At 37.2% G+C, this 121896-nt stretch overlaps 3 protein-coding genes, 1 non-coding gene and 1 pseudogene across 6 annotated transcripts; 1 reads left to right on the forward strand and 4 right to left on the reverse strand.

Annotated features, from left to right (window-relative positions):
* Window positions 1-1514: 1514 nt before the first annotated feature.
* USP50 (ubiquitin specific peptidase 50) lies at window positions 1515-43263 on the forward strand. 3 transcript variants are annotated; one of them, XR_006218632.1, is made up of 8 exons: window positions 1515-1729; window positions 3519-3713; window positions 3960-4155; window positions 6008-6214; window positions 7470-7612; window positions 14375-14507; window positions 41124-41241; window positions 42971-43058. XR_006218632.1 is itself a non-coding variant. In XM_007081843.3 (7 exons), exons 1-7 carry the CDS (start codon window positions 1644-1646, stop codon window positions 43160-43162), a joined length of 1152 nt encoding a protein of 383 aa, XP_007081905.1. In that variant the 5' UTR covers window positions 1515-1643; the 3' UTR covers window positions 43163-43263. The 3 variants fall into 3 exon arrangements, 2 of the variants coding, with proteins under 2 accessions (XP_007081905.1, XP_042844814.1); XM_007081843.3 differs by lacking the exon at window positions 41124-41241 and having other exon boundaries at window positions 42971-43263; XM_042988880.1 differs by lacking the exon at window positions 41124-41241 and having other exon boundaries at window positions 3524-3713; window positions 42971-43263.
* Window positions 18671-21372, reverse strand: LOC122239239 (40S ribosomal protein S6-like). Its single transcript, XM_042987729.1, is given in 3 exon segments — window positions 18671-19305; window positions 19308-19438; window positions 21350-21372. Coding segments are annotated over 3 exon segments (789 nt in total).
* On the reverse strand, window positions 39076-39179 carry LOC122239830. The gene has a single exon (XR_006219215.1). It is a non-coding gene; the product is annotated as a U6 spliceosomal RNA (small nuclear RNA).
* An 866-nt stretch (window positions 43264-44129) lies between the features above and the next one.
* USP8 (ubiquitin specific peptidase 8) lies at window positions 44130-121125 on the reverse strand. The gene is made up of 20 exons (XM_007081842.3): window positions 121009-121125; window positions 99859-100027; window positions 97023-97167; window positions 90617-90702; window positions 89114-89273; window positions 85561-85603; window positions 83567-83711; window positions 78566-78728; window positions 74945-75089; window positions 74435-74658; window positions 58511-59095; window positions 55821-55907; window positions 53861-53938; window positions 53179-53441; window positions 51473-51685; window positions 50767-50977; window positions 48480-48716; window positions 47217-47359; window positions 45127-45259; window positions 44130-44958 (listed from the first exon to the last, which is right to left on the reverse strand). Exons 2-20 carry the CDS (start codon window positions 99960-99962, stop codon window positions 44773-44775), a joined length of 3351 nt encoding a protein of 1116 aa, XP_007081904.2. The 5' UTR covers window positions 99963-100027; window positions 121009-121125; the 3' UTR covers window positions 44130-44772.
* On the reverse strand, window positions 51252-51344 carry LOC122239843 (annotated as a pseudogene).
* Window positions 121126-121896: the final 771 nt, after the last annotated feature.

The following is a 121896-nucleotide window of genomic DNA, read 5'->3' on the forward strand; positions in this document are numbered from 1 at the left end:
AAGCAAGAGTCTGACACTTAACCGACTGAACCACGCAGGAGCCCCTCCAGTTTATTTTTAATCTGTTATGGTTCTTAGCCTTCTTTATCTTTCCTGAAATTTACATTTTTGAAAAGTTGTTATTTTATCACTTCATTCATTTTACTTAATGCAGAATTGAGAAAAGACAAACTGGATTGGCCCTAAGGCTCTTTCTTCACCATTCTTCACAGATTCTGAGTTAGCTCAGAAAAAGAAAAAACTGGTACCAACTTTGGAGCTCCAGAGGGTCCCCTTTCTAGCAAGACCACTTCCCTACCCAGGTTGCATGGTTGCACCTACTCTCTGACCTCTCTTCATCCAGATAGAGCATAGTTGGGGGTGGGTCCCTCTTTACTGAAGGCTTTCTTTTTTTTTTTTTTTTTAACGTTTATTTATTTTTGAGACAGAGAGAGACAGAGCATGAACGGGGGAGGGTCAGAGAGAGAGAGGGAGACATAGAATCCGAAACAGGCTGCAGGTTCTGAGCTGTCAGCACAGAGCCCGACGCAGGGCTTGAACTCACAAACCGAGGGATCATGACCTGAGCCGAAGTTGGATGCTTAACCAACTGAGCCACCCAGGCGCCCCTACTGAAGGGTTTCTTAAGAATGGTTCTCTATGAAGACAATGGGTTGAGAGCTTGGAAGATTGTGAGCTTTGCTGCCCCTCAGTTTATAAATCCTTCTGTGATGAACACTTTATATTTGCCCTGGGTGGTCTTAGTGGGGTGTATATGTATGTCTGCACCCTCTTTGAACTGTAGTTGGTGACCACAAAAAGAAAGACTCCAGTCTATCCCAATGCTATCCATTTTTAGAAGCAGCAAAGTCCAACTGCCTCCCTTCCCAGGGTGAGAAATATTCCCTTGGGATCTAGGAGTGATGTGATCCCTGGGAATGGGGATGGGCACCAAAAGGAGGCAGAGTTGCCATAATGGACTATATGGAGGTAAATCTTCTGTGTATGTGTATAAGATAGATCATATATATATATCTTATATATGATCTAGCTTAGATAGATCTATCTTAGATCATATATATATCTTATATATATCTATCTTAGATAGATCTATATATGATCTATCTTATATATATGATCTATCTTATATATATGTAAGATATATATTACATACACACACGAGATAATATATAAGGTATATAAGGTATATATTACACACACACACATCTTCTGTGTATGTGTATAAGATAGATCATACATATATATAATATATGTGTGTATGTATATTATATATATGTATGATCTATCTTATACATATATATGATGTATCTTATATATATTACACACACACACACAAAAGAGAAACTGAGTGATGGGGGAATAGAGCTTATATGTTCAGTTCATTCTCTGAAATCTAATGTTTTTAAAGTTTTTAAGCAGCTGAGTAACAGTATCTCATGGCAACATGCTAGAATCCTGAGGGTGAATGGAAATGATTATGATGTATGGAAAATGTAAGTTGGAATGTACCTGAAGTACAGATAAAAATCAGTTTGCATCTACTGAAAAGGGAGGGAAACATACAAATTATTTATTACAAACAAAAAGAGCTAAAGTAACAGGCTCAGAGAAATGAAGTTAAAAGGATTAGATGTAGTCCCTGAATGGAAGTGAAAGTCCAACGTAGATGCACTAAAATGGCTTCAGAGCGGCCCTGCCCTGCAGATGACTTCAGTATCTACTATGTCCTGTGAGCCACTACCTCCAATAGCTTTCTCGCTAAGTTCATTTGGGGGGGGGGGCATGTCAAAGGAGTTGGGGATACATGCCACCTTTGGAAGGGTTCCCCAGGTTTGACCCAGTGGAGGGCCCACAAAAGGAAGGGAAGATGTTGTTTAATATCTAGGCAATAGATATTCCTAAAGAGGGGCCGTCCAGGGCCTCTGATGACCCCAGTCAATAAACATGAAATGAACATCATGTAATAGTGAACACTTTTCTAACTGGAAGAATTGTAAATGGAGGTACTGAGGTGAGGTAACTGTCTCATGAAGACCCAATTTTAGATACTGTACACGGGAAGAAAAATCATAAAGGACAAAGATGCTGGGCTGCCGTGAGCAATAGTCAAATTACAAAAGGAAGCTTGTGTGGAGAGAGGAGGACTCCCTGGGAACCTGTTCTCTCCTCTGTGCTGGGCTGTCTGTGCACATGAATTCTCGAATTCTATACACTTACTGTTAGGAACAGCCTACATCAGTCACTTACTCAAAAATATTTTTAGGTTGCCATTTATTAACTATGCAATCTGTGCCATGTGCCTCACATCATTTAATCTAATCCTCCCAACAACCCTACATGGTAGCATTGATCCTATTTTATAGAGGAAACACAGATATAAGTGTCCCACATCGTGTAACTAGAAACTGGCAGAGTCAGGACTTAAACTAAGATCTGTTCTTTACAAAGCCTATGCTCTTTCTCTCTCTGTGTATATGTGTGTTTATATGAATACATACACACACGTACATATTATTAACACATATATGTGCTCTTAATGTTGATATCCTTAGTATGTGTATATGCTCTCAATATGTACATATGCCATATATATGTATGTTTACACATACACTCTCTTAATATATGATATATAAATCCAAATAACTCAGGTAGGTAGGTAGGTAGGTAGGTAGATAGGTATTCCTTCTCTCCACATACCACTGCACATACTTATATCATAGGCAAATGACTAAACCACTTAAATGTGATATCTCCTCTGTAAAACAGGATTTAAAAACAGGGCACACCTGGGGGCGCCTGGGTGGCTCGGTTGAGCGTCTGACCTCGGCTCAGGTCATGATCTCATGGCTGGTGAGTTTGAGCCCCGCATCGGGCTCTATGCTGACAGCTCAGAGCCTGGAGCCTGCTTCAGATTCTGTGTCTCCCTCTTGCTCTGCCCCTCCCCTGCTCGTGCCCTGTCTCTCTCTCAAAAATAAATAAACATTAAAAAAAAATTTTTTTAAATAAGTATATCTACCCCATAGAACTGTTGAAAGGATTAAATGGGAAAATGCATATTAACAACTGGTGAGGCTCAATACATGATGGCTATTGTTTTTATTAACTACTATCTATTGCCATTATTGTTACTACAAATCATTAAATTATTTGGCCCAGAGAGGAAAAAAAAAAAAAAAAAAGAAATACTTTGGTATTCAGAGTGAAAGTGCATTTTTAGCCAAGCAATTCTAGGTCTCTGAAAGGCTGTTATTTCTGTCCTCTTGATCTGGTTTCAGGAAGAATCTTCTACCTCCCTTTATTTGGCTGCAGGCACTGTTCAGAGTTCCAGAATAAGTAATGCAATTTTAGACCTTGAGTTTGAGTACTTCTGTTCTGGGTAGGGAATGTATTTGACAGAAGTCTCATTGAGGACTCTTCTTTGTATCATGAGCTTGAGAGTGATTTGTTGTCTGTTGTCACTTTCACATATTTTGTACCCTCAAAATGCTCTCCTTTCTCTCTGCATGGCCCCAACACAGCGCAGAGTGCACAGATCACTATGACAGCTCTCCAGTCAAGGAGGTGGAGGAGAACCAGCCCCATTCCCAGGGAGTGACAGGCCTGCGCAACTTGGGCAACACGTGTTACATGAACGCCATTCTCCAGTGTCTCTGCAGCATTTCACCGCTGGTGGAATACTTTCTCTCGGGAAAGTACATTACTGCTCTTCAAAAGTAAGCCTTTTGCCTTCCCTGCCGTCCAGCCCCCGCCCCCTGCTCCCCCAAGGGGAGGTGAGGGAGGGAGCCCTCTGAAGTCCCTAATGAGGGCTAAACAAGTCAGTAGAGGCCGCAGAGCCCCACAGACCTGAAGTTCAACCAAGAACAGAGCTTTGTTTTCAGTCTGATGCCAGGTATGCTTGAGTTTTTAGGTGCTTTCCTTTCATTAAATCAGCCAGAAATATTCTCCTTCCTTCTTCCAAGGGATTGCAGTGAGGTTGCCACTGCGTTTGCCTACGTGATGACAGATATGTGGCTTGGAGACTCAGAATGCGTCTCACCAGAAATATTTCGGTCAGCTTTTGGCAACCTCTACCCAGCATTCATGAAAAAAACGCAACAGGATGCCCAGGAATTCTTGATTTATGTCCTGAATGAGCTTCATGAATCTCTGAAAAAGGTAAGTGACATCAATGGACTTGAAATAAGGTAGACCTCAGCTCTATCGTCAACTTTCATTTTTCATACTTTCATTTCTTCTGTCAATATTGCCCACTCTGTGTTGAGCACAGGTGCTGGGGGATGTGTTGGGGGACGTTCAAGTTAGTGTTTGAATTGGTCTGTATTTACCAAACTTAGTGAATCATCAGAATCACCTGGGAAGAGTTTTACGTCACAGATTCTAAGACCCTCACTACAGCGTTATTGAATTAAAACTTCTCGGGCTGTCCTTTAGTAAAGCTCACTTGGTGTTTCCAGTGATCAGCAGGTGCAGGAAACGCTAATCGGTTCCCTTTGCAAATAACATCTGCACAGACTAGTTTTCTAAAGTGAAAATTGCATTTTTATACAAATATAGTCCTCATGAGGTATAACATATAGAGCTTTACAACTTAAAGTACGTGTTCTTGGTAACTACAAACCCAAGAAAATATTAAGCTCGGAATTAAAAGATCTAAATACTGCTGTTTCATCTTCATGCCAAGCATTCCAAACCAGAGTTATTTACTGGATCAGGACATACATTTAATAAAACATGAGATCGCCAGTAACGAAGGGTTTTGCCCTTATCTGTGAGACCCACTGCCTTCAGCCTTGATCTGAGACGCATACTCCACAAAGATAGGTCCTTGGTTTTATGCAGTGTCCTTGTGCCGGCGTTAGCTTACTTCAAAGTTAATATCCTTAATATTAAAGAAATACTTAATATCAGAGATCACAAACTATAGCCATTAATCACTCTCATCTGCAATCCTCAGTTCCTTTTTTTCATTTTTTCTAATAAGATATACCTGGCGGCACTTTTTTTTTTTTTTTTTTTTTTTTTTTGACAGAGGGGAGGGTGGTGGTCAGTAAAATCACTTAGGTCCTCATCTGCAGCCAATCTGAAATAAATAGCATTCTCGTTCCCGAGCCCAAAGTTGGAATTAGGGACATTAAATTACCATCAGGTAGAAGACCTTGGCAGCAGGGCGTAATAAAAGCAGCAAGGCAAAGGAGCGCAGCGCGCGCAGCTCTGAAGTAAAGCTGGCGGTGGAGTCAATGCATCTTCCAAAGGTATATTCTACTGAGGCCCTAAAACTGCTAACAAGTCAGGCTGTGCTCCCAGAAATGCTACTTTTCAGTATGAACTAGATTCAAATTGGGCTGTAAGGTTAGTTAAATCAGGCTGCCATAATCTGAAGGGGCTGGAGAAGAGGTCAATTTCTTTATTTTACCTTTATGTCCGTTTGCATGACTGAAAGCTAGTTCGCAAGCTTCCTTACCCTCTTCCCAAGAAGTACTGTCCCCCAGACCCTGTCTCACACTTTTGTAGGCTGTCAGCTTCTGGGGCACGGCCATGTGTCTTACCAGGGGTAGGGAGTCATCATTGCTAGGTGTCATTTATGAGGAAAATAACTGAATGATCAGAAATCACACCTAATAGATACTCTTAAGAAGAGCTTACTCTACGGTTGAGCGTCCGACTTCAGCTCAGGTCACTATCTCGCGGTCCGTGAGTTCAAGCCCCGCGTCGGGCTCTGGGCTGATGGCTCAGAGCCTGGAGCCTGCTTCCGATTCTGTGTCTCCCTCTCTCTCTGCCCCTCCCCCGTTCATGCTCTGTCTCTCTCTGTCTCAAAAATGAATAAATGTTAAAAAAAAAAAATTTTAAAAAAAGAAGAGCTTACTCTATTGTTGGAATCCAAAACTAAGTGGTTTTTGGTAGCAATGTATCATTGTGATAGAAAAAAATCAAGTCATTGTATTAAAAACTTTTTTTTTTTTTCAAATAACCAGTAGTTGATTCAGGGCTAATTTGTTCCTTGACTCAGTGCCATCGAAAATCATATGAAAAAGGATCTATTCCAAGGTGCTGCAGGAAGACAATTGCCAATGAGGTCTCCATCATCACTCAGCTGTTTGAAGGGCAGCTCAACTATAGCATCATGTGTTTGAAGTGTGAGAACTGCACCTACAAGAATGAAGTCTTCACCATTCTTTGCCTCCCCATTCCATCCGATTATGAGTGCTCTCTTCAGGTAGGTGTGGTTCCTCCTGGATCCCACTTCTCAGGGCTGTTGCCTACATTTTCTATTATGATGGGGGCTGCTTTGTAACTTAAAACAAATTGGAAGCCCATGATGACAACATTTGATAGGAAAGTGACATACAGCCAAAAGTTAGCATGAATTCAGTTGTATTTCCCAATGTATTCAATAAAACAGCCTCGTTGTGAAATTGGAATGACAGGTAGAGCTTATTCAGTCTGCTGAGATGGCTTGGTGCATATGGGGAATTCATACATTCTTGCAAAAATTTTGTGACCCTTCCTCACCCTTGAGGTCTGTAGACCCAGGTTGGTAACTAGATATAGAAGATTCTGACTTGGTTTTGAGTTCTTGTGTTTGGACGGAAGCTGTGTGGCATATGTTGGAAAGATAGAATGGAATATAGTGCCTTAGTTTACCTTTTGAATTTTCTTCACCATAATACCAAAAATTAATCTGTAAACGGTAGGGGGAAGGATAGTGATAGAAAGCAGGGGACAGCTAGAAGGCAGGGACGAATACATTCCCTTGCAGAAAAATACACATTTATATTTTTTCTACCTAAATTATGAAAGCACATTTGTTGCTAAAAGTTTTCACATACCAAATTGGAGAACAGAATCCTACCACTTATTTAGAACTGGGCTTTGTTCTCAGATCAAACTGCTGAAGATTACTGGAAACAGATTTTGAAGACTCTAAATGAGGTGCTGGCAAGTCTGCTGAAAAGAGAATCTGCTCATCTTTCTCTTTAGGTTAATGGTTTGCAGAGCAGGGGTGCCGGTTCCATTGAGGATGGCCCCGGTGGGCATGGGATCTAATTCGGGGTGTTCTGTGGTCTTTATTATCCAAAACAGTGGGCAGTGTAATTTTTCAGTCTCCAGATCACTTTTGTGATGAGATGAATCACATGAAACAGCTGCCTGACTTGCTTAGTGGAATTTGCACAGTCAGTATTATTCTGTTATAAACCAGAAAGGTTAAAATGCAGATCCAGAGATTAGAAGTGAGATGGGCACTTGGATCCATTTCAGTAACTAAGCAAGAAAGAAGCATCTCCTTTGTCGGGTAGATTTTGCACCTATCCAGGCAGCAGCTTGAGACACTGGTACCTCCTGGATATGTTGACTTTGAGGAAAGTGCTGAGGATTACATTTCTACAACTCTTGGAAAGTCCTTCTGAAAACAGACAGCCTGGCTGCAGTCCATCCAGTTTGGTTACCCAGTGCTTTTTTTTCCTCAACAGGACTGTCTCCAGTGTTTTTTTCAACAAGATACACTGACCTGGCATAACCAAATCCACTGTTCCTTCTGTGAAACCAAGCAAGAAACAGCAGTGAGGGCCAGTATTTCCAAAGCACCAAAAGTAATTATCTTTCACTTAAAAAGGTATGGATTTTGACATTTTGTGAACAGATTTTTTTTTCTCTGAAAGGCTTTATGGAGACAGAATTGACAACCATGCAATATAACCATTTAAAGTGTGTGATTCAGTGCTATTCAGTATATTACATTACAAACTTTTAAAAATTTGTGATAAAATATATGTAACATAAAATCTGCCATTTGAACCTTTTTTATTGAACTCTAAGCTGCAGTGTTAGATTAGTTTCAGGTGTACCATATAAGGATTCAGCAATTCTATATGTTGGTCAGTGCTCATCACGTTAAGTATTTCTGATCCCCTTAACCCATTGCACCCATCCCTCCACCAACTTCCTTTCTGGTAACAGCTGGTTCTCTGTATTTGAGTCTGTTGTGGGTTTTTTTGTCTCTTTTTCTTTGTTGGTTTTGTTCCTTAAATTCTACACGGAGGGAAATCATAGAGTATTTGTCTTTCTCTGACTTATTTCATTTAGCATCATCCCCTCTAGATCCATCCGTGTTGTTGCAGATGGCAAGATTTTGTTCCTTTTTATGGTTGAGTAATAATCCTTGTAGATATATACAACTTCTTTATCCATTCATCTATTGATGCACACTTGGATTGCTTCCATATCTTAGCTATTATAAATAATGCTGCAATAAATATAGGGGTGTGTGTATCTTTTTCAAATTAATGTTTTTGTATTCCTTGGGTAAATAGCCAATAGTGAAATTATTGGACCATATGGTAATTCTATTTTTAATTTTTTGAATTTTTGAATTTTAAGGTTTCTTAAATTTTTTTAAATTTAAAATTTTAAATTAAATTTTAATTTTAATTTTGAGAATTAAAAATTCTATTTTTAATTTTTTTCCACAGTGTTTATGCCAGTTTGCCTTCTGACCAACACTGTACGAGGGTTCCTTCTTCTCCACATCCTTGCCAACACTGTTTCTTATCTTTTTGATTTTAGTTATTCTGACAGGTGTGAGGTGGTATCTCCTTGTGGTTTTGATATATATCTTCTTTGGAGAGATGTAGGTCCTCTCCCCATTTTTAATTGGATTATTGGTTTTTCTTTGTTTCGTCTTTAAGTAAATTCTACCCCCAGTGTGGGGCTTGAGCTCACGACTCTGAGATCAAGAGTCGCATGTTCCACTGACTGAGCCAGCCAGGCTGTTTTTTCTTATTTGTTTTTTGGTGTTGATTTATCCATTCTTTATATATTTTGGATACTAAGCCCTTATTGGACATATTACCTATACAAATATCTTCTCCCATTCAGTAGATTGGCTTTTTGTTTTGTTTTCAAAGCCAGATATTATGGTGACTCTTTCCAGTGCAGGTCCCTGTGTCCAGGGTGCCTGCTGTGGGGTCTGCTCCTCTGCCTACATGCATGTGGTATCTCTCCCCTGTGTGGTTAGTTTTCTGGAAAGTTTGGTTCCCCACTGGGACTCTGCCCCTCTTACCCTTTTCCATGTGGCCTCCTCTCTATGATTAACTGTGGAAAGTCTATAATGCCAGGCTTCGGGTCATTTTCTGACTAAGTTGCTCCAATGGGACCAGGGAACGAAGTGAGCTTCAGATCCTCCTAATCTATTTTCATAGCAATCTTGGCATTTTAATGTTTGTAGTGGTCGCCTTATAGTTTTGTAGTTAGAAGTCTAACGTGGGTCTTAGAAGGCTAAAATCAAACTGTCTGTAAGGCTGCATTCCTTTCTGAGAGGTTCCAGAGAAGAATCTAGTGCCTTCTCCCTCCAGCTGATCCAAGTGAGGCTCAAGCTAAACTTTTTTTTTTTAAAGCAAGAATTCAGCCCAGGTGACTTTGTATACTTGTTACCACATTACATCAGGAGGCACATCATCAAAGTTTGTCCCACTATTGGTGATGTTATGTTTGATCCTTAGATACAGTAGTGACTATAATATCCCACCATTTAAAGGTATAGTTTCACCCTGTAATTAGCATAACTCTGGACTCCTGGATATTATCAAACTCCATGTGCTTAATATCATTACTATCATCATTCTTCTTGATGTTTAAATTTTTCAAAATTGACCAGTGGGTAAACCCAGCAGAGGAAGAGAAATAATAAAGATCAGAGCAGAAATAAACAATATAGAATCCTAAAAAACTGTAGAGCAGATCAATGAAACCAAGAGTTGGTTTTTTGAAAAAATAAACAAAATTGATAAACCTCTAGCCAGGCTTCTCAAAAAGAAAAGGGAGATGACCCAAATAAATAACATCACAAGTGAAAATGGAATTATTACAACCAATCCCTCAGAAATACAAGCAATTTTCAGGGAATACTATGAAAAACTATATGCCAACAAACTGGACAACCTGGAAGAAATGGACAAATTCCTAAACACCCACACACTTCCAACACTCAGTCAGGAGGAAATAGAAAGCTTGAACAAACCCATAACCAGAGAAGAAATTGAATCAGTCATCAAAAATCTCCCACCAAATAAGAGTCCAGGACCAGATGGCTTCCCAGGGGAGTTCTACCAGACGTTTAAAGCAGAGATAATACCTATCCTTCTCAAGCTATTCCAAAAAATAGAAAGGGAAGGAAAACTTCCAGACTCATTCTATGAAGCAGTATTACTTTGATTCCTAAACCAGACAGAGACCCAGTAAAAACAGAGAACTACAGGCCAATATCCCTGATGAATATGGATGCAAAAATTCTCAATAAGATACTAGCAAATCGAATTCAACAGCATATAAAAAGAATTATTCACCATGATCAAGTGGGATTCATTCCTGGGCTGCAGGGCTGGTTCAACATTCGCAAATCAATCAACGTGATACATCACATTAACACCAAAAAAAGAAAAGAACCATATGATCCTGTCAATCGATGCAGAAAAAGCATTTGACAAAATTCAGCATGCTTTCTTAATAAAAACCCTCAAGAAAGTCGGGATAGAAGGAACATACTTAGACATCATAAAAGCCATTTATGAAAAGCCCACAGCTAATATCATCCTCAGTGGGGAAAAACTGAGAGCTTTCCCCCTGAGATCAGGAACACGACAGGGATGTCCACTCTCACCGCTGTTGTTTAACATAGTGTTGGAAGTGCTAGCATCAGCAATGAGACAACAAAAGGAAATCAAAGGCATCAAAATTGGCAAAGATGAAGTCAAGCTTTCACTTTTTGCAGATGACGTGATATTATACATGGAAAACCTGGGAGACTCCACCAAAGTCTGCTAGAACTGATGCATGAATTCAGCCAAGTCGCAGGATACAAAATCAATGTACAGAAATCAGTTGCATTCTTATACACTAATAATGAAGCAACAGAAAGACAAATAAAGAAACTGATCCCATTCACAATTGCACCAAGAAGCATAAAATAACCTAGGAATAAACCTAACCAAAGATGTAAAAGATCTGTATGCTGAAAACTATAGAAAGCTTATGAAGGAAATTGAAGAAGATATAAAGAAATGGAAAAACATTCCGTGCTCATGGGTTGGAAGAATAAATATTGGCAAAATGTCAATACTACCCAAAGCTATCTACACATTCAATGCAATCCCAATCAAAATCGCACCAGCATTCTTCTCGAAGCCAGAACAAGCAATCCTAAAATTCATATGGAACCACAAAAGGCCCCGAATAGCCAAAGTAATTTTGAAGAAGAAGACCAAAGCAGGAGGCATCACAATCCCAGACTTTAGCCTCTACTACAAAGCTGTCATCATCAAGACAGCATGGTATTGGCACAAAAACAGGCACATAGACCAATGGAATAGAATGGAAACCCCAGAACTAGACGCACAAAAGGATGGCCAACTAATCTTTGACAAAGCAGGAAAGAACATTCAATGGAAAAAAGACCGTCTCTTTAACAAATGGTGCTGGGAGAACTGGACAGCAACATGCAGAAGGTTGAAACTAGACCACTTTCTCACACCATTCACAAAAATAAACTCAAAATGGATAAAGGACGTGAATGTGAGACAGGAAACCATCAAAACCCTAGAGGAGAAAACAGGAAAAGACCTCTCTGACCTCAGCCGCAGCAATTTCTTACTTGACACATCCCCAAAGGCAAGGGAATTAAAAGCAAAAAGGAACTCTTGGGACCTCATGAAGATAAAAAGCTTCTGCACAGCAAAGGAAACAATCAACAGAACTAAAAGGCAACCAACGGAATGGGAAAAGGTATTTGCAAATGACATATCGGACAAAGGGCTAGTATCCAAAATCTGTAAAGAGCTCACCAAACTCCACACCCGAAAAACAAATAATCCAGTGAAGAAATGGGCAGAAAACATGAAGAGACACTTCTCTAAAGAAGACATCTGGATGGCCAACAGGCACATGAAAAGATGCTCAATGTCGCTCCTCATCAGAGAAATACAAATCAGAACCACCCTCAGATATCACCTCACGCCAGTCAGAGGGGCCAAAATGAACAAATCAGGAGACTATAGATGCTGGAGAGGATGTGGAGAAGTAGGAACCCTCTTGCACTGTTGGTGGGAATGCAAACTGGCGCAGCCACTCTGGAAAACAGTGTGGAGGTTCCTCAAAAAATTAAAAATAGACCTACCCTATGAGCCAGCAGTAGCACTGCTAGGAATTTACCCAAGGGATACAGGAGTACTGATGCATGGGGGCACTTGTACCCCAATGTTTATAGCAGCACTCTCAACAATAGCCAAATTATGGAAAGAGCCTAAATGTCCATCAACTGATGAATGGATAAAGAAATTGTGGTTTATATACACAATGGAGTACTACGTGGCAACGAGAAAGAATGAAATATGGCCCTTTGTAGCAACGTGTATGGAACTGGAGAGTGTTATGCTAAGTGAAATAAGCCATACAGAGAAAGACAGATACCACATGTTTTCACTCTTATGTGGATCCTGAGAAACTTAACAGGAACCCATGGGGGAGGGGAAGGAAAAAAGAAAAAAAGAGAGAGGTTAGAGTGGGAGAGAGCCAAAGCATAACAGACTTTTTAAAAAAGGAGAACAAACTGAGGGCTGATGGGGGGTGGGAGGGAAGGGAGGGTGGGTGATGGGTATTGAAGAGGTCATCTTTTGGGATGAGCACTGGGTGTTTAATGGAAACCAATCTGACAATAAATTTCATATATTTAAAAAAACACGCACACAAAATTGACCAGTGGGAGACCCTTCAAGCCTGTTGCTCTGAGCCCGTTAGTTCGTTTAGGTTTATTAAAGTATAATTGCAATTATAAAATGTATCCATTTTAGGTGTACAGTTCTATGAATTTTGACAAATACATGCAGTCATGTAACCATCACAGCCAACATACAGAGTATGTCTGTCACCCCAAAACATTTTGTTATAATCCACCCTTTCTCCTACCCTCAGCCTCTGGAATCATCTGATCAGATTTCTGTCTTTATAGTTTTGCCTTTTCCAGAATGTCCTATTTTATACCATGTGTGGTTTTGTTTTTTGTTTTTGGTTTTGGTTTTGGTTTTTTTTTGTTTGTTTTTGAGTTCCGCTTCTTTCACTTAACATAATGTTTCTGAGATTAATTTGTGTTGTGGCATCAGTTAGTGGATCTTTCCTTTCTCTTGCTGTGTAGTATTCCCTTTCGTGAATGTATCACAACTGTTTATTCATTCATCAGTTGATGAACGTTTGGGCTGATAGCAATTTGTGGCAGATATGAATATAGCTGCTACAAACATTAGCATATAGGTTTTTATATGGGTATAAATCTTCCTTTCTTTTGCTATGGTACATAAGCATGGTCATGCAATAATTTTCCTGCCCCAGGCCTAAATCAGCCATTTTTCTAAAATAAACATAATTTTTGAAAAAACTCCAGTGATGATGATAGGAGTTCAAATTTGGGAACTGCTGATCTGTATAACAATTCGAGAATGTGACAAGATTCACAGAAAATTTTATCTTATTAAAGATACATTAAAACCTCAGAGGGGTGCTTTGGGTGGCTCAGTTTGTTAATTGTCCAACGTCAGCTCAGGTCATGATCTCACAGTTCGTGTGTTTGGGCCCCATGTCAGGCTCTGTGCTGACAGCTTAGCGACTGGAGCCTGCTTCTGATTCTGTGTTTCTCTCTCTCTCTCTCTCTGCTCCTCCCCTGCTCATGTGCTCTCTCTAAAATAAATACACATTAAAAACAAAAAACAAAAAACCTTCAGAGCTGGAGATGTGCCTGAGTGGCTCAGTTGTTTAAATGTCTGACTTTGGCTCAAGTTATGATCTCATGGTTCATGGGTTTGAGCCCCATGTTGGGCTCTGTGCTGACAACTTGATTAGCGTGGAGCTTGCTTCAGATTCTATGTTTTCCTCTGTGTCTGCCACCACTACCCCCCCCCCCAATGCTCCACGCTCATGCTCCCCCCCCCTCAAAAATAAACATTAAAAAAACAAACCTCAGAGCTGGTAAAAGGGCATTGCCAAGACAACATGTGCTAAAAAGCAATAAGGAAAAGCTGAGTCAGTCAAAGTCATTTCTACTCCCTGATGTCAAGCCTGGCTTTTTCCCTGTTGCCTTCTCACTGGATTGATTCTGTGATGTCTTACCCTCTGACTCATACCCCTGGCCCAAACAGTGTCAGTTCTGGTGACACTAAGGAATGTGGAGATTATAAGTATACATAGATAAGGAAAATTATGTACAGGTCTGTGCCAAATTACCTTTGTAAGAAAGTACTTTTAACTGTACTTGGAATTTACCAAGGTATGTAGACTTCACTAATGAGTCATTTACAAACTTACTTTGTATTTTGCACATTTATTCTCTCTCCAGATTTGACATTCTGGGTACAATGAAAAGAAAACTGAGGACAGATATTCATTATCCACTCACAAACTTGGACCTTAGTCCTTATATTTGTCCAGTTTTTCGGAAACACCCTAAATATAACCTCTGTGCGGTTGTGGTGAGTAAAATACTGAAACTATTTAAAAATAACAAACATTTAAAGAAAATTATAGAATTATCTACTCGAATGCCTATTCTTTTTTATTTTTATTTTTTTAACATTTACTGTTGAGACAGAGAGGGAGAGAGAGAGAGAGAGAGAGAGAGAGAGAAGCACAAGAGTGAGCCAGGGAGAGGCAGAGAGAGAGAGGGAGACTCAGAATCTGAGCACATCTGAGCTTTCACCACAGAGCCCGATATGGGGCTCAAACTCACAAACTGTGAGATCATGACCTGAGCTAAATTTGGACACTTAACCCAGGCATCCCTTGAATGCCTACTCTTATCTTTCCCTCACTTCTCCTATATTCTTTTTAAAGCAAAATACAGAGCCTGGAACTTTTTGCTTTGACTTAGAACAGTAGAAAAATGACAGAATAAAATGTCCTGTCCATTGCCTGCTGGCTTTCCCCCCACTCATTGGCTAGTTCAGATCTGGGGGTACTTGCAGGTTGGGCTGTGGGGCAGCAGAAGTTAGTTTCAGCAGCTTTGTGTTGAATATTCATGAGACACTCTATAGCCAGTCTATAGTTATCCAGTCCTCAGGAAACTCTAGGGGTTCCCTTTGGCTCTAAGTCAACTGTCACTGAGGATTCCCTGAAGGAAGGAAAGTGTGGAGTATAATTCATACCAAATCATCCAGAGCTTCCTACAATGTCGACCATCCCCAGGCACCAAGCCATTCTCTGGGTTTCTTTTCTGGATCACGTATTAAGAGTGATTGAGTACACACCCTGATTTCCCCTTGAACCTGGGGGGTCCAGCTGGGCCCAGAGCGCATCAAAGAGCTCCCAGCAGAGCCCACTATGCTTCACCAGGGTCCTCTGATACACAGACATCTAATTCTCCTATTGAGCTTATTGAATTAATACATTATAAAATGTCCATCCCACTTTTTAACCTGTTTAACCTCTCAGAACCATACCTCCAACCTTTAAAAAATGATCCTTGTTTCTTTTTTAAAAATATTTTTAAATGTTTATTGATTTTTTGAGAGAGAGAGAATGAGTACAAGTAGGGGAGAGGCAGAGAGAGGGAGACACAGAATCAATCCAAAGCAGGCTCCAAGCTCCAAGCTGTCAGCACAGAGACCAATGCCGGGCTCGAACCCATGAACTGCGAGACCATGACCTGAGCCAAAGTCAGATGCTTAGCTGACTGAGACACCCACGTGCCCCCATTTTTTCTTAGTTTAAGCCTTGACAGTCTCCTTCTTTCTTATCTATCCTGCTCTCACATGTGGTTTTCTTTCATTTACTTCCCTACTGGAAATCTAAAGTGACATCCTCTATCAGATCAAATATAGCTTCTACTGTGAATTCCAGAATGATATAGAAACTGCCTCCCCTATATTTTACTGTTTAAATTTCTCATTATAAGTGTTTGTTCTTTATGAAAATCCAAAGTCAGAAAGCTGAATTTGTAAAAGAGTATATAATTATCAACATTATGAGAAGATACAAATTTGTATGAAAAGATTTGCCCCAAACCTCCTATAAATTGGTAGGCCTTCCAGTGTTTAAATTACTATTAGTTAAGGGGTTCCTGGGTGGCTCAGTCAGTTGAGCGTCTGACTTTAGTTCGGGTCATGATCTCCTGGTTCGGGAGTTCGAAGCCTGTGTCAGGCTCACTGCTGTCAGTGCAGAGCCTGGAGCCTGCTTCAGATCCTCTGTCTCCTTCTCTCTCTGCCCCTATCCGCAACCCCCCCCCCAAATAAACATTTAAAGAAACATACAAATTGTTAACTGAGGGGCCAAAAGTTGCTTTTGAAAGACAAATATATTTAGAATTTACTGGAAATTGATGACTGATCAGAAGTAAGAACTAAGCATCTTTGTAACTATGATGTACGGCCACAGGGAAAGGCCGTTTAGAGCTCTGTTCCTAAAGCTGTTGTTCTCGGAAGCCCTGCAGCATTAGCGTGACTTTCAGATATAAAGAATCTCAGGCTCACCCCAGACTTAGTGACTCAGAACATGCATTTTAGCAAGATCCCTATGTGATTCAAATGCCTATGGAAGTTTGAGAAGTACTTCTCTAGACCAGAAATGGATACCTCTACATCATCCTTAATTGAGATTTTTCCAGCCTTTGCACAAGCCCTTGAAGAGCTTACTGCTTTGCAAGGTAGGCTCTTTATCTGTCAGATTTGTTTTGACTTACTTTACAAATGTATAGTGCCTGTTATGTATCTGGCACTGTTCTCAACACTTTGCAAATATCCTTTAGTCCTTCTATAGCCCTGTGAGGTAAGGACTATTATTATCCCCCTTTTACAGGATGGGAAACAGAACAGTCGGGTTAAATAAACTGCCCCAATCATACAGCCTAAGAGGACAGAGCCAAGATCTGAAGTGAGGCGGGCTGGCTCCAGACAGTTCTGATCTTGCCACTATTTCATGTTGCCTCTGATAGTTCATAAAAGTCTGACTTTCTCCTCATAATTTCTTCCATTTGTCCCAAGTCTTTTTCTTTCTTATACATGATGTCCCTCCCAATATTTGAAAGTAGCAAACATGCTAACAGTGTTTACTTCCTTCAACCCTCTTGAAGTTTTTAGAAAGACTATTTTTGAGATTTTGAAATATTTCAGGCACAGAAGAGACAACATAATAAGCGTTCACATTATCCTCCACCAATGCTAAGAATAAAATACTGTAGGGGCACCTGGATAGCTCAGTCACCTGAGTGTCCAACTTTGGCTCAGGTCATAATCTGGCACGTCGTTGAGTTCCAGCCCCACGTCAGGCTTTGCACTGACAGCTCGGAGCCTGGAGCCTGCTTCTGATTCTGTGTCTTCTCCTTCTCTGTGTGTTGCTCCCCCAGTCGCATTTTCTCTGTCAAAATAAAGATTTAAAAAAATTTTAAAAACAAACAAGATAATACAGCAGGTACTCTTTTTGTGTCTGGCTCTTTCCACTAAAAATTCTGCAGAATTCATTCATATTGTGTACACTGTAGTTGTTGGTTCTCATTGCTGTATAGTATTCTATTGAGTGAAAATGCCACGAATTACCCAAAGATCACAAAGACATTTACCTAGAGTCTTCTAAAAGCTTTTTTTTTTTAACCTTAACACGATATTTAAAGTTCTGTTTAAAACTGGCCATTTTCCAACAGGCACATGAAAAGATGCTCAACGTCACTCCTCATCAGGGAAATACAAATCAAAACCACACTCAGATATCACCTCACACTAGTCAGAGGGGGCAAAATGAACAAATCAGGAGACTATAGATGCTGGCAAGGTGTGGAGAAATGGGAACCCTCTTGCACTGCTGGTGGGAATGCAAACTGGTGAGGCCACTCTGGAAAACAGTGTGGAGGTTCCTCAAAAAATTAAAAATAGATCTACCCTACTACCCAGCAATAGCACTGCTAGGAATTTACCCAAGGGATACAGGAGTGCTGATGTGGGCACTTGTACCCCAATGTTTATAGCAGCACTTACAACAATAGCCAAATTATGGAAAGGGCCTAAATGTCCATCAACTGATGAATGGATAAATAAGTTGTGGTTTATATACACAATGGAATACTACTTGGCAATGAGAAAGAATGAAATGTGGCCTTTTGTAGCAACGTGGATGGAACTGGAGAGTGTTATGCTAAGTGAAATAAGTCATACAGAGAAGGACAGATACCATATGTTTTCACTCTTATGTGGATCCTGAGAAACTTAACAGAAGACCATGGGGGAGGGGAAGGAAAAAAAAGTTAGAGAGGGAGGGAGACAAACCATAAGAGACTCTTAAAAACAGAACAAACTGAGGGTTGATGGGGGGTGGGAGGGAGGCGAAAGTGGGTGATGGGTATTGAGAGGGCACCACTGGGTGTTGTATGGAAACCAATTTGGCAATAAATTTCATATTTAACTGACTGAGCCACTCAGGCGCTCAATAAATTTCATATTTAAAAAAAATAAAAAAAAAAAGTATGCTTAGCGATAAAAAAAAAAAATAAAAAAAAACAAAAACTGGTCATTTACCACTACTGGTGGGAATGCAAACTTGGTGCTGCCCCTGTGAAAACTGTGTGAAGTTTCCTCAAAAAATTAGGGACACTGGGTGGCTCAGTCGGTTAAGTGCCCAACTCGTTTTATTTTGTTTTTGATGTCTGCTCTTATTTGTTACTCTTAGAAAAATCTCCTTTTTGACTGGACTCAGACTCAGAGGTAGAAGCTCTCAGAGAGGACAGCCTCTGTCTCTTGGCAGTCTGTTCCTGGCATTTTACTTTGGCCTCCTCCATTCTCTTGGCCAAAAATTTAGCATTTTCTGCAGCCTCTTCCTTATTTTTCTTAGTATCGTGTTTCTTCAAAGCAGTACGCCGATGTTTGTGTTGGAGGACACGTGGAATAACAAGACGTTGAATCTTGGGTGCTTTGGTTCTTGGTTTCTTATCTTTGTTTAGGGCCTTCCTTATAGCATACTGGCGGACATCGTCATCTTTAAAGAGATTGAAAAGTTTGCAGATTCTGCGAGCTCTTTTGGGCCCCAGGTGATGAGGCACAGTAGTATCAGTGAGTCCAGGAATATCCTTCTCCCCCTTTTCCACAATGATCAAGTTGAGAACACTGATATTGGTAGCCACAGTGCAACCCCGAACAGATTCGCGCTTCTTCCCCCCAGTCCTCCTTGGTCGGTAGCAGGAATGCCCCTTACTCAGCAGCAGGCAGACAGAGCCATGGGTCAAGACACCCTGCTTCATGGAGAAGCTCTCTTTGTCATTTCCACCACTGATTTGGACCACATACCCTTCCATTCTTCACCCAGAGCATCAGCAGCACCTTCTGTGGCCATTAACTTTTCATAAAAGGTATGGAGTTTGTCTTCATCATTCTCTCTCTCCCTTCCTTTGCCCCTCCCCTGGTCACGTGCACTTTCACTCTTCCTCAAAAAATAAAAATTTTTTAAAAATTAAAAAAAAAATAGAACTACCCTATGATCCAGCAATTGTGCTACTACGTATTTATTTACTCAAAGAATGTAAAAATACTAACATAAAAATGCTAATTGAAAGGGATACATACACCCTTGATGTTGATAGCAGCATTATTTACAATAGTAATTATGGAAAGAGTCCAAATGTCTACTGACTAATGAATGGAGAAAGAAAATATTACACACACACACACACACACACACACACACACACACACAATGGAATATTACTCAGCCATCAAAAAGAATTAGATCTTGCCATTTGCAATGACATGGATGAAACTAGAGTATGTTGGGGCACCTGGATAGCTCAGTTGGTTAAGTGTCCAGCTTCAGCTCAGGTCATGATCTCATGGTTCATGGGTTCAAGCCCAGTGTCAGGGTCTGTGTTGACAGCTCAGAGGTTGGAACCTGCTTGTGATTCTGTGTCTCCTTCTCTCTCTGCCCCTCCCCTACTCATGCTCTGTCTCTCTCAAAAATAAAAAAAAGAAACTAGAGTATATTATGTGAAATGAAATAAGTCAGAGAAAGACAAATACCATATGATTTCACTCAAATGTGGAATTTAAGAAGCAAAGCAAATGATTATAGGAAGAAAAAAGAAGCAAACCAAGAAACAGACTCTTTTAAAAAAATGTTTATTTTTGAGAGCATGAGCAGGGGAGGGGCAAAAAGAGGGGGAGAGAAAGAGAATCCCAAGCAGGCTGCAGACTGGGGGGATGTGGAGCTCTAACCCACGAACCATGAGATTATGACCTGATCCAAAATCAAGATTCATACCAATAACCTACTGAGCCACTTAGGAGCCCTGAAACAGACTCTTAACTATAAAGAACAAATTGATTGTTAACAGGGGGGAGGTGGGTGGGGAGATAGTTGAAATAGGTGATGGGGATTAATTACTGCCCTTGCTGTGATGAGCACCAGGTGTTGTGAATCACTAAATTGTACACCTGAAACTAATATTACACTGTAGATTAACTAACTTGAATTTATTTATTTGTTTTTATTTATTTTTGAAAGAGACAGAGCATGAGTGGGGGAGGGGCAGAGAGAGAGAGAAAGACACAGAATCTGAAGCAGGCTCCAGGCTCTGAGCTGTCAGCACAGAGCCCAACGTGGGGCTTGAACTCGTGAACCATGAGATCATGACCTGAGCTGAAGTCAGATGCTCAACAAACTAAGCCACCCAGGTGCCCCAACTAACTGGAATTAAAAAATAAAATTGTCCCTTTTCTATGTCTTCAAATGTATGGGGATGAATGAATACACACACACACACACACACACACACACACACAGTGTTTTTTTATCCACTAGTTAGAGGTGTTTTTTTATCCACTAGTGTTTTTATCCACAGTGTTTTTTTATCCACTAGTAAAAAAATTCCATACATGATTTTTAAAATATTTTTAATTTCAACCCCAGTATAGAAAATATACTGTGTTTATATAAACAGGTGTACAATATGATTCAAAAATTCGAAACATTACTCAGTGCTCATCATGAGTATATTCTTAATCTTATTCACCTGTTTCACCCATCCCCACTTCCCCTCTGATATACTTTATTTTTAAAAAATTTTTAAGGTTTATTTTATTTTTCAGACACAGAGAATGAGCGAGGGAGGTGCAGAGAGAGAGAGAGAGAGAGAGAGAGAGAGAGGGAGACACAGAATCTGAACCAGTTTCCAGACTCTGAGTTGTCAGCACAGAACCTGATGTAGGGCTTGAACCTAGGAACTGTGAGATGGTGACCTGAGCTAAAGTTGGGTGCTTAACTGAGCTCCCCAGTTGCCCCTGATATACTTTAGTTTAAACAAGTACCCTAAGCTATTTTTTTCAACAAGAACATTTCTTACCTGAAGTATACCTCAGAATACATGGTTCTAAAAGATATATATAAAACATTCCATCCAAGACCTTTTCCTCAAGCACATACAGAAGAAACCCCTGGTTAAATCACATAAAAAAGAGACCTAACAAGTATTGCAGACCTAAGAAGGACTGAAATCATCCGGCACCTGGGTGGCTCAGTCAAGCATCTGACTCTTGATTTCAGCTCAGGGTATGATCTCTTGGTTTGTGAGCTGGAGCCCCTACATCAGGCTCTGCACGGTCAGCGGAAATCCTGCTTGAGATTCTCTCTCTGCCCCTCCCCTGCTCATGCTGTCTCTCTAAGTAAATAAACTTAAAAAAAAGTCTAAAATCATACCAAGTCTATTTTCCAACCACAGTCTTTTGTACAAAAGCAACGATCAACAATAAAACAAAGCTGGAATATCTACAATGTAAATATTAAATATTTAAAAATTAAGCAACACACTACACAAGCAGTGGACCAAATAAGAAATCAAACTGCAAATCAAAATATGTCCTATAGCAAAAGAAAAAGAAAACACAATATTCCAAAACCTACAGGATGCATCAAAAGCAGATGTTAGAGTGAAATTTATGCTATAAATGCTTCTATTAAGAAAAAATTGAATGTTACACCATAAGAAACTAGAAAAAAAGGAAACTTAGCTGAAATTTAGTAGAGGAGGGAAATAACAGAGGAAAATCAGAGATAAAATAGACCAGAATAATCAATAACATGACATTGAAAGTAATGACCAGTTTTGCAAACAATAAAAAATAAGGAAAATGGCAATGCTTTAACTACTGTAACTAAGACAAAAAAAGAGAGAATACTCAAACACCAAAATGAGAAATGGAAGAGAAAACAATATAGCAGAACCACAGAAATATAGTATAACAGATTGCTATAAACAATTATATACTAACAAATCAGATAACTTAGAGTGAAAAAAAAATCAGATAACGTCCAAGTTACCATGATTGAATCATCAATCTTGAATTCAAGAAGTAGGAAATCTTAGACCAAAAGCATGAATGAAAGTTGAATTAGGAATCAAGAATCTGCCAGCAGAGAAAAGCCCAAGACCACAAGATTTCATTGACAAATTCTATCAAACATTTAAACCAATAATTACTACAATTTTTATCAAAATCTTACAAATAATGGAATAGAGGCAACACATTCACAATCATTCTATGAGGCCAGTATACTCTGTTACCAAAGCAGGATAAAAAAAAAAATACAAGAATAAAGTCTAGTTTGTCCGATATAAATCCTGCTACTCTGACTTTGTTTTGACATCCATTTACATGATACATCCAAACATGATTTTTTTTTAAGTTTATTTATTTAAGAGAGAAAGCACGAGAGGACAAGGGGCAAAGAGAGACAGAGAATCCAACCAGGCTCAGTGCTGTCAGCGCAGAGCCCGATGTAGGACTCGAGCTCACGAATTGTGAGATCATGACCTAAACTGAAATCAAGAGTTGGAAGCTTAACTGACTGAGCCATGCAGGCCCCCACAAACATGGTTTTTTAAATCATTGTTTTGTTGCTAACTTCTAACTTAAGTGCATTCTTATTAGGAAATGTGGTCCAAATGTTATTTATTCTTGGCATGTGTTGATATTTGCCTTGTGGCCGAGATTTATGTGTGCTTGAAAGGATTTTTTAAATTAGATTCAGGGTTCCATATTTCATTTAGATATAATTTATTAATTGTGTTGTTCAGATATTATATACTCTTAATAAGTTTTTGTTTGCTTTTTCTTTTTTTTTTTCTTTTTTATTTTATTAAAAAAAAATTTTTTTTTAACGTTTATTTATTTTTGAGACAGAGAGAGACAGAGCATGAACAGGGGAGGGGCAGAGAGAGAGGGAGACACAGAATCCGAAACAGGCTCCAGGCTCTGAGCGGTCAGCACAGAGCCCGACGCAGGGCTCGAACTCACAGACCGCGAGATCATGACCTGAGCCGAATTCGGACGCTTAACCGACCGAGCCACCCAGGCGCCCGTTTGCTTTTTCAAAATAACTGAAGGATGTGTGTTAAAAGATTGGATTTTGGTCAAAATTTTCTAGTAATTGTCATGTTTAATTTCTATAATTTGAAGCTATGTGTGCAATTTTGTATCTAGTGCAATCTAGTGAATTGTACAATTCACCAGAACAATCTAGTGAATTGTTCGTTTTATCATACGGAGAATCTTCTATTCATAATAATGCATTTCACTTTAAGTGAAATATTAGACTAATTTATCTAGCCTAATATTGATAAAACTATGCCAGCTTTCTTTTGGATGATATTCTTTGTATATTTTCTATCCCTTTCTTTTTCTTTTGAATGTCATTATGTGATATTCGATAAATACAAAGGACTATATGTCAGATATATGGAAGTCATTAAGCATAATATGAATAACTGTGAAATTATCACCGAACTTATAAATTTAAACATGACCAGTACAGGGGCACCAGGGTGGCTGTCGGTTGGGTGTCCAACTTTGGCTCAGGTCATGATCTCGTGGTCCGTGAGTTTGAGCCCTGCATCGGGCTCTGGGCTGACAGCTCAGAGCCTGGAGCCTGTTTCGGATTCTGTGTCTCCCTCTCTCTATGACCCTCACCTGCTCATGCTCTGTCTCTATCTGTCTCAAAAATAAATAAATGTTAAAAAAAATTAAAAAAAAAAAACCTTAACCAGTACAGTTAAATCTATCTGTATGCTCTTTCCCTCTATCTTTTGCCCTATCCTCTTTTTTAAATATATGAAATTTATTGTCAAATTGGTTTCCATTAAACACCCAGTGCTCATCCCAAAAGATGACCTCTTCAATACCCATCACCCACCCTCCCTTCCCTCCCACCCCCCATCAGCCCTCAGTTTGTTCTCCTTTTTTAAAAAGTCTGTTATGCTTTGGCTCTCTCCCACTCTAACCTCTCTCTTTTTTTCTTTTTTCCTTCCCCTCCCCCATGGGTTCCTGTTAAGTTTCTCAGGATCCACATAAGAGTGAAAACATGTGGTATCTGTCTTTCTCTGTATGGCTTATTTCACTTAGCATAACACTCTCCAGTTCCGTACACGTTGCTACAAAGGGCCATATTTCATTCTTTCTCGTTGCCACGTAGTACTCCATTGTGTATATAAACCACAATTTCTTTATCCATTCATCAGTTGATGGACATTTAGGCTCTTTCCATAATTTGGCTATTGTTGAGAGTGCTGCTATAAACATTGGGGTACAAGTGCCCCCATGCATCAGTACTCCTGTATCCCTTGGGTAAATTCCTAGCAGTGCTACTGCTGGCTCATAGGGTAGGTCTATTTTTAATTTTTTGAGGAACCTCCACACTGTTTTCCAGAGTGGCTGCGCCAGTTTGCATTCCCACCAACAGTGCAAGAGGGTTCCTACTTCTCCACATCCTCTCCAGCATCTATAGTCTCCTGATTTGTTCATTTTGGCCCCTCTGACTGGCGTGAGGTGATATCTGAGGGTGGTTCTGATTTGTATTTCTCTGATGAGGAGCGACATTGAGCATCTTTTCATGTGCCTGTTGGCCATCCAGATGTCTTCTTTAGAGAAGTGTCTCTTCATGTTTTCTGCCCATTTCTTCACTGGATTATTTGTTTTTCGGGTGTGGAGTTTGGTGAGCTCTTTACAGATTTTGGATACTAGCCCTTTGTCCGATATGTCATTTGCAAATACCTTTTCCCATTCCGTTGGTTGCCTTTTAGTTCTGTTGATTGTTTCCTTTGCTGTGCAGAAGCTTTTTATCTTCATGAGGTCCCAAGAGTTCCTTTTTGCTTTTAATTCCCTTGCCTTTGGGGATGTGTCAAGTAAGAAATTGCTGCGGCTGAGGTCAGAGAGGTCTTTTCCTGTTTTCTCCTCTAGGGTTTTGATGGTTTCCTGTCTCACATTCACGTCCTTTATCCATTTTGAGTTTATTTTTGTGAATGGTGTGAGAAAGTGGTCTAGTTTCAACCTTCTGCATGTTGCTGTCCAGTTCTCCCAGCACCATTTGTTAAAGAGACGGTCTTTTTTCCATTGAATGTTCTTTCCTGCTTTGTCAAAGATTAGTTGGCCATCCTTTTGTGGGTCTAGTTCTGGGGTTTCCATTCTATTCCATTGGTCTATGTGCCTGTTTTTGTGCCAATACCATGCTGTCTTGATGATGACAGCTTTGTAGTAGAGGCTAAAGTCTGGGATTGTGAAGCCTCCTGCTTTGGTCTTCTTCTTCAAAATTACTTTGGCTATTCGGGGCCTTTTGTGGTTCCATATGAATTTTAGGATTGCTTGTTCTGGCTTCGAGAAGAATGCTGGTGCGATTTTGATTGGGATTGCATTGAATGTGTAGATAGCTTTGGGTAGTATTGACATTTTGCCAATATTTATTCTTCCAACCCATGAGCACGGAATGTTTTTCCATTTCTTTGTATCTTCTTCAATTTCCTTCATAAGCTTTCTATAGTTTTCAGCATACAGATCTTTTACATCTTTGGTTAGGTTTATTCCTAGGTTATTTTATGCTTCTTGGTGCAATTGTGAATGGGATCAGTTTCTTTATTTGTCTTTCTGTTGCTTCATTATTAGTGTATAAGAATGCAACTGATTTCTGTACATTGATTTTGTATCCTGCGACTTGGCCGAATTCATGCATCAGTTCTAGCAGACTTTGGTGGAGTCTCTCGGGTTTTCCATGTATAATATCATGTCATCTGCAAAAAGTGAAAGCTTGACTTCATCTTTGCCAATTTTGATGCCTTTGATTTCCTTTTGTTGTTTCATTGCTGATGCTAGCACTTCCAACACTATGTTAAACAACAGCGGTGAGAGTGGACATCCCTGTCGTGTTCCTGATCTCAGGGAAAAGCTCTCAGTTTTTCCCCATTGAGGATGATGTTAGCTGTGGGCTTTTCATAAATGGCTTTTATGATCTTTAAGAATATTCCTTCTATCCTGACTTTCTTGAGGGTTTTTATTAAGAAAGCATGCTGAATTTTGTCAAATGCTTTTTCTGCATCGATTGACAGGATCATATGGTTCTTATCTTTTCTTTTATTAATGTGATGTATCACGTTGATTGATTTGCGAATGTTGAACCAGCCCTGCAGCCCAGGAATGAATCCCACTTGATCATGGTGAATAATTCTTTTTATATGCTGTTGAATTCGATTTGCTGGTATCTTATTGAGAATTTTTGCATCCATATTCATCAGGGATATTGGCCTGTAGTTCTCTGTTTTTACTGGGTCTCTGTCTGGTTTAGGAATCAAAGTAATACTGCTTCATAGAATGAGTCTGGAAGTTTTCCTTCCCTTTCTATTTTTTGGAATAGCTTGAGAAGGATAGGTATTATCTCTGCTTTAAACGTCTGGTAGAACTCCCCTGGGAAGCCATCTGGTCCTGGACTCTTATTTGGTGGGAGATTTTTGATGACTGATTCAATTTCTTCTCTGGTTATGGGTTTGTTCAAGCTTTCTATTTCCTCCTGACTGAGTGTTGGAAGTGTGTGGGTGTTTAGGAATTTGTCCATTTCTTCCAGGTTGTCCAGTTTGTTGGCATATAGTTTTTCATAGTATTCCCTGAAAATTGCTTGTATTTCTGAGGGATTGGTTGTAATAATTCCATTTTCACTCGTGATGTTATCTATTTGGGTCATCTCCCTTTTCTTTTTGAGAAGCCTGGCTAGAGGTTTATCAATTTTGTTTATTTTTTCAAAAAACCAACTCTTGGTTTCACTGATCTGCTCTACAGTTTTTTTAGATTCTATATTGTTTATTTCTGCTCTGATGTTTATTATTTCTCTTCTTCTGCTGGGTTTGGGGTGTCTTTGCTGTTCTGCTTCTATTTCCTTTAGGTGTGCTGTTAGATTTTGTATTTAGGGTTTTTCTTGTTTCTTGAGACAGGCCTGGATTGCAATGTATTTTCCTCTCAGGACTTCCTTTGCTGCATCCCAAAGCGTTTGGATTGTTGTATTTTCATTTTCATTTGCTTCCATATATTTTTAAATTTTTTCTCTAATTGCCTGGTTGACCCATTCATTCTTTAGTAGGGTGTTCCTTAACCTCCATGCTTTTGGAGGTTTTCCAGACTTTTTCCTGTGGTAGATTTCAAGCTTCATAGCATTGTGGTCTGAAAGTATGCATGGTATGATCTCAATTCTTGTATACTTATGAAGGGCTATTTTGTGACCCAGTATGTGATCTATCTTGGAGAATGTTCCATGTGCACTCGAGAAGAAAGTATATTCTGTTGCTTTGGGATGGAGGGTTCTAAATATATCTGTCAAGTCCATCTAATCCAATGTATTATTCAGGGCCCTTGTTTCTTTACTGGCCATGTGTCTAGATGATCTATCCATTGCTGTGAGTGGGGTGTTAAAGTCCCCTGCAGTTACCACATTCTTATCAATAAGGTTGCTTATGTTTGTGAGTAATTGTTTTATATATTTGGGGGCTTCCGTATTCGGTGCATAGACATTTATAATTGTTAGCACTTCCTGATGGATAGACCCTGTAATTATTATATAATGCCCGTCTTCATCTCTTGTTATAGCCTTTAATTTAAAGTCTAGTTTGTCTGATATAAGTATGGCTACTCCAGCTCTCTTTTGACTTCCAGTAGCATGATAGATAGTTCTCCATCCCCTCACTTTCAATCTGAAGGTGTCCTCAGGTCTAAAATGAGTCTCTTGTAGACAGCGAATAGATGGGTCTTGTTTTTTTATCCATTCTGATACCCTATGTCTTTTGGTTGGCACATTTAGTCCATTTACATTCAGTGTTATTATAGAAAGATATGACTTTAGAGTCATTGTGATGTCTGTAGGTTTCACGCTTGTAGCGATGTCTCTGTTACTTTATTTCACAGGATCGACCTTAGGATCTCTTGTAGTGCTGGTTTAGTGGTGACAAATTCCTTCAGTTTTTGTTTGTTTGGGAAGACCTTTATCTCTCCTTCTATTCTAAATGACAGACTTGCTGGATAAAGGATTCTCGGCTGCATATATTTTCTGTTCATCACATTGAAGACTTCCTGTCATTCCTTTCTGGCCTGCCAAGTTTCAGTAGAGAGATCCGTCACGAGTCTTATCGGTCTCCCTTTATATGTTAGAGCACGTTTATCCCTAGCTGCTTTCAGAATTTTCTCTTTATCCTTGTATTTTGCCAGTTTCACTATGATATGTTGTGCAGAAGATTGATTCAAGTTACATCTGAAGGGAGTTCTCTGTGCCTCTTGGATTTCAATGCCTTTTTCCTTCCCCAGATCAGGGAAGTTCTCAGCTATTTTTTCTTCAAATACATCTTTAGCACTTTTCCCTCTCTCTTCCTCCTCTGGAATACCAATTATGCGTAGATTATTTCTCTTTAGTGCATCACTTTGTTCTCTAATTTTCCCCTCATACTCCTGGATTTTTTTATCTCTCTTTTTCTCAGGTTCCTCTTTTTCCATAATTTTATCTTCTAGTTCACCTATTCTCTCCTCTGCCTCTTCAATCCGAGCTGTGGTTGTCTCCATTTTATTTTGCAGCTCATTTACAGCATTTTTTAGCTCCTCCTGGCTGTTTCTTAGTCCCTTGATATCTGTAGCAATAGATTCTCTGCTGTCCTCTAAACTGTTTTCAAGCCCAGCGTTTAATTTTATGACTATTATTTTAAATTCACTTTCTATTATATTGTTTAAATCCTTTTTGATCAGTTTGTTAGCTGTCGTTATTTCCTGGAGATTCTTTTAATTAGCTGTCGTTATTTCCTGGAGATTCTTTTGAGGGGAATTCTTCCATTTCGTCATTTTGGATAGTCCCTGGAGTGGTGCAGAACTACAGGGCACTTCCCCTGTGCTGTCTTGAATAACTTGCATTGGTGGGCAGGGCTGCAGTCAGACCTGATGTCTGCCCCCAGCCCACCGCTGGGGCCACAGTCAGACTGGTGTGTACCTTCTCTTCCCCTCTCCTAGGGGTGGGATTCACTGTGGGGTGGTGTGGCCTGTCTGGGCTACTTGCACACTGTCAGGCTTGTGGTGCTGGGGATCTGGCGTATTAGCTGGGGTGGATCGGCAAGGTGCACAGGGGCGGGAGGGGCAGGCTCAGCTCGCTTTTCCTTCGGAGATCCGCTTCAGGAGGGGCCCTGCAGCACCAGGAGGGAGTCAGACCTGCCGCTGGAGGTATGGATCCGCAGAAGCACAGCGTTGGGTGTTTGCGTGGTGCAAGCAAGTTCCCTGGCAGGAACTGGTTCCCTTTTGGATTTTGGCTGGGAGATGGGTGAGGGAGATGGTGCTGGTGAGCGCCTTTCTTCCGGGGCGCAACAACTCTCCCTCCCGTTGTCCTCCAGCCCTCCTGCTCTCCGAGCAGAGCTGTTAGCTTATAACCTTCCAGATGTTAACTCTCACTTGCTGTTCAAACACACTCTGTCCGGCCCCTCCGTTTTTGCAAGCCAGACTTGGGGGTTCTGCTTTGCCGGTGGTCTGCCCCTCCACCCCGGCTCCTTCCTGCCAGTCCGTGTAGCGTGCACTGCCTCTCCGCCCTTCCTACCCTCTTCCACGGGCCTCTCGTTTACACTTGGCTCCGGAGAATCCATTCTCTTGCCTTATCCTCTTGAGGTTATAGTATCCTCAATTTAATGCTTATTATTTTCTTGACTGTTTAATATCATTTTATTGTATATATTTATAAATTATTGCTTAGACTCTTTGTGTTTTAGCTTTATAAAAATGCATTATATTTTTTAGACTTTGGCAAGTTTCTTTTTTCATTGTATTATTTTTAAAATTCATCCATATTTTTATATGTAGCTATAATTTCACTTAGCATATGATATGTGTGAAGGTACTGTAATTTATCTATTGCCCTGTTGATGGACATTTGATCGTTTCCAGATTTTTTGCTATTATGATCAACATTATGTAGACATTCTTGCAGATATATGTGAGTTTGTCTAGCATATATATTTAGAAGTGAAATCACTTGGATCATAGAGTGTATGAAAATTTAACTTTCTAGGTAATGTTAATGGTTTTCAAAGAGGTTATACCAATATGTAGCCCTATCAATTATTATCAGATTTAGTTTTTGCCTGTCTAGTGGTCTGAAATTGTATCTCATTTTGTTCTTAAAGTGCATTTCCCTGATTATTAATAAGGTTGATCATCTTACCATATTTCTTTGCTATTAGTTTTTCCTATCCTATTAAAATGTGTCTTTTTCATAATATTTGCAATAGTTTTATTTGTATCAACTGTATATGTTTAATGTTTTCACTGGATATGTTTAATGTCAAGTATAAATTATTATTTTTTAATTTTAAAAAATGCTTTATTTCTGAGAGAGAGAGAGAGAGAGAGAGAGTGTGTGTGTGTGTGTGTGTATGTGCGTGAGAGAGAGAGAGAGAGGAGAGAGCAGGGAAAGGTGGAGAGAGAGGGAGACACAGAATCAGTCAGCACAGAGCCTGATGCGGGGCTCAAACTCACAAACCACAAGATCATGACCTGAACTGAAGTCAGATGCTTAACCAACTGAGCCACCCAGGTGCCCCTCAAGTATACATTATTAATTCTTCTCCACTAATATTAACTTGCTTACAGTGCTTACAAGGTAGACTAATATAATAGTAATATTGCTATTTACTAATTTTGAATTTTATGAGCAAATATTTATTGCATGGTACAGAACCCCCTTTTCCTTGATTTCACTGCAAGTATCCACTATATTTCTTAAGTAAAAAAAATTTATAATAATTTTATAGTGTAGGACATATTTTTTTTTATTAATGTATTATAAGAAAAAAGTCCTAGAGGGGTTAATTTGATCAAAGTCACACAGCTAAAAACTAATGGGATCAGGGTATACATTCAGTTCTTTCTGATTCCAGAATATATTCATTCATTCATTCATTCTTTCTTTCTTTCTTTCTTTCTTTCTTTCTTTCTTTCTTTCTACCATTTTTTTATTCAAGTATAATTCACATACAGTGTTATATTAATTTCAGGTGTACAAAATAGTGATTGATCAGTTTATACATTTCTCCGTGCTGGTCATGATTAAGTGTATTCTTAATCCCCATCACCTATTTTACCCAACCCCTACCATACTCCCCTGGTAACCATCAGTTTGTTTTCTACAGTTAAAAGTCTGTGTTTTTTGTTTTCCTTGTTTTTTCTTTATTTGTTTTGTTTCTTGGATTCCACAGGAGTGAAATCATGTGGTATTTGTCTTTCTCTGATTTAGTTCACTTAGCATTAAACACTCTAGACTCATCCATGTTACTGCAAATGGCAACATTTCATTCTTTTTTATGACTGAGTGTGTGTGTGTGTGTGTGTGTGTGTGTGTGTGTGTGTGTGTATATATATATATGTATATGTATAATATCCATATCATATCTTCTTTATCCATTGATCTATGGATCAACACTTGAGTTGTTTCCATATCTTGGCTATTATAAATAATGCTGCATTAAACATAGGGATGCAGATATCTTTTTGAATTAGTGTATTCATTTTTTTTTTGGTAAATACCCAGTAGTGGAGTTTCTAGATCATATGGTAGTTCTATTTTTTTGTTTTTGGGAAACCTCTGTACTGTTTTCCACAGTGGCTACACCAGTTTGCATTCCTACCAGCAGTGCACCAGGGTTCCTTTTTCTTGACATCCTTTTTAACACTTGTTTCTTATGTTTTTTATTTTAACCATTCTGACAGGTGTAAGGTGATGCCTCATTGTAGTTTTGATTTGCATTTCCCTGATGATTTATGATGTTGAGCATCTTTTAATGTGTCTGTTGGCCATCTGTATGTCTTCTTTGGAACAAATGTCTCTTCATGTCTTTCGCCCATTTTTTAATTGGATTATGTTTTTTGGTGTTGAGTTGTAGAAGTTATTTATATATATTTGGATACCAACCCTTTATCAGGTATGATATTTGCAAATATCTTCTCCCATTAAGTACATTGCATTCTAGTTTTGTTGATTGTTTCCTTCCTGTGCAGGAATTTTGTTGTTACGGCCAATGTCAGCAACATTACTGCCTATGCTCTCTTCAGGGATTTTTATGGTTTTAGGTCTCAAATTTAGGTCTTTAATCCATTTTGAGTTTATTTTTGTGTATGGTGAAAGAAACTGGTCAAGTTTCGTTCTTTTGCATGTGGCTGTCCAGTTTTCCCAGCACCATTTGTTGAAGAGACTGCTTCCTATTGAACATTCATTCCTCCCTTGTCAGTTAATTGACCATATAATTGTGGGTTGATTTTTGGGTTTTCTGCTCTATTCCATTGATCATTGTATCTATTTTTATGACTGAACCATAGTATTTTGATTACTACTGCTTTGTAATATAACTTGAAATCTGGAATTCTTGTAATATTATTTGATATTTTCAGGGCTTTTTTTTTCTTTTTCAAGATTGCTTTGGATTTTTGAGATCTTTTGTGGTTCCATACAAATTTTAGGATTGTTTGTTCTAGTTCTATGAAAAATGCTGTTGCTATTTTGATAGGGATTGCATTAAATCTGTAGATTGCTTTGGGTTGTATACACATTTTAACAGTATTTATTCTTCCAATCCATGAGCATATATCTTTACATTTCTTTGTGTCATCTTCTTTTTCTTTCATCAGTGTTTTATAGTGTTCAGAGTATGGGTCTTTTAGCTCTTTGGTTGTTTATTCCTAGATATTTTATTGTTTTGGTGCAATTGTAAATGGAATTTTTTTTCTTTTTTAAAATTCTTATTTCTGAGAGAGAGAGAGAGAAAGAGAGAGAGAGCATGAGTGGGGTAGGGGCAGAGGGAGAGGGAGACACAGATTCTGAAGCAGGCTCTAGGCTCTGAGCTGTCAGCACAGAGCCTGACATGGGGCTCAAACCCACAAACTGTGAGATCATGATCTGAGCTGAAGTCAGACGTTTAACAGACTGAGCCACCCAGGTGCCCCTGGAATTTTTTTCTTTATTTCACTTTCTGCTGCCTCATTATTAGTATATAGGAATACAACAGATTTCTGTAATCTTGATTTTTGTATCCTGCGATTTCACTGAATTCATTTATCAGTTCTAGTAGGTTTTTTGGTGGAGTCTACATATATATTGTATGTCATCTACTTCTTCCTTGCAAATTTGGATGCCTTTATTTATGTTGTCTAATTGATGTGGCTAGGACTTGCAGTACTATGTTGAATAAAAGTGCTAAGAATGGACATCGTTGTCTTGTTCCTGACCTTAGGGGGAAAAGCTCTCAGATTTTCCCCATTGAGTATGATGTTGGCTGTGGGTTTTCATATAAAGGTCTTTATTATGTTGAGATGTGTTCTCTCTAGGCCTACTTTGCAGAGAGTTTTTATCATGAATGAATGTTGTATTTTGTCAACACCTATTGAAATGATCATATGGTTTTAACTATTTCTTTTATTGATGCTATGTATCACATTGATTGCTTTGCAAATATTGAACCACTCTTGTATCCCAGTTTTAAATCCCACTTAATTGTGGTATCTGATTTTTTTAATACACTGTTGAATTTGGTTTGCTAATATTTTGTTGAGGATTTTGCATCTGTATTTGTGAGAGATACTGGCCTGTAGTTCTCTTTTTTTGTGTGTGGTATCTTTATCTAGTTTTGGTATCAAGGTGATACTGGTCTCACAGAATAAATTTGAAAGTTTTCCTTCCTCTTGAATTTTTTGGAATAGTTTGAGAAGAATGGTATTATCTCTTCTTTATATGTTTGGTAGAATTCACTGTGAAGCCATCAGGTCCTGGACTTTTGTTTGGGGGGAGTTTTGATTATTGTTTCAATTTAATTGCTGGTGATTGATGTGTTCAAATTTTCTATTTTTTCTTGCTTTAGCTTTGGTAGGTTATTTGTTTCTAGATATTTATCCATTTCTTCTAAGCTGTCTATTGGCATCTAGCTTTTCATTATATTGTTACAATTGTTTGTATTTCTGTGATGTTATTTATCCTCTTGCATTAGTAATTTTCTTTATTTGGGTTCTGTATTTTTTTTTTTTTTTTTTTTTTAGTGAGTCTTGCTAGAGGTTTATCAGTTTTATCCATCTTTTCAAAGAATCATCTGGTTTCATTGATCTGTTGTATTGATTTTTTAGTTTCTAGATCATTGATTTCTGCTCTAATCTTCATTATTTCTTTCCTTCTGCTGGTTTGGGGTTTTGTTTGTTCTGTTTTTAGCTTCTTTAGATGTAAGGTTAGGTCTTAGCTCTTAAGATTTTTCCTGCTTCTTGAGGTAGACTTTTATTGCTATAAACTTCCTTCTTAGAACCACTTTTGTTGCATCTCAAATATTTGGGACTCTTGTGTTTTCACTTTCATTTGTTTCCATGTAATTTTTTATTTGCTTTTTGATTTCTTGGTTGACTCATTCATTATTTAATAACATGTTAATTAACATCCATGTTATTTGTGGTCTTTCCAGATTTTTTCTTGTGGTTATAGCATTGTGGTCAGAAAAGATGTAGGTATAATTTTGATTTCTTGCATTTGTTGAGACTTTTGTGGCCTCATATGTGATCTATTGTGGAGAATGTTCCACGTGCACTTGACAAGAGTGTGTATTCTGCTGTTTGAGGATGGAATGTTCTGATGTATCTGCTAAATCCATCTGGTTCATTGTATCATTCAAAGCTGTTGTTTTCATGTTGATTTTCTGTTTAGATGATCTGCTCATTGATGTAAGTGGAGTGTTAAGTTCCCTACTATTATATTATTACCAACTAGTTCCTTTATGTTTGTTATTAACCATTTTGTGTATTTGGGTGCTTCTGTGTTTGGTGAATAAATAAGTACAATTATTATATCTTCGTGATGGATTGTCCCCTTTCTTATCCTTCTTTGTCTCTTGTTACAGTCTTTGTTTTAAAGTCCAATATGTCCTATATAAGTATAGCTACCTTTTGGCATCCATTTACATCATAAATGTTTCTCCATCCTCTCACTTCCAATCTGCAGGTCTCTTGTCAGCCTGAGATTGGTCTTTTGTAGGCAGCATATAGATGGATTATTTTTTTTTTTTTTTTTGTAATGCATTCTGTCATCTTGTGTATTTTTGACTGGAATGTTCAGTTTACATTCAAAGCAATTATTGATAGATATGTTTTTATTGCCATTTTGTTACTTGGTTTGTGGTTGTGTCTATAGATGTTCTTTGATCCTTTCTTGCTCTCTTTCATGTTTTGTTGGCTTTCCTTAATACTTGGATTCCTTTCTCTTTATTTTTTTTTCATATATATTACTGGCTTTTGATTTGTGGTTATCATTAGGTTTGTATATAATGTCTTCTGCATATAGCAGTCTATGTTAAGTTGATGGTCACTTAAGCTTAAGCCCATTTTTTACTCTTCTTCCCTTCTACGTTTTTAGGTGTATGGTGTCCTATTTTGCATCCTTTTATTTTATGAATTCTTTGACTGATTTACAGAAATACTTATTTTTTACTGTTTTTGTGTTTTTTATTTTTCATACTCTCACTTATGATCTTTCTTTCCACTCGAAGTTTCCCTTTTACTATTTCTTGGAGGTCAGGTTTAGTGGTCATAACCTCCTTCAGTTTTGTTTGCCTGAAAAACTCTTTATCCTTCCTTCTCTTCTGAATGATAGCCTTGCTAGATAGAGTATTCCGGGCCTTAAATGTTTCCCTTCAGCACTTTGCTGTCTGGAAGAATGTGGCATGATATATTCAATGTTTCTGCTGAAAAATCCACTTATAGCCTTATGGGGTTTCACTTGTATGTAACAGTTTCTTTTCTCTTGCTGCTTCCAAAAATTTTTTTATCACGACTTTTTGCCATTTTAATTACTATGTGTCTTGGTGTGGACCTCCTTGCATTGAATTTTGTTGGGGGCGGAATCTCTGTGCCTCCTGGATCTGGATATCTGTGTCCTTCCCTAGATTATGGAAGTTTTCAGCTACTATTTCTTCAAATAAATTTTCTGCCTCCTTATTTGTCTCTTCTTCTGGGATCCCTATAATGTGGATGTTCTGACTTGATGGAGTCAGAATTCTCTATGACTATTATCAATTTACACAATTTTCTTTCATCACTTTTGCTCATCTTGGTTATTTTCCATTATTCTGTTTTCCAGGTCATTAACTCATTCCTCTGCTTCATCTAGCCTGCTATTTATTCCATCAAGTGTATTTTTAATTTCATTTATTTTGTTCTTGATATCTGATTGGTTTTTTCTCTCTTTGTTAAGGGTCACACTGATGTCCTCCACTCTTAAGTTCACTGAGTATCTTTGTGACCATTACTTTAAATTCTCTTTCCACTTAAATTCTCTTACATTGATTTCACTTTGGTCTCTTTCTGCGGTTTGGTCCTGATCTTTCATTTGAGAGATGTTTCTCTGTCTCCTCCTTTTGTTTAACTCTCTATGTCTGTTTCTCTTTTAGGAAAGTCACCTACTTCTCTTGCTCTTAATGACAATAGCCTTATAAAGAAGAATTCCTATAGTGCCCTGAAGTACATTGTCCCCTCTTCCTCAGGACCTGGTGCTTCAAAAACATATCTCCTATGTGTGTTGTGTGTGCTCTCCTGTTGAGCCCTGGCCTCTTTTTCCTTCAGTCCAATTGTCTATGGAGGCTCTCTTTGCCTGTTGTGGGCCATGAGGTGTGCAGTGGTCTGTTTGCAAAATGAGACCAGCCCTCCATGCTGCTGGAAGTGACGTTTTGCAAAATATGTGGTTCAGGAGATGTGTTAACAAGGTGTGCGCTCATCTTTACGGGGAGGGGGCTTGCAGCACCAGGACTGAGGAGAGAGTGTGATTGGGAAGGACAGACCCAGAAAAGCCTGGGGGATTGGGGCTTGATGCAAGCAATTTAGGTAAGGAGTATCTGGGCTGTTCTCTTTCCCACAGGTGGCCGTCGTTTATGCTGGGGTTGGGGGAGGAAATGGCTTCTGCCAGCTCCTTTTTTCCTGGAAAGGTCTCCCTGTGCTTCCGGTCTCTCTAGGCCACACTCTGAGATGAGCAAATCGCTCTTCCTCCCATCTGCCCCTGGTGTTTCTCAAACTGCTGATTCTACACAGTATGTGTACAGCCTGTTTGTTATGCTGTCCCTTTAGGGGAGGGAACTCTGTTTCTTAGCACCCTCCAGTCTCTCCCAGAGCCAAGCCTGATGATTTTTAAATTCTAGGCTAAGCTCCACTGGTTTTAAGAACTCAGGAAATTCAGCCCCTCTCATATTCAAAGGCAAATATCCCTAGAGTGAAAGTCTGTTTTCTTCCCTTCTCAGTGTCATCGGCTCTCTCTCTACCACAGACAGCCATGGTCTATTTTACTTCTAGACCACATCTTTGCCATTCCTACCTTCTTCAATGTGGCCTCTAGTTGTGGAATTTGTTCTGGCAGTCTCTGGATTGTTTTCTGGGTTATTTATGCTGATATGGGTGTTATCTAGTTGGATCCGTGAGACAAGGCAAACTTAGTGTCCTCCTACTCCAACATCTTCCCAGACCTCTGGGTATTAATTTTGTATCCTTCAATTTTACTGAATTCATTTATTAATTCTAGTAGTTTATTGGTGGATCTTAAGGATTCATGTCATCTGCAAATAGTGACAGTTTAACTTCTTTACCAATATGGATGCCTCTTTTTTATTTTTGTTGTCTGCTTGCTATAACCAGGACTTTAATACTGTGTTGAATAAAAGTGACAGTGGGCATCCTTGTCTCATAATTTTAGAGCAAAATTCTGTTTTTTGATGTGTCATGTTGGGGTTCGGGAGTGAACAGTCAAGAAACAATTCTTGAGATGTCTTTGGTACAAAAAGGGTTGTTGTAGCTGCTCTGAGGTCATGAGGAGTAACATACTTTCAAGTTGGGAGGGGGTTAGGGATAGGAGAAGTTTTTAAGGAATTTGGACCTTGAGGAGCTAGCTGTTGCTATGAAAAGGTCATTTACTACTGTCTAGTAAACTGTTAGTCATGAGACTTTTCAGATGTATATCAGTGGGCCATATTTTTGGAAAATGATTGGTAACATATATCTTGAGGAGGTAGAGATAAACAAAGTTTCCAAGGGGATTTTTACAGGATCCTGGAGGTCCAGCGAATGTCAAGCTAAGGTTGCCTTTTGCCTCTAGCAAAGATTAACATGAAGGCAGCTAAGCTCCTTGAGAAAAGGTCACTCTACCTGTCTTAAGTACTTGTTAAAAATTTAAAAAAATTTTTTTTCCTATATTTCTTTTGCCTTTGTTCTCCACATCATTTTTCACCACTGAATGTGATGTTAGCTATGGATTTGTCATATATATCCTTTGTTAAGTTGAGGTATGTTCCTTTTAAACCCACTGTTGAGGTTTTTTTGGTTTTTTTTTTAATGTTTACTTATTTTGAGAGAAACAGGGAGAGAGAGCGTGCATGAGCAGGGGCAGGGGCAGAGAGAGAAGTGAGAGAATCCCAAGCAGGCTGCCTATTGTCAGCACAGAGCCTGACATGGGGCTCAATCCCACAAACTATAAGGTATGAACTGAGCTGAAATCAAGAGTCAGGCACTTAACCGACTGAGCCAACCCAGGTGCCACTTTTGAGAGTTTTTTAAATGAATTGATGTTGTACTTTGTCAAATGCTTTTTCTGCATCTATTGAGATGCAGATGATGATATGATCATATGATTTTTATGTTTTATTGATATAGTGTATCATGTTTATTGATTTGTGAATATTGAACCATCCTTGCAGCCCCAGAATAAATTCCAATTGATTGTGGTGAATGATTTTTTTTTTTTAATATGCAACATGTCACAAATTTGAATGTGATTCTTGTGCAGGGGCCATGATAATCTCTGTATCATTCCCATGTTAGTAGATGTGCTGTTGAAGTGAGCATGGTGAATGATCCTTTATCATCTAGATGAATGCAATTTGTTAATATTTTGTGGAGGATTTTTTGTATCTATGTACATCAGGGATATTTGCCTGTAGTTTTTTTTTTGTTTTTTTTGTTTTTTTTTTTGTGGTGTCTTTGGCTTTGGTGTCAGGGTGATTTCTGGCTTCATAGAATAAACTTGGAAGCTTTCCTTACTCTTCTATTTTTTGGAATAGTTTGAAGAGAATAGGTATAAAGTCTTCTTTAAATGGTATAGTTCACCTGTGAAGCCATCTGGTCCTGGACTTTTATTTTTTTGGTAGTTTTTTGAAAACCAATTCATTTTTGTTATTAGTCATTGGTCTCTTCAGGTTTTCTATTTCCTTCTGATTGAATTTTGGAAGATTGTATGTTTCTAGGAATTTATCCATTTCTTCTGGGTTTTCCAATTTGTTGGCACATACTTTTTCACAATGTTTTCTTTATAACCCTTTGTATTTTTGTGCTGTTAGTTGTTACTTCTCTTTTTTTACTTATTTGGGTCTTTCTCTTCTTTTCTTGATGAGTCTGGCTAAGGGTTTATCAATTTTATCTTTTCAAGGAACCAGCTCTTTTCATTAATTTTTTTCTATTTTTTTTGTCTCTATACCTTTATTTCTGTTCTTATCTTTATTATTTTCTCCCATCTACTAACCTTGGGCTTTATTTGTTTTGTTTTTCTAGTTCCTTTAGGTGTAATGTTAGGTTGTTTGAAATTGTTTCTTGAGGTAGGCCTGTATTGTTATAAATTGCCCTTTTAGAACTGCTTTTTGCTGCATCCCAAAGGTTTTGGATCATTGTATTTTCATTTTCCTTTGTTTTCATGTATTTTTATAACTTTTTTGATTACTTCATTGACCTTTCGGTTGTTAGTATCATGTTTTTTAGCCTCCACATGATTGTGTTTTTTTCCTGTGATTGATTTCTATTTTCATACTGCTGTGGTCAGAAAAGATGCATGATATGGTTTCAATCTTCTTAAATTTACCACCACTTTGGAGCCTAACATGTGTTCTATTATGGAGAATGTTCCAGATGTACTTGAAAAGAATGTCTGTTCTCTTGTTTTTGTATGGAATGTTTGTGTAGATCTTTTATGTCCACCTGGTCTAATGTTTCACTCAAAGACAGTTTCCTTATTGATTTTTCTTCCTGGATGATCTATCCATTGATGTAAGTGGCTGTTGTTTTTTTTAAGATTTTTTCTTTTTAATTTTTTATCAGAGAGTGTGTGGCGGGGGGGGGGGGGGAGGTGGGCAGAGGGAGAGAGAGAGAGAAAGAGAATCTTAAGCAGGTTCCACACTCAGCCAAAAGTCCAACGTGGTGCTTGATCCCATGACCCTGGGATCATGACCTGAGCTGAAATCAAGAGTTGGATGCTCAAGTGACTGAGTCACCCAGGGGCCCTGATGTAACTGGGGTTTTCACGTTCCCTAGTATTACTATATTACCAATTTATCTCTTTACATCTGTTAATATTTGCTTTATATATTTAGGTAATCCAATGTTGGATGCATAGATATTTACAATTTTTAGCTCCTCTTGTTGGATTGATTCCTTCACTGTTATGTAATGCCCTTCTTTGTCTCTTCTTACAGTTTTTGTTTTAAAATTTATTTTATCTCGGGCACCTTGGTGGCTCAGTTGGGTGGTTAAGTGTCCAACTTTGGCTCAGGTCATGATCTCACAGTTCATGGGTTCAAGCCTGCTTCAGGCTTTGTGCTGACAGCTCAGAGCCTGGAGCCTGCTTCAGATTCTGTGTCTCGTTCTCTCTCTGCCTCTCCCCTGCTCTCTCTCTCTCAAAAACAAACATTGAAAAAAATTAAAAACAAGAAGTTTACTTTTTCTGATAGAAATACGGCTTTTTTTTTTTTTCACATCCATTTGCATGCTGTTTTTTCACTTTCAATCTGTATGCATCTTTAGGTGTGAGGTTGAGTGTCTTGTAGCCAGCAACATATAGACGGTTTATGTGTGTGCTTTTTTAAATCAATTCCACCGCCCTATGTGTTTTGATTGGAGGATTCAGGCCATTTAATTACTGGTAAGTAAACTTATTGCCATTTTGTTTTCTGGTTGTTTTTGTGGTCTTTCTCTGATCCTTTATTCTCTTGCTTTCTTTTATTGTGCTTGATGATTTCTGTAGTGTTAGGTTTGGTTTTCTCTTTAATTTTTGTGCATCTGTTCAATGTTTTGAGCTTTTGGTTACCATGAGGTTCATATATAACATCTTAAGCTTATAGCACTGTGTATTATGTTCATGGTCATTTTTTAGAATGTTCAAGAACATTCTATATGTGGGTGTCCTGTACAGCCTGAATGAAAGCACATCTATCCAGAAACAGAATGTAGTTCTTTCCTTTTGCCAAGCACCCCTCAAATAATTCTCAAAATAACCCCCCAAATAAGGTCACAGGGCAAGGACCAGGACTAGAGCTCGGATCTTTTAAATGTCAGCTTTGGGATATTTCTGTAACATGTAAAGTGAGAGGTAGGGAAGATGAAGGTCTAAGGGAATATTTAGTAAGTATCTCCTATGTACTACTTCCGTAATTTCAAAGACATCTGATAACTGCTATGTAAGACAAGACATATTTTATTACCCCATTTTAATAGATGGGGAAATTAAAGCTCAGGAAGGTTAAATACACCTTAAAGCCATTGTGTAGTATTAGAGCTGAACTATCAATTCTATATTGACTACTAGATGACTATAATTGACCATCTTCTACCCTCTATACCAGGGGTCAGCAAACTTATTCTGTAAAAGGCCAGACAGTAAATATTTTAGGCTTTGTTGGCCAGCAGTTTCTACTGCAACTATTCAGCTTTACTATTGTGTGATGGCAGCTACTAAAAGATATAAAACGAATGAGCATGGCTGTGTTCCCATGAAACTTTACTTGCTGTAATTTGAGATTCATATAATGTTCAGGTCACAAAATATTTTTTCAACCATACAAAAATATGAAACGCATTCTTCCTCACAGTCCACACCAAAGTGAGGTTCTCCAGTGCCGGTTTCAAACATGCCTTTACGGGGTTAGGAAAGACGTGGAAAAGAGAATGGAATAGGTTCTCTTCTGGATGCTACATGACCGAGGGGGTTGTTGTCGCATAATCCCTCAAATTGTGTAGGAGCAATATGCAGTTAACTGTCTTGTCCCAATGCTAAATGTCCTTTTTCCTATCTTTCAAATTAAACTGTAGGCTCATTTAGGAAAGAGGACTATCTTATTTTAAAATCTTCAATGTTTTTAAAAATTTTAATTAATGTTTATTTTTGAGAGAGAGAGACAGAGTGTGAGCAGGGGAAGGGCACAGAGAGAGGGAGACACCGAATCTGAAGCAGGCTCCAGGCTCTGAGCTGTAAGCACAGAGCCCGACGTGGGACTTGAACTCACAAACCGTGAGATCATGACCTGAGCCGAAGTTGGATGCTTAACTGACTGAGCCACCCAGGTGCCCCAACTCCTTTAACGTTTAATAGTCTATGTATAGTAGATGCTCAGTATTCAGTCATAAATATTAGATGCTGCCAAATACTAAACTATTTCATTCATAGATTCTTTAGTCGATAGGCCCAATGTATAAGCAGTTCAATGGATGAAAACTATTGTAGCAGGCCATATCTATCATTTAACAACATTACCTTCTCCTTTTAATTTAGTGTAAGGGACAATTGTGAAAAATATTTCTTGGCTATACCTTTTTTTGTTCCAGTAGAGTTATCTGCTTGGGAATATTAAGTCTGACATTCGTTCTTCCCCTAGAACCACTTTGGTGATCTGGACGGTGGCCACTACACTGCTTTCTGCAAGAACTCAGTGACCCAGGCCTGGTATAGCTTTGATGACACACGAGTCAGTGAGATTCCAGATACTTCAGTGCAAACTGCTACAGCCTATCTCCTGTTCTACAGTTGCCAGCCCTTTTCTATACCTATAAAAAAGTGCAAGAGCTAGGAAAATGGTGCAAAACTGCAGAACTGAAAACTGCAAAACAAGCAATCAGAAACTGGTACTTCAGGTTTGCTTTGTCATTAAACTCTTGCAATTTACTTACATCCAACATAATTTTCACTCTTTCTACTGTATTATGCACTTTTTTATATGATAAGCCTCTAGCAGAGAAGAGAGGTCCTGGCCTCCTGAAAAAGGCAGCACGACGAAATGCTAATGGATGGGGGCCTGCAAAGCACAGCAAAGTATGTATTAATTTCAGGTTTCAAAATTCAATGTCTATTAGGATGGATATTTTTAAACCTAAAATACCTCAATTATATATATGCAACAAAGTATTCTCCAAAGATACTTCATGGAGCTAAACAAAGTAAGTTTTGTTCAAGTGGCTCTGTGACCTTATGATTTGGAAATATTTCAGTGATCTGATAATTTAGCCAAGAACTCTAAGATTCTTAGACCAACTGCAGAATATGAAAAGATGCCAACCTCAGGATTCAAGACTCCTCTTTACTCATAGTGGCATCTTTCAGAAGCAACTTCTAGAATCATATTTTTATATGGGGAGTTTTTACTGACTTCATCTATAGCACCTGAGTCTGAGGTAAATAATACATTCTCAGCTCCTCTCCTTTAATACATCACTTTGCAAAGATGTGGTTCTTAATACAGTTTATTCTGTAGTCATTCCCGATCCCTATCCCTTTTAATTTTAATCCTGATTCCCAACTCTTGAGAATTCTAAATAAGTGCTTTATGCAGTTCTGGGTCAAGTTGAAGGAAGAGTAAAATCAAGTCCTAATACAACAGGATAAGTGAACTAAATTTTAAGTCACATAGTAGGATAAAATGTGTGTGTATATAAAATGGTTTGATAAAAAAATAAAGACAGAACACTTACAGGGTTTTAAATTATTTTTCTCATTAAGATTTTAATGTAGGTGTAAATGAAAATTCTCATTTTAAAAAATTAAAGAAAAGTTTCCATTTATTTTTTAGAATAAAGATTTAGTGCACAAATACAGCCCAAAGCCAACAAAAAAATAGCTTTGCCCTGTCATTTCCCTAAGAAAGCACTGCAGTTACTCAGAATAGGCCAAAAGAAAAAGGAAAAACAAACAGTCCTCTGAGTTCTAGGCTTCACACAAGGACCACGTTATTATACTATGTACATTGATTTGATGTGCAAGTGTGCAATAAATATATACACATACATTCCTATCTGCTTTACATCATTCTAGAGTATTCATAGATCAAGCTGGGATTTAGAAATGTGAAAAGGCCGTAACAGTGAAAAGGAAAAGAAAGGATATAATGGTTTTTAGACCAGGAGAAGAATAATGCTTAGCTAATTATTTTAACTTTGGAGCAAACTATAAAGGTTTTGAAATAAATGGTACCTGTAAGGAGTGCTTAACTGCAATACTCGTTAAATATTAGTCAGTTTTTCGATAATGGCACTGACCTAAAGTATATGGTGATAGTAACACAGCTCCCACGGTCTTAGAATTCCTCTAAATGGCCAGCTGTATTTATCCAGTATCTTTATAAGCATGTCAAGAGTTGTGTTGCTCAGCTTCTTAAAAGATAACTAGCTTAGAACCTATTTCTCCTTACGTGGCTACATCAGTTGCTCGTGGTCCCAATGAAGTATAAAAGAGGATATAAGCTGCCGAAGACTTCACAGAAGAAATGGAGATATCAGAAACTTCATGATCATCAAATTTAAACCACCGCTGTCTTGCTGCATTTTTACAATAGGCAGTGTAGTGGCCTCCATCCAGCCCACCATAGTGATTCTGTGCCAAACAAGATAGAAAATCAGTTCAAACTGAAATTATTGTCATATTTTAAATACTTCAAAGCTTTATGTTATTTTCCTATGAGGTTAAGGAACCACATGAAACTCTTATTTTTATAGTTTGCTTAGAAAAAGAGAAAGGATTTAGTTCCAACAAGATACTTACTGAAACAGAAAACAAATTATATTTCTTCAAATTGTTCTTTGGACCAATAACATACTGTGACAAGTCAAGATTCTCTAATGGGAAATCCACAGAGGTCTGTAGTTTCTGCTTCCACCTGCCATCGTAGGAAAAACTGTAGAGTGAAACAGGATAGCAATTAAACTGAGAGACCACAAACACTGGAAAGACTTGAATTCATTCATTAATGTTCTAGATTTGTAGCTGAGACCAGAAAATCCATTTCAAACACACTCAGAATTTCAGTGGTGGAGGGACCTGGAAAGACATTTGGCTTCATTTCCACTTTACAAATGAGAAAACGAAGGTATGAGCAGATATGAAATGACCTGCCCTCAGTCAAACAGCTAAGGTGGTGGAGACAGAGCCACACCTGGGTCCCTTGACCCGTAGGCCAGGGACAACTGTTCGATGAGTCTTCTGCAAAGGTAAAAAGTTATGAAGACCCAGGTTTATAATGCTAACTACCATATGAGTACAGAGGAAAGACTAAGGAGGGCTGCTCTAGCTGTTAAGACTGTACTTTTGGGGAAACTGAAGCTGGAAATCATAAGCACACAGACTACACAGGGATCCCCTGCTTTTCAAAAGCTGGTGTTACGCCACTTCATTTTTACAAGACTTCCATGAGTACCTGTTTTAGCTACCTAAAAGAAATCCAAAGAAGGTTTCTGCTTTTAAGAAAAAAGGTGAAAAGGGGAAAGCAGCACTGGGCAGCGTTTGTTTGCAGTAGGCTGCTGGAGGCAGCAGGCAACCTGCTGAGTAGATAAAGTGGCATCACCATGCTCCTTCCCAGAATACTCAGTGTCAAGCTGCCACAGCTTTGAATTGTCTGCCCGTACCTGTGTTTTATCTTGATCTGTTTTGTGCATCTGTTAAGCAAGATGTGTCCTAAGGTATTAGAAAAGTCTAAGAGAAGGTTATTTTGGGGGTCTGGGAATACTGAAAGATTTTCTATATAAATTAATGGTAACTGCTTCTTTGCTTTACACCATTTTGGCTTATGAAAGATTTCACAGGAACACTCTACTTTTGGATAGCAGGGGAGAATTGTAATAGCATTCCATTATCCTGACATACTCTACTCCTTTAAACGCCGAAATACTGGTACTTTGGTTGGTGTGATAAGATTATTTCAGAATTAGTTTTCAAAAACTGAATTCTGAACCATTTACATTTTTAGATACCTGTATTCTCCAAAGAATTAATACACAGCACTAGAAATCTTAACATATGTGTAATCATTTATAGAATGTTTATCTGTACCTCCACAATCCTCAAGAAGAGAAAAACTGATGGAACAAGTTTCTGGTAGAAAATTTACGTGAGGAATTTGAACACGTCAATATAGAAACTAACAAAAGTAATTGCCTAAGAATTTCCAATAATACAAAATGAAACAAATAATTAAAACAGAAATGCTTCGTTTGAGACAAAAATTACAGCTCTCAATAAAAAGATGAAACTTCCTTTTAAAAAGTTTTTCAAAATAATGATTCATAGTTATCACTCCATGAATGGATTCCATAAAGATAAAAGAATCGAAAGACAACATCTGGGACAGATTTTACAACTCTCTTGCTATTATCCCATCTATTACAGGGCCAGACCTTTTTCACAGGCTAGAAAAATGTGGACAAAAATATCTGCACCCAGCAATGGCATCCTTAACATCTTCTCTTTAAAACTGCATTCTCATTTTCAGCACAGGATTAAATCTTTTCTTAGTTTACAATAAATTTTATTGACTTATCATTTGTATTAGAGTTATCCTGTGTGATTTTATACATTTTCACTTGGATTTTTTATGATGTAAAATTTTATATTTGAAATGCAATAAATTTCACTAATTTTTAAAAGATGAAATGACTTGAAAGTACCGTGTTGTCATTTTGCTGTTCTCGCAAACACTAAAGTAAGGAACTGGAGTCTCCTCATTTCTGCCTTGTTTCCCTAACCAGATAATTTTCCTTTGTAATACACCTTAGCAGGCAATGCAACAAAATGACTTAGAATGAAGTACAACTTAAGACTTCCTTCATCTAAACTGCAGAAAAATGTGTTCCTTTTACCGTTTCAGATGCACTAAAAGCACAGGTGGCAACTTCCAGATCTCTATCTTTTTTAGAGAGTCCCGTCGAGTTCTGCAATGACTGCAGTAAAACCTGTTGTTGTCTGTGAGCTTTTCTTCTTTGGAAAATAATCTAAGGCAGTCCTGGAGGCAAAAACAAGTAGTAGTTACTCACTAATTCGTTTCTTCAACACAGTATCATTGAGCATCTAATTCAGTAAGTTATTCTGCCAGGTATGAAGGACACAACACGTAACTAGCACAAAATAGTTCTGTCATAAAGTTTATGACCTAGTGGGGAGCCCAGAGGGGAGAGCCAACAGTAATCAGTGCAGGGAGTGGTGGGCGCTGCCCATGACAGAGGGAAGCAGGACTGTGCATCCTGAATGCACACAGGAGCCACCTCTGCCTGGTGCCTCAGGAAGTCTTACTGGAAGAAATGACATTCTCAAGGGAGCTAACACTAAAGGTATCAAAAAGCTAGCTAAATCACACTGTTACTGGGTAGAAAACAGGCTATTTATCTGATCCCCACATAGAGCAAATTCTTATAAAAAGGGAATCTAATTAAAGTCAATATGCAATTTTCAAATTAACTTTTAAAATAGAAGTTTTATTTCTTCAAAATACAAACTTTAAAAACATTTATTGATTCTGAAAAGTATTTAAAAATTTTTTTTCTTAAGTTTATTTATTTTGAGAGAAAGGAAGTGTGAGTGGGGGAAGGGCAGAGAGAGAGGGAGAGAGAATCCCAAGCAGCCTCTACTCAGTCAGTACATAGTCCGATGCAGGGCTTGAACTCATGAACTGCAAGATCAAGACCTGAGCTGAAGTCAGATGCTTAACTGACTGAGCCACCCACGTGCCCTAAAATGTTTTTTAAATTTTGTAAGTTAATTTATTTGGAGAGAGAGTGTGCAAGTGGGTGAGGGGACAGAAAGAGAATCCCAAGCAGACTCCACAGTGTCAGCACAGAGCCTGACACGGGGCTCAAAATCACAAACTGTGAGATTATAACCTGAGCTGAAATCAAGAGTTGGATGCTTAACCAACTGAGCCAGCCAGGTGCCCTGAATTCTGAAAGAGTAATTTAAATTTTTTTAAAAATTTTCTAATACACATAAACATAATTAAAACAAAATTTATGTAGGTGTTTTACCTACAAAACATTTATAGGGGCAAGTACAGACTCTGCTGAATAAAGTCCATCTTTGTATGCATAGAAACAGCATTTATTCAGCAAATCATTTTCTCTCAAACTTACCTGTAATGTACATTTACTTGTAGAAGCTAATGGTAGAGACAAATACATGAAGGCCTCAAATGTCCTAGACTTTTTGTGACAGGTGAGGCACTGTACTGTGGATTTGAACTGACCCTGAAAAAGTGCAACAATAATAGATTCATTGAGCTGCTTATGTTTCTGCCAAGCATGCTCTGCAGCTTTAAAGTCATCAAGGTGATCATTATTTTCTTCTTTATGTCTCTTCCGATTATCAGCCTGGAAATAATATTAAAATTTATATCAATATCTCAAAATCATCATTTAAATAGAAAACTAAAAGAATATATTGAATACACTTGCAGATTTAGAAACATTTCTGGTTTCTTTCATAAAGGAGTTCTAATCTCATTCAGAGGTTAAAAAAAAAAAAAAAAAAAAAAAAATTCCAGCCAAAAATCCTCCCCCAAAATCCCACTTTATCAGAAGGGTATGACTTATTTTACTAAACAGAAATTAATAAAATACATTTTTTTTTAGGTGATGGGGATTAAGGAGTGGACTTGTCACCGGGTGTTGAATGAGTGACGTATGGAAATACTGAATCACTTTACTGTACACCTGAAACTAATATTACAATGAATGTTAACTGCAATTCAAATAAAAACTTTAAATAAAAGTATATTTTATTAACTGTTTTTAAGTTGAAATTCTGGTTTTGAAAAGAGAAGACATCCCATACACCGCTGCAAGCTGTTGTCCTAGGCTTGTGGATGGATATACACATATCCTATATATATTCACACATATATCCACACAAAACACGTATTTATACATACACATGTATGTCTGTGTGTATGTATGTATGTTCAATGGTAACAGGGATCCCAAAGGTATTAGAGACATACATGTCTCAACTTTTCACATGAATCCTTTGGTTACATGAGGTAATTCTTATTTTAGAAAAAAGTATAAAACTGATAAAACATATACAAAATATATAAATATACAATAATAAAGATGTTCAAGCTCTCTACAGCTAATCTTTTGTAAAATTTATGTTTGGGGCACCTGGGTGGCTCAGTTAAACAACTGACTTCGGCTCAGGTCATGATCTCATGGTTCGTGAGCCCCACGTCGGGCTCTGTGTGGGGCTCTGTGCTACACAGTGTGGAGCCTGCTTGGGATTCTCTTCCTCTTTCTCTGCCTCTCTCCCACTCAAGCACATGTGCATGCTCTCTCTCTCTCAAAATAAATGAATAAACTTAAAAAAAATATTTATGATTTCACCTTCACATACATGTGGTCACAGAGTATCTCTAACAACTATTTCAACATTTACAATATCTCACAACCTACCATTTTAGTAAGCAAATATAAAAAAATTGTACATACTTCTTTTCAAATATTAGACATATCAGATATATTTGTTTTATAGTTTCTTACCTTAGTACAAAGTCACTAGATTTGAATAAACTACTACTGAACAATCACCAACTATAATTTTATTTTTTTTTAACATGTTACTTATTTAATTTTTGAGAGGGGGAGCACACGTGCACTCAAGGCAGGGAGAGGGGAAGAGGAAGAGAGAATTTTAAGCAGCCTCCACACCCAGTGCAGAGCCTGACATAGGGCTCGATCTAACGGCTGTGAGATCATGACCTAAGCTGAAACCAAGAGTCAATGCTTAACTGACTGGGCCACTCAGGCGCCCTGGCTGAGTGACATTCTAGTGTGTCACACATTCTAGTGTGTGTGTGTGTGTGTGTGTGTGTGTGTGTGCCACATTTTTAAAAATCCATTCACCCATGGATGGACACTTGGGTTGCCTCCATACCTTGGCTATTGTAAATAATGCTGCAATCAACATAGAAGTGCATATATCGTTTTGAATTAGTGTTTTCATTTTCTTTGAGTAAAGACGCAGTATTGGAATTACTGGATCATAAGATAATTCTATTTTTAATTTTTTTTATTTTAATTTAATTTTTAGTTTTTTAAATTTACTTTTTAATTTTAATTTTTTTTTAATTTACTTTTTGAGGGAGAGAGAGAGACAAAGACAGAGAGAGAGAGACGGAGAGAGCGAGCAGGGGAGGGGCAGAAACAGAATCCCAAGCAGGCTCTGCACTGTCAGCGCAGAGCCCAATGCAGGGCTTGAACTCACGACCATGAGATCATGACCTGAGCCAAAACCAAGAGTTGGATGCTCAACTGACTGAGCCACCCGGGCACCCCAACTATAATTTTAAATTGCTATAAAAATGATCACAGTGTTGAGCAACCTTAAAGAGCCTTTACAACTTAGAAAAATCAAATTTCTTACTTTATTTAGATCTTCATGGAGTCCATCCATTAGGAACAGAAGCAGTTCTTGTGAATCTTGCTGGCTATATCCTGCAAACTGGTCATTGATCTTCCCAATGGTGATTTTAAAGTCTTTTGGACTGATATACCTGTACTGTCCTGTCCACAGGGCTTTCATAATTATGCCAAACTCTTCAGCCACTTCACCTTTATGCCCCAACAAATTTGACCTTTGCAAATAAAATTAGAAAACAGCAATAAAGGAAGTTTTAAAAGGTCAAGGTACAGCAGGTTCTTGAGGTCAACATTAAACTCTTCGTATCTGTAATCCAACACTAAAATGTTTATTTAATCACAGGTTTATTACCAAATATTCATCTGATTCTTACTTTGATTATACCTCGCCAACTGGCTTCTTTTGGGCTGCAAATCCTGTACTGTCTCCTTCTCCTCAACAGGCTCCAGTTTATATGAGGTTCTGCCTTTGCCTATCTGTCCTTTACCAATTAGAGGGGGCTTTTCTCACATATCTTTGCACAGCGGCCATGATTCTCTGTATTGTTCCAATTTTAGTATATGTGCTGCCAAAGCGAGCACTCTCACATTTTTCTTAAAGATATTTTCCCCCCTTCCTAATTTGACTTCTCTCTGGAGCTGGGTGGTAAGAAAGTGTAGTTAGATCGTCCTTCTAATATTATATTGCAAAAAGTATGAAATTTCTTTACCTGTTAATATCGTCCTGGTAACAGTTTCGGTTGAAATAATCGGCCAAATGTGGAGCATTACATAGGCACTGCAGTATTGAGTTCATATAGCAAGTATTTCCTAAATTACGAAGTCCAGTGAGAGCTGGTCCAGATCCTCCAAAAACAGGATTGAGGTTCCGAATCTGAGAAGCAGAAAGCCTTGTGATCTCAGCTTTAGGGTAGCACGTTGGCCTGAGGAAGAAAAAGTGTACATAATGTCTTAAAATGCATGGCATCTAAAATTAAGGTTCATATTACAAATGGCAGTAAACTCCACCATTGGTATCAGAGTACACAGTAATCTTGGAAAGAGTTAATAGGTCAAAAGGTACTGGGTCTTACAGGACACTTACTATCTAGGTAACACTGGTTGTATTTTGTGACCCTCCCATGAAATAGTACCTTAACCTTTTATGGGGGGGTCTATTGTTCTTATACCCGGAGATAGAGTCCCTGGATTCTCATCAACAGGCAGAGACTTCTAGTAGAGAAGGCTCTTTCAAATTCCTTTAAGTAATCCTAGGAAGTTCAGCATTACCAAATGTTGAACTCAACCAGGAGGCCAAACAAAGAATAAAGAATATCTTACAGTGGAATAATCTCAAAAGAGGCAGGGATTATTTGGGTACTATTACCTGAAGTGTAGAGATATGCTGACAAATGTGGTAGACACTAGCCCCAGGTGGCTATTTAAATTTAAAATGAGGGGCGCCAAGGTGGCTCATTCGGTTAAGGTCCAACTCTTGGTTTTGGCTCAGGTCATGATCTCAGTTTGTGGGATTGAGCTGCACGTCAGGCTCTGTGCTGACAGTGTGGAGCCTGTTTAGGATTCTCTCTCTGCCTCTCCCCAACTTGTATGCATATGGTCATGTTCCCTCTCTCTCAAAAAAAATCTTTAAAACCAAAACGAAAACAATCCCCAATGATGATTCAAAAAAGAATTAAATCTTACCAGTTTTAATAGTCAGCCCTAACATAAACCCATTTATTTATATTTCCATCTATCCCCCTGCCCCAAAAAGTAAAGATTACAATAAGCAGATTTGATAATTATCTCCTCACAATCCTACCAATCATAAACCAGGAGCATTAGAGGGATCACACCAGGAAAACATCTAAACAGAGATATTGATTTGGGAAACTTAATTGAACCTACTGATAACTACTTATAAAGAGAACAGCAGAAATGCAATGAAAAAAAAAAGGGAACAGAATAAGGATTAGGAACTGATACCACAATACTTGTTTTAACACTATTTAAGTTTACTCCCACAGTATTCGGCTGAGTTAAAAAAAAAAAAAAAGTTTGGAATTTGAGAGCTGCAACAAAACAAACTCAACAGTCCTACAGATTATGGTCCTCAAAGAGAGATTTAGGGACCATGGAGATTTATGAAAAACTTCTAGGAGTCTATATCATGCTGCCCTAAAATAAAATAATATATATTCTTTTATACCTACATTAATACGGATTATGATAACCTTCCTGATAAATTTAAGTTAGCACTTGGGATAAAAACCAAGGAATTTAATCCATTTACTTTTCCTCTGTGCTACATAACAATGGCTAGAACAGCCACCCTCAGAAATTTCTGACTTCCTGATCTTAATAAGCTGAAATGTCTAGAGTAGAACTTTTCAAATATAGCAGATTATTCTAGTTCTAAGAGTTAGGATAAACTTACTTATTTTCCCGATTAACTGTTGGAGTTACTGTTGGCTTCCTCTTCTCTTCCTCTTGAATGGCCTGGGTTATATCTGGGGAGGAGTAGGAGCGCTTCAGTTTGGATGGTTCCCTATCCCGCTCAGCAGGAATCTGTGGCTTGGCTTTATGAGTTGGAGGGGTGGCAGGAGGTGCAGATGAAGGAGCCATTTCCGGTGGATACATATGAACAGTGTTGGTGGGTGAATGATAATAACGAAAAGTTCCAGTGATTGGGTCAAGAAACTTAGATAAAAAAGAAACAAAAACAAAAACAAAACAGGTCAAAAAACAATGACCATTACAAACTAAAGAAAATCACTCAAGGGTATTCTATTGCTAAGTTTACTTTTGGATTACAATAATTTGAATAAGATGGTCATAATCACTTCTATGATTAAACTTCCAAAAACCTTTAGGTATTAGAATAATACACTGCTTCTAAATGACAAAGGCCAGAAATGTTCATATATGGTAGCCAGCATCTCAGATTGGTTATACTGAGAAATCCAATCCTGCTATAATTAGGGGAATGGGCTATGTCCTCCACCATGAAGAAACAGAATTGACTCTGCATTAGAGAAGACATAGAATAAACAAAAAAAGCTTTATAAAAAAGAACACATGACCATGTTATTTATTTATGTGCTAATTTTGAGTTTTACCTTGGCCCAGCCTGAAGGCAGTCCTGGTACGATCCTTCCCATTTCTTCACTTCGTGCTCTTGTCAAAGGTTCTCGAGCCTGGTTTAAAAAAAAAAAAAAAATCAATTAAATTTTGCCATACACATACTTAAGCTATTTATATCAAAAAACCAAAAAACCTGTGTTGGCTGCCCTTAATATTTTTTAAATGAAGTTTAAAAATGAATAACTCTGTATGTTGTCTCAAAGTCCAAATACTGCCACAGCAAGGCGAAGAGGAATGTGTATATGCACAAGCCTATAATGATGATGGTTTTTTAAGTTTCTTTAAAAAACAAAAAACACAGACATTTCCACTGCTAGGTATCAACCCAAAAGAAATGAAACACACAAAGACTTATGTACAAATGCTCACAACAGCATTATTCATAATAGCCCAAAAGAAGCAGAAGCAATCCAAATATCCATTAACTGGTGAATGAATAAAATGTAGTATACCCACATGAGGGAATCCTATTCAGTAAATACAAAGGAATAAACTACAGATACATGGATGAATCTCAAAAAATTATACTAGTTAAAAGCCAAATGCAAAAGACCATATGTATGTACACACACACACACCCACACACACCCACGATTCCATTTATCTGGTATGTCCAGAAGAGACCTAACTATGAAGACAGAGTAGATCATGGTTGCTTGTGGCTTTAGGGTAAGGACAGAGAGTGACTATAATTGGGCACTGAGATCTTTCTGGTGTGATGAAAATGTTCTAAAATGGATTGAGTAAATACTTGCTTCACACCTTTGAACTGAAACCACTAAGCTGTACACTAAAAATGCGTGAATTTTATGGTATGCAAATATTACCTCAATAAAACTCTTAAATAAAAACAAAAGCAAAGGTGTCTTATATAAGACCTAAATATTTCAAAAATTGTGATAAAGTAACACAAAATAAGATTTGTCATTTTAACCATTTTTAAGCGTACAGGTTAGTGGCATTAAGTATATTCTCAGTGTTGTGGAACCAATTTCAAGTTCTTCATCTTGCAAAACTCAAAACTCTGCACCCATTTAAACTCACTTCCATCTACTTGGCAACCACCTTATATAAATGGAATCATACAGTATTTGTCTCTTTGTGACTGGCTTATTTCACTTGCAAAATGTCCTGAAGATTCATCCACGTTGTAGCATGTGTCAGAATTTCCTTCCTTTTTAAAAAGGCTAAATAATACACCATTGTATGTATATATCACATTTGTTTATATATTCATCTGTCAATGGATATTTGGGTTGCTTACATTTCTTGGCTAGTTGGCTATGTGAATAATACTGCTATGAACATAGGTGTATAAGGTCCTGCTTTCAATTCTTGTGGGTATATACCTAGAAGTAGAATTTCTGGATCATGTAGTAAGGCCTAGGTATTTTCTAATTTATTTTCTAATTTCATAAAATGAGAATACACTGTTGTACTTTAAATAGGAAGACAAACATCTATTCCCTTTTTTTAAAATTTAAAAATAATTTTTTTAAGTTTTATTTATTTATTTTGGGAGAAACAGAGACAGCATGACCGGGGGAGGAGTAGAGAAAGAAAGAAAAAGAGAGAGAGAGAGAGAGAGAGAGAGAGAGAGAGAGAGAGAGAGAGAGAGAGAGAAAATATCAAGCAAGCTCCACACTGTCAGCACAGAGCCCAATGCGGAACTCGAACTCACGAAACCATTAGATCATGACCTGAGCCGAAACAGAGTCAGACGCTTAACCGACTGAGCCACCCAGGTGCCCCACATCTATTCATTCCCTTTAGTATATAAATGGATCAATATGTAAAAATAAACAAAAAACAGCTATAAAAGATAGCAAAGATTTCCTCAGAAAGTAGATCTTAAGATGGAGGATGACAATATGGTAAAGACAACCATGTGGTTATAATCCATGTTTTCCCCCCACCCAATGAACTACTACTCACTTTGTTCCTTTCAGTGTCTTCTGTATTCTCTCTAAAAGTTCCAGTCTTTAGAATTCCACTTTCTGGTTGTCCTTTAATCTTAACAGGCTGTAAAAATTATTAAAATTTTAGAAGTGAAAGAAAACTTTAACTTTCCTCCCATAAAAACTTACCCATCAACCACTAGCTAATACAAGTAAATCCATCCGACTGAGATATAAAAGAAGAAAAAAAGTGACACTTCTGAAAGTTTCTTAGAAAAAAAAAATTTTTTTAAGAGTAGAATCCACACCCAACACAGAGCCCACTGCAGGGCCTGAACTCACAACCCTGAGATCAAGACTTGCGCTGAAATCAAGAGTCAGACACTTAATTGACTGAGCTACCCAGGCACCCAAAGTTTATTTAATTTTATTGTCAAAGTATAGATATTTTTATATATATATAGATTTTTTAACGTTTACTTATTTTTGAGAGAGAGAGAAACTGAGCACAAGCAGAGGAGAGGCAAAGAGAGAGGGAGACACAGAATCGAAAGCAGCTCCAGGATCTGGGCTGTCAGCACAGAGCCTGACGTGGGGCTCAAATCCACGAACCATGAGATCATGACCTAAGTCAAAGTTGGTCTCTTAACCGACTGAGCCACCCAGGTGCCCCTCAAAGTATAGATATTTTTAATTAAAGGTGATACAGCCCATGTGGAATTTCCTGACACTAACGGTAAAGAAGAAAAGAAACTGATGAATCAATGGGGGTGGGCTGCAAATCACAGTGGATTGGGAAGCAAGCACTGATTCCTAATACATGATGCTGGTCATCAGTGTATAGTCACCATGGCCTCTTTTGAACACTATCCTTTTATTTTAATCTCATATGATGTTACCTTCGAAGCAGTCATGTTCTCCCAAAATGAACACCCTGAAGAGAATGAAGAGATAACAGGAGTTTCATACACAATACTCAAAAGTACAAAACTTATTTTATATCCTCTTGGAACCTATCATGAGTTCCTTAAAAATTCACTTTGGTACACTGGGTGGCTAAGTAGGTTAAGCTTCTGACTCTTGATTTCAGCTCAGTACATGATCTCACGGTTTGAGTTTGAGCCCCACGTCAGGCTCTGCACTGTCAGTGGATCCTTGGGATCCTCTCTCTTCCCCTGCCCTCTCTCTGCCCCTCCCCTGCTCTCTCTCTCTCAAAAATAAATAAACTTAAAATTTTTTCACTTTAATTTTATAGTTCATTTAAAAATTACAGTAAAGTAAAAACTTCTAAATCTTTGTGATAATTTAATAAAATTTATTTAGAATAAATTATATATGTTACCTACTTTTAAAAGGACCATATAATAAATACAATCTTGTTTTCAATGTGTTATATATCACAGGAAATGTCAAAAACTAATGTGATATTCTTGGGGCTACTTAGATTTGCAGGGCTATTTGGCACCTATATAGTAAATGACCCCAGAAATATGAATGCATTCAGTTCTTTATGACTGCCTATCTCTAAGTGAAGCAAGACAGAAAGGAAGTAGCTTTGGAATCTCACTGAATATGGGCCCTTAGACAAATTATTTAACCTCCAAGTTTCAATTTTATTTGTAAATTAAATATCTCATGGGCTTATCATTAGAAGGATAACGTATGAAAAATCCTTGGTGTATAGTAACTACTACTAAGTAATATTTAATGAATAATATTAAAATTGGAAGAGCTCAACAAGTCTGAGTTTCCCATAAATAAAGTGAGAATGTTTTAGTACATGAGCTTCATTTCCCTAACTTTTGGTGTTTAGAAGGTTTTTATATGAGAGTTGTATTTTTGGTAGTTAAGGTTACTAGATTAAGTGTTCCTTGAATAAGTGTGCCATTAATATAAATTGTTATTTTTGCCATATGCCTGAACTGCTGCTTCAAAAGTTATAACAGTAGACATTCTGTAAAGATATAGTATTTTGTCTTCCATCCAAAGTCATTTTCTACACTACCAAGAACGTTATTTCTATTTACGTGCATACAAAAAGGACTATAACTGTTCCTGCTATTATAAAAACTTATTGTTCAAAAGGGAAAGGCATTGTTAATTGTATAATAGAGAAAAAAATAAACAGCACATATGATATTATTAGGTTAAAAAAGAATAACAACAAAAAATTTTCCTCAAAATTATGGGAATCAATTTTGGGGAATAGCCAAGGGCAGAAAAAAAAGCAACATTAATGGGATTATTGCCAATATTACTAATTAGATGAAGCAATAAACAAAAGGACAAAGATGTAACCAAAAAAATCTTTATACACAAAGATAAATGTTGGGCCATTTAGATGTTACTGATTTTGGACATATATGAAACAAATACAAACTCTACTACCATATACGTATTTGGCACCTAACTCCTCTATACTGAGAGGAAGATTATATTTCATTCTAGTCTTCTGATGATCATATATCACATATAAAAATGAAGTATGTAGTTAGTTATCTCAATTGCTAACACATATTGCATTTCATAGACAAAAAAAGCAATTCCATTTCCAGCCAACCAAAAGAATAGGTGAGTAAATGTAGATAGATCAGTATAAATCTATCACCCACTAGAAAATTACTTAAAAGGTCTGCCCTTATCTATAGAATGCTAGTGGTATCATCTTCTTACATATAACATCTTATTTCCCTTACTTGGCAATTTGTACTGTTTGTTTCTGCTTACCTTGCCTGAATTTGAATCTCCTGCCACAGAGGCATGGGGTCCATCTCCCACTGACTTTTTCTGCAGTTCTGGGGTGGGACACCTTTTACCCCTATCTTCTGCAGATTTCTTAGCATCAGTAGTTTCATGTTCACTTTTACTTTGTCTTTTTATTCCTGTTATTTCTCTGCCCCTCTTTGCTGAGGTTTCCTTATCTTCTTTCTTGGCCTGTTCACTTTCTCTCCTTTCCATTTCTTCTTTTGCTTTTTGTTGTTTCTCGGTGATTTCACTTTCTTCAGCTTCTTGTTTCTTTCTGACTTTTTGTTCTTGTTCTTCTCTCCTCAGTTTCTCTTTCTGTTCTTCTTGCTGCTTTTCTCGAAGTTCTTTTTCTTGTTTGTTTTTCTCCATTAGAAGAGCAGTTTCTGCATGAATACGAGCTTTTTCTTCATCTGTTAACATGGCAGTTGGAGGGGGAAATACTGGCTTTGTGGAGCGATCAGGAACAACTTTTCCATCCTGAGAAGACTGTTGCTCGTGATCTTTATTTTCAGATTTTATTCTATGATCTTCAGGCAATTTGACTGCTGGTTTTTTAGTACGATCAACCTATATTAACAAAAACAGAGCCAAGAATATTTTTGCCAAAATCCAGGAATGTAACCTCAGTTTTTGAAATCAAGTTGTTATAAAAGAACCATCACCTTTGTGGAGACAACATTTGCCAGAACATCTATTTATAACATTACCCTATGTCAAGATTTCTCAAAAGGCACTTGGCACTTACTTCCTACTTGACTCCATACTTTCAATACACCATGATATGTTCTGTATATGGAAATGGAAGAGTTCACCTAAAACATACCTAAAGTTCCATTTCCACATAACCAATTGCCTATTCAGTATCTCCATGTCAGCGTCTCACATATACACCACAAACCAAGTATGGCCAAAACTGAATACATGCTATTCCCCCTACTAACACTGTCCTTATCTCATGGATGTAACCACTATCCAAACATAGCTCAAACCAGAAAGCTGAGTTCCATATGTCCTCCCCTGCCCTTATGCAGTCTGATGATTTTCTTCCTCTGTCCCTCTCCATCAGCACCAACCAAGTCCATGCCAACATCTCCTCTACACTGTTTCCAATTAGTGGAACTTGTTTAAAATCTTTCTTCCCTCCTAAGATATAAGCTCCAGGAGGGTAAAGACTGTGCCTGATAGACAGTAAATAAATATGCTGTTGAAGGAATGAATAAAATATTCTGTAACAGTTTTCACAACAGTTAAGTTACTAAATACAAATTGAGTTTAATAAACTATCTAAATTCCTGAATTAGTGCGTTAAATGTTTATTACCTCAATTTAATAGCATATTAATTCTACAAAATTGTTAGAAATGACCCTAACATCATTTCTTTTGAGAGTAAAATTTACTGAAACAAGTATAACTAATAAGAATATCTGCCAATAACAACTTGCATGGTATTCTTACAAAATGAATTGTATGTTTTGCAACTAGAAACTAATACCATAGGAAGATTTTAGTGAAGAAAAAATCATACCTTTGCTCCTCACTTCTCTTTTTACCTCTTTACTTTAAAAATCTATTGTCTTTTTTCTAGAGAATGAAGTGTGAAGAACCACTACAAGGATAAGGATAATCAAAGTTCCATGGAAAGGAACCAAAATAAGTTTCCATCTACATTTTAACAACTTGATCCATTTCCCCCCTAATTTTAAAACCATAACTATGATCATGTTACTTTCACCTTTAAAATTCTTTAATTTTCCTTGTGCCTACAGGATAAAACTCCAATTTGATCCAAGTATCTCTTGATGACTCTTGCCCATCTTTCCAATCTTATCTACTCTCACATTTGCCTGTCTCCAACAGAGAGCTGTGTCCAAGCACGTCAAAACTACTCACTGGTTCCAGAGCATGCTTTGTTCCTTTAGTCACAAAATCTACTTGTCTCTTTCATCCTCAAATCCTATTGAACTCATAGCCCAGATAAAAATACTGCCTCTCTATGAAGATCTCTCTGATACCCTGTCAAAATTTCTCTCCTTGCTCTGTGCTCTGGTGAGTAATTATATTCTGCCTTATACTTTGTCTAATTTTGTACAACTTTCTCCTTCTAAACATCAAACAGAATTCACAGCTTAATCATATCTGTAAACCTTCATGTTGTCTTCCACATAGAAAATCCTCAGAATATGTTAGACAAATCGCACATATCTCAGTCACAAAAGGATTATGGTTCAAATAACATGTTGATTAAGTTTAAAGGAAGTACAATAACATAGGCTTTTTTTTTCAATTTCTTAAGTTTATGTTAAGAAAAATTAATCACATACTGTTCAGTCTTAAGATTTGGTCCAAAATATTAAAAGTAGAAGACCTTTAAAAAAAAAAATGAAGAAATAAACCATCTCATTTGATATAAAAAAAGACTAAGTTTTCTATTCATAGCCTATTGTACAAATCAAATGACATCCATTTCAAATATGAAACACTTGAAATATATACGAAAAAAATAAAAATAAATGCTATAAAAAATCTTTTGGAAAAACCATAAGGGAGAATTAGTTTACCTTCCTTTGAGTAAAATGTAGAGAAAAAAAGCTGCATTTTTATTGTAATACACTGGTTATTTAAAATCATTTAAGTAATTATTGTTAAAACATGCCTGCTGCAGAGGAGATCAAGATGGTGGAGTAGAAAGATCTTGAGCTCACCTCCTTCCACAGACACACCAAATTACAACTAAATATAGACAAACTCTGAGAATGACCTGAATACTAGTGAAACAGCTCTTTCACAACTAAAAATATAAATAAAAAGCCACATTCAGAGAGGTAGGAGGGGCAGAGACACGGTCTAGCCAGTAGCCACATACATTATGCAGCAATATACAAATGGCAGGAATAATCACAAATGTAAAGGTCCTCCCTGAGGATCGAGGGGTTTAAGTCCCACATTAGGCACCCTTACCCAAGGGGCCTGTATAGGAAGGATGAGCCCCCACAATGTCTGGCTATGAAAATCAATTGGGCTTATCTCCAGGAGAGCCAGAGAGCTACAGGACACAGAGACTCTGCTCTTAAAGGGCCAGCCACAAATTCACTTGTTTTTAGACCCAACAGAGAGGCGACAGTTTGAAAAGCACTGGGGCCATATGTGAAGAAAACTTATTAACTAATTTTAGGGTATGTGCAGGAGGGGCAGGGATCTATAGAGACTTTCTCCAGGAATAGAAATGCTGGTAGGCACCACTTCTGATACTCTCCATGTGCCACCATTCACCCCACCTGGTGATCTCCTATGGATCGGCCCCGCCCAATACACATACTTTGCCAGGTACCCATCCAAGGCAGTTCAGGCTCAGCCACACCTGGTGGGCAGCCTAAGCCAAGACAGCAATCCCCCACTCCCCCAAGAAGTTCTGCTGGGGATGGGGGAAGGTGTTAGTTCTAAACAATTGTGATCAGGCCTCTAAGCCATTCAATTCACACCAGGGCACACACAGCCCATAGGAGATACCCCTGAAGTGCCTGCTTCTGATGACCCAGAGGAGACTGTGCATCTTGGCCCCACAGGGTACCTTCTACATTTGAAGGCCACTCCTTCAAAACTGGGAGATGGATCAGAATACACAGAAACACAGAAAGTCAAACAAAATGAGGAGGCAGAGGTAAATGTTCAAAAGAACAAAATGAAACTTCATTAAAAGAACCAGAGATAAGCAATCTATCTGATAAAGAGTTCAAAGTAATGGTCATAATGATGTTCACCAAACTTGGAAGAATGGATGAACATACAAGAACTTTAATAAAGAGGTCGAAAATATAAGAAAGAACAACTCAGAGCTGAAGAATAAAATAACTGAAATGAAAAATACACTAGAAGGAATAACAGCAGATTAAAAGATACAAAAGAACAGATGAGATGAGTGATCTGGAAGACAGAGTAGTAGAAATCAAGTTGAACAACAGAAAAATATTTTAAACAAAAAAGGGTAGTTTAAGGTATGACTGGAACAACATCAAATGTACTAATATTTGCATTATGGGGATACCAGAAGAAGAAGGGGAAGAAAACTTATTTGAAAAAATATAACTGAATACTTTATTTTAAAATTTTTTTTTAAATTTTTATTTTTTTACATTAAATATAATTTATTGTCAAATTGTTTTCCATACAACACCCAGTGCTCATCCCAACAGATGCCCTTCCTCAATGCCCATCACCCACTTTTCCCTCTCCCAATACTTTCTTAAACCTAAAGAAAACAGACAATCCAGGTCCAGGAAGCAGAGAACCCAAAACAAGATGAAACAAAGAGGTGTGCACCAAAACATAGTAATTAACATGTCAAAGGTTAAAGATAAAGGGAATTTTTAAAGAAGCAAAAAGTCACCTATAAGGGAAACCTATAAGGCTATCAGTTGATCTTTCAGCAGAAACTGAAGGCCAGAAGGGATATATTCAAATTGCTGAATTGAATATATTCAAATTGCACGATATATTCAAATTGCTGAAAGGAAAAGCCTACAACCAATAATACTCTACCTACTAAGGTTATCATTCAGAATTAAAGGAGAGATAAAGAGTTTCCCAGATAAAAGTTAAAGGAGTTCATTATCACTAAAGTAGGCTTACATAGAAGGTTAAAGGGACTTCATTAAGTGGAAAAGAAAAGGCCATAACTAGAAGTAAAATTTTACAAGAAAAAATCTTACTGGTAAAAACAAACATAGTAAAGGTAGGGGATCAACCAATTCTAAAACTACTATGAAGATTAAGATGGAAGTAGTAAATTCAAGTATGTTTATAATTGTTGGAGAAATATAAAAATAAAAATGGAAAATGTGTCAGAAATATAAAATGTGTGTGACTGCTATATATTTAAGGTGTTATATATGAACCCATGGTACAAAACCCAAAAAATTGTACTAGATACACAAAAAATAGAGAAAGGAATCCAAACAAACGTTAGAGAAAGTCATCAAATAACAAGGGAAGATAGCAAAAGAAGAACAAAGAAACAGAAAAGAGCTACATAAACTATCAGAAAAACGTAAAATGGCAAGAAGCACATACCTATCAATAATTACTTTGAATATGAATGGACTAAGTGCTCCAATCAAATACACAGTGTGCCAGAATGAATAAAAATAAATAAATAAGAATCATCTATATGCTCCCTACAAGAGACTTTAGACCTAAAGACAAATACAGATGAAAAGTGAAGGGATAGGGAAAAAAAAAAGTGAAGGGATTAAAAAAAAAAAAGCTGGGATAGCAATAGTTTTATCAGACAAAATAGACTTTAAAACAAAGACAGAGACAAGGAAGGGCATTATATGATGATAAAGGGATCAACCCAATGAGAGGATACAATTATAAATATCTATGCACCCATCCTATTTATTTTATTTATCTTTATTTATATTATATATATTTATATTATTATATTATTCACCCATCCTGAATACATAGAGCAAATATTAACAAGACATAAAGGAAGAAATTGATCATAATACAATGATAGTAGGGGACTTGAACCATACTTACATCAATGGATAGATTATCCAGACAGAAAATAAACAAGGGAAATAGTAGCTTTGAAGGACACATTAGATCACATTGATCTAACAGACATAGACAGTACATTCCATTTCAAAACAACAGAATACATATTCTTTTCAAGTGTACATGAAATCTTCTCCAGGACAGATCACATGTTAGGCCACAAAACAAGTCTTAATACATTTAGGAAGACTGAAATTATATCAAGCATCTTTTCCAACTGTAACAGTATGAAACTAGAAATCAATTTACAAGAAAAAAATCTGGAAAGAACACAAACATAGAGCAACTAAACAACAAATCGATCAACTAGGAAATCAAAGAGGAAATTAAAAAAATAAATGGAAACAAATGAACATGAAAACACAATGGTCCAAAATTTTTGGGATGCAGCAAAAACAGTTCCAAGAGGGAAGTTTATAGTGATATAGGCCCACATCAAAAAACAAGAAAAATCTCAAACAGAAAAACATCTAACCTTACACCTAAATAAGCTAGAACAAAGCTCAAAACTGGCAGAAGGAAGAAAACAGATCAGAAATAAATGAAATAGTAAAAGAATAATAGAAAAGATCAATGAAATCAAGAGCAGGTTTTTTGAAGATATGAATAAAACTGATAAACCTCTAGTCAGACTCATCAAGAAAACAAGAATGGACTCAAATAAACAAAATCAGAAATGAAGGAGAGGAAATAACAGCTTGACCCCAGGAATACAAAAGATTACAGAAGATTATGGAAAATTATGGAGAGTCTGCATGGCTTAGCTGGTTAAGCATTCAACTCTTTGATTTCAGCTCAGGTCGTGATCTCACAGTTCATGAGATCAAGCCCCATATGTTGGGTTCCGTGTGTTGACAGCAAGGAGCCTGCTTGGAATTCTCTCTCTCACTTTCTCTCTGCCCCTCCCCCTGCCCATGCTGTTTTCTCTCTCTCACTCTCAAAATAAATAAACAAACTTAAAAAAAATATTATGAAAGCTTATATGCCAACAAATTGGGCAACCTAGGAAAAAAGGATAAATTCCTTGAAGCATCCAATCTTCTAAGACTCACTCAGGAGAACAGAAAATGTGAACAGACTGATTACAGGCATAACTTGTTTTACTGCACTTCACTTTATTTCACTTCACAGATACTGTGTTTTTTAAACATTAAAGGTTTTTGGCAACCGTGAATCAAACAAGGCTATTAGTGCCATTCCTCCAATAGCATCTGCTCACTTCATGTCTCTGTGTCACATTTAGGTAATTGTTATACTTCACAAACTTTTTATTATTATTATATTTATTATGGTGATTTGTGACCACTGACCTTTGATGTTACTATTTTAATTGTTTTCTGGTGCCACGAACCACACCTATGTAACTTAGTAAATGTTGTGGATGTTCTGACTGCTCTATGGACCAGCTGTTCCCCCATCTCTCTCCCTCTCCTATTCCCCAAGACACAATGCCAAAATTAGATCAATGAATAAATAACCCTGCAATGGCCTCTTAGTTCAAGTGAAAGGAAGAGTCACGTTTCTATCACTTTAAATCAAAAGCTATACACAATTAAGCTTAATGAGGAAGGCATATCAAAAGCTGTTAGGCCAAAAGCTAGGCCTTATATCAAAAAGCCAAATTGAAAATGCAAAGGAACTCTTCAAAAAATTTTAAAGTGTTAGTTCAGTGAATATACAAATAATAAGAATGTGAAACAGCCTTACTGCTGTTTAGTGGTCTGGGCAGAAGACCCTATCAACCACAACACTCCTGTAAGCAAAGCCTAAGACCAAATCAACCACAACACTCCTATAAGCAAAGCCTAATTCAGAGCAAGGCCCTAATTCTCTTCAACTCTATGACAGCTACGAGAGGTGAGGAAGCTGCAGGAAAAAAAAAATTGATATTGGCAAAAGTTGGGTCACGAGATTTAAGGAAAGAAGCTGTCTCCATAACATAAAAGTTCAAGGTGAAGGCAGCAGGTGCTAATGTAGAAGCTTCAGCAAGTTATCTAGAAAAATAAGCTAAGATATTAATATAGATGGAACAACCTTCTACCGGACAAGATGCCATCTAGGACTTTCAAAGCTAGAGAGGAGAAGTCAATGCCCGGCTTCAAGGCTTCAGAAGATAGGCTGACTCTCTTATTAAGGGCTAATATAGCTGGTGGCTTTCAGCTGAAGCCAATGCTTATTGACCGTTCCGAAAATCCTAAAACCCTTAAGAATTATGCTAAATCTAATCTGCCTGTGCTCTATCGATGGAACAACAAAGTCTGGATGATAGCACACCTGTTTACAACATGACTTACTGAATATTTTAAGCACACATTGAGGCCTACTATTCAGAAAAAAGACTCCTTCTAAAATATTACTGCTCACTGACAATGTACCTGGTAAACAGAGTTTTGACTGAACGTAAAAAAAGATTAATGTTTTCATGCCTGTTAACATTCCATTCTGCAGCCCAGTGATCAAGAAGTCATGGTAACTTTCAAGTCTTACTAAAGAAATTCACTTTGTGAGGCTAGAGCTGCATAGAGAGTGATTCCTACTAACTAGGAAGGTCATTGAAAACCTCTTGGCAAGGATACACCATTCTACATGAAATTAAGAACATTAGTGATTTGTGGAAGGATGTCAAAATTTCAACATTTAACAGGAGTTTGGAAGAAGTTGATCTCAGCCCTCATGGATGACTTTGAAGATTTTAAGACTTAAGTGGTGAAACTAATTGCAAATGTGGTGGAAACAGCAAGAGAACTAGAATTACAAGTGAGCCTGAAGATGTGACTAAACTGCGGCTATCTCATGAAAAAATTTGAATGGATGAAGAGTTGCTTCTTTTGGATGAGTAAAGAATGTGGTTCCTTAAAATGGAATCTACTGGTGAAGATGTGAAGATTGCTGAAATGACAACAAAGAATTTAGAATATAACAAACTTAGTTGATAAAGCAGCAGCAGGGTTTGAGAAAACTAACCCAAATTTTGCAAGAAGTTTTATGCTGGGGAAAATGCTATTAAACGGCATCACATACTACAAAGCAATCATTTGTGAAAGAAAGAGTTAAATGATATGGCAAACTTCATTCTTGTCTTATTTTAAGAAATTGTCAGAGCTACCCCAAACTTTAGCAACCACCCATTATCAATAGTCAGTAGTCATCAACAGTGAGGCAAGACCCTCCACCAGCAAAAAGATTACATCTTCCTGTAATCTCAAATGATGGTTAGCATATTTTAGCAGTAAAATTTTTTAATTAAGACGTGTACATGGTTTTTTTCAGTCCTAATGCTACTGCACACTTAGTAGAATACAGTATAATCTAATAATCTTTTTTTAAAATATGAAATTTATTGCCAAATTGGTTTCCATACAATACCCAGTGCTCATCCCAAAAGGTGCCCTCCTCAATACCCATCACCCACCCCCCTCCCTGCCACCCCCCGTCAACCCTCAGTTTGTCCTGTTTTTAAGAGTCTCTTATGTTTTGGCTCCCTCCCTCTCTAACCTTTTTTATTTTTTATTTTTTCCTTTCCATCCCCCATGGTCTTCTGTTAAGTTTCTCAGGATCCACATAGAGTGAAACCATGATTATCTGTCGTTCTCTGTATGACTTATTTCACTTAGCATTAACACTCTCCAGTTCCATCCACGTTGCTACTAAAGGCCATATTTCATTCTTTCTCATTGCCACGTAGTATTCCATTGTGTATACAAACCACAATTTCTTTATCCATTCATCAGTTGATGGACATTTAGGTTCTTTCCATAATTCGGCTATTGCTGAAAGTGCTGCTATAAACATTGGGGTACAAGTGCCCCTATATATCAGCACTCCTGTATCCCTTGGGTAAATTCCTAGCAGTGCTACTGCTGGGTCATAGGGTAGATCTATTTTTAATTTTTTGAGGAACCTCCACACTGTTTTCCAGAGCGGCTGCACCAGTTTGCATTCCCACCAACAGTGCAAGAGGGTTCCCATTTCTCCACATCCTCTCCAGCATCTATAGTCTCTTGATTTGTTCATTTTGGCCACTCTGACTGGCGTGAGGTGATATCTGAGTGTGGTTTTAATTTTATTTCCCTGATAAGGAGCGACGTTGAGCATCTTTTCATGTGTCTGTTGGCCATGTGGATGTCTTCTTTAGAGAAGTGTCTCTTCATGTTTTCTGCCCATTTCTTCACTGGATTATTTGTTTTTCGGGTGTGGAGTTTGGTGAGCTCTTTACAGATTTTGGATACTAGCCCTTTGTCTGATATGTCATTTGCAAATATCTTTTCCCATTCCGTTGGTTGCCTTTTAGTTTTGTTGACTGTTTCCTTTGCAGTACAGAAGCTTTTTATCTTCATGAGGTCCCAATAGTTCATTTCTGCTTTTAATTCCCTTGCCTTTGGGGATGTGTCAAGTAAGAAATTGCTGCGGCTGAGGTCAGAGAGGTTTTTTCCTGTTTTCTCCTCTAAGGTTTTGATGGTTTCCTGTCTCACATTCAGGTCCTTTATCCATTTTGAGTTTATTTTTGTGAGTGGTGTAAGAAAGTGGTCTAGTTTCATCCTTCTGCATGTTGCTGTCCAGTTCTCCCAGCACCATTTGTTAAAGAGACGGTCTTTTTTCCATTGAATGTTCTTTCCTGCTTTGTCAAAGATTAGTTGGCCATCCTTTTGTGGGTCTAGTTCTGGGGTTTCTATTCTATTCCATTGGTCTATGTGCCTGTTTTTGTGCCAATACCATGCTGTCTTGATGATGACAGCTTTGTAGTAGAGGCTAAAGTCTGGGATTGTGATGCCTCCTGCTTTGGTCTTCTTCTTCAAAATTACTTTGGCTATTCGGGGCCTTTTGTGGTTCCATATGAATTTTAGGATTGCTTGTTCTGGCTTCGAGAAGAATGCTGGTGCGATTTTGATTGGGATTGCATTGAATGTGTAGATAGCTTTGGGTAGTATTGACATTTTGCCAATATTTATTCTTCCAACCCATGAGCACGGAATGTTTTTCCATTTCTTTGTATCTTCTTCAATTTCCTTCATAAGCTTTCTATAGTTTTCAGCATACAGATCTTTTACATCTTTGGTTAGGTTTATTCCTAGGTTATTTTATGCTTCTTGGTGCAATTGTGAATGGGATCAGTTTCTTTATTTGTCTTTCTGTTGCTTCATTATTAGTGTATAAGAATGCAACTGATTTCTGTACATTGATTTTGTATCCTGCGACTTGGCTGAATTCATGCATCAGTTCTAGCAGACTTTGGTGGAGTCTCCCAGGTTTTCCACGTATAATATCATGTCATCTGCAAAAAGTGAAAGCTTGACTTCATCTTTGCCAATTTTGATGCCTTTGATTTCCTTTTGTTGTCTCATTGCTGATGCTAGCACTTCCAACACTATGTTAAACAACAGCGGTGAGAGTGGACATCCCTGTCGTGTTCCTGATCTCAGGGGGAAAGCTCTCAGTTTTTCCCCACTGAGGATGGTATTAGCTGTGGGCTTTTCATAAATGGCTTTTATGATGTCTAAGTATGTTCCTTCTATCCTGACTTTCTTGAGGGTTTTTATTAAGAAAGCATGCTGAATTTTGTCAAATGCTTTTTCTGCATCGATTGACAGGATCATATGGTTCTTTTCTTTTATTAATGTGATGTATCACGTTGATTGATTTGAGAATGTTGAACGAGCCCTGCAGCCCAGGAATGACTCCCACTTGATCATGGTGAATAATTCTTTTTATATGCTGTTGAATTCGATTTGCTAGTATCTTATTGAGAATTTTTGCATCCATATTCATCAGGGATATTGGCCTGCAGTTCTTTTTTGCTGGGTCTCTGGTTTAGCAATCAAAGTAATGCTGGCTTCACAGAATGAGTCTGGAAGTTTTCCTTCCCTTTCTATTTTTTGGAATAGCTTGAGAAGGATAGGTATTTTCTCAGCTTTAAATGTCTGGTAGAATTCCCCTGGGAAGCCATCTGGTCCTGGACTCTTATTTGTTGGGAGATTTTTGATAACTGATTCCATTTCTTTGCTGCTTATGGGTCCGTTCAAGCTTTCTATTTCTTCCTGTTTGAATTTTGGAAGTGTGTGGGTGCTAAGGAATTTGTCCATTTCTTCCAGGTTGTCCAATTTGTTGCATATAATTTTTCACAGTATTCCCTGATAACTGCTTGTCTTTCTGAGGGATTGGTTGTAATAATTCCTTTTTAATTCATGATCTTATCTATTTCCTCATCTCCCTTTTTTTTTTGAGAAGCCTGGCTAGAGGTTTATCAATTTTGTTTATTTTTTTCAAAAAACCAACTCTTGGTTTCACTGATCTGCTCTACAGTTTTTTTAGATTCTATATTGTTTATTTCTGCTCTGATCTTTATTATTTCTCTTCTTCTGCTGGGTTTGGGGTGTCTTTGCTGTTCTGCTTCTATTTCCTTTAGGTGTGCTGTTAGATTTTGAATTTGGGATTTTTCTTGTTTCTTGAGACAGGCCTGGATTGCAATGTATTTTCCTCTCAGGACTGCCTTCACTGCATCCCAAAGCGTTTGGATTGTTGTATTTTCATTTTCATTTGTTTCCATATATTTTTAAATTTCTTCTCTAATTGCCTGGTTGACCCATTCATTCTTTATGTAATGATCTTTTATATGAATGGGAAAACCAAAAATTCACTGACTTGCTTTGTTGTGATATGCACTTTATTGTGGTGGCCTGGATTTGAATGAACAGCATCTCTGATATACACCTGTACTAGTAATGAAATTGAATCAGTAATCAAAAACTCCCAACAATCCAAATTCCAAGAACAGATAGTTTCACATGTGACTTCTACCAAAGAAGAGTTAATAGCTATTTTTCTCAAACTATTCCAAGAAATTGAAGAGGAAGGAACGCTTCCAAATTCATTGTGCAAGGCCAGCATTACCCTCATACCAAGAGCAGGCAAAAACGCTACAAAAATGAAAATTAGTAACCAATATCCCTGATGAAGTGAGCTGCAAGAATCCTCAACAAAATATCAACAAACTGAATTCAACAGTACATTAAAAGGATCTTGTACTACAACCAAGAGGGATTTATTCCAGGGATACAGGGATGGTTCAATACCTGCAAATCAATTAACCAAATGAAGGATAAAAACCCTATGATCATCTCAGCAGATGTGGAAAAAGCATCTGACAAAATTCATCATCCATTTATGCTATTAACTCTCAACAAACTCAGCATCCATTTATGCTAAAACTCTCAACAAGCTCTCAACATATAAGAAAGTATATAACAAACCCACACCTAACATCATAGTCAATGGTGAAACGCTAAAAGATTTTGCTTTAATAATGAGGATATCTACCCTTGGTACTTTTATTCAACATAGCACTGGAAGTCCTAGCCATAGATAGCAATCAGATGAGAAAAAGAAATAGAACGCATCCAAATTGGTAAGGAAGAAGTAAAACTGGTTCTATCTATAATCACATGACAATCTATGTAGAAAACCCTAGACTTCACCAGAAAACCTATTAGAATAAATGAATTCAATAAAGTTGCAGAATACGAAATCAATATACAGAAATCTGTTGTTTCTATACACTAATCATGAAGCATCACAAAGGGAAATTGAGAAAACTATCCGATTTCCAACCGCATCAGAAAGAATAAAATATTTATGAATAAATTTAATCAAGGAGGTGAAAAACCTATACTCTCATAACTTTAAGACATTGATGAAAGAAACTGAAGAGGAGAAAAATGGAAAGATGTACTGTGCTCATGGATTGGAAGAATTAATATTGTTAAAACATCAATGCTACCCAAAGCAACATACAGATTTAATACAATCTCTATAAAAATACCAATACAATTTTTCACAGAACCAGAACAAAAAAAATCCTGAAATTTGTATGGAACCACAAAAGACTCCCAATAGCCAAAGCAATGTTGACAAAGAAGAACAAAGCTGGAGGTGTTGCAATTCTAGATTCCAAGATATACTACAAAGCTACAGTAATCAGCAATATGGTACTGGCATTTAAAAAACAGCTGCACAGATCAATGGAACAGTATAGAGAACTTAGAAATAAATCCACCCTTATATAGTCAATTAATCTATAAGAAAGGAGGCAAGAATATACAATGGGGAAAAGACAATCTCTTCAATAAATGGTGTTGGTAAGACTGAAACGGCTACATGCAAAGAATGAAACTGGACCACACTTTATCAATAAGGAAGTACACTCAAAATGGATTGAAGATGTAGATGTAAGACCTGAAACCATAAAACTCCTAAAAGAAAACATAGGTAGTAAATTCTTGGAGACTGATCCTAGCAATATTTTTGGATCTGTTTCCTCAGCCAAGGGAAACAAAAGCAAAAATAAACAAATGGGACTCATTTATCACACTAAAAAGCTTTGCACAGTGAAGGAAACCATCAACAAAATGAAAAGGCATCCTACTGAATTAGATTATGTATTTGCAAATGACATGTATGATAATGGGTTAATATCCAAAATATATAAAGAACTCATGTGGGTGTCTGGGTGGCTCAGTTGGTTTAGTGTCTGACTCTTGATTTCAGCACAGATTGTGATCCAGGGGTTGTGGGATTGAGTCCTGTGTCAGGTTCAATGTTGAGCGTGGAACCTGCTTGGGATTCTCTCTTTCTCTCTCTCTCCCTCCCCTGCTCACATGAACTCATGCAACTCAACACCCAACAAAACAATCTGATTTAAAAATGGGCCAAGGAAAAAAAAAATTAGGGGAAAAAAAAAAAAAAAAAGGGCCAAGGACCTGATAGACATTTTTCCATAGAAGACATATAGATGGCCAAGAAAACCATGAAAAGATGCTCAACATTACTAATCATTAGGGAAATGCAAATTAAAATCACAATGAGGTATCACTTTACACCTGTCAGAATGGGTAAACTCAAAAAGAACAAAAACAGAGGGGCGCCTGGGTGGCTCAGCAGGTTGAGCATCCGACTTTGGCTCAGGTCATGATCTCATGGTTCGTGAGTTCAAGCCCCGAGTTGGGCTCTGTGCTGACAGCTCAGAGCCTGGAGCCTGCTTCGGATTCTGTCTCCTTCTCTATCTGCCCCTCCCCCATTCTCTCTCTTTCTCTCCCTCAAAAATAAACATTAAAAAAAAAAAAAAGAACAAAACTAGCAAATGTTGGTGAGGATGTGATGAAAAGGAACACTGGTGCACTGTTGGTGGGAATGTAAATTGGTGCAGCCACCAGAGAAAACAGTATGGAAATTCCTCAAAAAATTAAAAAGAGAACTACCATATGGTCTAGCAACTCCACCTTTGATAATTCCATTCATCTGAAGAAAATAAAAACACTAATTCAGAAAGATATATGAACCCTAGTTAATTACAGTATTTACAAAGCTAAGATATAGAAACAACTTGTATTCATCAACAGATGAATGAAGAACATGTGCTATCTATATAGTAATGTAATACTCAGCCATGAAAAAGGATGAAATCTTGCCATTTGTGACAAGGATGGACCGAGAAGGTATTATGCTGAGTGAAATAAGTCAGACAAAGACAAGTGCTTTATGATTTCACTTATATATATGTGTAATCTAAAAAGCAAGGCAAACAAAGCAAAACAGAAAAAGTCTCATAAATAAATAGAACAAACTTCTGGTTGCCAGAGGGGAGGTGTTTGGGAAGGATGGGTGAAATAGGTGATGGAGATTAAGAGGCACAAACTTACAGTTAAGAAATAAATAAGTCACAAGAATGAAAAGTACAGCATAGACTACATTTTCTATAATATCGTAATAACTCTGAACGGTTCACAGATGGAATCTAGACTTATGGTGATCATTTCATAAGGTATATAAAGGTCTAATCACTGTGTTGTACATCTAAAACTAATAGAATATTGTATGGCAACTATAATAACAAAGGAAATAACAAAAACTATGCATGTTACTTACATGTCAAATTCTAAGGAAATGGAACTACAGTATTATTTTGAAACCAATATATTGATATCACGTTATCATCTTTAAGCCAAACTATTTGGGAAAATACTATGGGTTAAATTACAGTACAAGAAAACCCTGAAAATCTTCACGTTTTCTGTCGTAATACAATCTTTTACTGGTACTCCCTACAGTAAACACACTGCTAGCTGGCTTTGAAATCTTTTGAATTATCTATTTTATCACTGCTGTGGTAACAGGACTGAATTATAATGAAAAATCTTTATAGCCAAAAGGCACCAAAACATACAAATTCTTCTCACTGGTATTTTTCTTCCTAAAATATAAAAGCTTATAAATAAAACTTCATTTGTATATTATGTATTTAACATAATATTAAAAAAGAGAAACAATACAGTTAAAAGAAATCAAACACATACCTGTGGAACATTCTTTACAACAGGCACTGGCTGAATTATGGGTAAAACATCAGATTTAGAAGCAGCAATTGACTCAATTGGAGTTGATACGTTCACTGGTGCCATTCTCTCATCTTGATCATTTAAAAATTCTGTATTTTCATTTATTTCTACAGAAGGAAGTGGCATCTGGGCAGTAGGTTTAGAAGGAATTGATTCTTCCAGTGAAGGATAAGTAAAATCCACTAAAATTCCCAAAAGAATAATAGGTATGAAAGAACAGCAAACCCCATAAATAGTAGTTACATATCTCATGCATGTTACTATGTGATAAAGTAAATGAAGTGACAACCACAACAATCTTAAAGAATTAAATATTAACTTCTAGGATGTGGACATCGTATATTTTTTACGCCTGAAAACAAACTGCTATCCAGTAGGATAACTAAACACACAACCAAGAACACTACCGTAAGAACATAAAGTTTATTTTACCAAAGCAATTTTAAACAAAAATTTTCACATACATACATGAGATAGACACCTCTTCATTCTTGCCTCGTGGGGGTGGAGTGACTTTAGCATTTGTTGTATACTGGGGATAACAAAGTAGCCAGTTGTCATAGCCTCCTTCTAAAACCAAAGGCTCATTGCGCAGGACAGTTTTGCTTTCCCACTAGGAAATAAGGAAACAGTATTTTTATTTTTCTTTCACTTAGCATAATATTTTCAAGATTAGGCAATAGTATTTTCAATATAGCAGCAGTCTCTTCACAGTAAAAAAAAAAGAAAAAACACAAAAAATTGAATTTTAAAATTGCTCTTGAAGATTCATCTAAATGATAAAAAATGAGAGAATTCAAAATTCAGCATTAAATGAAACACATGGATAGATCAGGTTTTTAAAACCACACAAGTAATACATGATCTTGGAAGAAAATTGTGAAAGTAAGTTCATGTATTTAAAAATCATCCATCATTTGAGCGCCCAGAGATACAACTTTGACATTGTAGGATTTATTCTTACCATTTTCTATGTAGATACATACTTTAAATTTTATTTTTATGAAACAGTGAAACTTTTATGCTGCTGCTTTTCTCTTACATAAACATCTTTTACTAAGGGTCCTATCACCACCACTTGTAATGACCAGATAATATTCTATTTTTTACACACATACACACACCCCAAAACTGAATCAACCAATGGAACACTTATGGTTATCTTTCCCGTTATAAAAATGCTGAGATAAATACTGAAGATCCTGATATATGCACATACCCAATCAACTCCATTAGGGAAAAATCCCCAGAAGTGGAGTGGCTGAGCCAAGGCACATGAACATTTTAAGGCTTTTAGTATACATTCCTAATCTTTAAATGATCATTAAAAATATGTATCTATATATATTTCTGCAGGGTAATTTACTAGAACTAGAACTGCTGGATTAAAAGTTTGGTAGATGCTGCCAAATTGCCCTTCAAAAAGATGATACCAATTTATATACTTACCAACAGTTTATGAGAAAGCCTATCATAAATCTTTATAATTTTTACCAAACTGGTGGATAGAAAATGGAATCATGTTTTAATTAGCTTTTATCAGTGAAGCTGCACATCTTATAATGTTTATTAATATTAAATGTTTATAATATTCTATGACTTAAATAATATCATCCTTTGCCCATTTTTCAGTAGAATTTGCTATTTTCTTAGTACATAGTGAATGTATTTTGAATATTAAGAAAAATAGCTCTTTGTCATATATGTTACAATTATTTTCCTGATTGATTTTTACTTTATTTATGGAATTAAAACAGTCAAATACATTGATCTTCCTTCATGGTGTCTTGGTTTACAAGACCTACAAATGCTTTTTCCTAGTACTACTTCACTATTTCAATCAACATATTTATATCATTGACCCATCTGGAATATGGTGTGATCTAAGAAGTAAGGCAGGGGTCCCCTTTCTTTTCACCTACTGGCTAGCCAGCTGTCTCCAAACCATTCATTTTTATCCATTTTTCCCCACACTGACTTGTTAAATCATCTTTCTCATACACTAAACCTACATATATCTTAGGCTGAACTTTATGAAAGTGCCAATATTGTAGGTCAAAACTAGTTGAATACTGGCAGTTTCATGTATCGATCTGTACTTGGGTATATTTCTAGATTCCCTATTTTAAAGCATGAATTGTTTTAAGGCTTTTAAGATTGTCCTCCTGAAGGGTAATGTTCCATCAACTGACCTTCCTAAGAGCAGATTTTGAGTCTTACCAGCATTCATTTAGTACTATCAGTTTAATAATTTAACAAATTATACTGATTATTTTTTCTTTGCTAATTTAATCAGAAAATGGCATTCACTTTTTTAAATGCATTTCTACTAGTAAAGATGATTGTTTTTATGTTTGTCTCTTGTATTTCCTCTTCTGTTCATGTCTATGTCCACTACTTATTTTACTATTTTATCTTAAATACTTTTTTTATTTGGAAAAGTTCCTTCATATTTTAGGTGTTCTATAGTTGACTGTTGAACAACATGGGTTTGAACCGCGCCAAGTCCACTTACACACTTTTTTCTCCCCTTTGAGTTGATGGCAAAAGCCACAGGCATTTACAACTGCCCACCGATGGGACCAAATTGAAAGCGAATAGTGCAGAGGTTGTGCCTGTTGCCCAAATGAGTACCTGGGCAACCTGTTGAGGCTGTCACCAGCTGTCAGCAGCTCCCAGAAGCCCCAAACTGAACACAGTTCAGGTCCTTGTGTGCCAGCAGAGTGGTCAGGCTGAAAGCCCTGGACTGGTGGACAGGAGGTGAGGTTGAAGTGGAGACACACCCCCCAGAGTGCAGGTCGGTGCTGCCCAGGAAGTCCAGCATTCTTCGTATTCCCTCCTCCCTGCCCTGGTCCTCCTTGGGCCTAGGACCCTCCCTGGCCAAGGGCAGAATGCTCCTCCCTATGGTGGCTCCTGGAGGCCAGAACATTCACATGAGGCTGTGGTTGCCAATGGCCACAGGCTGGTGGTACACCTCTAGGCAGCTATACTGTGATCCAAGGGTGCTGTCGCCACCTACAGGCCCACCCAGTGGCTGCCATCGCTCAGTAGAGGTTACCAGGCTGTGGAACCCTACCATTCCAGGGCCAGGCCCACTGCTGCCACCATTCTTATACTGGTGCTGCTTACCCACCTATATGGGGCCTTTTTCCAATAAATATACATACAGTACAGTAACTGCGATTTTAATTATGATTGAATTATGATTTCAGTAATTTTTTCATTATTTTATATAATTTTATATAATTTATAACATTTGCTTTTTTCTAGCTTACTTTATTATAAGAATACAGTATATAATACATATAAAAATACTTTGCTAATCGACTGTTTATGTTATAAGTAAGGCTTTTGGTCAACAGTATTAGTAAAATTTGGGAGAAGTCAAAAATTGTGGCAGGGTATTGGTACCCCTAAACACTGTGTTATTCAAAGGCCAACTGTACTGCCCTATTTATTGCAAATAATCTATTTGTCTTCTGCAATCTAATCATATGGTATTTTTCCACAAATTTTTTTTTGTCAAGTCAAATCTAACAAGCTTTTTCTCCTTAGTGACTTCTTCCTTTGCTTCTATGTTTTGTAGTCTAATTCTTTTTTATTTATTTTTAATATAATTTATTGTCAAATTGACGAACACAGTGTGTAAAGTGTGCTCTTGGTTTTTGGGGTAGATTCCTGTAGTTCATTACTTACATACAACATCCAGTGCTCATCCCAACAAGGGCCCTCCTCAATGCCCATCACCTATTCCCCGCCTCCCCCATTCCACCCTCAGTTTGTTCTCTGTATTTAAGAGTCTCTGATGGTTTGCCTTTCTCCCTCTCTGTCATAGTCTAATTCTTAAAACAAAAAAATAACACTTTTTTTAGACAGTTTATGTTCCTGGAAATTCTAATCTTATGTTATATTATCAGTTTATTATTATTTGATGATTCAAAACTAGTCTTTTAAATCTGCATTTAAAAAAAATCTCCAACCAAAGCTGCTGAATCTTCTTATCCTTAAGATAAACAGCTAGTCAGTATACCTTTCTAACAACCAAAGAAGGCTTACAATTACAGTGAACTAACAAGGAAACTTGCTAACCTTGAAAAGTGCATCTTTCAGACTCCGTAGAGTTGTTCCAAGTTGTAAATCTTTTGTTGAACTAAACCAGTCAAGAAGTACCACATATTCCACATTCCCCCTCTTCTTCCATGTGTCTTTAGAATCATCTGGGAGTTTTGCTTCAATCCAACTAGCAGTGACTCTGAAATGTATTAACATTTGTATTGGGGCAAAGGTAGACAAGAAGTCTTAATATACTAATATAAGACACTGAGTTTTCTTTTAGTCTGTACCACAGTAAATTTTCAGCAACGTTTCTTTCTAAGGTCAAATTGTATGTCTGGATAATAAATAATCCTAAAATGTTTAATAACTTCACCTTTGCATAACACTGGAATATGTTTTAGTAATTATTAGAAACTAAAAGAAATGGAATCAACTGTAACCCCTCACAAAAAAGGGAGCCAAAACTGCAAACAAAGAAGTCATCTGAACACCTCTCTCAGCTAAATATAAATAACTGGGGGATCACTCGGGTAACATTATTTATACTTCAGTTCTCTTATACCTATGTAGATAATTGCTAACCAAATACCAAAATGCTTATTTAACAAACACATAGAGCATTTACTATGTGCCAGATACTCTCCTAAATGCTTTATTTTCATAGAATCTCAACTGAATCCTCACAACAAATCCTATGAAGTAGGCATTACTAACCCCATTTTATAAATGGAGAAACTGGGGCACAAAGATATTAATTGACCTATCGAAGGTTACAGATGCCAAGTGAAGCCAAATTTCAAACTCAGGCAATCTTGTTCACGTCCATGCTCTTAGCTGTTCTGCTGTGCTGCCTTTTAAATCATCAACTGTGAAAAATATCAACTGTACATTAAAGCATGCTATTCATGTCTTTTGCTCACAGAAAAGTTAATTTAAAAGTTACCTAAAGTCCTTAGAGTGGGCCTGCAGCACAGCCCCTCCCCCCCAAATCCTATTACATCAACTTTTCATCACTAACTACTTGCCCATTTATTCCACTCGACACCAACCACTGCCTCCTTGTAGTTCCTGCTTATTCAGGTATACTCCTGCCTAAGGGCCTCTGCCTCTGTGCCTTTCTATCTGGAATCCTTTTCCTTCAGATAACTGCCATCACTCATTTCCTTTACCCTCTCAAAATTTGCTCAGTAATAACTTCTCCATGAAGCCTTCCTGGATTAAAATTTTAATACCTAGCCCAATGTATACACTTGATACACCCATCTCCATTGCACTTATTAAATAGCAGACATACATTTTAAGGTTTATTGTCTGTTTTGCTATCCCACCTCCCTGTTAAAATATAAGCTCCATGAAGCAAAATTTTTGTTCAATAGGTAAGCCCCAGTACTTAGAACCATAGCAATCCAGCCCACAGAAAACTAGTGCTCAGTATATGAGTGCTGAATGACTGAATAAATAATACAAATTTGTTCCATCAGGTAAGAAACTCCATATTATTCCTGGCAAAGCACTAAGCATTTTAATATTTAACTGATAATACTGGCAAGCTGGGCAGGACTGGTACACTTTTATTCATAAGTAAAAGAAATGGTTTAGATTATTTAAAAGAAAAAAAAAAACTTGCTCCTATATAATAATGTTGGCTACTATATCCTGTAGGAAATAAAGGAAAAGAGAAGAAATATAAAATACTGTCTCCTCTAATATTCTCACCTGATATATAGTGATAAGAATGAAAAAAATTGAAATATGATTTCTTTTTACTGTTAATGTTTACTTATTTATTTTTGAGAGAGACAGTGCTCAAGCAGAGGAGGGGCAGAGAGCAGCGTGAGAGAGAGAATCCCAAGCAGGTCCTGCACTGTCAGCACAGAGCCTGATTCGGGGCTTGAACTCACGAATCGTGAGATCATGACCTGAGCTGAAATCAAGAGGTAAACATTTAACTAAATGAGCCACCCAGGCACCCCTGAAATGTGATATTAAGGACTATCCCTGACTCTAGGGATATATTTGCCTTTTAGTCTAAAAACTCAAGATTAGTACTCAATAAAAAACACTTTAGGAAATAATTGTATCACTAGTATTTCCCAAACTCACTCTTTCATGTAACATCTTTACAAATTGCTGCAATTTTGCCCTACCTTGTCTATTATTTAATAAACTTAATTATTGGGGCGCCTGGGTGGCTCAGTCGGTTGGGCGTCCGACTTCAGCTCAGGTCACGATCTCGCGGTCCGCGAGTTCGAGCCCCGCATCGGGCTCTGGGCTGATGGCTCAGAGCCTGGAGCCTGCTTCTGATTCTGTGTCTCCCTCTCTCTCTGCCCCTCCCCCGTTCATGCTCTGTCTCTCTCTGTCTCAAAAATAAATAAACGTTAAAAAAAAAAATTAAAAAAAATAAACTTAATTATTAATTTAATTAATTGAAAGTGATCCTTTAAATTTAACAGGAAAATGTACAGTCCCATATACATGGAAACAGCAGCATATCTAATGAATAAATGATAATCAGTAAAATACATACATCAGTAAAATTATGCTTTATTCACACAACAGAATGAACCATAACTACACCAATAATATGGAGTACAAGCAGCCAGATATATAAAAAACTACAGATTATATATTTCCTTTTATATAAAATACAAAAACAGACAAAAATAAATCTATCCTTTTTTTTTTTTAATTTTTTAATGTTTATTTATTTTTGAGAGAGACAGAGAAAGAGCACAAGAAGGGAAGGGGCAGAGAGAGAGGAGACACAGAATCCAAAGCAGGCTCCAGGCTCCGAGCTGTCAGCACAGAGCCTGACACAGGGCTTGAACTCATAGACCATGAGATCATGACCTGAACCAAAGTCGGATGCTTAACCGACTCAGCCACCCAGGCGCCCCAAAAATAAATCTATTCTGTTAGAAGCTGGTGGTTCCCTTTGGTGGGTGGGGATATGGGTAGTAACTAACAGAGGGCATATGAAGGGATTCTGGAGTGATAGTAATATTCTATTTCTGGTCAGATAAATGGGTGTCCTAAGTGGGTGTGTTGCTTTTGAAAATTCACTGAGCCAAATACTTAGGACAGGAGTGTTTTTGTATGTATGCTATACTGTATTAAAATGTTTAAAAAAAAATAAAAAATAAAGAATACAGTAATCACCATCAGCTAGTTGTAGATACTGTTGCCTCCAGAAAGCTCTAAGGCCTACTCTCTGGTGAGAAAGATAACCAAATATTAAAAAGGAATGCTAGCACCAAACAGACTTCTTTTAATGACTTCAGAAAGACTGAAACAAAAGTTAAAGGGGAATAATTTTCTTGGCATGCAGTTCATCACTCTTTAATCTTCAACCTAAACTCATCATGAGTTTCATAGTAGTCAAATTTCTCGCATTTTGGGAAACACTTAAACTCAATAAAAACCCAGGCTTTCTGTTAGTACAGATTAGACCATCCAAAGATTAATACAATTTTGTCTATTCAAATCCTAGGAATACAGTGACACCCACTTGATTAGACTAAGTATTCTAGTGTCACTTTTCAACAGCATTATTTACAAAGCACCCTATTCTTCAGGTCAAACTTTATCAAGCATCAAAAAATGCGCCAAAAACTATGCAAATTTTACTGCCTAATTTATTTACTTATTTTTAAATTTTTTTTAATGTTTGTTTATTTTTGAAAGAGAGCGTGATCGTGTGTAAGTGGGGGAAGGGCAGAGAGAGAGGGAGACACAGAATCTGAAGTGGGCTCCAGGCTCTGAGCCTGAAGCAGGGCTCAAACACACGGACAGCAAGATCATGACCTGAGCCGAAGTCATACACTTAACTGAGTGTAAGTCATACACTTAACTTGACTGAGCCACCCAGGCGCCCCCCCACCCCCCTTTTTTTTTTACTAATTTAAAAAGTATGTCTTTGCAATGCTGTTTAAGTTAATCTTAAAATGGGCCATAGATTTTAATCCAATCCCATAAACTAAGACCCAGAGAGGTTATATAATTTATTTAACACTTGAAATACTAAAAATAGCCCTGGATATGGAGGTTTAGCTCTGTCATTATTATGATAGTTTTTAATACATAATATATTCATGCAAGTAACTTTACATTATTTTATAGATTAACATCCTTATCAAAAAAGAAAAAAAATTTTTAATGAGTCCTTACTAGTACCAGCCACTGTGGTAAGTTTGTGTATATAAAATTTCACTTAAGCTTCTCAAAACCTGAGATAGGTAATATTATTATTCCTATTTTATAGATGGATATGGGCTTAGAGAGGTTAGGTCACTGGCTAGAAGTAATGTAGCTGAGAAGAAACAATTTCGATCTGAATATAGTCTGACTTTGGAGTTTATCCATTTACTTAATCAGTTGGCGATACTGTTTTTTTTTCCCCCAAAAAAGTATTTATGTACTCTTTTACTACAGATAACAGGATGGATATTTCTTTTTTATTTTTTTTAATTTTTAAAATTTTATTCATTTGTTTTTGAGAGAGTGAGAGTGAGCATGAGCTGGGGAGGGGCAGAGAGAGAGGAGAGAATCTCAAGCAAGCTCCAAGCTAACAGTGCAGAACCTAACATGGGGCTCGATCCCATGAATTGTGAGATCATGACCTGAGCCAAAATGAAGACCTGGATGCTTAACCAACTGAGCCACCCAGGTGCCCCACTATGGGGTATTCCTAAATAAAAAAACAATTCAATCAGTTCACGATTTTAGTCAATTTGGTGCATATACTTCACAAGCTCATAAATAAAAAAAGGAAAAATTAGTCAAAAAAAACCTTGGGTGAGAGGGCACACAAAGGCAGCTTCACTTCTCTTCCAATAAGACTACAAATGTCACAAATAGGAGAAAACACCCAAACCAAAATGTTCTTTATACCACCCTTCAGAGAAAGAGTAAAGTGTAACATTACGGAGTAACCAGAGAAGAAAGCCTACTTTATCATATTTAGCCTGGATGGTAAGTAGTAACATTTACTACTGTCTACAGTTAACCATTTTACCTAAATACACAATGACCCACCCTGGACTGATGGCTTCTTCAGGAACACTGAGAGAATTTGAAATATGGGAATCTTGATAATCCTGCATTCTTCGAGCATCCATTATAATCAAGCTGATGTTTTCATCCATCATCATTGTGTATAGCTCCTTCGCTGTGATTGCCCCTTGGAATCAAGAGAGACAATATAAGCAACAAAAAACACCTAGTTCCAAGTGCTTTCTTATCACTAAACACAGGACAATAATTGCTTCTTCTAGAAGAGTGAAGTACACTAGCTGTCATATACCTGCTATCCCATCACACTACTTACTACTTTTTAAACTAACATTAAATATAATTTGTGTTTTTGACATTCATCAAGAAACTAGTTCAATGCTCCGTTTCTGAAGGCTTAAATACCAAAGCTAGCTGTTGAGGTTACAACTACATCAGGTGCTGACTGTTGCTGGTACAAAATAAAGGAAATTAATATATGTATCTCATGAAGATTTTCTTATTCTCTAATAATTAAATCATATGAAAAATGTCAACCAGAAAAAAAATCCATGGTTCAAAAATTCTTGACAGTTTCTAAATTCTTTTTAAAAAGTCTCTGATGAGGTCTTATGGGGACTATTTAAAAAACATTTAGATTTTCAAGTATTCCTAGAGTAACAAGTCAAAGGCTTGTTTTTTGTGTTCTGCATCAGGGGTTGACAAACTATGGCCACCTGTTTTTAATGGAACACAGCTGTACAAACGTGTTTACATATTGTCAATGGCTGCTGCTTTCCTGCTGTGACAGCACGAACCTCAGTGACCCCCCCAAGCCTAAAATGTTTATTCTCTAGCCCTTTAATATTTAACCAAAATAAATATTTGTTATGTTGCTATTTTCCTCTTACAGCTTCTACCATCTGAAATGAAAGATTAAAAAGCACAACAAAGTCAACTATACTTCAGTAATAAAAACTTTAAAAGTAAGTAAATAAATAAATATTAAAAAGATAAAAAGCTGCTACAAGGGAGCTTAAAAATGTAAAGAACTATTTTGGCAGTGAGATGTGAGAAGAACGTAGTCACATGATCTCCTAAGCTAAAATACCCAGCTGAAAATAACCACCCTACTTCTCTAACCATCAAGATCATTTTGACAACAAAATCATCTAAACAAGTTGGGAACAAACCACTTAGGGAAATAACACCTAAGCAGAATGAGATACAAAAAACATAGATAAAAACAAATCTTGGAATGAATTAATAACATCTTTTAGGAAGGTATCTTATTTTTTAAATTGTTGTATGATAATACTTTAAATAGAGAATTTATTTTAGTGTTACATACAATTAATAATTAAATCTTTTCTGAGAAAGGAAAACTTAGGCAACTGTCTGAGTCCTGTTGTATAGGTCACATACGTGTAATTGGAACATCAACACCACCTATGGATAATATCCAAATTACTGGTGTAGATATTTTTGAGGGGAGTGAAGATTTTAAATAATTAGGTCTACAAACTAGAACCAAAAGTCATAATAGCTAATACACAAATCCTCATATCACGTTACTAAGAGTTTCAAATATATTAACTCATTCAATCCTCACAGTAAGTCTATAAAATCGGTATTAATATTATCCTCACTTTACAGATGGGGAAATTAAGGTAGAGATTAAATAACATGCTCAAGATCACATGGAAATTCAGGAGGGGCCAGCAAAATCCAGGTAGTCTGACTTCAGAGAGTCCATGCTCTTAACTGCTATGCTAAACTACATCTTGAAAAAAAAGAATGAAAAGCATAAACTATGGTTTTGATGTTTTTAATTACATATTACCATAAATATTCCCCATGATATATACGGAATATAAACACATTTTCAATATAATTGCATAGGCTAAGAAAAATGATAAAGCTTACATACAAATTAGACACAATGTTAAGATCTCATTGTGTAAAATCTGAAGCTTACTTTGATTAAAAGAAGATCTCAATAATAACCTAAAAGGACTCCCTCTTTCTGTCACACTTACCTTTCTCTGTGGTCTCATTTTTGTCACTCTTTTCACCATTTATCTATTTCACAGGAAAAAAAAAGTTTCAACTTTAATAGAAGTAAAAATTTTCATAGAAACATAAAGTTCAACTCTATTACATCATTGAAACTGAAAGCCTGGAAAATGAAGCATGTGGAGTACTGGCATTTTATTAAAATACAGATGAACAATAATGGCTTCCCACATTATCTGGCAATAGATAACAGCTAAAATAACCAGCAGCACATCAGAATCATTTAACACTTCCTTGAAATTTTCTTCAGTTAATGACTAAATATAATGTAAAAGCACAGACTGTTACAGGAATTTAATATTTAATTTAATGAGAGAATATTTCTTGCAATGAAATAAAAATTCTGGCAATTCCCTTCAGAGTTCTCTTTATATAATCAAAGGAAGATGAAGTAATATAAGGTTTTACAAATTTGTATTTTCTAACCAAGACAACATACGATAATTCTGTCAGGTACTAACTCATTTTATAGATGGGAAAACCAATGACCTACCTGAGCCTACTGATCCATTTTAGCATCACTAAGATTAAAAAAGCAATGTATATTACGTGCTTCCTAATATTATACACTATGAAGTACACAGTATCACCTACTAAGCATTCTTGCCAAAAACAAAAACCGAACCTGAATCCTATTAAGCTGCTAGGCTGAACTTTCAGCCTACAAGAAATACGGAAGATAGAAGTAGAAATTAAATAATACAAGGAGGAAACAATCAGATAAATCCCGAATGTGGTTGGTTCATTTCAAAGAACTGATCTAGTATTAAAAAGCCAAAGGCATGAAACAAAAAAAATTAAAGGGGAACTCAAGCAGAGAGTATTTAAGAGACATAACAACCAAAAGACTCTAAGTGGACCTCATCTGGATCCTAATTCAAACAAATCAACTCTGAAGTATCACTATGAGACAGTGGGTAAATGTGGATATAGGCTGGATATTACATTACATCAGGGAATTACTATTAATCTTGTGAGATGGAAAAATAGCATTGTCATTATTGAGAAAATGTCCCTTTCTTTGAGATGCATACTGAAATATTTAGGGGCAAAATGGTATGTTATCTGAAACTTGCTTTGAAATAATACAGCAAAAGAAAAGGGGAGAGGTACAGATACAAAATGTGACCAAAAAAAATGTGACAAATATTAGTTGACTATTGCAACTGGGTTACAGTGTTTAATTGTGGTTTTTTCCCAATATAAAAAGGCTAAACAAAAATAAAAGTAACAAAAAAATAGTTGGCCCTCCTGATGGAAAGGCAACAAAATGAAGAGATTAAAATATCATTTCACATAGTTCTTTGAAGTCTTGTATTTATCTATATCAGCCATTTAACCTATATCTCCCTAAGATAGTGTTATTTAGCTTATATTATGAGTTCCTAAAATCAACAAACCACTAGTTTTTCATTTCTTTTTTCACAGTGCTTAGTATAAGGTCAAACATTTAAATGTTTTTTAATGTTTATTTATTTATTATTATTTATTTATTTTGAGAGAGACAGAGTGCGGGCAGGTGAGGGGCAGAGAGAGAGGAAGAAAGAGAATCCCAAGTAGGCTCCATGCTGTCAGCATGGATGAGCCCAATGCAGGGCTTGATCCCACAAACCCATGAGATCATGACCTGAGCTGAAATCAAGAGTCAGGAGCTTAACCAAGTGAACCACCCAAGCACCCTCAACATCTATTTCTTAATGAAACCAATGATGATTCACACACAAATGATAGCTGAAAGCTACAAAATGCTTAAGAAAAAGTAAAGCAGAAATCCTTCCCTAAATTTCAACAGAGTTTAAGAAATTATATTTTAGGGGAGAAGATATTTGCAAACGACATATCAGATAAAGGGTTAGTATCCAAAATCTATAAAGATCTTATCAAACTCAACACCCAAACAAATAATCTAGTGAAGAAATGGGCAAAAGACACGAACAGACATGTCTCCAAAGAAGACAACCAGATGGCCAACCGACACATGAAAAAATGTTCAACATCACTCATCATCACGGAAATACAAATCAAAACCACAGTGAGATACCACCTCACACCTGTCAGAATGGCTAACATTCACAACTCAGGCAACAATGGATGTTGGCGAGGATGTGGAGAGAGGATCTCTTTTGTACTGCTGGTGAGAATGCAAACTGGTGCAGCCACTCTGGAAAACAGTATGGAGGTTCCTCAAAAAACTAAAAATAGAACTACCTTACAACCTGGCAATTGCACTACTAGGTATTTATCCAAGGGATACAGGTATGCTGTTTCGAAGGGATACATGCACCCCAATGTTTATAGCAGCACTATCAACAATAGCCAAAGTATGGAAAGAACCCAAATGTCCATTGACAGACAAATGGATAAAGAAGATGTGGTGTATATGTATACAATGGAGCAATCAAAAAGAATGAAATGTTGCCATCTGCAACTACGTGGACGGAACTATGGGTTCCGTAGAGGGTATTATGCTATGAGAAATTAGAGAAAGACAAGTATCATATGACTTCACTCATATAAGGAATTTAGATACAAAACAGATGAACATAAGGGAAGGGAAGCAAAAATAACATAAAAACAGGGAGGGGGACAAAACATAAGAGACTCTTAAATATGGAGAACAGAGGGTTGCTGGAGGGGGGAAGGGCTAAATGTGTAAGGGGCATTAAGGAGTCCACTCCTGAAATCATTGTTGCACTATATGCTAACTAACTTGGATATAAATTAAATAATAAATAATCTAAAAAATTTTTTTTCTAAGAATTAACTATAGATAATGTATGGTGACTAGAATATAATAACTCCTCAATAAATGTTGGTTGAGCTCCCCCCCCCAAGAAAAAAAGAAATTATATTTTAGGAAGAATTGTTCCTCAGAAGGTGAAGGAAGGAGATATAGTAGACAGTGGTAGCTGGCAGGTACAGACTGAGTCACTGATGGTTCTTGGCAAACAAATGATGTAGCTAGATTTCAAGGAGCTGCTGAATAAAATGAAACAGAAGAGGAAAGGGAAATGGGCAGAAAGGAAGAAAAAGCAAAGGGAAGAGTATGAGACCCTAGAAATAGATAAAAGGTTAGGCACCAAATTAGTACACCAAATCCTTTTCAATGCAAATTACATTTATTAGAAAGAAGAAACCTTAAAAATCATCTATTTCAAGATCTTCACTTGGCAGTAAGGAAATGAAGTCCCAGAACGGTTAAGCAAGACCTGACATGGGACTGGAACTCAGATATACTGAATCACAGCTTTAATGCTCTTTCTACTACTGTAATCAAGTTAACAGTGACTGCAAAAAAACTAATTAATGCACAGAACACAGTTCTATAGAAGCTCCAAGAGAAACCTGGGATCAAATGAAGCTAGAATATTTAATTCAATTTCTAATAAAAAACACATTAAATTTTACCCCTGTTGTCTCAAAGTACATTGTTGTGGTATCTCAACTCACCTTAAGCAAATCATCTGAAAAAAAGGAACCAGTCTTTTTTAACATCACAGAATAAATTTGAAATACCTTTTGGGTTTTGTCTCTGGAATCCATTACATTTTCCAAGGAACTTTTATTTGATGTACCACCATCCTCTCTTCCTGCTTCTTGCCTTTTCTGTTTCTGCAGCTGCTCCTCCTGTCTGTCCTTTTCTTCAAGCTTTTTTCGAACCTCAGCTTCTTCATATCTAGTTGAGAAAACAAGTCAAGGTGTCTTTTATTGGCATGATCATGAAAAGTAAAGGACTTCCAGTTCCATAAAATTGGTACCCTACCTTAGGATATTTTATGGCAGCATACTTTCTCCCTCCAACTGAAATTTGATTCTGCCAGTGTTCTGTTACAAACCACAAATCATAAATTTGCCCTCTGTAGATTTATTTCAAATTGCCAAATATCCTGAAAAGAAACACTATGATCTCAAGTTAAAGTTGCTTAATGTTTTTTGTTCTTTCCTTGCACTAATTCCAACCTTTCCACTGAATTTCACATCTGCTGCAATTTCTTTTACAAAGGACTTAAAATCCTAAAATTAACTCTAAAGACTCATTTACTTATAAAGTAGTTCAAAATATAAAAAAGACAATAAATAAGTGAGAAAATGGCCCTAATGCCCAAAAGATAAAAGAATAAAGAATATTACTGTTGATAACAGTACAAGTAGGGAAAAACTTAGTAAATCCAAGAGAAACAGTCAATAGGGGTAACTCAAAGATTAGGAGAAATTCTACTCTACTTAGTTCATTAACTGGCTAAAGGAGGAAGAGAATAGTGATTCCAACTTTTATCAACCATCTTAACATATTCCAGCTCCAAGATTAGTAATTTCTGGGAAGGATGAAGGGAATACATTAATTCAAAAAGATAATTTCTAAGTAAAGACTATGATGTATATAATTAGACTAGTTAATTGATCCAAGTGTGAAAAATCATTAAGAAAAATCGTTCCCCTTTTATTTCATTATTCAAAGAATGACTAACCAAAATAAATAAAAATAAAAAAACAAAGAATTATTAATGACTAAAAATTCAAACATACTGTTTTTAATTTCTAATTACTTTCTAAGTCTGATAAGGCACTCATGACAAATATTAGAATTAGATTTGTTTTTAAACATACATAATTTTTGCAAACTATGCAGTTCAAAACTAACCACAAATACTTCATTTCCCTAAGACCAATGTCCAGTAGCACATTATAACCTGAGGAATATGAGGAATTATATTTTTCTCAAGAATCCTGCCAGAGAGTTAGAAAAAATTGGACCTGAGCTCCAATCTACTCTACCAATGCTTACCTTAAGAATCTATCATTCTACATATTTTTAGATTTTCAGTAAAAAATATGAATGGTAACACATGAACACAATAAAGGCATTAATATGGCAAAAGATTCTCATTTTTGTGTTCCAGTTAATGTAAGATTTATTGCTAGGAACTGGGATTCATATGCATGGTCAGACAAGTTCTAAATATTATTTTTATCTTCTAAATATATGTTCTTTTAAAGATTTTATAATAATGTTTGTACCTGAGTTTAAGGCTTTCAGAGAGTCTTTCAGCTTCTTCAATAGCTTTTTTGATGTTTGCAAGTCCAAGTATTGAATGAAAGTAGTCCTAAAATTATAAGAAAACCATCCCATAATTTTAGTACTGGCCATTGTACACAGCACTAATGCTAAAAACGTTAAAATCATGGTGCTATGTAAAAGAAAGGTTGGATGAAAACATTATGATTGAATGAAGTATTTTTTTAAACTTTTAACCTACATAAACACAACTTATTTTCTAAATGTTTCAAAGTATCTCTTCATATCAATAGTATGCTAAAAAACCTAATAGGTAATAATTTTATTTATTTGGGAGACACCTTTAAGAAGTATAAATACTATTCTTACTATTTATGAATAAGTGCCAAAAAGCAAAGCTTTCAGGAGCAAAATATAGATTTCCTTTTGTAAATATGTTAGTTTTTTTTCTCTAGTCTGAGAAGCAGTAAATTGTATATTGACATGGGATTTATTCTGTTTTACTTGTTTTATACTGAGATGTTTTGGGGCTTCCACCTTTATTTTATAATAGTGACCCACCTCTCAAGTGGAGTCAAACATTTGATATAAAACAAGTTTCACATCCAAGGAAACCTTGAATGAAAATCAAATGGTAGAAATAAATCATTAATAATACACTCTTCTTTAAACACACACACACACACACACACACACACACACACACACACACACAACTTGTTTGGCACATAATTTACTAACAAGCATAATAAAGTTAAGAAAAATTGTGGTAGTGTGTCCTCCCTAAGGAATATAAAGGAAAAAAAGCCCTCAAGGCAACCTGGCTATAAGCATATGTGACATCCCTCACAACCTTGTAACACAAGACCACTTAATCAGACTACATGTTTGTGTGTTACCATATATGGAAGACAAAGAAATAAAAAATATATAAAAAACTATGCTACATGACATTCAGGGCTCAGTTCTTCGGGTGTGATCTCAAATGAGCCATTGCCGGCATGAATAAAGTTGCTTCCTAAACAGAAAAGCCTCGGTGTCACGACTCTCTGTGCGAGAATCCTGCTACAAGATCACTTCTCTAAGAAGTCACTCACTGAATCCTGCAGTCAGAGATATCTTCAAATCAAGGTTGGTTTGACATGACAATAGCAAAGTGAGACTCAGCTAACTGATTTTTGGATCTAATTAGCCACAACCTGTCAATGTGACTGTGCAAATAGAGCCTAGTAGCACAGTTCATCACAAATGATACAGTAATAAAACATAAAAAGATCCAAGGGAGTGCCTGGGTGGCTCAATCAGTTAAGCATCAAACTTAAGCTCACTTGCTTAAGCTTCCAACTCTTGATTTTGCCTCAGGTCATGACCTCACCCATCTCGCCATTCATGAGTTAAGCCCTGTGGAGGGCTCTATGCAGACAGTGTGGAGCCTGCTTGGGATCCTCTGTCCCTGCCCCTCTCCCATTTTCTCTCTCTCTCTCTCTCTCTCTCTCTCTCTCTCTCTCTCTCTCTCTCAAAAATAAACAAACTTAAAACCTATAGCTATCATATATCTATCTAGCCTAAAAGAAGATCATGTTTGGGGGTACCTGGCTGGCTCAGTTGATAGAGCATGAGACTCTTCTCAGGGGCAGGGTTATGAATCTGAGCCCCATGTTGGGTGTAGAGATTACTTAAAATAAATAAATAAGTAGGCAATGTTTCAGTTAGGCTTATTCTTCTAAATAAAGACTAAATAAATTAAAAGGATCCTTCCCTATATAATTTCAATAAAAGTTTAGTTTTTTTCAATACTGTATCAACTGAAAATTACAGTGGAAACTGTAATTACTTCAGTGCCACAATGTCCAGACTTTAGATGCAATATTCTCTTAACAGAAAACAAAATTTAGTCATTACTGTAAGGTTTCTCTCATAAAAATAAAACACAAAAACAAAAAATACCATGACTTGTTGTATTAATTTTTTGACATGAATTTATTAAAAAGTCAGCGTAAGCCCAGCCTAACACTGTTTAAATGCTGAAAACATTGTGTTTAGGCATACCTGTTACAAATTTCCAGAAGACCCTTCCCTAATATTAGTAAGGTTTCTTGTCAATAATTCTCTCTTTCCGTGCTCTTAAAGGATCACAGTTAAAGCAAGTATGAATATTTTCAAGTTTTCAACAATATTGACAATTGGCAAAATAAAAAATAACATCCAATTCTTACACAACTAAAAATGTTTGCTTCTCAGGTTAACCCAAGGAAAACTTTCTTACTCCTGAACATGCAAATTCAAACAACTTGGGGTGCCTGGTGGCTTAGTTGGTTCTTGATTTTGGCTCAGGTCATGATCCCAGGGACATGGGATTGAGCCCTACATCAGGCTCTGTGCTGAGAGTGTGAAGTGCTTAATATTTGCTTTTTCTCTCTCTGCTCCTGTCCTGCTTCATGTTCTCTCTCAAAAAAAACAAACAAACAAACAAAAAAAAAACAAATCTCATGATTTCCCAAACAAAAAAGTTTGCCTATAATATTTAGGAATAATCAACAATAATGCCATACAGACTTAAAAATTTAATTCTGATTTTATCTAGACTTTGCTACACTAATATTTTCAGTATCATTAGTCTTCCACCCCCTTTTCAGATAACCCTGAAAACATTCTTCATAGACTGTTTTCAACGAGTAAGAAATATAATGTCTTCTGCTAGTGAGCTTGTGAAGTTAATGTCTTATCTAAACCTGAAATATTCCCTCATGTACAAGAGTGAAAGATATAAGTTTCTGAAGAAGACTGGTGACACTACATTCTGTCACAACCTGATTTAAAGGGTAAAACCCAGAAAATATCTAGCTAACAAATTAAAAAAAAAAATCTTTTTAATGTTTTAGAGAGAGAGAGAGAGAGAGAGCGCGCGCACGCGAGTGAGAGAGTGCGAGCGGGGGTGGAGCAGAAAGACAAGGAGACACAGAATCCGAAGCAGGCTCTAGGCTCTGAGCTCTCAGCACAGAGCCCGATGCGGGGCTTGCACTCGAACCATGTGATCATGACCTGAGCCAAAGCTGGACACTCAACTAACTGAGCCACCCATGCGCCCCATCTAGTTAGTAAATTTAACATTTCACATACTTGGCGTGCACTGGAGATGCTGGGCTAAATAAAATAAAACGAAAAACAGTTCTAAGGCAGAAGCAGATGTGTACCCTGGACAGAGCAAATGTACCCTGGCAGAGCAAATGAACAGCCAGGGTTACCTGAGCCTTTGCAGGGAACTTCCTAAGCTGAACAACTCCTGCCACTTTCAACTACTCCCTTTGGAAATGCAATAGATACTCTGTGGAAATGGAAAAAATTTATCGATTAAACTGCACTCCTAACCTTCTCAAGTTAAAAAGTAGTAGCAGCAAAAACACTACCAATCTTCTCAAAGGATAAAAGTAACTACAAACTTAGAAAAATACAGCGAGGCACCTGGGTGGCTCAGTCAGTTAAACGTCTGACTTTGGCACAGATCATGATCTCACGGCTTGTGGGATTGGGCCCCACATCGGGCTCTGTGCTGACAGCTCAGAGCCTGGAGCCTGCTTCAGATTCTGTGTCTCCCTCTCTCTCTCTGCCCCTACCCTGCTCGTGCTCTCTTTCTCTCAAAAATAAACAATAAAAAAAAATTTTTTTTTAAAAGAAAAATACAGTAAAAAGTAAACATAAAAACCTGGCCCTCCTACAACAGACAAAATGGCAGACACCAAAACTACCAAGTTATCCAAAGCTGCAACTCTTTCAAAGTATTTACTTTACTAATAAACACTTCTACACTTCTTTTTAAAGCAATTCCATTTTTGGGGTACCTGGGTGGCTCAGTTGGTTGAGTGTCTGACTTCAGCTCAGGTCATGATCTCATGGTTCGTGAGTTCGAGTCCTGCGTTGGGCTCTATGCTGACAGCTCAGAGCCTGGAGCCTGCTTCAGATTCTGTGTCTCCCTCTCTCTCTCTGCCCCTAACCTGCTCGCGCTCTGTCTCTCTCTCAAAATAACCATTAAAAAAAATTAAAACATAAAATAAAGTGATTCCACTTTAATAGATACCATAAAAACCATCAAAGAACATGCAGAAACATGTTTGAATTTGGGAAGGCCACACCTTACCTGCAGACAGACATGCCCAAGAATGTTCTAAGGCAGGACCAATCTAGCCATCTGTGGACAGGAGGATTCATCTCCAAATGCAAGGGGCCACCTTTCCAAGGCTACATCTAAATCCCTGTAACTATTATTAACATGACTTTGCTGGTGAGAAGAAATACCAGCAATGATTTATCACAATTTTTTTAAGTGTATTTATTTATAATTTCTACACCCAATGTAGGGTTCTAACTCACAATCCTGAGAACAGGAGTCTCATGCTCTACCGACTTAGCCAGCCAGGTACCCCTATTACTATTAAATCAAACGTTAAAGTCATCCCTTAACCCACTTAACCAAAAGAAATTATACTGGTGACACTACTCTGGAAAAAAAGTTATTTCAAAGAATATGAGAACTCTTTTTTTTTTTTTTGTACTTCTGTAAGTCAATTTAAACAAGGCAAGCCAATTCTACCACCAGTGAACAAATTAAAATCTCAACACTAATTCAAGAATGGCTTCTCCACCAGGTAAGAAACCTATAAGCAGTATTTGACTACTATTGTCTGGCAGCAAGATTATTACTAAGTAAAGGTGGAACCACCAAAACAATATTCCTCCAATTTCATTAGTGTCTATGTTCTTCTTTTGCCTATTTCTGGTGCAACTGAAATGCAACCATTTTCTCTAGCAACATTTATCCTAGTCATTAATTCTTTTTAATCATTTACACCTCTCCTACCCTCCTTCCCTAACTCCCCATGGCTTCAGCAAAGTGGAAGAAAGGTACCTGCTCAAAGGATTAAAAGAAAAAGTAATAATAATAACATTGATAATAAAAAATAAAAATGGAAGTAATCAGTATTAACTGAACCCTAACATGACGACAATGTCATTCAAATATAAAAAGCTGTCACATAAAAACAAGTGAGTGACTAATCACTTGTTGAATGAAACAGGAAGATGTGGTGTGTAGGTATGTGTACACACACACTGGAGTATTACACAGCTGTAAAAAGGATGACTATGTAATGTATGACAACATGGATGGACCTAGAGGGTATTATACTAAATGAAACAGATTGAGAAAGACAAATGTGGAATCTAAAAAAGTACAAATGAATAAACAAACAAAAAGTAGAATCATACCTGTAAACACAGAGAACTGATGGTTGCCAGAGGGAAGGGAGGTGGGGAGATAGGGAAAATGGGTGAAGGGGAATGGGAGACAGTCTTCCAGTTATGGAATGGGTAAATTATGGGAATAAAAGGCACAGCATAGAGAATGTAGTCAATGATACTGCAATAGTTTTGTATGGTGAGAGATGGTAGCTACACTTGTGGTGAATATAGCATAACATATAGTTGCTGAATTACTATGCTGTACACTGAAACTAATCTAACATTGTGGGTCAACTACACTCAAATAAAAAAGTTAAAAAACAACAAAACACACACACACAAAATAAGTGACTAAACCTCGAACCCTGAGAAAGTACAGCTGCAGTCACATTTTTATTTTAATGTTTATTTATTTTTGAGAAAGACAGAGAGACAGAGCTTGAGTGGGGGAGGGGCAAAAAGGGAGGGAGGCCCAGAATCTGAAGCAGGCTCCAGGTTCTGAGCTGTCAGCACAGAGCCTGATGCAGGGCTCAAACTCATGAACTGCAAATCATGACCTGAGCCAAAGTGGGACGCTTAATCCACTGAGCCACCCAGGCACCCCACAATTTTCTTATTTAATGCATGAGTAAGCTGAATCCTTCCACTTGACTTGGCGATCATTTAGTGGAGAGGAAAACTGATTATGTGTCTGTATGCTGCTATAAACTTGTATTAATCCAGGCGCCTGGGTAGTTCAGTGGGTTAAGCATATGACTTCAGCTCAGGTCATGATTTCATGGTCAGTTTGAATCCCACATAGGGCTTTGTGCTGACAGCTCAGAGCCTGGAGCCTGTTTCAGATTCTGTGTCTCCCTCTCTCTCTGCCCCTCCCCTGCTGACTTGCACGTGTGTGCGTGCATTCTCTCTCTCAAAAATAGAAATTTAAAAAAAACTTGTATTAATCCAAGACAAATTAGGTATGTGTATATAGTGTGAGTGTATCCACATTTATACACATATAACTTTGCAAATAATCAAACTAAATCTGCTTTTTCTATCTGCAAAGGAGTTTGAACATGCTGCTGAATAATGTGATCTAAATTTCAGTATTAGTTAAAACTCTTAGAAGAAATCGATAGCTCTGCTGTGCAAAAATAACTTAGCAAATAAGAATGCAGAAATAAAAGGTACCTGCTGTTGCTTGAAATCAGGCCTTTTTTTGATAAGATTATAAACAGTCACATATTTCATATATAGTACATAGGCCCTTTCCTCATCACGATCTAATCTGCTTTCTTCTGCTGTCTTGAAGATCTTCAGGGCACTCTGTACATAACTTCAATTAGAGAAAAAAAATAATTAAAACACTTGACACATTGGCAGGGGGCAGGGCGAGTCATGTTTAAGGTCTACAGAGTATTTTGATAACATGAATTTCATAATGTAGATTGCATTACTTCATAACTGGTACAAAGTTAGATATATGTTAGGATATAACCTGAAAATTCCCCTAGCCTACAAATAAATAGTTCTGTTTCCTAATAGTTGTTTATATTCCATCAAGCTATTCAAAACGCATTAAGCCTAGTTTTTAAAAGATTTGCTAACAGATAATCCTGAGGCAAGTGTTCCTTGGGCAGCCATGTAATAGTCATACTCTGATTAAAGAACAAAACTCCATACCATTTTTACTGAAGTAAGAAAGGCAAAATCTTTATTACTTTAATGTTAAAATACTTTTCAGTTTTCTTCATCCCTTTCTAACTATGTTGTAAAAATTTCCCCACCTAAAAATCCAAAAAAAAAAAAAAAAGGGACAGGGAAGGGGACGTGATTCAATCTTTTCAACCGGTTAAAGTTTTCTACAAAATGGCCGAACTGCACTCTTATTCACTGGTCCTGGTGGAACAAAAAGAGATTTAAAGTCTAAAAATAAGGCATTTTAAAATTCCACTTCAGTAAAATATTTAAAGATTCTGTGGCCTTCATTATAAGGCCATTTGCCTGGTTAACACTCTTTAGAAAGCAAATTAATAAAATAGGCATTTCTGCAAGAGAAATGCAATCACTTAGGACTAAAGTTCTGGCAATCCAATTATAGTGTCAATGCTTATATATAATGCTCTTTATTGGTAACTTATTTATGCAAAGCAGTGCTTCTTGTTTTTCTATATTTTTCAAACTGCTCCACAACTGCAAACATGGATTAATGATGAAATTGGTCAGGCCAAGAACACCACACAAAGGAACAGGGCCAAAGTGATACTTAGGACCAAAGACAGTCCTATACAAGGACCAGTTTAGTCAGTGTGTATGCCCTGCCTAGCATGGCATCACAGTCCTAGGACAGAAGTAAATCAAACCAAAGCTAGAAAGGAGATTCCCTAGAAGAGCTTAGGAGTACGTGCAACAGCGCTTGGGTTTTCTTTAAACTTTCACTCTGAGGCATGTACATTTCACGGGCTTATATGTAGCAGATCAAGGTGAGATGGCTGCAGTGCTGCTGTGAGTCCAGTGAAACAACCAAAAATCCTAAAAGGATTCTAGCATTTTTTAGAATAGTGCTGTGACATAGCAAGAACATGAGTTTGTGTTTCTATACTTAGGGAGTCCTTCTGACATATCACTTCCTATGGGACCAGGGTGGTCCCAGAGCTAACCTAGACACTGTCAGAATGAAACTGATCTATCTTAGGATTAGGTAAAGATTTCTGAGAAAGCTTCAAGGTGGCTTTATCTTTCCCATTGTTTCCTATTTGAAAGTGATTCAACAGAAGTTAAAGAGCTGCTTTCTCTGTCACTGCATTAATATTACCAACTTAGCTCAAGAAGTGAAACAATCCCTCTCTTCTTCTTCCTGCCCCTAAAAAGATCTCTTTTTAAAAAGCCCATTTTGTCCATAATTATGATGCTTAGAAATACCAGTTCATTTTGGGATTTTCTTTCTTGACCTTCTTTAAAGTTTCTACTATTCCCTCCTCTTCATCCTTGATGTTTTTTCTTTGCATTTTCTGTCTATTCATGTAGAAAATGACTCATAAAGATGTCCCTGTGCATTCATAGGTTTCTCTAGACGTCTGTTCACAGGTTCATTTGGGATCATACATATCTTTTTTTTTAGGGCCTTCCATTTATGGAGGACCCACAGAACCCCTCTTTTCTCCCTGATTTCTACAATCTGCTTACCCCAAGTCCAGGGTATATGGCTGAGTAAATCCATCTTTCTTTCTGAAACTCTATTTCCAACTCTACAGTAATGCAGTTACTTCATTAATCTCCAAATCTCCTTTGTCGGTCAAAATTAATTCAGAGGAAAAGTTCGCTATTGCCTCTTGTCTCTTAACGGAGACAAAACTTCAAGAAGTTAACAATCTTATTGATAGCCCATTTTTAGCGAAATTACTTCCAGTTGATATCAAAATACCTGGACCTCTCCCTCACAATTACATTTTATCTCAAGATAGATATTGTAATCATTATCAGTAAAGTATCATCTCTAGCCTCGACCTCAGCAGGTTGATAGACTCCATGTCTTCAAAAATAAAAATACATAAAATAAATCATTTAGTTAAAAGTTCATGTTAAATTGGTACAAATTAATATTATGCTGAATATAAGATAAAAAAAAATACGTATTTCACTTCCTTTAATCAAAGAAGCCTATGCTAGGACCAGATGTTCCATGTGAAATATACAAGGATAAAAATGATCTTTAATTAAGAAGTATTTCTGCACTATTTTATGAAAGGACATTAACTGTGGCTGTATGAGTTTTGTAGAAACCTCGTAGTCTTCACCTCTTAAACTTATAATCTGATATATTGTCCAAAGAATAGAAAACATGCATTTTGCCAGAATACACATACATTCTGCCAAGATAAAGAACTTCTCTAAGCAGGTCTTATTCATGTGATGATGCCATTTTTCAAATAAGCTTCAAATTGACTACTCCTCTAATTCATTTAATAATACAGAAATGAAGTAAAAATTAATATATGATTCAGTGAAACTAGCAAAGAATACATACTTCTTCGTGCTTATTTTCTCTGGTTTAACTTCTGTCTTCTTATTGAGGTCTTTTAGTGAAGAACTGAGGTAGAGTTCTTTGGGAACTGAAGCCACAGCAGGCATGATGAATTATCTTTACTTTTCCACTTTCACAACGGACGGTGTACTTCATTAAAAGTAGTTCTTTTCTGAAACAAAACAAATGCAAATAATTCCAATTAACAACAAGTGAAAAGACATAAAAGTTCCAAACTGACTCTTTTGTTAAAAGAGTTAAAAGTCGTAAAAGTCCTAAACTATATCTTTTGTTAAAAGAGTTACTTTCAAATTATCTTGAGTATCTATTTTGGGAATTCAAGATATAAAGGGTATCATTAAACAATTTAATTTTTTTCAAATATTCACTAAATGAATTATGATTTCTATTGCTTTGCCTTAATTATTAAGAATCTTTCCTGTCAAAAGCATTAACAGAATAAGAACTTCTATATTTTTCTACCATTAAATCTGCATTAATGCATAGATCACAAGTAGAAAAAAGTTTCATTTAGAAATATTTCCCTCTCTCATTGATAATACCAGTTTATAAAAGGAAACAAACTGGGGGTAGAGAGTAGGCAGGGCCACTTTATGTGGAGCTAGGGATATATGAACAGAATACACCCAAGTACTTTGGTTTATTCTAGAAAGGTCTTTGAAGCTTCATTACATTCTTTGCTCCTCATACACTGTGCTAAATTCTGATTAGGAAGATGGAGCAAGTAGTAAAACGAACATTAAGAGGAAGAAAAGCTGGGTATGTATCAATTGTGTGTGTATGTGTGCAGGAATGCACATAGGGCAGATCAGGAGAGCATAGCAAATGAGGAGTCTCGGCAAGATCCTAAGTTGTCACCAAATGAAAGCTTCAGAGGAATCCCATTAAATTTATACAGTGTCTTCTGCTGTGAAGAACTAATTGCAATTCAAATAAATACAGGCATACCTTGTTTCACTGTACTCCATTTTATTGTGCTTCTGTTTTTTACAAACTGAAGGTTTATGGCCACACTGCATCAAGCAAACCTACTGGTGTCATTTTTCCAACATCTGCTTACTTCATGTCTGTGTCACACTTTGGTAATGCTCACAGTATTTCTAACTCTTTCATTATTATATTTTTTAGTTATCTGTGATTACTGATTACAACTCACTGAAAGCTCAGATTATGGTTAGCATTTTTTAGCAATAATTTTTTATTAAGTTTTTAATTTTGATTTCAGTATAGTTAACATAGCATTATATTAACTTCAGGAGTACAATGTATTGATTCAAGAATTCTACGCATTACTCAGTGCTCTTCATGATAAATGTACTCTTTATTCCACATTACATATTTCACCGATTGCCCCCCCACCCCCACCCCAGCAGCTACCAGTTTGTGCCTGCGTGGCTCAATCAGTTAAGTGTCTGACTTCAGCTCAGGTTATGATCATGTGGGTCGGTGGGTTTGAGCCCTGCATGGGGATCTGTGCTGATGGCTCAGAGCCCTCTTCAGATTCTGTGTCTCCCTCTCTCTCTGCCCCTTCCCTGTTCATGCTCTGCCTCTTTCTCGAAAATAAACACTTAAAAAATCTTTTCAAAAGAATCTGTTTCTTGGTTTGTCTACCTTGTTTTTTTTTTCCTTTGTTTCATTTCTTAAATTCCACGAGTCAATAATATGGTATTTGTCTTTCTCTAAAAATGTCGTTTACATTCTCTAGTGCCATCCATGTTGTTGCAAATGGCAAGATTTCATTCTTTTATATCGCTAAGTATTTCATTACATATATAAAATACGTTATATATATATGCACCATATATAATAAATATATAACATATAAAATATTTTACATATAATTATATGCCATACTCATATATATATAATATATACCACTTCTTCATCTATTCATCTACCAAAGAACACTTGGGTTGCTTCCATATCTTGGCTATTATTATAAATAATGCTGCAATAAACAAAGGGGTGCATGTATCCCTTTGAATTAGTGTTTTTGTATTTTGGGGGTAAATACCCAGTAGTGATTACTGGATCATTGGGTAGTTCTGTTTTTAACTTAAAAAAAAATTTTTTTTACTGTTTTTATTTGTTTTTGAAGACAGAGAGAGGCAGAGTATGAGCAGGGGAGGGGCAGAGAGAGGGGGAGACCCAGAATCTGAAGCAGGCTCCAGGTTCTGAGCTGTCAGCACAGAGCCCGACACGGAGCTTGAACTCATGGAGTGTGAGATCATGACCTGAGCTGAAGTCGGATGCTCAACCGACTGAGCCACCCAGGCACCCCTATTTTTAACTTTTTTTTAAATTTTTTTTTCAACGTTTTTTATTTATTTTTGGGACAGAGAGAGACAGAACATGAACGGGGGAGGGGCAGAGAGAGAGGGAGACACAGAATCGGAAACAGGCTCCAGGCTCCGAGCCATCAGCCCAGAGCCTGACGCGGGGCTCGAACTCACAGACCGCGAGATCGTGACCTGGCTGAAGTCGGACGCCCAACCGACTGCGCCACCCAGGCGCCCCCTATTTTTAACTTTTTAAGAAACAGTCACACTGTTTTCGACAGTGGCTGCACCAGTGGCTGTGCAGTACATGAGGGCTCCTTTTTCTTCACATTCTTGCCAACATTTGTTTCTTGTGTCTTTGATTTTAGCCATTTTGGCAGATGAGATGATACCTCATTGTAGTCTTGCATTTAGATGATGATGAGTGACACCGAATACCTTTATGTGTGTCTGTTGGTCCTCTATATGTCTTTTTTTCTTTAGAATTTTTAAACGTTTATTTATTTTTGAGAGAGAGAGCAAGAGCATGAGCAGGGGAGGGGCAGAGAGAGGGAGGCAGAGGGTCTGAAGCAGGCTCTGTGCTGTCAGCACAGAGCCCAATGTGGGGCTCCAACTCACAAACCATGAGATTATGACCTAACAGACTATGACACCCAGGCGCCCTAGGTCTCCTGTGAAGAAATGTCTGTTCATGTCTTCTGCCTGTTTTTAAACTAGATTATTGTTTTGGGGTATGGGGTTGTATAAGTTCTTTATATATTTTGGATACTAACCCTTTATCAGATATGTCATATGCAAATATCTTCTGCCATTCACTAGTTGGCCTTTGTTTCCCTTACCGTGCAGCTTTTTGATGTAGCCCCAAGAGTTTATTTTTCCGCTTGCCTCATGAGATATATATAGAAAAATGTTGCTATGGCCGATGTTAGAGAAATTACGGCCTATGATCTCTTAGGATTTTTGTGGTTTCAGGTCTCACATGTAGGTCTTTAATCCATTTTGAGTTTATTTTTGTGTATGAAGAAATACATTGTGTGGTCCAATTTCATTCTTTTGCATGTAGCTGTCCAGATAGCCCAACACGATTTGTTGGTCTTTTTCCCATTGTATATTCTTGCCTCCTTTGCTGAAGATTAAGGGACTATACAATTGTGGGTTTATTTCTGGGTTTTCTATTCTGTTCCATTGATCTATTGTCTATTTTTATGCCAGTATCCTACTATTTTGATTACTACACCTGTGTAATAAAAGTCTGGAATTGTGATACCTTCAGTTTCATTTTTTATTTTTCAAGATTGCCTTGGTTACTTGGGGTCTCTTGTGGTTCCATACAAATTTTAGGACTGTTTGTTCTAGTTTGAGTTGCTATTTTGACAGGGATTGCATTAAATCCGTAGATTGCTTTGGGTAGTATAGACATTTGAACAATATTTGTTCTTTCAACCTATGTGCATAGACTGTCTTTCCATTTCTTTGTATCCTCAATTTCTTTCATCAGTGATTTATAGTTTTCAGAGTGCAGGTCTTCCACTTCCTTGGTTAAATTTATTCCTAGATATTTTATTGTACTTGGTGCAACTGTAAATGGAATTCTTAATTTCACTTTCTGCTGCTTCTTTATAAGTGCATAGGAATGCAACAGATTTCTACACACTGATTTTGTATCCTGTGACTTTACCAATTAATTTATCAGTTCTGGTACTTTTTTTGGTTTATGCTTTAGGGTATTCTATATACAGTACCATGTCATCTGCAAAGAGTAAAAGTTTTACTTCTTCCTTACCAATATGGATGCATTTCTATTTGTTGTCTGATTGCTGTGGCTAGGACTTCCAGTACTATGTTGAATAAAAGTGGTGAGAATGGACATCCTTGTCTTGTTCCTGATCTCAGGGGGAAACCTTTCAGTTTTTCACCACTGAGTATGATGTTAACTGTGGGTTTTTCATAGATGGACTTTATTATGTTGACATATGTTTCCTCTACACCTACTTTGTTGAGGGTTTTTGTCATGGATGTTGTACTTTGTCAAATGCTTTTTCTACATCTATTAAAATGATCATATGGTTTGTATCCTTTCTCTTACTGATGTGATCTACCACAGACATTGATTTGTGAATGCTGAACCCACCATCCTGCCATACCAGGAATAAATCTACTTGATCATGGTGTTTTTTTTAATGTATTGTTGGATTCAGTTTGTTAGTATGGAGATATTGGCCTATAGTTCTCTTTTTTTATGGTGTCTTTATTTAGTTTTGGTATCAGGGTGATACTGGCTTCATAGAATGAATTCTGAAGTTTTTCTTTCTCTTTTAGTTTTTGGAATAGTTTGAGAAGAGTGGGTATTAACTCTTCTTTAAATGTTTGGTAGAATTTGCCTGTGAAGCCGACTGGTCCTGACTTTTGTTTGTTGGCAGTTTTTGATGAGTCATTCAATTTCCTTGCTGGTAATCAGTCTGTTCAAATTTTCTATTTCTTCCTGCTTTAGTTTTGGTAGATTATATACTTCTAGGAATTTATCCATTTCTTCTAGGTTGTCCAATTTGTTGGCACATAATTTTTCATAATATTCTTTTATAATTGTTTGTATTTCTGTGGTGTTGGTTGTTATGCCTCCTGTTTCATTTGTGATTTTGTTTATTCAAGTTTGTTTGTTTGTTTGTTTTTGAAGAGTCTGGCTAGAGGTTTATCAATTCTGTTGATCTTTTTAAAGGACCAGCTCCTGCTTTCATTGATCTGTTCTGTTTTTTTGTTTTTGTTTCTATGTCATTTATTTCTGTTCCAATCTTAATAGTTCCTTCCTTCTGTTGGTTTTAGGTATGTTTGTTCTTCTTTTTCTAGCTCCTTTAGGTGTAAGGTTAGGTTGTTTGAGATTTTTCTTGCTTCTTGAAGTAGCCCTGTATTACTATACACTTCCCTCTTAGAACCACTTTTGCTGCATCCCGAAGATTTTAGACCGTGGTGTTTTCATTTTCATTTGTTTCCATGAAATTTATGATTTCTTCGTTGACCCATTCATTGTGTAGTACCATGTTATTTAACCTCCATGTAGTGCTCTTTCCAGATAGTTTCTTGTAGTTGATTTCTAGTTTCATAGTGTTGTGGTCAGAAAAGATGTATATTACTGATCTTCTTGAATTTGTTGACTTGTTTTGTAGCCTAATATGTGATCTTTTGTGGAGAATGTTCCATGTCACTTGAAAAGAGTGCATATTCTGATGTTTTATGATGGAATATTCTGAATATACCCGGTAAATCCCTCTGGTCAGTGGTCATTTAAAGCTACTGTTTTCAGTGTGACTGACTGGCTCAGTGAGAAGAGTATGTGACTCTTGATCTAGGGGTTGTGAGTTCAAGCCCCATGCTGGGTGTAGAGATTACTTAAACAAACATAATTTAAAAATAAAGCTACTGTTTCCTTGTTCATTTTGTTTGGATAATCTGTCCATTGATGTAAATGGGATAATAAAGTCCCTTTCTGTTATTGCATTACTACTAATGATTTCCTTTATGCTTGCTATTAACTGTTTAATGTATTTGGGAGCTCCCATGTTGGGTACATTAAATATTTACGATTGCTATATCTTCTTGCTGGATTGTCCCCTCTATGATTATATAGTGTCCCTGTCTGTCTGTTACAGCCTTGCCTTAATGTCTATCTTGCCCAATGTAAGTATTGCTACCTTGGCTTTCTTTTGACATCCATTTACAAGATAAGTATTTCACCATCCCCTCACTTTTAATCTGCAGGTGTCTTTGGTCTGAAATGAACCTCCTGTATGCAGCATTATTCATGGGTCTTTTTTTTTTTTTTTAATGCACTCTATCACCTTATGTCTTTTGACTGGAGCATTCAATTTATGTTCAAAGTAATTGTTGATAGATATGTATTTATTGCCATTTTATTACTTGTTTTGTGGTTGTTTCTACAGATTTTCTCTGATCCTTTTTTCTCTTGCTCTTTCATGATTTATTGGTTTTCTTTAGTGATATACTGGAATTCCTTTCTCTTTGTTCTTTGCATACCTATTACTGGCTTTTTATTTGTGGTTACTCTTAGGTTTATTATAACATCTTATATATATAGTAATCTATATTAAGTTGGTGATCCACTTTGTACTCCTCTCCCACCCCATGTTTTAGGTATATGGTGTCACATTTTACATCCTTTTATTTTATGAATCCTTTAATTTTTACAGAAATACTCATTTTTACTGCTCTTGTGTTTTCTACTTTTCATCCTCTCACGGTCTTTCCTTTCCATTCAATGATTTCCCTTTAATATTTCTTGTTGGGCTGGTTTAGCACTTATGAACTCCTTTAATTTTGTTTGTCTGAGAAACTCTTTATCTCTCCTTCTCTTCTGAATGCTAGCCTTTCTGGATAGAGTATTCTTGGCTGCAGATTCTTCCCTTTCAGCACTTTGAATATATTATGCCACTCCCTTCTGGCCTGCAGTTTCTGCTGCAAAATCTGCTTACAGGCTTATGGGGCTTCACTTGTATGTAACTATCTTCTTTTCTCTTGCTGCTTTAAGAATTTTTTATTACTACTTTTTGCCATTTTAATTACTATGTTTTGTGGTATGGACCTCCTTGCATTAATTTTTTTGGGAAGATCTCTGCGCCTCCTAGACTTGGATTTCTGTGTCCTTTCCCAGATGAAGGAAGTTTTCAGCTATTATTATTTCTTCAAATAAATTTTCTATCCCCTTTTCTCTTCTTCTTCTGAGATCCCTATAATGCAGATGTTACTACACTTGATGGAGTCAGAGTTCCCTACAACTATTCTCAATTTACCTAATTTCCTTTCCTCTCCTTTGCTCAGCTTGGTTACTTTCCATTACTCTTCCAGGTCATTAATTTGTTCCTCTGCCTCAACTAGTTTGCTATTTATTCCATCAAGTGTATTGTAATTTCATTTATTGTGTTCCTTTTTTTTTCTTCAGTGTGTTTTTTTTTGGTTTTTTTTTTTTTTTTTTTGAGAGAGACTGAGCAGGAGCAGGGGAGGGACAGAGAGAGAGGGAGACACAGAATCCAAAACAGGCTCCAGGCTCTGAGCTGTCAGCACAGAGCCCGATGCAGGGCTTGAACCCACGAACCCCAAGATCATGACCTGAGTCGAAGCTGGACACTTAACCAACTGAGCCACCCAGGTGTCCCTCATTTATAGTGTTCTTGATATCTGGTTCTGTCTTCTTTGTTAAGTGTCTCATTCGCTGATGTACTCCACTCTTTTCTCAAGTCCAGTGAGTTATCTTAGTGATCATTACTTTAAATTCTTTAGCAGGCACATTATATCCATTTCACTTAGTCTTCTGTTGCGGTGTGGTCTTGTTCTTTCATTTTGGACATATTTCTCTGTCTCCTCATTTTGTTAACTTTGTTTCTCTGTGGTAAGAAGGTAAGCTACATCTCTTGCTCTTCACGTTAATGGCCTTATGAAGAAGAGGTCCTATAATGTCCTGTGTTCAATGTCCCCTGTTCCCCAGGGCCTGGTGCTTCAGGGAGTATCTCCCATGTGTGTTGCATGTGCTCTGCTGTTGAGAACCTGGCCTCTTTTTCCTTCAATCCAGTTGTCTGCAGAGGCTCTCTTTGCCTGTTGTGGGCAGTGTTTGATCCCGGGTGGGGTGGGACACATTTTAACAAGGTGTGTGGTGGTCTGCTTGCGAAATGAGATGTGTCACTGCTGCCGGTAGAAGTGAGGTCCCACAAAATGCATGCGTCAGGAGACAAGGTGTGGTGGGGTCTGTGCCAGTCTTCTGGGGGAGGGGGCCTGCAGTGCCCAGACTGAGCCAAGTGTGACTGGGAAGGGCGATCTGCCAAAGTACAGGGATCAGGCTTGGTGTAAGCAAATTAGATAGTGAGTGTTGGTGCTATGCTGGTTCCTGCAGGTGGCACTGTGTTTATACTGGGGGGAGTGTGCCAGCTCCTTTGTTCCTGTTGGGGTCTCTCTGTGATCCTGCCTCTCTAGGCCACACTCTGAATAAATCACTCTCTTTCCCACTTGTCCCCAGTGTTTTTCAAACTGCTGCTTCCAGGCTGTATCTTCATGGGCTGTTTGTCGTGCTGTCTCTTTAAGGTTGGGGACTCCACTTCCTAACACCTTCCTGGCTCTCCAAGAGCCCGAGCCTGCTGATTTTTAAAATCCCAGGCTTTAAGTCCCACCGGTAAAATCCCAGGCTCTAAGTCCCACCAGTCGTAAGAACTCACAAAATGCAGCTCCTCTCGCTTTCAAAGCAAATGCTATGGGAAAATGTCTCCCCTGTGTGGGCTCTCTGGTGTGAAGCTCTCTGTTTTTTGCCCTTCTTCTTACCACAAGTTCCCTCCCCACCATAGATAGCTGCAGTTCATTTTGCTTCCAAACTGTATCTCTGCCCTCCCTACCTTCTCTGATGGGGCCTTCTTCTTCCACACCTTTAGCTGTGGAATTTGTTCTGCCAGTCTCCAAATCATTTTCTGGGCCATTTACACTGATGTGAGTGTTATCTAGTAGTAACTCTGGGACAAGGTGAGCTTAGGGTTCTCCTACTCTACCATCTTCCCAGCCAGCAATAAAGTATTTTTTAATTTAGCAATGTAGTTTTTTAGACCTATGCTATTGCACACTAAATAGACTATAGTACAGTGTAAACATAACTTTCATATGGATTAGGAAACAAAAAAATTCATTTGGTTCTTTTTATTGCAATATTTGTTTTATTGCAGTGGTCTGGAACTGAACTCACAATGCCTCCAAGGTATGCCTGTAACTACATTAATGCATTTAACAGACTGTAACTTTTTCCCCCATCATTTCCTTTCACTATCTTAATGCTCTTCCTTTTATCAGTTTACTTTTATTAGATGAGTGGTCATCAATGAACATCTAATCCTGAAAAGCTGAGTAAGGTACAACTTAGGGGGAAAAAGGCCATCTGTTCACTTTTGTGAAACTCCAAAGGCACACTGATTTGCTTTGATTCTAGTCATGTTTTATATTAAATACTAATATTTTGTGATTTTTTAAAACTTATTCCTTCTAACCCTGTACAATCAACCGACTGCCTTAGTCACCAAACCTAGCTGTCTATTTTTCTCTAAAAGTTACATTTTTATAACATTCATGTTTTTCCATCTTATACTTGCTCTATGTACCTACAAACACATGTTTAATCAAATGCTTTACTTAGCAGTTTCAGATCTCTGCATTTAGGAACAAGTCTTATACAGAAGCACTTTCTACACTTTTCTCTCCACCCTGTGTTCTGTGACTAAAGCCAAAGGGATAGGGGAGGAAAAAAACCTTTGGACCACACCATTATTCCCAAATGGATCAAAAACATTAAATGCCCTTCTAGTTACATATCTAATTCATCAACAATTCATCACAAAAACAGGTCACAGCACCCATTAAGTAGAGTATGACAGGGATCCCTTGGATTTCCTCACAATTACAGAGACTACAGCATTGTCTGAGTATCTTAACTTGCAAAAAACACTATGTTATGTGTTAAAGATATAAAGGGTATATAAGACATGGTCCGTGACTTTCCAAGATAAACAGTTTACCACAGAACACCCTTTTGTCCCCCATTCCCACCTCCTGCCTATCCCCCTAACTCTGAGTGAAAAAGCAGGAATATATATAACACCATTTGTATAAAGTTTTAAAACAAATTAAACAGTGTATTGCTTAAAGATACAAATAAGATAAATCTATAAAGACAGACAGGAAATGATAAACATAAATTCTGTATCTGGAGAGGCAGACAGAGGATGTAATCAGGAGACACATACAAGGTGTCAGTAAGGTTTTATTCCTCAGCTTCAGTGGCACATTTGAAGGTGATCATACGGTAATCATTTTATTGTCATGCTTCATAACATATAAAAGAATTTAAGTAATGTACTTAACATAGATCTCATAAAAAATTTTAAAGAAAGCAATTAACTATGAGTATAACAATGCAAATATGAATAAAAATGTGCAATTGCATATAAATATGAAAACACCCAGACACATGTGAAAGTTAGGAAGTATGGGTAAAACAAAGACAAAATATGTATGTTTTAAAATATTGATTTAAAAAAATATATTTAGAATACTGGAAGAGCCTGATACATAAATCTTTTGGAATATAGCTTCCATTCAGTGGTGTGAATAGAAGCAAAAGCATGAGCATTAAGGAATAAAGAAATGAAAACATTGTAGATAACTTGAAAAATAAAAAACTGGCAATAAAAAAGAGAATGTTGGGATAGAGTGGGATGGTGCTCCAGGAACATGATTTCTACTGAAATATAAAAAGCAACAGTTGAGGAGTAATACATTTGACTAAAGGAAAGCACAGTAAAGTCAAGAAACTCTTAAGGAAGGTGTTTAAGGAAACATATAGCAGAGGGCAGGGGACACTGGAGCTGGGACTATTAATGAGACCAGAAGACAGATAATGGTAACAAGAGCTATTGCTGACTCTTCTGCCCTCAAGTAGCTCAGCTAAGATCTTAGGCTTACTTAGCCAACAGTGAACAAATATCTGCTCCCCCAATACAAACCACCTCTTGAAATGTAATTCCCCCAAAACCCAATCATTTTTTGTTGGTGATACTAGTAAGTGTACTAAGACAGGGACTAAAGCCAGAGTTAGGCAGAGTAACCAGGTACCAGTCTGACAGTACCTGTTTTTCCAACTCTATTCTCTATCTGGGTCACAAGTTAGTGGTCTAACCGCAGAATATATGTTCAAAAAGTCAGATAGAGTCTATTTTGTTGATTCATGACAATTAGGTTTCTTGGCTGGGAAAGAAGGCTATTGATTTGAACCTTCTAAAATTAAGGTCTAGACAATATTCTCAGTTGCATCTGTTTTTCATGATTACCTTTAAAGCTTGGATCTTTGAAAGACAATACAAAAACTAAATATGCTACCCAGGTAACTTAAAATAGGAAACCATTAGCTATCTCAAGATTAAATTCGATTCAAGCATTCACAGATATCCTGCTGTATAAAAGATATTGTGCTGCCAAGATCTCAAAGATTAGATATCTCTTTCCTCAACAAGTTTAAAAAAATTAACGTGAAAGAGAAAGCTGGAAGCAATGGTAATACAACACAGTAAGATATCCAACTATAAAGAGTTACAAACATTGTACAATAAGAAAAATTAACAAGGAAGATTAACCATGAGAAGAGGGATCTTGGAAGAGACAGCGTTTATGTGAATCTTGGTAAAAGGCTTTTGACAGGAAAAAAAATCAAAGAACATCTTTAGGAACTAGCCGATATAGGGAACGAACTAAGACCTACTAGACAGGAAAGCCTGAAAAAATAGTCTGGGAACAGAAAATGGAAGGCCTTGAATGTCACATTAAAGCATTTATTTTGTTTTCTAAAGGTAATAACCATAAGGTTCTGAAGAAGAGAGTTATATGATCCAAACTGGCAACACTACAAAGTTAGGTTTTAAAAGACTGGAGATAAAGAAGACACTAGTAACCTATGATAATGATCCTAAGGAAAGATGATGAAGGTCAGAACTAGGGCAGGAGAGATGGAATGGAGGAGGCAGATACAAGAGACACTGCAAAGGTAGAATAACAGGGATTGGCTAACAATTAGATACATGGAGGGAAAGTACAATAATAAGATTATGGTGACAAAGTTTTTTCTGAGGGTTTCTGGGAGAAAGATTGTATTTTTTAAAGTGAACTTCTCTGTCCTTATTTGATTTTTTTTTATAAAGATTTTATTTTTATAAAATAATCTCTACACCCACTCCAATTTATAACCCCGAGATGAAGAGTAGCATGCTCTACTGACTGAGCCAGCCAGGCACCCCTGTCCTTATTTGATTTTTGAGAATAGCTGAAATAAGAAAACATTTTCTCTAATAAAAGGACCAAGGTTGTTTTCATTTTCATTCACAAAATTATATAAATTATGCTGTTAAATAAGATGCCTGGTATTAAAAATACTTAACAGTATTGCCTTAATTGCTGTTTGTCTCTACAAGCACACATTCTACAGAAGTCAAAGTACAAGGTAAAGAGTTTTTTTTAGGGGAATTTGTTTATTTCCCCTAAACAAATAAGACAGCAAAGAAGGATACATGTGTAACTTAAATCTATGCGAAATTTAATGTGTTAAATTCTTGATAAGTCATTCTGCTACACTTTAAAGTGAAAACCTCTAAAGAGATTTCAAAATAGACTGACAAAATAAATTAAGGGCTGTATCACTGGATGAATTCATAATTTATTTGGGCTGTAACAGTAAAAACAAGAAAAAGAGCAGCAGCAGTTTGTTGTTGTCACAACAATCCTACTGATCCTTATAAAACGTTTAATATGTATAGAACTCAATTTATACAGTCTACTTGTTTAGCTCTAGAACTGAATATAACATACAGCCCACTAAAACTGTGTTATGCTTCAGAAAGGTTTGTAAATTAAAAACAAAAACAAAAAAGGATATGTAAGAAAAATTAAAGTTCTTCTAAAAAATTAATTTTCTTAAGATGTGTAAATCTGATAAAGATGAAATATTTCAGGGGCGCCTGGGTGGCTCAGTCAGTTAACCATCTGACTCTTGATTTCGGCTCAGGTCATGATCTCAGAGTTCGTGAGTTTGAGCCCCGCATAGGGCTCTGCACTGACAGGGTGGAGCCCGCTTGGGATTCTCTCTCCTCTCTCTCTGCCTCTCCCCTGCTATCTTTCTCTCAAAATAAATAAATAAACTTAAAAAAAAAAAAAAAGATGAAATACTTCAGCTTCAGTTAAACGGCAATGCTCCAAAAGTAAAATCCAGACAGTACTGAAATGAGCTAACAATGGGGGAAGGAAAGGGAAGGCAGATGTATCCACCTCTGTTTATGACCTCCTTCTGATTTTTCCAAAGAGAAAAAGTAGAAGTGAGATGACCTGAACCACAAAGACTAAAAAGTAAAAAAGTGAAGACTGAGGTTTGTGGTATTCAAACTGGTCCTGATATCTGAACTAGGGCTTCACACGAGCCACTGCCTGGGTTCTTGGCAAAGCTGAAAGGAAAGCAAAGTTTGTCTCCAGCAGGCATCCATCATCTCATCTCATCTCTACCCTTCTGACAGCAATAGCACTCATTATATCTTCTGATTGCCTTATATGTCATATAAGGCATTCTATACTCATTCTAATTTAAATGCCATAGAGTAGTAAGTATTCATGAAATGTTTTAAATTTTTTTTAATGTTTATATTTGAGAGAGGGGGAGAGAGACAGAGCATGAGCAGGGGAGGGGCAGAGAGAGAGACGAGACACAGAATCTGAAGCAGGCTCCAGCTCTGAGCTGTCAGCACGCAGCCCGATATGGGGCTTGAACTTACAAACTGTGAGATGATGACCTGAGCCAGAGTCAGATGCTTAACTGACTGAGCCACCCAGGCACACCTCATGAAATGTTTTAAAGTACTCTTAAAGTTGGGGCACCTGGGTGGCTCAGTCACTTAAGCGTTCAACTCTTGATTTCAGTTCAGGTCATGATCTCACAGTTCATGGGATTGAGCCCTGAATCGGGCTCTGCTGTCTGACAGCACAGAGCCTGCTTGGGGTTCTCTCTCTCACTCACACTCCCTCCCTCTCTCTCTCTGTCCCTTCCCCACTCATGCTCTCTCAAAATAAATAGATTTAAAAAAAAAAAAATAAAGTAATCCTAAAGTATTAAAAGGCTCAACCCCTTCAAGAATTAGTGACTGCTAAAACTTATTTTCTAAGTATTTTCTAAGTATCTGCTATGTGTCTAGCACTTGCTGTGTGACAGCAGTGTTTTAAAAATCCACCTACACCTGGGTGGCTCAGTTGGTTGAGTGTCCGAATCTTAACTATCAGCTCAGGTTGTGGTCTCACAGTCATGGGATCAAGCCCCATGTCGAGCTATGTGCTGACAGCGTGGAGCCTGCTTGAGAGTGTATCTCTCCCTCTCTCTCTGCTCCTCCCCTGCTCTCACGCACGCACACACACACTCTGTCTCTCTCAAAATAAATACTCAAAAAAAATTTTTAACACTTCATTGTAAAGTAGGTTTTGTGATAGATGGCTTTGCCCAACTATTGGCTAATGTAAGTGATCTGAGCACGTTTAAGGTAGCCTAGGCTAAGCTATGATGTTTGTTAGGTTAGGTGTATTACATGCATTTTCAGCTTAATGATATTTTCAATTTATGATGGATTTATTGAGACATTACCCCATCATAAAATGAGGATTTGTAATCCCTATAGTATTCCTTATTTTTTTAAGACCATTTAGAAGGTCACAATCAGCATTTAAAAAATAAAATTGACGAGAAAATATGAGAGCATGTCACATATGGTAAGGTTAAGTATTGTTTCATCAAACTTCAGTATTGTTTATATGCGTATGCATATACAGAACACTGTGTTGAAATGTAAAATGTATTTCTTACTATAGGTTACAAATGAAAAAGTGTACAAGTTCTGCAGAGTAATGCTATTCCAAGTGTGGCCCACAGATCAGTGATGGTTGGGGAACTGTTACCCGTGTGTGATAAAATAAGATATTTATGAAAGAATGTAAATCAATTAAGCACACTGAAGTTGTTATAGTAGCAAGACTTTCTCTGTGAAGAAAGCAATCCACTGATTCATATTCAAGCCTATCACACAGACTACTTCAAGTGACACTGCTCTAGAGGATAAAGAGAGTCACCACGGGGCTTCTGATTCAAATCTTAGTTTAGTTACCAAGACCAATCTAATACTTATTAAATAATAAGCCATCAACTAATTGCTACTCTGTACATTAATATGTGACTCCAGTCACTGGGAAGTCAAAAGAAGGAGAAAATGCAGTGTAGCTTCTTCCAGCCACTCTCTTCTCTTTTGTGCTGGTCCTTCTGCTTTCAAGGACCAACTTAAGGTCCACTTCTTCCATCCTTGATGGCCCCAGTTCTTGGAAGTTCATTTCTTGATCTCAGGTCTACAGTATGTGTAATCTATGTCATTGCCTTTGCCTTAGTATGGTATTTGGGCCAAATGACAGTTATGACTAGGTTTTAAGACCCTCATACCTCATAAACATGCAGTGCTCATGATGATGTGATAAAGCAGAGACAGAAACTAGCCCTATGGATGAGATTTAGTTATGAACAGAGAGAAAGGAGGGCATTCCAGAAGAGGAAACCAATGTGAACAAAGACACAAAATGAGGAATTAGTATGGGAAGGCAATGAAAAAAATAAGGAATACTATAGGGATTACAAATCCTTCTCAATTTATGATGGGGTAATGTCTCAATAAATCCATCATAAATTGAAAATATCATTAAGCTGAAAATGCATGTAATACACCTAACCTAACAAACATCATAGCTTGACCTAGCCTACCTTAAACGTGCTTAGATCACTTACATTAGCCAATAGTTGGGCAAAGCCATCTATCACAAAACTTACTTTACAATAAAGTGTTAAATATCTCATATAATTTATTGAATACTATACTGAAACTGAAAACAGAATAGTTGGAGTGTATCAGTTGTTTACCCTCACTATCACATGGCTGACTGGGTGCTCTGGCTCACTGCCACTGCCCAGCATCACAAGAGAATATACCACATAGTGTTGCCTGGAAAAAGATCAAAATTCAAAATTTGAAGTACGGTTTCTACTGAATGTGTATCACTTCTGCGTCATCAAAAAGTTGAAAAATCCTAAGTCAAACCATTGTAAATTGGGCACCATCAGTACTGGGAAATTATCAGATCAATGGATTACATGCAAATGTATTCTTTACATGTCACTACTCTGACATGCTAGATCCCTAGCACCTACCTCAGTCCTTACAGTCAACACTTAATAATGGTTGGCTAACAATAAATTATATTAGGTAAGGAGATGGAGTCATATTATGGAGGACTTCTGAAGCCGTCAAGTATTGTTTATATTTTATTCAGCAGGCAATAAACTAGTTTTTTTTGTTTTTTTTTTGAGAGAGAGAGAGAGAGGGAGAGAGGGAGAGAGGGAGAGAGGGAGACAGAGAGGAAGGGAGAGAGAAGAGCAAGCAGGGGAGAGGGAGAGAGAGACTCTTAGGCCCCAACGTGGGGCTCAATCTCATGGGGGCTCAATCTCACGACTATGAGATCATGACCTGAGCCACAATCAAGAGGTGGACGCTTAACCAATTGAGTCACCCAGGCACCCCTAAACCAGTTTTGAAGGGAAATATGATATCTCAGGGCAGGTCAAAGTGGGAATATACAAGATGAATGTGAAGAAACAAGAACAAAAGAATAATACTTTGTAATCCCTTACAGCTATTCTTGGATAAGAATAATTAGCAGGCCGTTGCACTTAAGAGAACACAAAAAGGCAGAAGCATGCTTTTGTAACAGACTGAAACAGAAAATTTTCTCTTGTGTACACACACACACACACACACACACACACACACACACCACAGAATGGTAGTGCTACTAACAACAACAACAACAAAATGAATACTGTGGTCTTAAAAATGTCAGTTTACCGCAGCACTTCTCAACCTGGGCACTACTCCTATTTTGGACCAGATAAAAATTTGTTGTGGGAGGCTGCTCTCTGCATTGTAGGATATTTAGGAGCATCCCTGGACTCTACCCACTAGATGCCAGTAGTATTCATCTCCATCCTGTTGTGACAATCAAAAATGTCTCCAGACATTCCTGAATGCCCTCTGGGGGGCAAAATTACTCCCAAATGAGAACTATTGATTTACAGAAAATTTTGAACATGTATACAAAAAGAACAACGTCTAAAGATGTCTTGACAGAGATATAAATATGTAATTAGAGACTTGGTCCATAGAGAGACCAGACAAATATTAAATCAACTATTAAAGCATTAATGTTAATTTTGTTAATCCCTATTGTTTTGGGAGATAACAAAGTATTGACACTTAAATGATATATTATCTAGGATGTGGTTCAAAATAATCTGATTTTCTTCACTTTTATGTATACTTTAAAACCTCTATAATAGTTTTTAAAACACAGAAATCATTTATGCTAATAATAAATCAGGAGAATGAATCAAGGAAATAAGATCTTGTTTCTCTATAACTGATAATATACTTGAAGGGCTCAGAACCTGGTGGGGAGGAGTATGAAAGGGAATGTTTCTAAAAGAGGAAAGAAACAGCCTGAAGAAAAACCAGATAAGTGCAACGTCATGAAAAGCACAGAAAAAGAGCTTCAAAGAACTTTAAGTTCTTACAATGCTTAAAAAGAAAAAAAAAAAAGAATAAAGTAACTAGTCCTAGTTCTGAAGACTGTATAAATTGTCTTCTATTTGGCAAACATTTATTAGACTACCTACATCTATTCAAGGTGCCATGTCAGAAGCTATAAGAAATACACAGACTATACCTCCTAACAAAGCTTCCACCTTTTAAGATGAAAGAGAAGTACATAATGTTAATATAAAGCAAAGAACCATCATATAGGTACTAACAAACCATGCCAAAATCTGTAACTTGAATTAAGACTATTCCTAGAAAGAAACCAGAAGGGTAACTGTTTTCTGTAACAGGTGTCTACTTACATTTATAACCTTAATCCATTTCGTACATCTTCTCCCTATCTCCTTAATTTTTTTAGCATATGCAAGAATAGATGAACAGGGAACCAGATCATACTTAGTATGTACCAAAAACCACCATAAACAAAAGCAGACATGCTTCTCAATCTTAGCTGTAGAATCCCCTAAAGAATTTTTAAAAATATTGATGCGCAGAACCCACTCCTAAATGCTTATATTAGAATCTTAGAGCATGGGACTTGCACACAGGTATTTTTTAAAAGCTTCTCAGGTAAATTCTAACACGTGGTCAAGACAGATCCATGGACATAAAAAATGGATATAAGCATGTTACTAAAAGCAGTGAAACAGTATGACGATGACAATTAGGCTCTAGTTGATATCAATATTTTAAGTCTTATGATTCCCGATCTATCAAAATAATAAGAAACCATGTTCTTTTTCTTTTTGAAGTTTATTTATTTTTGAGAAGAAGAGAGAAAAAGAGAGAAAGAGAAAGAGAGAAAGAGAGAAAGAAAGAGAGAGAGAGAGAGAGAGGAAGAGAATCCCAAGAAGGCTCCGCCGTACTGTCAGCACGGAGCCCAACATGGGCTCGAACTCACAAACCATGAGATCATAACCAGAGCCAAAGTCAGACGTGTAACTGAGCTACCCAGGTGCCCTCAGAAATCATTTTCATTTTTAAAATTATGTAACTGAGAGAATAATAATTAAAATAAAACCTTCAGGATTCCTATACCCATAACTTTTTCAGGACTAATTTGTTTTGAAATTGGTATTATAACATGTTACAATTTCACTTACTATAAAGACATACAGGTTCACATCATTATTGGTATGTTTCAGAGAATTCAGAATTATGAAAAACTAAACTGTAATGTGTTAGAGGAGACACTGACTTTATTCACCACTACACATGAGTACTGTTTTACTTGAATTAGTATGGCGATAAATATGGAATTCCAAATAAGCTTAATATAATATTTCATCATTTACTATATTAAGTTTTATGTTATTAGAGCACTGTAGGTCTTGGTTTCACTTTCCATTTATTAGCACATGACTTTGGGCAAATTCCTTAAATCCTCCCAACACCAACACTGCTACTCCTCAGTTTACGTCATCTACAAAATGGGAACGATTCATCTGCTCCTACAGAGTTTTCCTAAGTACCAAATGACAAAATACCTACAGAGAAATGCTTTGAAAATTATAACATACTGTGAAGATACAAAGCATTATGGTTAAAGAAATCAGAAGTGTACCTTACTCCGCATCTACTATTAAATCCAAACATTAGTTTAATACAACTTTATTATAGTAGGTTAATGGCCCCAAATTCTTTGATATTCTTCCCTCCAAAAAAGGTAGGGTCTATCACTTGGTTAGGGGAGGGCTCTGACTGCTCTAACAGAGAATGCTGGAAGCAATGCTATGCCAATTTCTGGGTCCAGCTTTAAGAGACAGCTTTCACTTCTGTCTCCTCAAATACTTGCTCTTGAAACTCAAACTCCATGCTGTGAGACGTCCAAGGCACATGAAGAGTCCATGTGCAGGCGCTCCAGATAACATCCCCAGCTGAACTCCCAGACAACATCAACTGCCATCCATACAAATGAGCCATCTGGGATATCCCACTCGGGTAAGCTTTCAGATGACTCCAAAACCTAGCTGCCTATATAACTACAAATGCATGAAACTCTTAAGTGAGAATCAACCAGCTGACCCCAGGCAGCCCAGAGAAATATAACAGATAAAACATTGTAGTTTGAAGCTACTTTGGAGTGATTTGTTATATAGCAATTGGTAACTGGGACAATAACCAATAGTTTTTTAAATATGCTTCCTTAACTATATCTAATTTGGTTATCAACTCATATTTAATGGGCACATTTTCCCCTTAATCTCTACAAAAATAATTGCAACTTCATGTAGAAAATATGTTAGATATTTTAAGGGAAAAAAAATCTAATATGCTTGATTTTAGAACTTTACAGAAGCCATTTTGGATCTTTCCCAGTATGTTCATATTACTAAACAAATGACCATAATGATTAATAAAGGTCAAGTGGATATACAGAGTTAAATGCTAGAAAGACATCTTTAAATTGTTTTTGTTTTTCTCATGCATTGTTTTCTTAAAGAACACATACCTACATGCTTACATGCAATTAATGCATATTTAGGTCATTAATAACAAGTGTTGCTTTACTATTATAAGAATCTTACTATCTAATTTTAAAGATATGCCTAATGTGCCACAAAAAAAGGGATACACGTTTCAAGGCAGCCAGAGCAATATGATAGAAGCAAAGCACAACCTACATCACCTTTCAGACAAACTGGTCCAGTACTGTGGAGTCACAAGAAACTATTTAAATCCATCAGAAAGACATTTGACAATGAACCTTAAACAGAATCTGTTAAAATGCAAAATCTGCTCACAGAGCAAAGCCGCAGGGCAAGCCTAGAACAGGTACAGCTCCTTAACAATATCACTTGATATTTTTAATGGCTGCAGAAGACATACAAAACTAAGACTGCTTGCAGATTCGGAAAGAGTAACATCCCTTTCATCTGAAACCCTCAAGGTGCTTAACAAATATTAAATGCCTTCAGGTAAATACTTTGTTAGTGATTATATGACTTGCTTCAAGGTCATAGAATGAACTGGAGAAAAGAATGAACCCGAGAAGTGTGGTCTACAGCTTTATGTATAAATGAACATCAGTGCGATTCAGGGTTCTGAAATTACCAAGGTGGAGTGGAGGTGAAATTAACTTGTCCCGCAACTCCAGGAGAGAGGCCACATTTTAGCAAAAGCTTTTATTTGGGAAAGTCATATTTTAATTCTGATGAGCTTATAGGCTCTTTAAACTCATACTTGGACTTCACTAAAACCAAGTTTGATTGGGACAGAGGAGGGATTGGGAAACAGTCTGAGAGATGGTATCAAAGGCCTGGAATTGTAGCCCGACAGCAGAAAATCCGAAAACGGAGGCCAGAGGAAGCAGGTCAAAGTCGAGTCTAAGTGTCGAAGAAGAACGAGGAATGGTCAAGGCCACCTCTAAGATCGGAAAACCTGAAAAAAACTACACGAAACTCCCTGGGTAACCCTAGGTAGGCGGCGGGAAAGACTCGAGGTTGGGCCCTTCCTCTAAAAGCCGATTCTATGTTCGGGGTTGTTCCACCCCTCTCGGCGGACAGGACTGGTCTCCCGAGTGACCAGCAGCTGGTGAAAGGAAAGGGTGTTCAATGCAGACAGCTTTCCGAGGAACACAGGACAGGACCCAGACCCACACTCACCGTGGCGCCGGGAACGCTTCACTAACGCCGGCCTCCTCGCCAAAGGCCCATCTTCCACCAACTCGAGGAAGAATTAGCCTTCGCTAGCCCGACGGAAACTAGCCCAGCGCATCCCCTTTTCCCAGTTTGCACTGCGTTGCGACGCGTCGCGTCTCGGACGTCACGGAGGGGAGGGGCTGCGCGCGCGCTCGTGACCGCTTCCTCTTCCGCAGTCCTGCCCTTACCCGGGAGGAGGGAGGACTAAAGGGGAAGTTTGGGATGGGCGGCAAGGGCAGGGCTCAGGCTAGACTAAGTTTCCGTATGCTTGCCTGTCCGTTTCCTGCGCCCTGCATTTGTCGGGCCTAGTTCAGTCACCTTGGTGTTACACGCTTCGTGGGCTTTGCCGCGGAGGAAGCCGGGACTCTTGTGCCTCTTACCTACGTGTTTTTACTCTTCAGATTGGAGATTTAGAATAGAAAAGGGGTTGGAATCCCCTCAAACTCTGGCTGAAAGTTTAAAATTCTCTGAAGCCAAGTCTCTGGCCAAACAAGGAACATAATCCTAAAACATATATATACACATTTAACAAAAGTTAAAGGCCCAGTGTTACAAAAACAAGAGATTTGAACTTTCTTGTAAGGTGATCTTTGTACTCTCATAGAGAAAGGTGATTGGATGCTCCAATTAGTAAAAGTTAAGTTGCCTGGATGGTAAAGTTTTGTGGATGGAGTTGCTGGGCATGGTCACTTAAGTCCCCAGGGACAATCCCGGTGTCTCATGGGTGGGAAAGCTGGAGGGTGAGGTCTAGTAAGTGTCTGCCAGAAAGGTTTTAAATAAATTGTAATAAATAAACATAGTGCTTCACATACAGTAAGTAGTCTTTCAATAAATGCTAATTTCCTTTCTGTT

Source organism: Panthera tigris, chromosome B3 (assembly GCF_018350195.1).
Source record: "Panthera tigris isolate Pti1 chromosome B3, P.tigris_Pti1_mat1.1, whole genome shotgun sequence".
In the NCBI taxonomy this organism is placed as follows: domain Eukaryota; kingdom Metazoa; phylum Chordata; class Mammalia; order Carnivora; family Felidae; genus Panthera; species Panthera tigris.

What these genes read in the sequence shown, in the direction of transcription:
- USP50 (XM_007081843.3), top strand. Translation starts at nt 1,644, where the DNA reads ATGGAAGTGAAAGTCCAACGTAGATGCACTAAAATGGCTTCAGAGCGG. An exon ending in ATTATGAGTGCTCTCTTCAG is followed by an intron (nt 6,215 to 7,469) that starts GTAGGTGTGGTT and finishes TTTCCTCAACAG; the next exon opens with GACTGTCTCCAGTGTTTTTT. An exon ending in ATAACCTCTGTGCGGTTGTG is followed by an intron (nt 14,508 to 42,970) that starts GTGAGTAAAATA and finishes TTCTTCCCCTAG; the next exon opens with AACCACTTTGGTGATCTGGA.
- USP8 (XM_007081842.3), bottom strand. Translation starts at nt 99,962, where the DNA reads ATGCCTGCTGTGGCTTCAGTTCCCAAAGAACTCTACCTCAGTTCTTCA. An exon ending in CTGATTTCAAGCAACAGCAG is followed by an intron (nt 90,703 to 97,022) that starts GTACCTTTTATT and finishes TTATAATTTTAG; the next exon opens with GACTACTTTCATTCAATACT. An exon ending in CAAGTAAATGTACATTACAG is followed by an intron (nt 47,360 to 48,479) that starts GTAAGTTTGAGA and finishes TTTTGCCTCCAG; the next exon opens with GACTGCCTTAGATTATTTTC.